Raw genomic sequence first — 134,775 nt, 5'->3', positions numbered from 1 at the left:
TACAGAATCCTTTTCAAACTCCTCACCACCACTTACAAGGCTCTCTCTCAGTCTACTGCCCCTTACATCTCTAGCCTCCTCTCCATTCACACTCCCGCCCGCTCCCTGCGCTCGGCCAATGATCGCCGCCTCTCCTCCACTCTGATCACCTCTTCCCACTCTAGAATCCAAGACTTCTCCCGTGCTGCACCCCTTCACTGGAACGACCTCCCTCGCTCCATTCGTCTCTCACCCAATCTGTGCTCCTTCAAGCGGGCACTTAAAACTCACCTGTTCCTTAAGGCCTACCAACCATCCACTTAACCACTCACCCTTCTGTTTCTCCCCTGGCTCCTTTCCTCTCTCCCCGTTGCTTCACTGGCTCCCTTTTGTGCCTGACTTTGTTTACCCTCCCTTAGGATGTAAGCTCGAATGAGCAGGGCCCTCTTGCCTCCTGTCTCCATACCTGTTCTTCTGCTCCGTCTCTACTGTATCTGCCTGCTTGGAGTTTCTGAAGTACTGGTACTTTGTGTTTATTGTCCTGTACTGTTTTACCCTGTATAGTCTACTGTTTGTACCATGTTCGGCGCTGCGGAAACCTTGTGGCGCCTAACAAATAAACGATAATAATAATAATAATAATATATATATATATATATATATATATATATATATATACACATATATATATATATATATATATATATATATATACACACACTTTTTTTTAAAATGTACTCGCTCCGTGACCCTTGAAGTACAGCAACTAAAAAATCAACCCCTCCTTCACTTACCTTTCAATCGCCTTGTTCTCCGATTGCACCCCCTTTTTCTCTTCTTTTTTCTTATTCTGTGTCTTCTGCTTCTTTGAACCCTCGCTGTCGCATTCTTCTACGTTGCTTCTTGCGCAGTGGCTCCTCCATGCTGCGCTTCTCAATGAAAATGTCAGATGTGATGACGTCACGCCCGACATTCAGTGCGAGTGCAGAACGGAGGAGGGGAACAGGGAGGGAGCCGGATCGTCACCTGACCTGACCGCAAAAGGAAAGTTGTTTTTTTTTTTTGCAGGAATTTTTTTTTTGAAGGATTATTTATTCTAATTAAGAGCCCTACCTATGGGCCCCCTTGCCCGTGGGGCCCCCGGGTACCTGCCCATTGTGCCCAGTGGAAAATACAGCCCTGACTATGCACCAACATTATAGTCATATAGTATGATGTTCAATCATACTAAATGAGTCAATTAGAAACTTTTTGAGTTAAATTTTTAAGACAAATTTAACTAAGGTCAGAGCACCATTCTGTAATGAACAATTCATCAATATTTAGCTCCTGTTTTGTCCCGATGCTCCTAGTATTCAAATAGGTGTTGGTAAAACAAACTGTAGCTGATCAGATCTTTAGAATGTTCACAGCAGCGCAGAATATTTCAATGAGTGTACTGGTCTAGTGAAAGGCATTGATCTGACTTGTTAGCGAGGAAAGGCTACATGTAAAAAGGACATTCTCATGATGTTGAGAGAGAATTAGAGGCAAGCAGGATGCCACAGACTTAGAGTTTGACAGACAAATGATCAGGTTCCCACAGCAGCACATGCTAGTGAAGTGGGAGGCTCATATCAAACGACTGTGGGAAGATTGTAGTGCAATAACTCTGCTGTATAAAATGAAGTTCAGACATCCAGCTTATCTATTGCACAGACATTGTATCTGTGGCTCACTTATTGATTACTAGTCATAGCACAATGTATGGTAACAGTATGGCAACAATTTCAACCAGGCTTGGTCACTAAGTTTTCCAAGAATGTATATTACATTTCTAAAATAAGAAAATGTTTTTAAACTGAGTAATGCTGCAAATACCAAATATTGTTTTGTCTTTCAGCATCCAGTTATGACATTCGAATGAGCCACAGTCCATTAGATTTAAGACAACACTTTTCCAGGGCTGTATGCATCAATGCTTCCACTTTACAGCCAAAGAATGCCAGCAAGAGAGAAAGATTTTCATTCAGACTTGGAAACACCACTGCTGACAAGGACATCATAACTTATATTTCAATGCGCTCAACTGATAAAGCATCACAACAATCAGAAATATCGAATGTGGTACATGTCACCAGACCTAGGTTTCAAGAGAGAGACTTTAGCTATGGACATTCAACAGCTGCTCTAAAGTGCAGTACAACAATTGTTATAGTTATTAGTTTATCTGTAATTTCTCTATGTCTTATCTTCGGTGCTGGTGTATACAGCTGGAGGAAACAAATTTCATATAGATTACATAGCCATGTGGGGGCCATTGACTCACAGGCAAAATCTAAATCAAAACAAATGCCTCAAAATTGCATTGAGTGCCAAGATCAAGTATTGCATCTGCAAGTCCTGTCTGGTGATGATCTGTCTGCAGAAACTATATTTGTTCTGGATGAAAAAACAATTGTTTAAATAAAGCTTCATTTTTGTTATAGGGGTTGTACAAAAGTAAATATCAAATTGTAATGTAAACTCGATCTACATAAATTAGGCTTCAAAGATTAGTTTTGTTCAGTCATTCAAAGGTACTACATCGTTTAGCTGCAATAAGTGAATGACAACCTATAATAAATGACTTTGTTGAGCACTAAATGTATATTCAAACGTTATATTGTATATGTATTTACAGAGCGCTATTGTCCTTTTTAATAAGTGTTTACTTCCTGCCTTTGCTATCTGTTTTTATCGAAAGAGAGGTCTCAGTTTGAAATGTATAAAGTATTTAAAATGCATCTAACATTTCCATACACAGCGATAATACACTTCCAAACATGCTTTGGACTTTAGAGAAAAGTACTTTCAACCACCTGAAAAAAGAAGCTCAGTAACGTTAGTCATAGCACCTGCTGTGAAGAGCTTGTCTTGTGATCCTCTAGAAAAGCATCACAAATGACCGGCAACCCTTATAATGTGATAGTTATACAACTGTACTGTACATGTCAGCTTGTTGGCATTAAAGGGCTTTGACCAGGACTGAAAAAGCTGATGTAGAACTCAGAAGACCTTAGAAACTCTGAAAAAGCATTGCATTACTAACTGAAGAAGGCAATACATTATTGGATGTGATTTCCTCACAGGCAATTATATCATGTTTCAGCTAGAAACAACCTCTGCTTCTAAACCATTTAGTCTCTCCTGGGTGATCCTGCTAAATAATGCAATCAAGATTCCTAGAGGCCTTTAAATAGGCACCTCCCCCCCCATCACCTTAAAAAAGACTTTGTTTAATTCAAAATGCGTTAGTGTGCTGAGGGGTTGATTTTAATTTCCAGCTAGCGGTGTATAGAGGTCCGAATCCACTATAAACCGTTTCAAGTCCAGGTGAAAGCTGTATATTAAGACTGGAAGTTTTATAACATTTATTTATCATCTGGTATGGATTCTTGCATCACTACTGCTGTGTATTTTTATCCATGTGAGTGCAATAAACATTTGTTATCCCTTTTTACCATCAACGGGAATACACTATGTTTTTCCTTCTTTTCCTTTTTATCTGCATCTTCTATGTGGAATTAATATGGCTACACTGCTCACTCCTGAGGTAAAGCACAGGTGGTTATCCATCAATTAATCGGGAGTGGCTTTCTGTCAATTGGGGTTGATAAAAGAACTACAAAAAAATTTGGAGTTGAATATCGGGCTGAAGTGATTTCCAAACATCTTTACTACTCTATGATGAGGAGCACGTACATTACTTCAATCTTGTGAGTATAGCTACATGCGGACAAGAAGGATTGATTGATTTTTCTGAGATTGTTATATGAAGAATTAGAGACTTATGTGATTGATTGCCATTTCCTTTCTGAGACTGTTATATGAATATCAAGAGACGTCTTTGATATTTTCATGCAACAGGACTTGTGTGTTGTTGGTTGTTATCTGAAGAGTGCCTTTTATCCCATCTCTTTAACTTTAGGGTTTTAGGTTTGTGTCTTTCCGGAAAACATTGAGCAGTCAGTGGCATATGCCTATTAATAGATTGGTAAGAAGGGATGTAAAGAGGGGGTCTGATTAATATTTGGGAACATCAACCATTAAGCATTTTATAGAAAGATTACATTTGGTTCTATTCCTCCATCATCTTCGAAATCTCTCCATGATATCTCTTTCCCAAGTTTGCTGTTTCTGTGTCACCTTTGACTTCACACTCTCTTTTTTCCTCACATTCAGGCAAACTCCAAGACACGCTGTTAACACTTGTGCAACATCTCTTTTCCGCACATAAAGTACCAAAATGCTCCTTATCCACTACCTTATATAGTAATTTCTTATCTCAACTATTGCAACATTTTTCTGTCTGATCTGCAAACAATAAGACTTCCCCTTTTGCAAGCAACCATGGATGCTGCTGCTGCTCATCTACAATGCCTGACACTTTTTAGCTTCATCTGTCAACCATTTAAAAAAAGAAGAAAACCTTTGATAATGCTGCCCAGAATAAGTTAAATTAATAATGAATATATAAATATAAAAAATGAAGGTCAAACAGCTGTAAAAAGGAGGCTGCAACCTCCCCAATTATGAATAACCAAAAAATTTACAGCACTAAAAACCCAAGTTAAAAATATAATAAAATATACTGTATATTATGTATTACATTTTTAACTTGGGTTTTTAGCGCTGTAAGTTTTTTTGTTTGTCATCTGTCAACCAAGCCTTGAATTGGTCTCCGATATCGATCAAAATAATATTTAAAGTGCTGACACTTGATTACAAATCCCTCCACAATTCTTGTACACCTATATTTCTGATTTTACTCATGTATCTGCTCTCCATAACCTTCTGTGCTTCTCCACTGACTTTCTAATGTATTCTTTGCTTATTGCCTCATGCCTAACAAGGCTCTATAATTAAAGGATAATACTGCTAATAATGATAATGATACAAGTCCATCCTCATGGCTGCTTGTAAATACTATCTCTGCATATAGTTTTCAAAACCAGTGCAGTATAATGCACATGTGGTACACAAAGTACGACAAATAACAGTCCCACTGCAGTCAGGTGTCATAACTGGTCATTGCACCCTTTGCAATCACAAGTTTTTTAAATGCAAATCTTTAAGCTACCAAACAACGTTATTTTTTGTTTTTCTTAAAAAAAAAATATATATATATTTGACCTCACCTTACCTAGTAGCAAAATTGGATGTCTTTTCATTTCAATATCTGTTGGGCACTGTTTTCCATAGCTGAGGTCTAATTGTGCTTGGGGACCACCGCCTGTTATATGAGCATCCATGCGGTGGTCCCTCAACTTGTCTTTTAGTCAACGCTTAAAGTCTGACCAGCTGTGTAAAATGAGAAAAGATAAAATATTTCAAATTAGGCAAAATGCTAATATTTGCTTTGATTTGTTGAACATGTGGTAAAAAATTAAAATAAAATAACCTGGCCTGTACTAGGGTTGCTGATAGCAATAAATAATTATTGGACCACAAAAAAAATTACCAATTTTTGACCTCATTCACCATGCAACGCAATTGGAGCGACAGCATTGACCTGCATTGCTTTCTCATCCCATATCCGGCCTTTGACTGGGTCAGAGAGCTACCGAGTGGTGAAGTGCAGTCTCTCCACCACCAGCTGTACAAAAACCTCCACCTCCTGAGTGGTGAAATTGGGCTGTCTCTACGTTGCGGCTGAAGTCGAGGAGCCTGAGGCATGGCTGGGGCCTGCTCATGATCTGATATTTTGTAGTCTAAAGAGAAGTAAAAAACAGTCAATAGAATCAATACTTAAATGGTCCTGTAAGTGTCTGATATAGGTCATTGTATTCACCATTGGTTTCAAAAATAAACCTCTGAGTCTCTTCTTAGTCACCAAAATGCTGCACCTTGCTGTGATGATCTCACAAAATGGTAGGGCTGAATGACTGTCTCACCAGCTTTTATTAAGGGCATGCAGGTGCGTTCTTCTGTGATTGATGCAGTTGAGTTCTCCTGCGATTGCCTTTGTGTATGATTAGCCAGGGGTCTTCATGCCCCTTATTGCCAGGATATAGTTGATGCAGCGTCAGACTGGCCCATCGGGACACCGGGAGAGTCCCCAGGGGGCCCCGATGCCTTAGGACCACACCCCCTTTTATTCATGGGCGTAGCCCATCCTGGCCCAGAGCGTTTAAGCTGCTTAATGCTGACCTACGCGACAATCCAGACACTTGTACTACAGGGAAACATTAAAGAGTGCATGCGTTCCACCTAGTAACAGCCAAGTTGCAAGGAAGTCCGGCTCTCACGGAGAAACGAACTCTCGTGCATCTCGCGGAGGAGGCTTATGTTAGAGAATCCACAATACAAGACCCTAAAGAGAGGAGGGACACGCTACACTACAGAAAAACTTTTACAATCAAAAAGAAAAACTTTGAAAGACATATTTGTAAGCACTTACGCTACGTGTACACGTGGGATTTTTACATAATATGAAGGGGACATTAATGATTACTCTGTGGCATAATATGAAAGGGGCATTACTCTGTGACATAATATGAATGGAGCACTACTCTCTGCCATAAAATGAAGGGGGCATTACTAGTGACATAATATGAAGGGGGCATTACTCTGTGGCATAATATGAAGGGGGCAATACTTTGGGGCATAATATGATTTGGGGGCACTACTGTGTGGCATAATCTGATTTGGGGGCACTACTGTGTGGCATAATATGAACTGGGCCCTTTACTGTGTGTCACAGGAGGTAACACATTGAGAAGTAGAGGTGCCTTTTTTTTAATTTTACTTTGGATTTTGTATGTTCTATAATTAGATGAAGAGAACAGAGGAACAGGCTTCAATCAGAGAACCAGGGATATGGGGTATTATGAAAAAGATGTATTTTGGAGAGAACAAATAATGGTGAAAAGATGACCAGTAAAGAGCTACAAAGCATCTATAAAGCCCATCATTACGCAAGTTAAAACTTAAGCCATCTATTGTTCACACCATAAAAATTTGGAAATCGACCCTGATATATACAGCCATCCTATTACTTGCGGTCACCGGTCATAATGATCTGTTCATTCCCTGCAGACCTCATCACCACAGGACATGTGATATGTGATCTGTCCCACGTGTGCAGGCAGCAAGAGCAGGAGACAGAAGACACTGCAGTGCTGGAATGAAAGCAGGTAAGTATGGGGAGGGGGTCATTTCAATGTAATTTAGGTGGGGTCGTGGGCTATTAAATTAATAGTGTGCAGAAAATATTAATATATTGGTGGGGTGATGGTGGTGCCTATGGGATACTTTTATGTTGGGGTGGTTTGGAGTGTAATAATTTAATGCGTGGCTGAGTCTGGGGAGAAGGGTGGCTTCTTGTTCAGTGAGAATACTAATTATTTAGTGTTGTTTTTTTTATGGAGGGTAATAAGCTTATTACATGCAAATATTAATTATTTAATGTATGCGCTGCTTGGGGTGAGTATGGGTATTTATTAAATGTAAATACTATTAATTAATGTCTTCTGGGGGGATATGTTTATTTAGTAAATGTGAAAACTATTCATTTTTAACGTCAGGGCTGTTTGCCTAGTTATTAAACATGGGAGTTATTGATTTAACTTTGAGACTGGTTGGGGAAGAGAGATAAAGTGCCCTCATTGCTAGACTTTCCATATTTAATGTACTTATCTCTTTTTCCAAACAGGACCTCAACATTCCAGGGTCCAGACAGCAACTGACCTTAAGACATCAGCAGCAGCAGCAAGTAGTGACAGCTGCAAGAACAGGTAGCAGAAAGCAGGACAGTCTGCCAACTGTTCTGATTCTAGTGTGGAAAGACTTTGTCCCGATCTAAGTGGTGGGGCCTAGACTATGTACTCTTTATGTACATTGCATTCTATATATACTACATTGTTCGCCTAGCCATGTCCTTCATAAGCTGACCACTCCCCCTCTAGTGTCTGGTCTTGCCTCTATGGTGGCTGGCCACACCCCCTCTTGCAGGCCCCTACCTTTGCAGTCCCCCGGTGGGCCCTTCATGTCCCAGTCCGACACTGGGTTGATAACAAAATAATTGGTATACAAGGGATCCCCAAGTTACGTGCCTACGTCCATATATGCACTGATAACCAATCAGTGCGCGGAAAATTCAAGAGTCATTCACTTGCAAACATGAGGGCACAAAAAGTGTCCCTGAACATAATTAATTGAACACTTGAGCACACCTTCTTAGTAACAGACAGAAAGGATCAGGTTTGGTCGTTTCAAAATCAAAATAGCAATGTCTAGTCTAATGCATATCAGATGATTTTACAATAAGAAATAAACACAAGCTTGGTTTAATCAGTATAAAATGAAAAGAGAGTTACTCCTAACCACCGTTGCATAGACCCAGCATCAGATCTCGTCAGCTGATACCTGGCCTATACAGCTGCATATACTTATCTCATCAATCCACTATAAAATACACCCTCATGCAGACTTAAAGTTGGTTGGAATGCTAAAGTTTGTGTGTTTTGCTGCTGATGATTTCATTAGTGGCCTTTTATTTGTATTAAGTTATATTTAAAGTTAATGTGTTATAGGCACTTTAAATGTTTGTAAGATGTTTTATGTTACACAGTAACAGTGCATATCTTTTTTTTCAGATTTCATGTGCATTTTTATGTGTGTTATTTGACTATTTAAATGTTACCCCTTTTTTTTTTTGGTGTCGTGAAGATTTTCAATATTCTAACTTATTTAAACTCTTATGTGGTTTTGCGAAATTGCCATGGTGCATGTTTATTCAACAGATCACCAGCCCTCAGGAAAATGTGGAGCATGGACACCTCACTTTCAACATTGTTTTTTTACCTTGCAAATCAATCCCATATGGTTTGTCACACTTAGAGTAATATCTGTCAGTCCACACAAACTATTGTATTGTGATGAATGTAAAGTCCTTTTTCATTTTTATAAACATACAAATGTTGGGACTGGATACTTGGGAGGGAATCAAAAGTGTACCTTTGATTTCTGCTTAATAGAAATGCTGCTAGAAGGGCTGTTTCTTGAGCAGTGGAGCTTATCAGATGAGGCTTTTATAGCCATAGCAGTTAGAACAATAATTATGAGGATTGTTTGGTAGAGATTGCTTTGATTTTGTCCTAACTAAAGGCTTTCCTTTATGTACTAACAGGCCTTAGCTGGGACATGTCTGGCAAAGCTGAAATGAATCATTAATCAAGGTGGATAGCAAATGTCCATGTCATCCAGAAGGAAACACACATGGACGTTTAGCCTTTTCCAGCTTGTAAGTATATAGTTATGGTCCTTTTATGTCATTTGTTGACTTGTGTTCCAGTTAAGATAACATATTGTAGATTTGAATGCTTGAAAGTACAGGTGTGTGCAAAACACAGGCAAATAATTTGTAGCTTTAAATTGGCTAAAGGTTGTTTGCTTTTTAAGTGATATTTGAAACAGAAAGAAGACAGGAATTATCGGTTTCTGCATGAGCTGCTTTGCAACACTTCTAAGCAATGTGAGGCAACCAACATGCATTTCTTTGGAAATTTTCAGTTTACAAAGGAGTTGTTAAATTAGTTGTATTTATGTTTCATTTGCTTACTGTAATTGTGTTTCCAAAAAATATTATTTAGAATGTTTTTGAGATGCTCATTCAACTGTAACTCTCTGCTGCTTTGGACACTGAATAACCCCCTACACATCCTTCAATACATTGTCCATCTAGACACAGGTCTCCTCTGGGTCACTTGCTACCTATCTAACTGCTCCTGTACTATAGGCACCTGTTGCAAAATCTCCCTTCCAATATCACTCTATTGAGGTCTGACAAGAATTAATTTGTGTACAAATGTTATAGTTTAATTTGGAACACCAGATGTCACAACGTTTGGGAGGATATGCCCATGGGGAATGCAGTGGACGAATGAAAGTATCTATAGTGTTTGGAATAATATGTAAGAGTAAAGTGTTGGGTGTTTGAAATTTTAGTGTCACAAAAACAGTACATTTGTGAGGTTCATTTGCTGCTCTGGCTTGTGGACAATAGGCAATTTGCAACTTTAGTGGTGGGCCTTTCAAGGCACATATGATGCAAAACACACAGCTAAATCAAGCTATACGAAAAACTCACAAGGCAGTATTACAGAGTAATGTGTTGAACCTTACAAGACACTTTCCAGGTTACATTAGAGGGGACACCTTCATGTGCACCAAGGCATATACGAAGTACATTCTTTAACATTGTATGTGAGCTAATCTTGCTGAAGTAATGTTTTGTTTTTACATTCAACAGGCCAAGCTGGTGTGCCTTTTGGAGTTCAGCAATTTGTGTGTCACTACAATGCTCCTAGGCTGCTTATGTTTCTTGACTTTGCCCAGATTGTCTACTCTTGATGCAAGTAACTTTGCACACAGACCACTGTCTTATTTGCTATGTATTCTGCTGCAACTATAGATTCGTGTTTGTTATCAATAAATTTGACCATGCATTAGTGTCATCAAGCAGTCCCAATCAAGTATCTGCTGACTACTACACTGCTGTTCTTTGTATTGTCATACACAAGAATCCATACATAGTCCTTTGGGGCATGTTTAGGCACATGTCTACTTGTCCAATATATTGATGGCATGTTTGGTTTTTGGGGCCTTAGCCACATAATGGCCCTCCCCTGAATTCACACTATATATGTAATGGTTTTAACCTTTAATATTAGAGATATTTGTGTATTTAGTATAGTCTCTTTGGTTGTGGCACGTTTTAGAATGTGGTATTTCGCGCATTCAACATGGTCTGTGCACTTAGAGATTAGCAAAACACCTCTGTCAAAGTGTTTCTTATATGTTGATGACATTGGCTGCCACACTTCCTAGGCTAGGACCTGTTGAAGCCAACAGGCCCAAAAACACTTGCAACTCAAACACAGCTTTTTTGGGAATCGTGGCCACAGACAAATGCTACACACAAAGTCCACATAATCAAGGCCAAGGTCTTTGCGTCAGATGCCAGTTCAGCATCTGCTTGAGTTGGTCTCAACATAATTTTATCTTTACCTTTTTGGACAGCACTGTTGGGTGCCTTCATACACTATTTGTCATATGTTACACAATAAAGTTAGTGTATTGGTGCAGTCATGCAATGTTCCTTTGCAGCAGCATACATATACACTTTGAAGCCTAGTAAAAATGTGTCTGAAAACACAGGTTTTTAGCTTGCACACACCTGTTATATTGTGTATTTGGTGGCCTTCAAAATCAGGGGTACAAGTATTCTGGATGTGAACTCAAATGTTCATATTGGATTGGGGTGTACGAATTAGTTAATTTGCACTAGCATTCACATTGCTAATGGTGCTTGAAAAAAGCCAACCTTAGCCTTAGAACAATCATGTTGGGAATATCTGCAAGTAGTGTGTGTGTGTGTGTGTGAGTAATTTCTATGTTGGCCCTATTTTGTGTAGAGTAAGACCAATGCCTGCTTTAACATGTGTGTACATGTAAGGTAGCTCACAAACTATCAAAGTGTGACACATAACAGCACTCTCAGGCCACAATTTCATTCTCCTCACGCAGCAGAGTGACCATCCTCCAGATTGGCAAGCAGTAAGTACTAAACACTGGCACACAATCTGTAGTGAGATTCAAAACCCCACCCCAAGCATAGTGGTTGACAGAAAGGTGCGTTTAGAATTCTATCCAATCAATAAGCAGAGTTTGGTGTAGCTAATAGGCTAGGAATATGCCATGTCTGCATTGCTATCCTGTGACCAACAGCCACTGTGGTTTTTTTAAGGAAAGCACTACCAAGAGGGCTAATGTTAACTGTGCACAACCATGACACAACTTGTTGTAGAGTCCAAAAATTGTATGCACCAAATCAAAGACAGATATTCCAATCCAAATGACAGGTAGGTAAAGCACTCCCCAAACATTTGTACAGTTTTTCTTTGAAAAGGCATTACCCTACTACAAATGTATACTCCATTTCAAACACCTTCTGATGACTGCATCAAAAGCAAGTTACTGCAAGGGCAAAATTGACAGTAGATGGTGTAAGATTTACTTACTATCCCCATGTTCCCCTAAAGTTTCTGGCCTAGCACACAGTAACACTAGTAATTCTGTTGGTACTCATTCCCATAGCATCTCTGAGCTCAGTTCCACACTGGTGTTGGATTTGATACTTACAATTGGACAGATACACTGTATGTAATTTCTTCATGTTAGTATGAGACTTCCTATTGTTCTCTTATGCCTAATGGGTAATTGTATGTGTATTCTCAATAAAACACATAAAAAAATATGCATTTCCAGTTAGGGCCATTTTGCATTAACAATGTTTACACATGTTTGTCAAATCTCTGCCCCAAAAAACTGTCCTGGCCACAGTATGCCAGAGCCTGCTCAGTCAAATTGCAAATGTGCAGAAGAGATGAAAATGGATGAATGGGATTAAATAAATGATTTAATTGAAAAGCCAGGTGTACATTAATGTTTCCTCACTGCAAAGCATACTGAGTACTCGTCTCATCCGCGACGGACGCCATTTTTTTGGATGAAGAGGCAACCATTACACACACAGGTGTCTGAAAGACCCGTGTGAGACGTGAGCGTGCTCAGAGAACCAATCAGAGCGCAGAGTACTGGAGAGTTGATTTTGGAGAGAAAAAATGAGGGCCAGTGTTTTCTCTCACCGATGGAATGGATATCTTGCCCTCAGGGCGCTATGTCACCAATGAAGTCAAGCTGCGGCCCTACCAAAGGGTCCACAGGTACCTCCGTCTGCGCTTTCACAAGACCCGCAGCATAGTTCAGCTCCAGCGCTACTGGAGCGATCTCCGCCGGCATCAGCCCCAGTTGCTCCAGGAGCTACGTTCAGAGATAATAAGAAGTGAGTTCTCTATTAATCGCATAAAACACGTGTACACATTTTTTAGGGGTATATGTTTCAAAATATGTTCACCTTAATCACCTGACATGGCCTACATATCATTCTTCCACCACACTCGAAAGGTCATTCCCCTTCCAATGACTTGTTTCCAACAGTCCAGGCACGTTGGGAACGGCGGCAATGCCGCTAACCGGTGGTGGAGGACGAGGAGGAGTCAGAGTCCTGATCAGCAGGTGGCTGTCCAGGCCGAGTCTGAGGTGGAAGCCTCCCCAGAGACGGAGGCGGAGGAGGAGTCCCAGCCTGCGCCCCAATCCTCCCCCTTTGCCTCTGGGGAGGCTGAGTGCTCTTTGGATGAGGCAGAGCCAGAGCAAGATCCAGAGGTCCAGTAAGTACTAGCAAACAAAAACCATCATTCAGAGTCTACCACATCATTATTTGCCACTGATTAATGAGTAAAGAGCTACCCTGTGAAAATAAGCCGCAGGCATTGTGTTTTGTTCTGTGTAAACAAACTGTTCGGCCCTCCCACATTTGGCGTGTTGTATACATTGCTTAGCTTCACGTCAATTGCTTGAGATCCGTCGCTTGTGCTTGTACCTTGTTTAAAGATCCGCAGGTGGGTGTGTTTTTTGCGTTTGCGATTCCTATTTCCGTGACTTAAGTGTAGAAGACCACAGGAGGGTGTGTTTTTCTAGTTTGATGTTCTTATTTCACTCGCGTAAGTGTCTGCGTCACTCAAAGTATGCACCGCATTTACGTTTGCGTTTCCGTACCTTGATGAATCAGGCCCCAGGACATTATTGTCTGCAGCTGCTGTGGAAAATTACAGAAATTAACCAAAATAATCAATTTCACCAAGACCCACTGTGTTTGTGTCAAATAGAGAAGTTTATTTCCATTTGTAGCAGTTCTTGAACCATTTTATGAAGAGGGAAGAAAGACAAACAACACAGAAACAAATTTAAAAAGGGTCTATCAGAAACTTTCATTCCTTATCTAAAGTCTCTGAACTCTGTGGTAGTTTGATGACTAATTTTGGTTCTGTGGGTGGTATGCCACATTTCTCTTCTTGCTAAACCAGGGGTCGGTAACCCCCGGCATGCTTGCCACTTTAGTCTGCACGCCGAACTCCGCTGCTGTTTAGCTAAAGCTGCCGAAGACGGCTGAAACGGAGCTGCCACGCATGCGCAGCAGCTATTTTGCTGTCATATTTGGCTACTTTAGTGAAGCAGCTTCCGTCGAGCAAAGTATGCTGAGTGCAGGTATGTATGAGGGAGAAGAGGAACTAGGGGCACAGCTATGAGGGAGAAGAGGAACTAGGGGCACAGCTATGAGGGAGAAGAGGAACTGGGGGCACAACTGAGGACGAAGAGGAACTAGGGGCTCAGCTATGAGGGAGAAGATCAACTGGGGGCACAGCTATGAGGGAGAAGAGGAGCTGGGGGCACAGCTATGAGGGATACCAGGAACTGGGGAGAGAACTGACACATAGCATGAACTGGGGGCATAACTATGAGGCATAATATGAATTCTGGACACAACTATGTGGCATAAAACTGGGGAGGGGCACAGTTTTGAGGCATAATATGATCTTGGGCACAACTGTGTGGCATAATGCTAATTGGGAGCACTATTGTTTGGCATAGCATAATTGTTTATTTGTTGGTCCCATTGCTATTAATATTATCATGATATATATATATATATATATATACACAGTGGTCAAAGTGGAAATGTAGAAGTGGTGGTATGGAAAATGTAGGTGAATAGAAATTCATAGTTTTACAATCAAAGAAGTGGCGGTATGGCATGCCAATGTATACCAGCATACTTCAAAACACAGTTTTGTTGTTTTTATGGCCACCAAAATAAATTCCATCCAACTGACGAGATTATTACTGTCTCTTATGTGTAAAATAGTGTAACTAGCATTTAACATTGCATGGCTTTTCTGTCTCCGAGCCTCTTGGATTGAGGGTTCTATGGACCCTATCAAAGTGATCTGCTTATTAGTGTCCTGGTTCAGGATTGCATTCAGGATTCTGGGTAAAGTATCTTTCAGGCCCTGTGGAGGTAGGGCCTTGAGAAGCTTCCTAACACAGATTTTGCTTCAATGCTTTCAAGATCTAGATTGTTCATTTTATTTTGTAGTTATCTAAGCTCCACTGCTTGCACTGTCAATCTCTCTATAGTTTGGAAGGATCGCACTCTCTAAAATGTACTGCAAGAGCTGCACCAGTTGAGGGTGTCCCTCCCTCAATCAACAAGGAAAATATAAACAGAGTTAACTAGGCGTTTATTGACTATAGATACCTTACTGATATAGATACAAATAAATGTGGTAAAAACCTGAGTGCAAAAATGGCAAATAAATAACAATTTAATACATTCTAAATTTTACAGATGTAGGTTAAAAACTAACTGCATGTCACTAATGTAAAAACAATCAAAATTACAATAATAGAATCAGCATGATGAATACCAATAAATAAAAACCATAGGCGTTATGCACAATAAAAACAACAAATGTTATGCAATAAAGTAATGATAGCCTCCAGCCAATATGTCAATGAGGTAAGGTTGTAACGGATTCCGGAGTAATGGCAGATATAAAGGAAATGATGTAGAGATAAATAAATTTCCTAGTCGAAATGCAAGTCTATGTGGTGTTAACACCAATATATGTCCTTATGGATTGGTGAAAACGATTGAGAAGGAGAATCCAGTCATACGTCCATAAAAAAGTATGGTAATGCTACGAGTTCAAATACTTGCTGTTATGGTCCCTCACACTGGCCGCGCGGCAGGGCGGAAAAATCGCTGTTAGTTCCGATGAGCTAGAGCTGTGCAGGGCATAGCTCTGTAGGAGATCCCTCGTGGTGGATGTCGTTACGTGAAGTGGGCGTGTCCCAACCCGTTTTGTCCTATCTGGACTTTTTCAAGAAAAAACAGGCAGTATTTAACTTATGTGCAAAACAGAACACTCATTTGCACCCCTTGCAATGTAACATGGTTTTGTCCAGGAGACTGAAATAAGAATCCTCTTCAGTAAAGATCCTTAATGAATCAGGCCCATAGTTATCAAAATAATTGATGTATATCTTTGCCCAGCTGGTAGTAATCAAATGAGAAGTAGACTAAATGAAAGACCCTTATTCAATTCTTGTATGTTCTCTTTAGTAAATGTGTCCATCTGATCTCACAGAAATATATTTTAGGCCCTGAAGCACAATACACTAATCTTAAATACTGAATGATTGTCAAAATCCTGGATTGTCTCAATATTACCTTGTCCATGCTCAATTTCTGTGGGGCTTTTTCATTATAGGCTACTGAGTCAAGACTTGCCCCCCGGGCTAAAATTTGCCAGCCCTCCGCTGCCAACTAGGTTACAGCATGTATGCATGTAGTATTTGTGATAGATTGTTTTCATATATGCATCCTACTGCCATTTCAATGATTTTTTTTGTGCCACATCTATTTTGCTAACTTGGTTTGAATTACAAATTTACTAAGGGTCATGAACTAACTTCAAACTATGTGGATGTGTAGTGTGTTCGTTTTCGCATAAATGAGTCTCTGTTTCAACCTGGCTCATTCATAGGTAGATACCCACATTCAGCTTTTGGTAACTGCACTGAATTCTCCTACTTTTGCAGGATTTGGGGTGAATAGCACCGAAGATATGATAAATTATTAGGGTACTACGGTGTTTTGCATGGCTTAGATTCTAACTATATCATACAGTGATATTTTTTGTGTTTCTGTTGATTATATAAGGGGAAACAATGTTTTTCGCCTCAGATAGTATGGATTTAGCAAATTGTATTGGAGCTTTTACTGAAATATCCCTAATACATGGAAATGTTGCAGGTCCATTAATAAAGGTGGGTTTATTAAGATAAATCCTGTTTTGTTTTGTTTTTAAACATTTTAATTACTACATCATTTACATGTATTCTCATTGGTTTAATAACACATGAGATTTATTTGTTTAACCCAATCTTAAAATCTACATTTTATGATAAAGTTTGAAAGAGATAAAACTGTTAACACATCTCCTGTGTATCAATTTACTGATTACATTTATTTTGCTTTTAGATAACCAGTGTTTTGAGGATCATCCAATTTGCAGGTCACTTATCTGGCTCTATATAGATAAAACTGTGGGAAATGATACATCTTTCATTATTACCTGTCAGGCCCCTGATCCTCCTAATATTATTATTCAGGAACCCATTGGATACAGTTATACAAATAAAAATCTTGAACATGATACAGTCTCACAAGTCTCTCATCTAAATGTTCCAGGAATTGTACAGGTAAAATTACATAACCTTTGGTCGACATTTTGATGAGGATGATTGTACAATCATATAACATTTAAGAACAGTGTTTTTATAGAAAGTTGCCATTTCACTCTTTCTATAAAACACTCATAACTGTGGGAGTGGAATGTTATACTTCCTTTTGTTTTATTATGCTTACTGTGTTATCTGGGGTGAGTGTACATTTATAAGAAATTGTGATTATACCTGTGGCACAAAATCTGGCTCTCTGTTCTTGACTACAGAAACTAAACAATTTGCTCAATTTGCTTTTTAATGTTGATAATGACAATTTAAATCCCTTTATACAGTTCTCATTCAGGGCGGCGCTTGGACATATAAAATGACAAACTCATTGCAGAATGTGGAGGCTCTTGGCATTTTAGTGACCTAAAGACCATCATTTAAAATGATACCTCCTATAGCTATCACTGCTGACAAGTCCAATAATATAATCAGTTCTTCACAACCGGTGTTTTTTTGTGTTGAGCTTAAACAAGGATTTGCTGCCATACTGAGAGCTAATATGACAGTTGACATTAATTCCGAATCTATAGATCCTGTCAATATAACACTCAACGATAATGGTGCAGGTACAACATCAGTTTACTAGTACAAAAATTGCTGTACTAGTAAACTGATGTTGAAAGTATAACAAGACCAACATTTTAGGACTATTCTTCTTTAGACTAACATAATCAACCTAGAGACATCTGCTGTTAATGACAGCAACCCCCCTCCAGTCACCAATCTTTATTTCTGTAATCTGCAAGTGTTGAGGACTTTGAAGACAGTATTAGCCATCCCACTTGGAAACTTAATTTAATAATTATTATTATTATTGTAGATTTATAAGGCGCCACAGGGCTCTGCAGCGCCATACAGTGGGGAAAACAGTATATACTGTACATAAAGCAGAGACATGACAGAAAAAATAAATGCAGACATGAAAACAAAGTGTATGAAGGACCCTGCGCATTAGAGAGCTTACATTCTAAGTGGAAGAAGGCACAGCTGAAACAAGAGTAGCAAATGTGGCTCAGAGTGCATATTGGGACAGGTGTGAGAGTGTATTAGTGTGAAGAGTGTTATCGGGGATAAGGTCACCTCTAAAAAACGAGATGGGCTTTGATATGAGATTTGAGATGTATGCAGGGGTAGTATTGTTCAGGGCTTTGTAGGCAAAGGTGAGTAATTTGAATTGCCTTCTGGAGGACACAGGGAGCAAGTGTAGAGATTTGCAAAGCGGTGCAGCAGATGTGGAGCGGTGAGAGAGGAAGATCAGTCTTGCAGCAGCATATAGGATGGATTGAAGTGTGGATATATGGGTGTCGGGAATGCCGGATAGTAGGAGGTTACAGTAATCAAGAAGGGAGATGAGGAGAGAATGGATAAGAGTTTTGGTAACATGTTGAGTAAGAAAAGGGTGTATTCTGGGATTGATTTTAAGGTGGAATTGACAGGACTGGGAGATAGTCTGGATGTGAGGAATAAACCAGATTACGGAGTGAAGTGTGATAGCAAGGAAAATTGTGGTATTATTGACAGTGAGGGAGAATTGAGGGGAGGTAGTGATTCTGGCAGGAGAGAAGATAATAAGTTCTGTATTGGATATGTTGAGCTTTAGGTAGTCTTGGGACATCCATGTGGAGATAGCTTAAAGACAGTTGGTTACACATGATAGTACAGAAGGGGAGAAGTCAGGGGAAGAGATATAGATTTGCGTGTTATCAGCATAGAGGTGGTACTAGAGGTCAAAGGAACGAATTAGTGCCCCAATAGTATATTACACCTACTGCTATAAAAGCAATTCCTGACTACTATAAAGTCATATTACTGTATGTAGTTACTGTAAGTTTGTTTTTAAAGGCTCATTTTCTTTATCTTTGTATGTACAGCAAAGAGCTTCAAAATATACACAGACACATGGATGGAAATCAACATCATTCTCTCTCTTACTCTCTTACTCAGAATTCTTATATTAACTATATATTGAGTCTGCTTAAATTAACTATCAAATATGTTTCTTAATGTTAGATGATGTTTCAGCAGGAACAGCACATGGCAATGTTCAAAATAGGCTTCATTGCACAGTTTTGTCCAGATTGTATCACACTGTGCATCATCTGGCAGCTGTTTATTTATTAATTTGTTTGCTCTATTTGACAGGACTCTTGTAAACTATTGCAGGTTATGATGTGATGTACGAGATAACTTTAGAATTGTATTAAGTTCTAAGGTTCTTATTTAAATGAAATCTCTTGTCACTGTGTGTAGTGTGCGATGCACAGGTTAGGTCATGCACCTCCTTCTCAAGTACTGGCTAGCTGATGGGCCTGGGTGTAAATGACCAGGCGGTCCGTGCACATGCAGGTACTTTGTTACAGCAAAGTCTTTATGTAGGTATTGGGACACAGGTCATGTCACTTTGTCATGCAGCGCAATAAGAGTCAGAATAATTTGTGTGCCAGACAATCTCTATCACAAACTGAACTGTTTATTTACACTCCTCTTCCTCCAGCACAAAAAGCATAATAGTTGCAGCAATAAAGAAATATATATAGCTGATACACAGTATCAGATATACAGTCTCTTCCATGAAAAATGTCCCCCTCTCCCTCTTGGGGTTCTCTTTAGCAATATGGAGTTTTCCCCCAATCTGGGACTGGGAACTTTTCCTCTCTGTATACGCAGCCACACTGCGGCATGCAGAAACCCCCCTTTCTCATTTGGGGTCCTCCACCTTATGTGGCTTCTCCATTCTTGCTTAGTGGACAGTAGTTTTGTCTCTAGGTGGCAGTCGCCACTCACCTGTTCCTGGGAAATTCTGGGGAGCCAGGGACCTCCACCCCACTGTCCCAGGTCCCCAACTTTCACATCACCTCTACTTTGTCACTTTCTTTATCTGAGTCACTCCTTTTTCACCACACTTATTCTTTGTCTTCATCCTCTCTGTGACACATGCCTCTTCTTCTTTCTTGTACTGTTGCTTCTCTATCCTGGTCTTCTCCCAATCCCCCCTTGCTGACAATCCCTCCTTCTTCTCACACTAGCAGGTGTGTGTTGTCGGCCTAGCAACCAGCCTGAGTCACTGTGGTGCCTGTGGATAATGAAGTTCCATTGGACCTCATTCACCAAGAGCACAACACCACAGCACACCTTGTTTTTTGCATGCCTAGGTAGCCCTGCCAACATACTTTAAAGTATTCGCCTACTCTCCACTCCTTAAACTGCATAGTGTTGATGCCTCTTTTTCATTTTACCTAAACCTCTTTCGCATTTTCAAGCTTAATACTGTAAATGATAAATAAACACAGGAATACCAATGTAAATTTGGCAAAAGGTCACAGTTTTATTAAATAAGAATGGTGGCGGAGAAAGCAATGCAAGTCCGCTAACAACTAATAGCAGAAACCAAACAGTGGAAAGCCACATTGCTATTAAACCACTGGTCCCAGGAAATAATCCTTTATGATTGGCCGGTGCTAAATCTGGTGTGATAGTGACTACATCCCTTCTGGACTCACAAAGATGTGCCCACACAAAGCAGGTCAAGGGGTCCTCCACACAAAAGGTCCAAGAGCCAGATTACTTCAAAGAGGCAGTGACCTGTAGCCAATATGTGTGTGCACCATGTGAATTAGTCTGCCTACTGTGGCTCACCTGGAGGAGGAAGAGATATTTGTTAAACACATACATGTAAAAGCAATCACCACTGTGACATTTAAAGGTAAGGAAAGAGGTATTTGGTGCAGCAAATAAGAGGTCCAGCATCCACTAGTGGAGGAATATATAGAGAAGCCTTCGTTGTGGATATTAATGGCTGGGGGGATGCAGGAGACTTAACCCCAAATGGATAAGTGCATGACACTCGCTCAAACACATGAGTTCAAGTGCGTTTGGCTTTATGGCCTCTCGTGTCAAAGTGCGCCTAGGGCAGCAAAAGAAGAGGTACACTGTGCAAAAGTCTAGACGTCACAAAGTCCAAACTCCTAGCATTTTAGAATCACCACTTTCATTATTTAAAACTTTTTCCTAAAATAATGCTGAGATTTGCCTTATTTATGGCTTAATCCTGTGAGTGAAGGGACATCAGGGGGTAGATTTTTTTAAAGGGTGGTTTGCTTAAATTGACAGTTTTCAGAGCTTTCCTGGTTATTTCAAAACATTTACTAAAGACCTAACCGGCAGTAAAACTGATGAAAACCAGAGCACCACTTTACTAATTGCCATCTTGGTTTTTAATATGGTCAAAATACAAGCAGTCATATTTTCTAAACTGCTGTTTCACAAACCACAACATAACAAAATAGGTAGTTTGAACAATCTTGACATTCAGGACATAAGAGGAGGCACCATTGACTCCTATATTATAAAACCAATCCTTATTAATTGTGTAAGGAACAAAATTAACTTTTGGAGCAAATTGTATTTTTCATTATATTAAGGGTGCAATATTATTGTAATATTATAGGGCAATATGAATATATAATTACAAGTTAACCCGTGCATGATACTCATGCATTCTAGTCAAATCAAGCTACTTAAGGTGTTAAAAAGGTTCTTGTCATGCATTTGGGCCTAGCCCAGGCCTCCTCAGGGGAAGAGCGTTACTTCCCGACGCAAGCGCCCTTTTTTAACGTGGTTTTGTCCACATGTCACCACCTCATCATTTTTCTCCATCACCTCATCCTTCATCAAGCTACTTAAGGTGTTAAAAACAACCCACTATCACCCCCGGCAACCACCAACCACTCCCAACTGTCACTTCTCCTTCAAGAAATATATAGGTCAGTGTATAACTCTGCCCAGCAGGTGGCGCTGCAGCTTGGTTTTTTTTTCCCACACATGCCACTAGGCATTTATATAGTAGATATTAAGGGGCAATAATTATTTATCATAGGGGCAACACTTATAATTTCATGATAGGGCACCATTTATACTGCATACATGTGGCACTACAAGTACCAGGATGCACATGTGCACAAGAGCATGCCGCCATATAGTAAATACCCCTGGGACTGTTTTTGTTATTTATATAACTTTTGAATGATTACATTTTTTTTTTACATTGATCAAAGTGCAACTAGAAATGCTCTCAATACACCCAACTCTTATTGGCTGGTGAAAACTTCTGTCCTCTGCAAATAATACATTTGATTCAGACCCAATAAAATTTAACAACATGCCTACCTGTCTATAAAATGATTTATTTTCTTATCACCAACATTTTTGAAGAGTGAGCTCAAAGAGAAACAAGGAATCATGTTTCTGGGGAAATAATACTAAATTTAGAGTAATAAAATGGACTCAATAACCTTGGCTACTGGATAAGAGTATGTGACAATCAAGGAACTACAATAAATCCACCTATAGTAAAATAGTATATTTGTTTACTGAGAAATAGTCGACTATGCTTTATCAGAGTATATAAAGTGTTTTTCATACATGCAGTAACAACCAGTGGATGAGACTGAGATTTACAACATGGAATTGTGGTTGGTTGCTGTGATATTCACAGTTCAGATTTACAGTTCTTCTCAAACTTCCATGGTTAATCTTAATAAAGGTGGCTACGAAGATATTGTCATCGCTATTCATCCTGGACTGCCTGAAGATGTAAAGATTATTGATAAAATCAAGGTAAAAATTTATTTAATTGGTTCTAGCAAGCAAATTATAGCAATGCAATGTGTGATTAAACCATGCACAGTTCATATTACTTGGTAAATGTAATGTATGTTTAATATACTTAGGTTTACCTAATTTTTAATCTGATTTGTCACTGCTAGGACATGTTAAATGAAGCAACACATTATCTATTTAATGCCACACAGAAGAGACTTTTCATAAAGACGGCTAAAATTTTAATTCCATTGACTTGGTCTAAGCAGAACTACACCAAACGTAGAACAGAAAGTTATGACAAGGTAAGAAATAGCACTAAAGTAACACAATTATGATATATCTAAAACACTAACAGTTTATTAATGCATATCAATTATGAAATACGTTTTATTTTTCAGAAATGTAATAGCACGTAATTGAAATGATGTAATGGAAATGTACAGACAGATGTAAATTAATTATTTTAAATGTATAAAGTGTGACAAAAATTATGGGATGGTAAGAATATTCACATAACTAGAACCTATAGACAGGGGCAGGCTGGGCTGGAGGGCAAAGGGGCATCTGCCCTCTTGGGCCAGTCCCATCTTAGGCTGGGTCACTGGGCCAGTTTTTTTTCCCTTTAGAATAGGCTGCTGAGTCTTGCCCTCCCTACCTTATAGAACTCAGGTAAATTTCTCTACAAGCCAAAAAGGTTACTTTAGTTCAGGTACTATACAGTAGTAGTCTTCTTAAAAAAAGAAAATATGTAATATGAACTTAAAATGTATCAATTTCCTTTTAAAGTTTAAGAAAACTGGGAACTGTGGATATGAAAAATGTTTTGGTGCATCTAGTTTCTTTTATTAATATTCAAATATTAATGTTTTTTGTGACACTGTTACCTCTGGGGGTTTTAAATCACACTTCACATACCATGCTTTGGGCACCATTAAACTAATAGGGACTGAATAATTATTGGAGCTGTGAGAACTATCATTGCAGAGGTGTTCCTTGCTAGGTGCCTCAGAGTAAACCACTAAACCTAAAATGCAATAAAAAATTAGGGCTGTGCACCGGCCACTTTTGGTGTCTCGTGTTTTGTGTTTTGGATTCGGATTTGCTTGAGGTTTTGGGTTTGGATTTGTTTCGCAAAACACCTGACGAAAGGTTTTGGTTCGGATTTAAGGTTTTGGATTCGGATTTATTTTGAAAAAAACATAAGTGTGAAAATCAAGTTTTTTGGTTTATTTTCACTCCTACGCTATTATTAACCTCAATAACATTCAATAACAATCATTTCCACTAATTCCCAGTCTATTCTGCAGAATCAGTGAACTTTGTAATATTGCAGTACCAATGGATTTATACTGCAGGATTGTTTTTGGATATTTTTCTTTAATTTCTTTTTTTTATAATTTTTTTTTTTTTTATAACTTTTTTAAAATTTTTCGGGCTGGGCTGTGTCCTTCTAAGGGCATTGTTATTTCCCCAGCACAGCACGAGATATAGCAGGACAGAGGACCACCTAACACAACCTCCCTCTACCCTGATCAATGCCCGAGTGAAGATGGCGGCGGCTAGTGGGGAATTTATAGGATCCGAGTATCACGAGATCTGACAGCGGGATTATGACTCAGAGCCTCGGTTTCAGTTTTGCAATTGGCGGGAATACCCGGATCTGTCTCGGATCCGGCCCGGATCGGCAACGTTCGGGTGGGCTCCATTTTCTTCTGAAAGGATTGATTTCTCTTATTTATGGACATTGTGGACTATTTATTTGGTTTAATAGTTTTTTATGCCAAGTTTATTTGGAGTACCACAGGATTTTATTATGCCGTTTTGGAGAACAAAAGAGATAGAAAGTTATACAGAATACTTTTTCATTCTTATTATTTTTTGTGTTAGAAGATCAAAGAATCATTTGGTCATATTGTTTTGCCCTATGCGCCTTGTTGTATTTTATTGATCAAATTTATTTTTAATGTAGTGGCATTTATTATATACTTAGGCTGCAAACGGGAGGGAGCGCTGATTTTGGGATAACATTATTTAAAAAGATATAATAGGAGTGGGTGGTAGGGACCCTTTTGGGAGGGCTTACCTGGGACGTCTGCGCTTTGTTTCGTTTTTGTGAGGGTTGGTGCTGCCTTGACGGATGTTCCGGATGTTCCAGTTCCGGTTTTTGTTGGTTGCTTCTTTGTTTTTTCCGTGGCGCGACCTGTGGGGAGATAAGATGGGGATAGGGAGGGAGAGAGGGGGGGGGGAAAGAGAGAGAGGCGAGACAGTATACACGATATCGGCCGTCAGGTGGCTCTTTTAGAGTGGGAGATGTTTATAGCTCCTTTTGCAGTTTTGTTTATAGCTGTTTTGTCGATATCGTGTATACTGTCTCGCCTCTCTCTCTTCCCCCCCCCCCCCCCCCCCTCTCTCCCTCCCTATCCCCATCTTATCTCCCCACAGGTCGCGCCACGGAAAAAACAAAGAAGCAAAAAGATATATTAAGCTGCCATTTTTACTCTGATCTTCAAAATCGCTGGCCATCTCTGGCAATTTGCAGCGATTACAAACACTCACATGTTTAGCAAACTCTCCTGTGTTTTCTAGCTATGAGATTAGTAAACACATCAATGTTACACTGGCTGTCTATCCAGCCGTAGGTCCGTCAGCTGTCAAAGGTAATGCATGGGGTACCACGCCCAACCACGATTAACCCTAGTGCTGCCAGCCTACTGCTGGTTGCATGAAAATCAGGGAAAAATTTGCCCCTGCCATAATGACAAACCAACCTCTGGCTGTTCAGTGCTGGGCTGGATTCCCTATGGAGCGGGGTCTGTCGAAAAAAATGAGCGGACCCCCCTCTAGCAATAACCAGCCCAGTGCTAAAAGCACTAGGGCTCATCGCACACCCCTGGGCGGTGGGTATAGAGTAATATTGGCGATTATAATTTTAAAAAAAACAAACAGACGTCATTTTGTTTTGCCAGGGTGCCATAACCAGTGTGGGCATGCTGATGCTTGTATAACTAGAAGCACCAGCATACTCATGGCAGTCAGGTCATGCTGGCACTTGGGGAACCACAAGTGCCAACAAGGCCTGACACCCATGGCTGGCTGAGAATTGTGGTTCCACAAAACAAAACCACAATTTCCTATCTAGCATCAAAACTTTTTATTAAAAATAATAAAACCCCAATATGCTCACCAATTTGATGTCTTCATCTGTTGTCAGCAGCTTTTAGTTCAAATGTGTTTAAAAACCATGTCCCAAATAATTTGTAATTCCAAATGTCCTAGCTTGTAAATATCTTCTGTTTTTCTTGCCAGAAGGGCCCCCTTGTTGATTGCAGTCTTCTTTTCTTCAGGTCAGAAGGACCCCCATAGTATTATTACAAATCCGGTACATGCTTGGTTAAAAAAAAAAATCCTGATTACAGACGCCGCAAACTTAGCTTGTATCTAATATAAGCTCCACTACGCAATGAGTTTAGCACCAGCGTAAGGTCACACATGGTAATAATATAAAAGCTCTCCCTGCACCAATATCCATTGTCACCTCCAGGGCTGCCAAGAGAACTTTTTGGTCCCCTGTACAGCAACTTCATGAGGCCCCCCTATAGTCAACTAGATGGGAAACCTATGTGCTGTCGCCTAGCGGCTGTGCTCAGCCCACGGCGTGTGTACATACCATTGGGGGCATGCCTAGGAGGTGAAAGCACAAGGCAAGGACTAATTTAATATATCATCATTAAAGGATACAATCATTTGGTGCTACAGGGCTCCCATAGTCCAGGGAAGTATCCCTGTAGCACTCTCATTACAGAAATGCCCAGCAGCTTTACTTACTCTGCCCACATGCTTTACACACAATTATCCCCTCTGCTAAACAGCCTTATATTAGAGATGTTCACTGACCCCTGTGTTCTGGATTTGGTTCTGGACTAACTTCATGTTTTGGTTTTGATTTTGGATCCCTCTTTTTTTCTAAAATCCCTATTATTTTTTACTAAAATCACTTAATTTTGCTCCCCCCCTACATTATTATTAACCTCAATAACACTATTTTCAAGTAATTTGCAGTCAATTTTCACGCACATTCAAACAAAGACTGCAGCAACCTGGCTGGATGCTAAGCGACAGAGCAATGACACAGACACACAGCATTTCATAGCACATCTAGGAAACATTGCCATACAGCAGTGGTAGAAAAGAAAAGTGATGCAAGATGGAGTTGTCCTTGGATCTTGAAATCAGTTATGGTTCATATGATCGCTTCCTTGGATAACTGTGGTAATTCTACAGCTAATACATGGCTGACCCCCCTGGGATGCAAGCTTTTATCAGACCAAGACCAATCCAGGGGGCCAGTCAATGCACTAAAAAGAGCCATTGTTATTCACAGCAACAAGCAGCTTCATCACTGAGCTTCGAATCAGACTCCACTCCCAAAAAATTAAAATATAGTTAGGTACCTTCAACGAAAAGTGCAGACTACACTTTGTGCAATACTGATGAAACAGCAGCAAAGTGGAAGGTTTGAGAAATACATATACACGTCTATTCAGACATCCATTTTTACATTACTTCTGCAAGCAACGTTGTTCTTTGTTAATAAAACTGTAATCTTTATATCGTTCAAAAAAATAAAAAATTATCCTCCACCATTGGATGTTGATAGTTGATAGTAGGATCAGGTGGAGTTACAGCAGAGGTGTCACTAACTCGGGTCAATTCTTTTACAGTAGACAAGCCCAGATGTCAAAATGTTGTGCTGAGTCATCTGCATCATCAATGGGTGGCTAAGATTTTTGCAAAGCACACAACAGTGCTATGTGCTATATAGCACATGTAGGTAACATTGGCACACAGCAGTAGCTGAAAGGAAAACTGGTACAAGATGGAATTGTCCTTGGGCCCTCCCACCCACCCTTATGTTGGATCGTAAAAAGGACATGCACACTTTAACAAACCAAGCACTTCAGCGACAAGGAGTGCCACTTTTGAGGCTGATGTGCTTGGTTTGTTTGGACCCCCACAAAACAAGCTAACAATGGGATTAAGGCACCTGACAGTGCTGTCAATGAACTCTACTTTGGCAAAATGTTGTTGCCATCATCCTCAGTCTCATCCTCACCGTCATCGGTTTGTACATCATCCTCACACATTATCAATTCATCACCGCTGGAATCCACCATTACAGAAGTCTCCCACCAATTATTTTGATGTAATTGGTGGGAAAGGCCTTGCTCATGGAAATTGAAGTTACATTTTAGGAACATAATCTTTTCCACATTTGAGGAAGTTGCCTCCTACACCGATTGCCGACAAGGTTCCCGGCTGTACTGAAAACTCTTTTCGAGTACACAATGAAGTGTTGGCTGCTTAGGCAGTGCAAAGTGAGTTGGTACATGGGTCTCCAAATTCCCTTTTTTTCCTCCCAGTATGTAAAGGGACTGTCTGATGTGTCCATTACTAAGGTGTCGGTAAAATAATCCTCCACCATCCTTTGGATGTTGATAGTAGGATCAGGTGCAGTTACAGCAGAGGTGTCACGTTTTTTGGTCATTTCTTTTATAACAGACCAGATGTCAAAATGTTGTGCTGTGTCATCTGCATCATCCCTGGGTCTCTTGGGAACTACTAGTAGTCTTCTTCTTGGTCTGCTTCTGGGTTGAAGATGCACCCCCAGCAGCAGGAGCAACAGCAGTGGGCCTAAAGGTCAAGGATCCTAGTAACAGTTGAGTCAGAAACTGAAGGAGGATACGCTGTCCTGTCACGTAACACTTGAGCTGTCATCTTGCTCACCAGGTGCTCCTTGCATCTCTTCAGATCTGGGTCAGTTGGAACCACAGAGAAGACATAGCTCTTAAACCTACGATGAAGCACAGTCGCCAAAATGTAGTGATCCGACTTCAAGATTTTGATAACCCTTGGATCCTGGCGTAGCGAATAAAGTACTTGATCTACAAGTACAACATACTTAGCGTAATTGCTGTGTTTAATCTCCTACTTCAGTCTCTCAAGCTACTTTTCCAAAAAGTCTAAGGGATTTACTTGACTCAAGCTAGCAGTGTCTGAACTCACTTTATAGGTGACTACATCGAATGGTTTCAGCACCTTGCAAAACACGGAAAGTATTCTCCACTACACTTGAGTGAAATACATCCACCCTCCTTTCCCAATGTCAAGGTTTGAGTAAGCGTGGATGACTTTTCACTGTTCCTCCATCCGCAGAAGAATATACAGGGTGGAATTCCACCTTGTCACTATCTCTTGCTTCAGTTGGTGACCGGGCAAATTGCTTTTGCAGCTGCTGCAATCTCCTACATGCTTTTGCCGAATGCCAGAAATGTCCAGATATTTTATGGGCTACAGACAGCATCTCCTGCACGTCCCTGTAATTTTTGAAAAGCTCTGCACCACCAAGTTTGTGTGAGAAAAACAGGGAATGTGATGGAAATCACCCAGCTGTAATGCTCTTACAATATTGGTGGCATTATCAGAAATGACATATCCTGAGGAGAGTCCAAGCGGGATAAGCCATGTTGCAATGACATCCCTTAGCTTTTGTAACAGATTGTCAGCTGTATGCCTCTTAGTGAAGCTGGTGATACACAGAGTAGACTACCTCTGAAAAATGTGACGTACTTGGGTACATGCTGCTGCTGTTCCTGCTGGTGAAGGCGAATCACCAACCTAATGGGCTGTCACAGTCATAGAATCTTTAGTTTGCCCAGTTCCGTTTGTCCACATATCTGTGGTTCAGTGTACAGTGGATAGAATGGCATTTTATAGCCCAATAATTAGATTTTTATGAACCTTCTGGTAGAGGTGAGGAATAGCTTTCTAGCAAAATGGTGTTGTGATGGAATTTGGTAACTGGGACACAAGATCTCAAGTAACTGTCTAAAACCAGCTGCATTAATAGTGAATATTGAACGCAGATCTAATACTAGCATAGTCGTCATGGAGTCTGTGATCCACTTTGCGACTGAGTGACAGCTTTCATACTTGCTTTCTCTTGCAAAGGATTGTTTAACAGTCAATTGTTGTAAACTACTAGTAGTCTTCTTCTTGGTCTGCTTCTGGGTTGAAGATGCACCCCCAGCAGCAGGAGCAACAGCAGTGGGCCTAAAGGTCAAGGATTCTTCTGAGGAGTCCTGAATAGGGGAGGAGTCATCTAGCCTTAGAAACTTGGATGCAGGACTAACTCTGATCATTTGTGAGGATCTTGATGATGAAGGTGTTGGGGTGTAAATTGCAGGTGCTGGGATCTAGCTGAGAGAAGGGAGGTAGCTGATGCTGGACTGCTTGTTGTTATTTTTTAGCATAAGTTTCTGATTTTTCCAACAGCTTGCCATGAACTCGCTTCAAATGGAGTAACATGGATGAGGTTCCTAGATGGTTAAGGTCCCTACCTCTACTGACTTTACAAAAGCTACAAATGGCTAGACAACTGTTGTCACGATTTGTGTAAAAATAATTCCACACATAAGAAGTGGATTTTAGTCCTATGCCCAGGCATGACAATGGCCTTTTCTTATCACATGTAAGAACTGCTTCCACTGGTGCAGGACACAAACAACATCATCCTCATCAACATCCTCATTACCGCCCTCGTCAGCTACACAAATATCCCCCTCATCCTGTTGCAATTTCAAAGTTGGATGCTCAATTTGTATATCACCAGCTACACTTGAGCTGTTCAGGCACACATCTGCAGAAATGCAGAAAGGGGCCTTACTTATGGGTACTCTATCAGAAAGATTAAGATTACACATAGCACTCGTGGATAGATTCTCCTCAGGGATTTGTGCCATTTCTGATTCTGAACATACATTTTCCTCTAAGACCTTACTGTTATCCTACAGCTCGGCTTTTACATATAAAAGTATTTGGACACCACTTTTGGAGTCTGAATGACAAGGTCTTGCTTGGTCATGACTGACCTTACCAGAAGATGCCCCAGTGACAGTTGCAGAACTAGGACTTAAAGAGAAAGGCGAAGGCCTCATTCTTTACTTGCCACTGCGTGTGTAGAATGTTATGTTGCCAATTTTTTTTTCTGCAGATAACTTTGCCTTAATTACAGGTCTTTTTTTCTTGACCAAGGTAAAAGGTGTTTTTTTACATTTTTTGTTTCCCTGATTTAAAAACACTATGCACTTTAGCATAGACTTTAGCAGATGACGTAGAGGGATTGCTATCATCATGACTGGTGCCAGTAGCTGCGTGGTGCTCTTGGCCTTCTGTGTACTGCTGTAAATCCATTTTGATGACACAGTACAATGTGACTGCAGATTTAGACCAACACTGGCAGCCCTATTATTTCTATTTCAGCAATGACAATTTGCAATGGAGCTCTCCTCTTTGTATGTTACCTATATAACAACATACAATTTGACTGTAGATTTAGACCAAGACTGCCAGCCCTATTTGTATTTCATCAATGACAATTAGCAATGGAGCAATGGAGCGCTACTCTTTGTGTGTTACCTATAGAACACAGTAAAATTTTAATGCAGATTTAGAAGACCAAGCCTGCCAGCCCTATTATAGTTATTTTAGAAATGACAATTAGTAATGGAGCTCTCTTCTTTGTGTGTTACCTATGTAACACTGTACAATATGACTGCAGATTTAGGAGAACCAGCCTGCCGACCCTATTATTTCTATTTCAGCAATGACAATTAACAATGGAGCAACGGAGCTCTCCTCTTTGTGTGTTACCTATAGAACACCGTACAATTTGACTGCAGATTTGGTCCATGACTGCCAGCCATACTAATTCTATTACAGCAATGACAAATAGCATTGGAGCAATGGACCTCTGCTCTTTGTGTGTTACCTATGTAACACAGTACAATGTGACTGCAGATTTAGAAGACCAAGCCTGCCAGCCCTATTATTTCTATTTCAGCTATGACAATTTGCAATGGAGCTCTCCTGAATGTCATTGGAGACTTTGAAGAACACTGCTACCCCTCCTCTTTCTTTTCTACCTATGACGCTGCCCAGCTGCACTAGAGACTGCCAAGAACCATGCTACACCATCTGTGTTCCTCTGTTAAATGGTGCTGGATCACTGTGGAGGGCGGTACTTACAGATTCCAAAACTCGCGAAATCCAAAGATATAACAATGACATTTTGCTTTGTTTTCAATTTCGATGGCGTGCTAAAGTACCGAGCCGAGTGGCTAAGTTTGGGTGTGTTCGTTTCTCGGGAGCATCTCTACTTTACACATGCCCCTTCTGCCCACATGCTTTGCACACACATGTGCCTTCTGCCCACATGCTATACACACACATGCCCCTTCTGCCCACATGCCCCTCTGCCCACATGCTTTACACACACATACCCCTTCTGCTCGCATGCTTTACACACACCGTGTGCCAAGCAACTTTACACACACATGGACCCTCCACATCACATTACCCTTCTTCTTACATTTTCCTCCATCAGTGACAACACAGGAACAGGAGGTTTTCCTGCAGCAACCTCCAGCTCTGTGCTCCATGTGACTGCTGCAGTCACAAGACCTACTGATGCCACAGGGACTCTGATGGGTTCCAGCCACTGCCTTATGCAGATGGATTTCCTCCATATCGGTATTATTGTAATCTGCATTCTTTGTCACTATAGTGATTGTTGCAATTAGCATCGAAAAAACGTACCTCACCCTTTAGCAGTATGCGACTTGACAGCCTATGCATGGACTGCATAGTAAAGGCCTTTGCATCATCATTAAATTGCCATAAGCAAAGATTATGTTTTACTTATGTTTTACTTTTATATTTACAACTCTACAGTAAGAGCTTTAACTACTCAATACCTTTAATTACTCTAGGGAGAAAGCCTCCTTGTAATTTAATTTTAGCTCTGCTAAAAGTCAAAAAAATAATTGTGTTTTTAAATCCTGTATAGATTTTCCTCATTTGTATTCTGCTTCTTTTTTAACATTGCATTTACATTTTTTTTAATTACCTTTTAACTGATCAATAAAAGTAGCTGATTGTAGAATAAAAGATGTTTTGTTATCAATATAATCTTCAATGTTTACCTTCACACAATTTTTCTTAACTTCCTATACATCTATCCTCTATATACCTTTTTACTGTTAGAACACTTTTAAGTATTAACTCCTTATCTATCAGGTATATTATTTTTACATATCATCTTATTTATAGGGTTTAGAAATATGGCACAAGTGTAGATGCTATTACTATCAAAATGTACAATAAATAAAGAACATGCATGTAGCAATATGTAAAATGTTAAATATACCTTTTGCCTTTTTTAGGCTGATGTTATTATTGCTAACCCGTACCTGAAATATGGAGATGATCCGTATACCTTACAATATGGAGGATGTGGAGAGCCAGCGAAATATATCCATTTTACACCCGACTTCCTACTAGATGACAAACTCACCTCAGTGTATGGACCTCGTGGTAAAGAAAGAAATTTTCCTTAAGTTTAAAAGCAGTTTAATTCTTGTCTTTAAAAATGAAAAAGAACATGTTTGATTGTTTTGAATTTTTATGAGAGTCACCTTAGTTAATTATCTACTATCACTCTCAGAAAGGCTAGGTGTTTTCATCCGATTATCGAGCCTATCATACGATAAAAGACTGATTGGCTGAAAATCACAGTAGTGTGTACCCTAGAAGGATGAATGATTATTGTTCCAAAGGACATAAAATCATTGATCGAGATTTTCAAACCTGACTCTCAGGTCAACAATGGAACAATTTCGTTCCAATCCTTCAGTGTGTATGCACGCTGCAGAATAGAACGACAACTTAGTAGCAGAGGGTTGTGTTTGTAGCTGTCAGAATGTCAGGATAATTGGGATAGCTGTCAGAATAGTAAAGCAGCCAGAGATCCAATGCATGTAATCCATGTTTGCTGTGAGTTGAAACCTTCCGTCTTTAGCCTGTTATATAATATGTGGAAACAGGCAGAATTATTATTGATGACATGGTCAATAAAGCGATTTAGTTTATATGATCACTGTCAATATGAGGGACCTCTGTAGATATGTAGCAGACTGGTCCTGTGTGTTATGCAAGGATTTGGGGGCTCTGTTCTCTACCAATGTCACTCATCACACAAATTGAGAGCGCACATCCAAGCCTGGCTAATTTATCCAAACTTGCCAGTAAAATAAAGCACAATATCTCTTTTTATTTATGTACGATCTGCAGCCTGATGCTTAGGGTCTGTTTGTCTATATGGGTAATACAATTATAGCAGTACTGAGGAATGACAGCGTTTACTGGTGCCGGAATGGCTCTGTAATATTCAATGACTTTAGGTTATGAGGTTTGGAATATTTGTTTTCCTTTTATTTACCACTTGGGCTTCTGAATAGTTTAAAAATCTTAATTGTGGATTCATAAAATGCAAAAGAACTTTAAAGTGGTTGAACTTGACCCTGCTACTACTCAAACATGCATGCACATGACTATGAACTTAAGAGCTTAGCAGTAGTACACACTACTCAGGATCACAATACTTCTCAGATGGAGGGGGGGTGTGCCCGGAGCTGCTGTCACCCATTCAGCTGATGGTTATGACAGATTAAAAGCAAAGATCTGAAGGCAAATCATGTACAATGTGTATAGTGTGTACACATGAATAGGCAGACTAATCAGAACTTCAGTCATTTGTAAAATCGTTTGAAATAACAAATTTTTGAAAAGTTTTTGTAGTGTGTATTTAGGGTGATTTCTTGCCAATGATGTTATGTGAAATCAAGCACCTATATTTGCAGGCTTGTGTATGTGCTTCATGGTGGCAATGTTTTCAGAGGGTACAAAAGTTTGCATCTTCTTTGGTGCTGGCTGAAACTGCGTGGATTAGGGCTTCCTAGTTAAATGTTGGCTAGAAGCATTCAGTGGGTTGCATTTTGTGCACAAATGCAAAGCAAAACTTTATGCTATGGGACAAGATATGTAAATGAGGTCTAGGGGGTAATGTGGGCATTTACAGGGGCATCTCTGGGGTATTAAGGAGGAGGACACATACTCTTAACCTCAACCCCCAACAAATGTACTCTATTTGGTGGGCCTACATTTTCATTGTTGCACATTTGGTGACTTCCAGGCACTATTTATACTGTACAGGAAGGTTCACATTTCTACCAATTTAATAAAAACATTTAGATATACCGTAGTGGCACATGTAACAGTCCTACCCTATGACTTCATAAATAAGACACACAGTCTTTTTGGATAAAAAAGGTAAAAGTTGAAATAAATAATGGGTAGGTGTTGCTTCTTAAGTGATAGTGTCACGAGCCACGGCGGTACACCGCATCCTGGCTTGAGGTAGCAGCCGAGCAGGTGCATTAGTTTCAATGCACTGTTATCTTTGTGGCATAGAGTAGGAGGGTGTAGGGACAACCTCCAACTCCAGGTGGAGCTCTCGCATGATTCTCTTTGTCATTTATACATGTTCCTGGTTTTGTTATATGACCTATGCTAGTTTCCAGCTAGTAATTAATTAGCAGCCTCCTGAGGCTGATTGTCAGCCCTGTCCTCCTCCCTTCTGATTTGTCCATCATAGTATTTAAGGCAGTGAGAACTGGTCCTCACTGCTGGTTATAGTTCCTGCTCTGTGCATACTTACCTGCTCCCTGCTCTGTTCCCCCTCTCTGCCTTTGGATTGATCTTGCTGTGTATGACCTTGAACCATGTACTGGACTGCTGTATTGCCTGTGACCTTGATCTCTGCCTGTTACCTGGATTTGTTGTTTGCCGCCAGCCCTGACCTTTTGCCTGGACTACACCACCGCTGCCCGCTGTACCCCTTGACCTCGGCCCGTTTGGACTTTGCTATTCTTCCACCTGGCCCTCGCCTGCACTGCGGTAGGGTTATAAACAAGTACCACTTTGAGCTTAAGACCTGGGGGCATCCGAGTACCTGTGAGCACGTTCAGCTCTACGGGAAAGGCGGCTGCTATAGGCGAAGACCTCTGTGACTTGTTCTACAAGTTTATGACACTTGCCGTCAGCCATAACAAATAGTAGGGAGGTTTTTGTTTTTTTAGTAATCCCATTGTAATAAAGGGTATAATGCACCATATACTCCAACTAGCTGTATTTTTCAAGGCAGTGGTAGGTGGGTCTCGCTTCCTCTTATTTATGATCCTTGTGATTAACTTCATTATGACATAGCCCAAACACTTGAGTCATTTTTTCAATAGTCTGATTTTTAGTTACCAAAAGAGAAGTGGTGAAGTAAGTAAAGTAAGTAAAGATTTAAACTCCGTACTGAATGTAGATGGTTGCTACGAGATGGAGCTCTGATCTGATCACATGAACATTTAGGTGTAGTTCAGGAATCAAGCATACAAGCAAAAGCTTTGGCATGAAGCAGGCAACAATTGATCAACTGATGAACTGTGATTTTGAGGTTCAATAGTCAAGGGCAGGGCAACCACAGCAGTTGAATCCATATTGAAGTTGCCCAAAGTCTGTGACATTTGAACCGGCCAAATTCTATAAACTCTCTAACTCGTTCAAATTATTAAAGAATTTCTAGTGATAACACTGAAATGTATTTTTTAATGACTATGAGATGGTATTTCATGCACAGAATAATTTATCACTTTAAATAATTTCAGGGAGAGTGTTCGTTCATGAATGGGCTCACCTTCGATGGGGGGTCTTTGATGAATATAACCTTGAGAAACCCTACTATCTGTCAACAGATCTCAAAGTGGAAGCAACTAGGTAAAGTATTAATATTATTATTGCATTTTAATTATTCAATCAATATCATTCTATAGCATATACTAAAGTGTAATACAAGTAACCAGGAATTAGAATTAGCTATTGTCACATCGGAACTTTGAAGTTATGTGGGGGTCAACAGTACATTTTTTATCCTAGTTCTGATAGATTAGGTCAAAAAATAGCTGTATTAATCCAGTTGTAATTATGTTAGTTCTGAAGTATTGGATGATACTTTCTTAATTGATATAAAAAGTTATTTTGCAAGACAAACTGTCTTACCTCTTTTTATCAGGCCTAAGCAGCAGTGAATACTAAAAGTAAGGGATGCTTGCAGCTCTACAACTAGCGAGTATGATAAACGCTAGTATTAGAATGATGTGTAGCGGAAAATCAAATTGGTTTGTCAAATAGTAAAAGTTTCTTCCTTCCGTCTTCATATAAGTCTAGAAATCCAGCTTAATGACACAACATTTCCAAACTTCTTATTTTCTAACAGTTAAAAAAGGGTCCATATGCTACTTTTACACACTCAAATACGGGAAGATGTTTTTCAGCTATGTCCACATTTCAGGAAAAGTAAAAAAAGAAATAAGGATAAAAGTTTTAACAAGTGTAGTCTTGACTTGTAGTTTGAGGATAAATAATACTCACGCTGAAGTTGTTGACCCTGACGGCAGTTGCTTCACTGTAATGTATTTATTCTATTCATGTGTGCGGGTGAGTTTCAAATAAACTAAAATAATTTGGGAATGGGACAATTATAACAATTGGTTATTTATTTGTGTTGCCATACACACTAGTAAATAAATAATGATAAAAACAAACTTGTTGATAGCTCCACTTAGCAGAGCATTAATCAGGTTAGTCTCATAGGCATAGTCTATGCATTCCACTGTGGAACGTAAATTTCTGGATAGCGGGTAACAGTGCTTTTTTTTGTAAGAAAAAAGGTGCCGGAACTCATCTCACGTAATCAATCAATCACTGTACACACACCCACATACGTCAGTTGTATAACGAAACATAACGGTCACCGTCTACAGTAAGCTCGACACACAAGCACCCTGCATGCACCTTTTTAATGATTTTTCCGCCGACCTACTACGCTCGACAGGGCGATTCAAGTTCACGTGGACCAAACATCAAATGTTCAAAAGTTGCTTTTAAAAATTGGAAAATCCGTTGAAAAAAGGTGCCGGAACTCAGTTCTGTGAGTTCTATGACAAAAAAAGCACTGGCGGGTAATAATGAGTTATCTTTGTAAAAGTAATCCAACACATTTCAGCTTTCAAAGTGAAGCCTTCCTCAGGGATTTGCGTATGAATGAAGGATTGCTGAGTGATCTGATAAGGAGCAGCAGGCAACTCCTCCCTCTTCTTACTGGTCAGTCTTGATTACAGGCTGTTACTGAATGATTGTTAATGTAAATTTCACCATTGTATTAGGTACAAATACAAAGTATACAATAATCAATGGCATCTGAGTGATGCACAATGATTTGTCCACAACAATGAATACAATGGCTTTTAAACTGCCGTTTAGTGAGGTCTGATTGACAGTGGTGCACATGCATTCGGGGAAACTTGTGATCTTCGTTCTGATAACAGTATTGCATAATTAATAATAAGGAACGGGAAAGCAAAATCTTAAACTACTTATGTGTGTGGAGATTGTATTGGCTAGATTTGCAGTGCTTAGAGGGGAATAACCCATAGGCAAACCGAGGGAAGGGGGAATTTCCTAGTACCTGGAAATGCCTCTCCCAACCTGGGGTACTGTATGCTTGAGTTGGCTGGACCCTGCCCTGGGACCGGCCACTTTTGCAGCTTGTGTACAGATCGTTCACAGCCATCTCTCACCAGCAAGTATTGAAAGCAGCAAGAACAGGTAGGAGAGAGCAGGACAGTCTGTCAACTGTTCTGACACACTCAATCAGGACTATGGTTGAGTAGATCATACTCCGATGTGTGTGCACTTAGTGACTGTAGTTGCATGATCACATAGATTAGTGAATCATGTGCATTGTTGATATAGTATCATTTGTCATATCATTGCATGCCTGCCATATGTAAAACTATTCTTGTCTGTTAAGATGTGTAAATTAAGCATAATCTAGCTTGGTGCTAGTGGTGTTATTTCAAGGAGTAAAATGCGGTATATTAGACTTGGAATGGTAATAATATTGCTTTGTTACATCTGCTATGGTTAGTGCTCTGGTACTGTTACCTGTGGTATTTAATGACCTCATTGGAAAGGTTTCACTGAGTACATGAACAACAACATCTGCAATCTACAATTTACCACCAGTTACAGCAGAGAGAGTGTGGAGTTTTTGGATTTAGAGATATTTGTACAGAAAAACAAACGTGAAACAAAAGCTTGAAATAAAAACATATCATAAACAAGTATATGTGAACATCTACAGTCTCGCGAGTAGTGAACATCACCCCACATGGCTTCAAAATATACCTACAGGACATTTAAAACAAGTAAGTCATAATTGTTCCACACTAGACAACTACCTTGCACAAGTTAGTGCAACAATTCATTGAAAAACACTATGACCCACAAAAAGTCACAAGAGCTTTTAAATAAGTACTAACAACCTTTTCTCGGCTAAATCCATGGGTCATTTATCTCTGCTTATCCTCCTGGACCTCTACCCTGCCTTCTCCACCGTCGACCACCCCCTCCTTATACAGACCATTCGATCTCTCTGCCTCTCCTGCTCTGTCCTCGCTTGGTTCACCTCTTTCCTCACCAACTGCTCCTTCTCTGTATCCTCTTCTGGTTCATCGTCCCCTCTCTCCACCCTCCCAGTAGAAGTCTATACAGGAAAGCCTAAGGGGAAAGCATTGTGGTAGAGGGATCTTCGGATTTCTCACTGCAACTTACCTCCGGATGCTATCGCATAGATAGCTTCTTTGCGATAGTGACCATAGAGGACATAGGAGACAGGTCTTCGCAGGAACAACAGTTTTTCATGACTGCTGTTCCCAGTGAAGAATTTTAATGAATAGTCACAATGTTTCAATCCATTTTTTGCGATAAGGATTGAAATCAATCGTTTTTAAAATTCGATTGATAATAAATCTGCCCCATAATCTCCACACACATCAATAGTTTAAGATTTTGTTTTTCCATTCCGTATTATTAATTATGTGATGCTGTTTATCAGAACGAAAATCACAAGTTTTCCCAGAGTGCATGTGCACCACTGTCAATCAGATCTCATTACATGGCAATTTGAAGGCCGTTGTATTCATTATCATGGACAAATCATTGTTTATTACTCAGATTCTTACTAGAATTATTTTCACCTATCCCGAAGAAACGTTGACTATTTGACAAAGAAATTTGATTTACTGAGAAGCATCCTTCTAATACTAGCATTTATCATGCTCGCTAGTTGTAGAGCTGTAAGCATCCTTTACTATTGTACTGTTTAGACCTGGACACTCTAGCTTTACACCACACCTGGAAAGGGCATCCAGAGCGCAAATAACACTTCACTATCACTGAATATTAATACCTGTGTGTTTAACATTTGTTCTGTGAGAATGGTTGCTTTATAGGACCACAGATTTTAATATATAAAATTTGTAATTTAGTGCTTCTAAGCCCTAGGGCTAGATTTACTAATGTTTGGTGGCGGTTTGAGGCTTCAATTTAAAATGACAGGCGATGTATGGTGGATTGAAAAAGTTAAACCGCCGGTGGTTTTGTCCAAACTGCCGGCGGTTTCAATGAAACCGCCATCAAAACCGCCATCCAAAAGACAGGACAGTTTTAAAACCCGCTTCAGAATGGCTTGATAGCTTAAATGTGCTGTTTGAACTATTTTTCCATTCAGAACATTAGAGAAAGCACCATTGACATTTAAATTATGTTGGCAATCATTATTTATTGATTAAGAGGCAAAATGAATTAAATATTAACTTATGAGGGAATAAAAATTTTTCATTATATTAAGGGGATAAAATGATTTAATTATTATATTATTTGGACAATATGTCATGACAAATTGTGCAACATAAATAATTATATCCACCATTAACAATCAGTTAATAATATTATATATTCACATTTTCTACAAAATATAATGCTATAATAGTGTCCCTTTGAACAAAAAAAAAAAAATCAAAAAAAAAATTCTCTCATAAAATATTACATTCATTTTCGGTTTCAAAACCGCCGGAAAACTAGCCGAAAAGCAGTGGTTTGAGCAAACCGCCCTTTAATAAATCTAGCTCCTAGTGTAGGAAAAGGAGCACTTGAGGAAGGAGCACTTAACTCCAATTCACATAGATTGTAGCCCAGGGCTGGTGGGAAAAGATAAGAACACTATGTGTGGCAGGAAAGTGACACGGTTACTGGTGCGCCCAGACAGTTGGCTTAGAGAAGGTATATATTTTTAGGTGCAGGTAACGTGTCCCCTTATTTTCCAAGTCCACGCTTTAAACAGAGCAGGTATCGAAAGAGGTATGCCATAGTCTGGTAAAGGGCTCGCCTCCTGATTTAGAAAATCTTTTATCCAGTTACAAAGGATGAAATATTAAATTGCACTGGCTCTAGTCTACTTGATGACAGAAGTATTCTCCAACCCAGGGCCACATGGATTTGATGCTGAAAATTATTAAAGGCCTATTGTGAGCAGTGCCGTCCTGCTGAAGGGGGCATGGCCAGCAGGTGGGGGGCAAGTTGAAGAGAAACAAAATAAACAATCTAACAATCACTGGCAAGAAAAATTACATTTACATTAATTGTTTGAGCTCTGTTCTTGTGCCTTCAGCTGATTCTTCCTGTCCTGAAAGTCTGTGGAGAGAGGGTAAGATAGGAGAGGATGAGGAGGAGTGAAGGTGTCAGGGAGGAGGTGAGTAAGATGGAAGGTATAAACACAGCAAGTGGACAAACACAACATTGAGCAATACAAGAGATAGAGGACAGAAAGGGAAATGGGGAGGGAAAAGAGTGATTATGAAACAAAATTAGGAGGGCTAAAGGATGAGGGTGTTTTGTTCTCTGCAACCTGTTAGTGCAGCTTTCATTACCTGCTGATGGTTTTGTGTCTGGTACTGAATTGTTGAGTCCTGTTTGGAAAATGTTTAGTGACATGAAATATGGAGAGCCAAGCACATAACAGTATATAACATAGATCAGGGAGTATATAATACATCCACCATTCAACAGCCTGAAGTCAACCTCAGCATGGCTATATCACTCATCCCAAAATGCCTTCTCATGACCCTCACTTGCTCCAAAATTCGATTCAGTTAAAATTCTATTATAATAAAATCCTAGTCAGTAAGGAACATTTACAACTGTACCCCTCATGATGGTCACTAATTAGAATTTTTTTCTGAATTAAATAAGTGTTCAGAACAGCACTACTATAAGAATTTTCATCTCCAGGCAATACTCCATGTAGACATTCAACCTAACTCATGACAATTTATGTAACCTAATACTTAATACTTATTTTTCACAGTTTATTAAGATAAGAAAAACAATTACATAGCTGTCATAATATCATACTTGCCAACTCTCCCGGAATGTCCTGGAGACTCCTGGGAGTGTATGGCAGTCTCCCGCATCTGCCCACTTCCTAGTGAAGTGGGCAGAATTAGGTCCAAAATGCTGCGATTCTCCAGGAATCGCGGCATTTGTTCCCGCCCCCGCTGTAAAATGACGCGTTTGCGTCATTACGTCACAGGGCGGGTCCAAAATGAAGCGATCTGCGGATTCCCACCCCCTGCACGCCCACCTTTCCCCGGAGGTGGGCGTGCGGGGGGCGTGCTCCCGGGCGCCAACTAGAAGAAGTTGGCAAGTATGCTTAATATACAGATATCCACGCACCTCCAGACAAGCATAAACACCAACATGGAGAAAAAAAATGCGTGTGTAGATTGAGGCAACCACACAGAGACACAAGTTACAAACAAATACACAGTTTTACATGATTTTGTATGCAAATATAGGAAACAGAAATTAATCCACACACATACAGTCTATTTTAATGTGAGGGCCTGAAGCTGCAGCTCCATCAGGCCCATTATTGATGGGCCCTGCTCCAAAGCTTTGTCCAGATGATGGTTATTTATTTCACACATTATTATTATTAGGCTGCCTTAACGCCTTCATGCAGATATTGTATGAAAATGTCTCAGTAGGGTAAATACATGAGTCTAACTATTGCTGATCCCTGCCTAGCGATTATGGCCTGGTAAGCGAAGGCTATACAGGTTGCATCTTTATGAATGAAACTGTTCTATTATTTATAAGTAAGTGACAAAACAGATAGCAGATATTGACTGTGTCGCTATTGGTTGTCCAAAGTTTCTAATTTTATGACCTTATATGATTTTCCTGTGCTAGGTGTTCCCGCAATATTCTTGGTGTTAATATAAAAAACACAGGCCAATGCCAAGGAGATTCCTGTAATGTGCGGCCTTGCTATTTTGACCCTAACACCGGCCTATATGAGGAGGACTGCATTTTTGTGCCTGACAAAAACCAGTTTGTCAAACAATCAATAATGTATTTGCAAGCATTACCATCTGTAAGTATTACTTCATCTTACTAACATACCTATTATCTGACATAGTAGTTTTAGGAAAATAGGTTTAAGAGTGAGTAGTAGGGTAGTGGAGAGAGGCAGATGAGAGAATGACAGGGGAGAGAGGTTTGGAAGTGTGGACAGGGATGGGGAGAGATGGAGGTGAGTGTGAGAGTGAGGAGCAGAGCAGGGAAGACAGGTTATGATGAGGGAGTTGTTATCTGGCAGAGTACACACATTGACTGGTGTGTCTTTTGATACAGCGGTGTGACTTGAGGTGGGGTATGTATTGTAATAGGTGTGTGTCTGGAGGATGGCCGGAATTAAATTTTCTAAGCAACTTTTTTTCCTCTGCCATGCCCCAATACTCTCAAATCTCCATTGCTGTAGTTTTTAATGGTCAAATCTTCACTAAGAAACTTTCTCTTGCACTTACAAGATATACGACTAGAAAACAAATTGCATAATAATGGTCTTAGTTATTGTACAGGCTACAAACACTATTGATCCAGCAATGCTAAATTAGTCGCATTACCAATAACATGTAGCCATCAGGGTAAAAAAAAAAGTGTAAATGTTTGCTATAAAGGCCATGATTCAAGTTGGAACGCAAATTGGGCATAATTTCTGTTTTTTTAAAAGAGTAATTTTCTTAAGATATGTTAAACAGTATAAACAGTTCATACTTTCCCTAATGATAGACACACATATAGGCTGAAGTATTTTTGAGGAGCATTTGCACTATGTTTACTACATGTGCATTTATTTATGTGTGAACATACATAACTTTTAAATGATCATAAAATAATAAATGGTATCAATATAATAACAAACCAACTAAAAAAAAAAAATAAGAACACATTTAACTATATATTTTTTCATTATAATCCTTATTTGAGATTTTTTTATTTCATCTATTATTTTAAAATAACAAAATATTAAATCTTCAATGTGTATAATTGCTCTGTGCTAGCTACTAAGAAGCATGTGTAATAAACAAAAACAATGCCATGTTGGTCATCATCCAGCATTTACATCTATCCTATATCAGGTGCAAAAGATACGTCTGAAAACATCCGTGCGCTAAACACAGGATTTGAATTATCCGCATCTGCATGAGCATGCCCTTACTATACATGTCCTACGTTACTTCGCCCCTTCCCTCCCCTGTGCTGTCTATCAAGTAATAAGGGGTTGTATGTGTCAGATTCATGCAATTACGTTTGGTTCCTGGGCATGCACAGTACTAACATACACTATGAAAACGGGCGTATGTGCAGACTTGAATCAGGCCCAAAGTATGCAAAAAGTTTTTTGTCAGTGGGTGCACCTTAATAGATTGTTTTGTATGTCTCATGTGTCCTTTGCCCCACAAAACCTGGTCACCGCATGGCTTACAAACACTTACTAAATTGTATTCCTTACTATGAACCACACAAGCAATAATTCTGTAATTTTTGCTAATGTATTACTTACTACAGTTGTTTTTAGGCTACCAGAAATCTACGTGCACATTTACTAAACAAATAAATTATATTTCCATGTAAGAATTTTCTTCCTAATAAAATCTGATGTCTTTAAAAAATATCATGGAAGATTTTCCAAACACTATTATGTATGAAAATATTCCTGTTCAAATTAGAGATGTTCACTGACCAGGTTCAGGTTTTGGTTTTGGATCTGGATTAACTTCGTGTTTTTGGTTTTGGTTTTGGCAAAACCGCCCTTGCGTGTTTTGCTTTTGGATTCCTATTTTTTCTAAAATCCCTATTTTTTTTTTTTTGCTAAAATCACATAATTTTGCTCTCTTTTTCCCCTTCATTATTATTAACCTCAATAACACCAATTTCAAGTCATTTGCAGTGAATTTTGACCACCGCACAGGTCATAATATTATTTTCATACACTTTCAAACAAAGACTGCAGCAACCTGACTGGATGCTAAGTGACAGAGTAATGACACAAACACACGGCAGTTCATAGCACATCTAGGAAACATTTCCACACAGCAGTGGCAGAAAAGAAAAGTGGTGCAAGATGGAATTGTACTTGGGCCCTCCCACCCACCCTTATGTAAGATATTGAAAAGGACATGTACAGTTTAGCAAAGCAAACACTCCAGCGACAAGCAGTGCCACTTTTGTGGCTGAAGTGCTTGGTTTGTTTGGGCCCCCACAAAACAAGTTAACAATGTGCTTAAGCCACCTAATCAAATAGTGCTTAAATGAACTCTACTGTGGCAAGTCATGCACCAGTGGAAGCAGTTCTTGCCAGTGATAAGAAGAAGGCCATTGCCATGCCTGGTCACAACACCAAAAAATCCACCTCTTATGTGCGGAATTATTTTTACACAAATCCTGACAACACTTGTCTAGTCATTTGTAGCATTGTAAAGCCACAGTCAGTAGAGGTAGGGACTTTAACCATCTAGGAACCTCATTCATGTTACTCCATTTGAAGCGAGTTCATGGAAAGCTTTTGTGAAAATCAGAAACTTATGCTAAAAAATAACAACAAGCAGTCCAGCATCAGCTACCTCCCTTCTCTCAGCTAGATCCCAGCACGTGCAATCTACACCCCAACACCTTCATCATCAATATCCTCCCAAATGATCAGAGTTAATCTTGCATCCAAGTTTCTAAGGCTAGATGACTCCTCCCCTATTCAGGACTCCTCAGAAAAATCCTTGACCTTTAGGCCCACTGCTGCTGCTCCTGCTGCTGGGGGTGGATCTTCATCCCAGAAGAAGACTACTAGTAGTTTACAACAATTGACTGTTAAACAATCCTTTGCAAGAGGAAGCAAGTATGAAAGCTGACACCTAGTCGCAAAGCGGATCACAGACACCATGGTGACTATGCTAGTTCTAGATCTGTGTCCAATATCCACTATTAATGCAGCTGTTTTTAGACAGTTACTTGAGGTCTCCTGTCCCCGTTACCAAATTCCATCACAACATCATTTTACTAGAAAAGCTTTTCCTCACCTCTACCAGAAGATTCATAAAAAATTAATTATTGGGATACAAATTGCTATTCTACCCACTGTACACTTAACCACAGATATGTGGACAAGTGTAACTGTGCAAACTAAAGATTATGTGATTGTGAAAGCCCACTGGGTTGGTGATTTGCCTTCACCAGCAGGGAGAGCAGCAGCATGTACCCAAAAACATCACATTTTTCAGAGGCAGGCTACTCTATGTATCATCTGCTTCACTAAGAGACATATTATTATTAATATTATTATTATTATTATTATTATTATTATTATCATAGATTTGTAAGGCACCACAGTGCTCCACAGTGCCGTACAATAGGGAGGACAAGGACATACATAAAACAGGACGTAAGTAAAACAAGAACAGACAAGGCAGACAAAATGAAAGGAGACATGAAAACAAAGGGTATGGAGGCCCCTCCTTATTACAGAGCTTACATTCTAAAGGGAAGAGGGCACAGCTGAAACAAGAGGAGCCAGTGTGGCTCAGAATGGATATTGGGATAGTTGTGAGGGTTCATTAGTATGTATAGTGTTATCGAGGATAAGGTCACCTCTTAAAAAGAGATGGGTTTTCAAAAGAGCATCTAAAGATTTAAAGGCTGTGGGAAAGTCTGATTGAGCATGGTAGGGAATTCCATAAGTGGGGAGCAGCACGGGAGAAGTCTTGAAGGCGGGAGTGAGAGGTGGTTATCAGAGACGAGACAAGGCGCAGGTCAGAGGTAATACCGCTGAAAACTTGTTTAAAAAACTAAAGGATGTCATTGCAACATGGCTTATCCTGTTTGGACTCTCCTGAAAATATATGATTTCTGATAACGCCACCAATATTGTTAGAGCATTACAGCGGGAATTCCATCACATTCCTTGTTTTGCTCACACAATCAACTTGGTGGTACAGAACTTTTAAAAAAAATGACATGCAAGAGATGCTGTCTGTGGTCAAAAATATTTATGATCATTTTCGGGATTCTGAAACAGCATGTAGGATAATGCAGAATCTGCAAGAAGAATATAATTTAGGGGGAATGTTCTTTAGTCCAGCGCAGTGTAGAATACTTTCCGTGTTGTGCAAGGTGCTGAAAAAACTCAAAATAGTCACCTGTGTAGAGAGTGCAGACACTGTTAGCTTGAGTCAAGTGATTCCCCTAATTAGACTTTTTGAAAAGCAGAAAGAGAAAATGAAGGAGAAAATGAAACAAAGCAATTCCGCTAATTATGTTGGACTTGTAGCTTAAGTACTTTATTCACTTCTCCAAGACTCAAGAGTTATCAACATCTTGAAATTAGATCATTAAATTTTGGCAAGTGTGCTTGATCTTAGGTTTAAGTGTTATGTCTTCTCTTTCTTTCCAACTGACCCAGATCTCAAGAGATGCAATGAGCTCCTGGTCAGCAAGCTGACAGTTTAAATGGTACATGACACGATGACGTCTCCTCCTTCAGTTTCTCTGGAAATTGCTGCTAGGTAAAAACTTAGCTTCCCAAGACACCCTCTGATGATGCAGATGAGTCTGCACAACATTTTGACATTTGGTCTGGTCTGAAAGAATTGCCCAAAAATCATGACAGTTCTTCCTTAAAATGATCTAGAAATTCCATGAGGAAGGCCATTACCGGCAATTACATCAAAATACACAGATTTCTGTGATGGTGGATTCCAAAGGGGAAGAATTAGTATTGTTTGAAGATGGTGTACACACTGATGAGGATGAATATGATGACAGTGTAGAGTGCAGGTGCTGAGATCTAGCTGAGAGAAGGGAGCTAGCTGATGCTGGTTTGCTTGGAAATATTTTGGGTAGAATGGCATGTTGGCAATTTTATGTTTTTCTACAGTAAACTTTCACCTTTATTACAGAGGTGTTTTTTTTATTTAAAAGGTACAAGCTTTTTATTTACATTTTTGTTTCCCTGACTTAAAACCACTATGCACTTGAACATAAGCACATCAGGTAGAGGGATTATTATCATCATGACTGAGACTGGAGAGTGGCAAGAACAATATGACTGAACTGGAGAGTGACAAGGACACTGCCACCCCTCCTCTTTCTGTATGGGCTATGGCACAGTAAAATGTGACTGGAGACTTTTAATAACACTGCCAGCCCTAGTATTTGAATTTCTGTTTTAGCACCAAACACTGCCACCTCTCCTATTTCTGGGTGAGCTATGGCACAGTACAATGTGACTGCAGATTTAGACCAAGACTGCCAGCCCTATTATTTCTATTTCAACAATGGCAATTAGCAATGGATCTGTCCTATTGGTGAGTTAGCTAGATAACACAGTACAATGTGGCTGCAGATTTAGACCAAGACGCCAGCCTTTCTATTTCAGCAATGACAATTAGCAATGGAGAAATAGACCTGTCCTGAATGTCACTGGAGACTTTGAAGAACACTGCTACCCCTCCTCTTTCTTTTCTAGCTATGACGCTTCCCATCTGCACTAGAGACTGCCCAGAACTGTGCTACCCTTTCTTTGTCCCTCTGTGAAATGGCAGTGGATCGTCGTGGAGGGCGGTACTTATAAAATCCAATTCCAAGGGCGCGCGAAAATACCGAGCCGGCTCGGCTTGGTACTCGGATCGGCTAAGTTTGGGTGTGTTCGGTTCTCGGAGAATCGATCCTGAGCATTTCTAGTTCAAATGAATGAGTTTTTCATTAAATTAAATCAGTCATGTTGGATATATATATATATATATATATATATATATATATATATATATATATATATATAAAAATGAGAGTAATGTTTCATAATAATCTGATCACAGTAGATCATTATTAGGCTTAGACAAAATTTTAAAGTTCAATACAATATATTATTGGGAGAAAATGTAGAAATGCCTCTGATGAAACAGATTCTTGACAGCTGAGAAACGCGTCAGCCGATTGGCGGCAAACTTGGTGGAGTTTGGTGCGTTCTAAACCCCGCAGTCATCTCATCATATTCTACCAGGAGATTTTTGTTACACACAACTGGATGTATTGTGGGATTGATTTCTACATTTTCTCCCTACATTGCTGGCTGAAGAAACGGATGAGTATTATCTCTATCACCTGCAATATCTATCCTATGCATACTATGCTATATTTTCAATTAATGGAAGGTTTATTCACACACAGTTGTGAGAAAAGTATCACTTCAGCTTAGGAGAACTTTACATCCAGTACCCTCTACTAGGGGTGATTATGTATTACTATTCTTCTCTGGACAGTAGCTCTTGAAGTTTTGGGACCATTATATGTAATAGTGTGGACTGTGATATATACAGTGTCTGAGATATTTATGTTGTTGCACTTGAAGTTCACATTGATCAAACTCCACGAGTAATGCCATTTATGTCTGATGTTTTTATTAACAATAATATATTTTATTAAATATATACATTTTGTCTAAGCTTAGCGCTCTCCTGTTTTTTTTTCGCTATTGTTTGGTTGTTACAGGTTGCAGACCCTGTTTTTGAGAGCTGCAGCTGAGACGAGTACTGATTATTATTGTAAAGGTTGTGTAACGCCCAGTATATTGTCTTTCCATTATTAGGCTTGTTCATACATGAGACTGGTAGATGAATGCTAAAGGCCTGTAGACTAACCGCACTCTAGGCTGCAGTGTGTTCTAGAAGTGATCTGGTCCCTTGGTCTAAGCACTGATTGGCCGGTTCTTGTACAATCCGCTCACCCACATATACAGCCTAATTTGCATGTGATTCTGTAGCTTAGCCAAGCAGCAGGATCGACCCTTGTGTGACCAGTTTTGGTCACAGAAGCCCAATATCATATTCTTAAGTGATAGATTTTGAACCCACAACCTGTTTACTAATTTCTTAAATACAGTTAATTCAGGGACCAACATGTTGAAAAAAATGAGAATAGTAAAAGCAGTATATGACCTTAATTGGTTCCAATGCAACATTAGGTACTTTGTCATATCTGTTCACTGTTTAACTGACTGTATCTTTCTGGTTGATGTCATGTGGTATGACATGTGGACTTGTTTCAGCTGATCTGACCCTTGTCAGTGATATGTATGGGATTTATAAAATCATACTTCCAGACAAATTTGGTAACTTTAGTTATAATATTATAATATTGTACTGAGGCAAAATTAATAACAGATAAATTCTTCAAGATGTATTTGTGCTTTTATGGTATTTTACCCACATTTCCCTTCGTATAACCGCCACTGCTAATTATTTTATCCTCTTTTTACTAGGTATCAGAATTCTGTAATTCCAGTAATCATAATATTGAGGCTCCAACTCTACAAAACAGAATATGTAACTATCGCAGTACATGGGATGTCATCATGAACTCCACTGATATAAGTTTCTCTCCCCCAATGGCAAACAACAGTATTCCTGTTCCTTCAATCTCACTTATACAGTATAAAGACAGAGTGGTCACTCTTGTGCTCGATGTGTCTGGAAGTATGGCTGGCGTAAGTTCACATGTAACAAGTAAATATGTTCAACTTTAAGCAAAAAGTGACCTTTAACTAGGAATACATTGTAATAGTTTACCTAGCTTACTGGGATGGTTAACTATATGAATGTAAAAATATAAAAATGTAATCTAATGACACTTTAAGAGAAGCTGATTAAAACAAAAAAAGAAAAGAAAGAGGTTTGAAATACGATGCACCAATTACTCCATATCCGCATTAGTTATCCAACTAGAATGTGTTCAGTAAAACTTAACTTTTATTAATTTATTATAAAATAAACAGCGAAAATATGTGACCAGATTAAAAATTGTATTAATGAAATATTGTATAAAAACTGGCTATGTCTTATATGTCTCCAAATGTTAAACCACTAAGGATAAGGTATAAATAATAATTAATAGTATATAAATGAATAATATCTTAGAGCTTAACTCTTTGCAAATATAAAACCTTTTATTCCATTATGTGGTCGCTGCATATTATAGTCAGATTAATTAAACAGGTAGATATAGATCTCTTCCATATAAATTGATATCTTATTCAATCCAGCATGAATACTGTGATTGAGAGCTATTGAAAACGTGAATATTATAATCAGATTATTATATACAGATAGATCTAAGTTTCTTTTATTTGGGTTTATATTTTGTTCATGAATACTGTGATTAGAAGTTATTGCATAAACGGATACAGGTCTCTCATATGGGGATTAGTTTCTTATATATTGTTGCCACTTTGATCACACTTTGTTACAATTGTTGTACCAAATATATTAAGTAGTGTTGGATCTAGATTGTCCGTGAAACACAGAGACGGCAATCCGTCTCACATGCCCTGCAGAACCCCAAGTCTGCACTGAATGTAATCTGCACGTATATTCCAAAAAATCGATAGGGATCGCCTAATCTTTCCAAAAAGAAAAACCGAAGTTCCCAAGGAAAAAGTGAGGTTCATCAGTAAATTAAATAACCAGTGGAAGACTATACAAAATATACTACAAAAACAGTCATGTTTTAAAATTAGACCCAGATACATCAGAAATTATTGGTGATAGGATTTCCATAAGCTGGAGAAGATCAAGAAACTTAAAAGATCTTCTTGTGCAAAGCCACTTCGATAACAAGATAGAGATACATTTTACTATTGATAAAACCACAGGATGTTATGCCTGTGGAAAATGCAAAGCCTGTAAATTCATTAAAAAAACAAAAAACTTTACAGATAGGTATGGTAAAAATCATCAAATTAAATCATTTATAAACTGTGATACAAAAGCAGTAATTTATTGCCTGACTTGTACTTGTAACATCAATTTCATAGGAATGACTAGTCGACCCCTGAAGCAAAGATTATTGGAACATGCAGGCAATATTAGAAATGCTGAGCAAGATATTAGAAAATTGAAAAAATTAACAACAGTGGCAAGACCTTTCCAAAAGAAACATCAAAGTAATCCTGATCAATTGATAGCTTTTGGTATGGAAATAATTAAATTAGGCATTAGGGGGGGCGATATTAAAAAAGAACTACTGAAAAGAGAAGCAAGAATGATCTTCCTAATGAATTCCATGCAACCAACAGGTTTAAATGAAAATGTGAATTATACTATGTTTCTCTAAAGTGCAATGTTTACGTATATATTCATAGAGAACTATCTATACTAGAATTGTTCCACAACACCCTTCAAAAAAAAACAAAACAACCAAACAAGATAAAAAACAGAAAACAAATGCTATATCAAAAGGAATCAAGAAAATAAATACTGATATACATACCTGGGATGGGTTGCTTGCGTTTGTGCTGACCTGTTTATACAATTATAGAATAAGAATTTTAATAATAGATATTTATGAAACATGAGAAATTAATTCATATATATAAAGTACGTTAGACCTAATATTGATATACGGCAATGATTAATGTAAGGTGAAATAGCCAAATATAACATTACTGTCCTCTTAAGTTTGGATACTTGAATCTGTATGAAATTCAGTATTGAAAAAACACATATAGGAGTAAATAATTAAGATACATGGTATTATAATGATTATATATAAACTTACTATAAACACAATAATTGATAAAAATTCACATAATGTTATAGTATGCACAGCTTAACTTAAAAATAATGACCTTTAGGTCTCTGATTTTATTATATTTCAACACTTATTATTATTATCTATTCCTCACTTTTATATTGATAACTATATAATCCACTAATTATCTACTTTTTAATACAATCTCACATTTTATTCACTTGAGGTTAATTGCATACTTAATATTTATTTTATTATGTATATTTTAGAGATAACTGGTGTACACAATTATAAACATTAAGATATTTTTTGTTCACCACAATACGTGGTATAATTTATAATTACCATAAAGACAAATAATTTAAAGGATAAATTTGATAATTTTGCTCTCACTACACTTTTTGATATAATATTGTTTATTTATAATACTTATTTTCACTTATGTTTATACATATTTAATTCCTATTACTACATGTAGGCCTTTGGAGGCAAAGGAAAAAAGAAAAAGAAAAAAGATAAAATGATTAGCTAATTATGTTTACCGCAAATGTTCTATTATGATAACTTGTACAAAACCATATAGTTAATGTTATAACTTTGGGGGCACATTAGCTGTAGGAATATAATTTGGTGTAACGTACTATCACCACATAAATATCAGATTCCTCAGGAGTAATGCTCTAATGGCTTTTTTGGTCTGATAATAGTAGTCTCTTTAACAAAATTTATTTCAATCTTTTACAGAGTCGTATTCAGCGACTATACCAGGCGGCAGAAATATTTGTCATTCAGATAATTGAAGCAGGATCTCACGTTGGAATTGTAACATTCCAAACTTCTGCTTCCGTCATTTCACAACTACTGCAAATAAGAGGTGATGTGGAGAGACAGAGACTGAAATCTCTTCTTCCAAAAACAGCAGGTGGAGGAACAAATATATGTTCAGGAATCTTGGCTGGCATTGAGGTAATGTGTGAAATTAACTAGATGAAACAAAGTGATTCATTAGAATATTTTTTTTATTATGGTTACAATAATTGTGTTAAACTTTATATTTTTACTTTTAATACACTGTACAATGTCTTATATCTTGGAACTAGGTTAATACAAAATTGGATGGAACATCAGCTGGCACTGATATAATATTGTTATCAGATGGAGAGGACAATAATGACCCTACTGTTTGCTTTTCCAATATATATAACAGTGGGGCTGTAATTAATTTCATCACTCTGGGACCATCTTGGGACAGAAGACTAAAAGATGTAATAGAGAATACAGGTGAGTTGAATCTTCTATTAAATTGCATAGTTCATTTAAATTATTTAAATTATTTTGTTTTAATTGTTTTGATGTAAATTTGAAATATATGTAAAAAAAATAACAATACCTTTGTTTCCTTCACCCACCTTACTCACAGACCTACACAAGCAGAAATAAATCCTCACTTTTCCTGTTTCTCACACTGTGCGCCTTGTCATGGCTGCTGGTGTCATCTCACCCAAACCTGGGCCTGTGCAATCCTCATTATCTGCTCACATTCCTCATTTATATCTTCCTATTTTACTCATACTTCTAATCCCTCCAACCTTATCCACATTTTTCCACTATCCTCCCTCCATTTTTCATGTACATTCTGAGACACGAGGCATTTGTAACAAACTTGTATCCATTCTCAGGGCCGCCGAGAGGGGGGTGGGCGGGTACATTTTACCCGAGCCCTCACTGCTGATTTTAAAAATTTTCTTTTTTTTAAATTTTTTATCTTGCGACCATTTTTTTACTTACGCGATAGCGGCGGCGGCCCTCCTCTCCTCTCTTCTCCATTCACACTGACTGTCAGTCAGTGAGGAGCGCTGCAGCCAGGACAAAGCATGAAGAAAGAAGAGAAGACAGAAGAGAATAGAAAGAAGCTAACAAAAGGTAAGCAAAGAAATGGAGAGGCAAGGGGGACACAGAATGGGGCAGTGCTATAAAGAAGAGGGAGAGAGGCACAGAGAAAAAAAAATAGGGAGAGAGGCACAGAGGATAAAAAAGTGGAAGAGAGGCACAGAGGGAAAAAAAGGGAGAGATGCACAGAGGGAAAAAAGGGAGAGATGCACAGAGGGAAAAAAGGGAGAGATGCACAGAGGGAAAAAAGGGAGAGAGGCACAGAAGATAAAAAAGGGAGATAGACACAGAAGAGAAAAAAAAAAGGAGAGAGGCACAGAGGATAAGAAAAGGGAGAGAGGCACAGAGGATAAGAAAAGGGAGAGAGGCACAGAGGATAAGAAAAGGGAGAGAGGCACAGAGGATAAGAAAAGGGAGAGAGGCACAGAGGATAAAAAAAAGGGAGAGAGAGGCACAGAGGATAAAAAAAGGGGGAGAGAGGCACAGAGGATAAAAAAGGGGGAGAGGCACAGAGGATAAAAAAGGGGGAGAGAGGCACAGAGGATAAAAAAATAGGGGGAGAGGCACAGAGGATAAAAAAGTGGGAGAGAGGCACAGAGGGAAAAAAAGGGAGAGATGCACAGAGTGAAAAAAGGGAGAGAGGCACAGAAGATAAAAAAGGGAGATAGGCACAGAGGATAAAAAAAAGGAGAGAGGCACAGAGGATAAAAAAGTGGGAGAGAGGCACAGAGGGAAAAAAAGGGAGAGATGCACAGACGGAAAAAAGGGAGAGAGGCACAGAAGATAAAAAAAAAGGAGAGAGGCACAGAGGATAAGAAAAGGGAGAGAGGCACAGAGGATAAAAAAAGGGGGAGAGAGGCACAGAGGATAAAAAAGGGGGAGAGAGGCACAGAGGATAAAAAAGGGGGAGAGAGGCACAGAGGATAAAAAAGGGGGAGAGAGGCACAGAGGATAAAAAAAGGGGGAGAGAGGCACAGAGGATAAAAAAAATAGGGGGAGAGAGGCACAGAGGATAAAAAAGTGGGAGAGAGGCACAGAGGGAAAAAAAGGGAGAGATGCACAGAGGGAAAAAAGGGAGAGAGGCACAGAAGATAAAAAAAAAGGAGAGAGGCACAGAGGATAAGAAAAGGGAGAGAGGCACAGAGGATAAAAAAAAGGGAGAGAGAGGCACAGAGAATAAAAAAAGGGAGAGAGAGGCACAGAGGATAAAAAAGGGGGAGAGAGGCACAGAGGATAAAAAAGGGGGAGAGAGGCACAGAGGATAAAAAAAGGGGGAGAGAGGCACAGAGGATAAAAAAAATAGGGGGAGAGAGGCAGAGAGTGTAAAAAAGGGGGAGAGAGGCACAGAGTGAAAAAAAGGGGGAGAGGCACAGAGTGAAAAAGGAGGGAAAGCAACATGGAGGCCGCAGTGTGAGCATAAGGGGGCGCAGTGTAGTTGTAAAGAAGAGGCACAGTAATGTGTGTGTGATGGCACAGGGGGCTTGTTGCAATGCAGTGAGTGTGAGGTAGGTGGTGGCTAATAAATGGGTGCTATTTTGTTTGTAGGGTGATGGTGAGGCAATTTAATAGTGGGGACTATTAATTTAAGATGGGGTGGTTTGGGGGCTATTGAATGTTGGGGTGAGTTTGGGGAGAATGAGGTCTATTTATTAAATGTGACTATGAATTATTTAATGGCAGTGATGGTTGCGGGAAATAGGTATTGCTGGGGCTGTTTGCAGGAAGGGAAATAGGTTTATTTATTAAATGTGAATACTATTATTTTAATGTTGGGGCTGGAGGAAGGCCTAATTATTAATCGTGGGTGCTATTGATTTAACGCCGGGGCTGGCTGTAATTTTCTAAATGTAGCCATTTCTTTTTTCAAATAGGTCTTCCAACATTCTACGATCCGGACAAGCCACAACTAAAGAAACAGCAGCCACAGGTGGTGAAAGTGATAAGAACAGGTAGGAGAGAGCAGCATAGTGTGTGAAATGTTGTGATTCTATAGGGACAATGGCAATTTTTGGTGAGTGTTGTGCCCAAAGTAAGGTGCAGGCCAAGACTGAACTCTTTGTTACACACTGCATTCTTTCTATACTACACTGTGGTGCTAGATGTCCTGAAAGTCAGGAGTGCCTGGACATATGTGACGCTACGGCGAATTCAGAGCCTAGTGATTTTGATGTGTTAGCCACGCCCCAATGGCACATTTTCCACACCCCCAAATGCATGACCACACCTCTGATTTATTTTTTTTAGCATACTCGACTATAAGGGGGGTCCATGAATTTGTTGTACCGGGGAACTGAGTTCCTCTTGGCAGCCCTGTCCATTCTTCATCATCATCATCATCATTTATTTTTATAGCACCAGCAGTTTCCGTAGCACTTTACAATTGGGAACAAACAGTAATAAAACAATACTAGGTAATCAATACATACAGAGAGGTAAGAGGGCCCTGCTCGCAAGCTTACAATCTATGGGACAATGGTTTAATAAACAAGGGTAAATGCTACATCATATTGAATATTTGGCCAGCTAGAATGCAAAGGTTACAAAGTAGTTAGTGGGCTGTATGCTCAGTCACACAAGTATGTTGGTCAGAGGCTTGTTGTCTTGTGTTAGCTGTGTAGAGGGTGTTAATAGGGTAACCTAGGGAGATTAAGAGGGTGGTAGAGAAATATTATAAGCTTGTCTGTAGAGGTGGGTTTTCAGAAAACTCTTGAAGGTTTGAAGACTAGAGGAAAGTCTTACTGTGTGAGGGAGGGAATTCCATAAAGTGGGTGCAGCCCGAAAAAAGTCATTCTTGATTTATTTATTTAAAAATCCCTCACCCTCTTTGCCATTATAGAAACTTGGCTTACCTCCTCTGACTCTGCATCCCCTGCAGCTATTTCCTATGAGGGAATCCTACATTATCCATGCTGCACCTTCCAAATCATACCGCTGGAGCCCACCATCTCCTTCTCTTCCATTGAAATCCACACCATCTTTCTATTATGTCTGCTCCACATTCACGGTGCTGTCATTTATTGTCCCCCAGGTTCAGTTTCCCAATTCCTTGGCAACTTTGCTACCTGATGCACTTATTTCCTCTCTTTTGACTTACTTATTCTCATACTAGGTGTTTTAAACACTCCCACTGACAACAACTCTGTCTCTGCTGCCACAAAGCTTTTTTCACTTACCTTTGGTCTTTTCCAGTGGCCTTCATCTACCACCTACTGTGATGGACATTCCCTTGAACTTGTATTTTCCTGCCTCTGCTCCATCTCCAGTTTCTCAAACTTTGCCTTCCTGTTCTACGACTACAATCTCCTTTATAATTATTATTATTGTAGATTTGTAAGGTGCAACAGTGGTTCACAGCACAGTGCAGTAGGAAAAACAGGGCATACATAAGACAGGGATTTGTTAAGACAGAAAAAAATAATACAGACATGAAAACAATGGGTAGGGAGAGCCCTGCTAACGGGAGAGTTTATATTCTATGAGAGGGCACAGCAGAAACAAGAGGAGCAAGTGTTACTCAGTGTGGATATTGAGATATTTGCAAGGGTGCATTTGTGTGACTAGTATCGGCAAGAGTAGAACTCCAATAAAAAGGAGTTTTCAGGTAGCATTTCATTCAGCCTCAATGTACTTCATGCACCACCCACCCTGCACTCAAAATGCACACAGTGGCATGTAAATACTCTCAACCCAAATCAAATCACAACTTCACTTAAAAAAAATTCTCTCTTCGAAAACTGCCCAGTCCTGCCCTATTGCGGCTGCTTCTTTCTATAACATCACACTGCATACAGTATTCGGTGATCCAACCTTAATCATTGCACACCAAAAAGACCCCTTATATTCAAAAGTGCTCCCACACTGCTGAATACCAGTGGAGGAAATCTTGCCCCACCGCTGACTTCTGTCTCTCTAACTTTATCATATATCAGTTCTCTAGTATCCACGGAGTCTTCTAATCACTGACGTCTCTTTGCCAACTTCAACTTACTTATTTGCCCACAGCCCATGAGTTTGCCACTTTCTTCAAAGACAAAACATGTCAACACACCAGGGGGTAAATGTATCAAGGTCCGATTTTTTTCAGCGTTTTAAAATCGTGGAAAAGTTTAGTCCCCGAGTTGCCAGATGTATTAAACTGCGATTTTTACTCTGTTCTTAAAAATCGCTGGTCATCTCTGGCGCTCTGCTGCAATCTCAAGCACTCCCGTCTTTAGATAACTCTCCTGTGTTTCTGTCACGGTCTCAAGCAATAGCAGGTCTTTACGATGTGAATCCTAGGATCTGTACAGTTTAACGCTACGCCAACAGGGCGCGGAGTCTAATGAGCAGACTGTGTTTACCAGGAACCACTGCAAAGCAGTATGGTCTTAGCTGCATCTGCTCCCAGGTCGCGGACCCTGCCAGAGTACTGAGCAAGACCCTCTTGGGAAGTCAGGAGACAAAGGGACAGTAGAGTAGAAGAAACTTGATTGGAGTGTCAGCTTTGCAGACAAGTAACGTAGAGTAGCGGGTACTTGAGTAGAGTGTCAGCTTTGCACATGAATGAACAGGATACAGAGTAGCCACTTCTTAGGTACCCAAAGGCAACTGAGGAACAGGCACTGAGTGTTTGGAGGAAGTGCCCTTTGTATTTGGCGCCAGGATAGCCTGGCCAATAGGGAAGCCGTCATAGGTTTAATAAGTTGAATCCAAGATGGCGGCGCCCGGGACGGAGCAGACCGCTGGAGCCAGGTAAGTTTGCCGGGGGTCGGGTGAGCTGCCCGATACCCCAGCGAGTGACAGTTTCCTGCGTGTTTAGTAAACACATCACTGTTACACTGGCCCTGCCTCTACAGCCGGAGGTCCAGGCAGCTGTTAAAGGTTTAAAAGTAGATAAAGGTTTTTTTTTAAAAAAAGTGTGGGGTCCCCCCGCCCGGCCACTATTAAGTCTAGTGCTGCCAGCCTACTGCTGGTTACGTACAAATCGGGGAAAAATTTTGGGTGGGGTCCCCCCGATTTTCACTTAACCAGCACTAGGCAATCTGGGCTGGATTCCCAAGCAAGTGGCGTCCGCCAAAAAAAACAAGTGCCTTCCCTCTAGAGACAACCAGCCCAGTGCTGAAAGCACTAGGGCTCTTCCTATACCCCTGGACATGGGTGTAGGATAATAATGGCAATTATTGTGTTAAAAAAACAGACGCAATTTTGTTTTGTGGAACTACAAGTCCCAGCCAGCCCGGGCTGCCATAAACAGTATGGGCATGCTGATACTTGTATAGCTACAAGCACCAGCATACCCATGGCAGCCAGGGCATGTTGGCGCTTGGAGAACCACAAGTGCCAACATGCCCTGACACCCACGGCTGGCTGGGACCTGTAGTTCCACAATAGAAAATGTTAAATAAACCACAACAACCTCTTAACAACAACATAGATTTAATAAAAAATAATAAAACCCCAATAAGGACACTAAACACCCTCATTTATACCACATACTTTTATTAAAAATAATAGATCCCCAATATACTCACCAGTGATGTTTTCTTCTTTCGTCAGCAGCTTTTAATCCTAAAATGTGTGAATACCAATTCCCAATAAATTTGTATCCATAGTCCGGCTTGAAATGTCCCAAAATAATTTGTATCCAAAAGTCAGGCTTGAAATGTCCTAAAATAATTTGTAAATCCAAAGTCCCTGCTTGAAATGTCTTCTGTTCTTCTTGGGCAAAATGCCTCCCTTGTTGCTTGAAGTCTTCAGTTCTTCTTGGCCAGAAAGGCCCACTTGCTGCTAGCAGTCTTCAACCAGAAGGGCCCCATATTTGTAAAGTCCAATCCGGAACATACTTGGTTACAAAAAATAAAAAAAGATGGCAGATGCCACAAACAGCTTCTAGATATTATCATTGCTTATGACCACAGCTTGCATGTTCAATTGTGCTTATTATCCTGCATACAATCTTTTGCTAGTTATCACTGCCTTTATATTGACTGGTGCTTATTATTGCAGCCTGCAAATCAACTTGTGCTCACAGTCTGCATATTTAATTGTGCTTATTGTCGCCTGAGAGGGAGAAAGCGCTGGCCACTGTCGCTAGGCAACTGCTCCAGTGCAGCGGTAATCATCATGTTTCTTAACATCTTAATAGGTATCAAATCCATCCCGGAGAATGAGCAATATTTAAAATAGTAATAGAGAAGTTTGGGATCCCACAGATAGATTTGATGACGACAAGTCAAAATGCCAAAGAAATAAGGTTCTACCCCCGTCACAAGGACACAAAAGCAGATGGAATATATACCCAAACAAAGCCTTGGAAGTTCAAACTTGAGTATGCATTCCTGCACATATAGAAAAAGAAATAAAGTGGGAAGCAATGGAAGAAATATAATTTTTTCCATTATGGCCTTGCAGAACGTGATTTGAATTAGCTTGGAGATGCTCTTAGAACAACCATGGCTTTAACCACCTCGGCCAGACTTCTACATCAGGGGCCTGATTTTCACCCAAACTCAGAGAATCTCTCTTTGATTATGTGGAGATTGAGCGCTTGATGTTGAAGAGTAAAGATATCTCTGACAAAGTGACTGAAGTACTACTATACAAAAGAAAGATTTTTTTTTCCATAGCATACTACAGAGTTTGGAAAACATGTATATATTTCTACAAGTCCAAGTTAACCAATGCACGGGACGGTAGCATATCTAAGATACTGTACATTCTTCAGGAAGGTAAATAATATTCTACATTCTTGCCTAATACTTCTGGCTCTGTATCCAGTCAATCCTCCATCTCAAATAGGGTGCAGTATAGACAATTTGGCCTTTCTGTTCAGTATATAGCAGATTACTCATGCTTGCTGCAAACACTGACTGGTTCTGGAAACCTAGAGGGAATTTTAAGCATGGATTAAATGTTTCCCAGTGACTCTCCTCTGTAGACAGTAATGGAATAGTAGTAGTATTAGCAACAGCAGCAGCAGTAACCTGTAACAACGGAAAGACAACAGGATGCTCTACATCTAAAACAATTATGGGCTCTAACAATTTCTTTGAGCTATATCTGAACTCTCTCTGTTCCTCTGGGCTGTTCATGGACTCTCCCTGGACTCCCAAATCAGACATAGTTTCCTGCTTGTTAGCTTGTACTAGATCCATGGTAATGACAGACTTCCCTCTAGAATTGGCAGTTCCTTCTTCGTCTGGCAGCTTTATATAGCAACCTGAAAGCTTTTTCTCAGAGATTGGCAGCTTTTTCTGCAAGGTTGTCAACTCTTCCTATCAAATATGCAACTCTCTCTGTGAGACTTGCCGTTTAGTCTAAGGGATGTCTATCACTTCTCATCTTCTACAGGCTCCCTATGATGTGGGTGTCATTTTTGTCTTGATCTGCAGGACTTGTCCCCACTGTATTCACTCTCAGAATCTGTGGTTGTCTTGCATTCTGTCTCGCATTGGCTCCTCAATGTATGACTACAGTTCCAGTGATTGCCGTGCCTACCTCCTCTATGGCCGCACACCAGAATTTCTTCTTCTCTCTCCTATTTGGTGTTAAGCTCTCCACATTAGGCAGATTCTGAGTCTCTCACTCCACTGACATGCTAGCAGGTGTAGTTTCTAGCACCCGAGGCGGCATTGGACAACCTCTCTTTGTTCTCCCACTCAACTCATGGAACCCCGCCCTTATAAACAGGTGATTGCAGGGTCCGGGGGTTACGTGTGCACCAGTAGTATATAATAACTATTCTCCTACCCATATGTACCCTCCCCCTGCCCCCAATTCTGACCATTTTTCTTTTCCCCTTCCCAACTTCCCTATCATTTTACCCTTTCCACAATAAAATTGGATTAAAAAAACCCCCCAAAAAACTGAACTGTAACCAGAACAAAAATAGTTTTGCATTTTAAGAACATTTGTATATTATATCCCCCCAGTAATTTTAGTACTTTATTTAATCCACAGATGTGTTCTTATACTTTTATTTACTTCACTTTTAAAGATGTTGTGGCTATTGTTATGAACTAGCCTTTTTTCAACTTTGTTATAGGTAATAAAATGTATACAGTTCCCTCCAATAACATGTTTGCCTTCTAAAGTTATAAAGCATCGTGCTGCTGGGGCCTGGTGTAGTTCTCGAAGTGAAAATCGTATGTCAGATGACCATTTCTATAGATGTCAAAGATGAAATTCTCACCTTTCCTACTGGTCCCCAAGCTACCTCTGACCCCCCTCCTTCAGTTCCTCTGAGTGTCACCATCCTCTTCATCATTGATTGTAGGAAGGAGTGGCTTGTTTCACAAATTGCTTGTGCTTTTTAGTGCAGAGGTGAGTGTCTGATAACATAAGTGGATTAGGTACAAAAGAGAGATGCTACTTCGTCTACCTCACTGATACCTCTATTCACACTTTCAGTGTCCAAGCTGCTATTACAGTAACTGCACAAGGAAGCACAAGTTATTTGTGTCACAATGTGCTTCCTCCTGCAGTCAAGGATTGTGTTTGTTTGCAGGTCTGTATAGATACTTCAGTCATCATATTGCTGTTCAAGAAAAAATGGCAAGGGATACCTGCAAAAAAATTCTGATACAGCTACAGCAGTCACCACTTAAAGTAAATTAGAAGATGGTACAATTTGTCCAAAAATAATACTGGACTTGCTGAAATAAAATAATGCAGTTTCAAATATAAAATAACGGACTTATTTTTTAGGAGGACAACAATTTTTAGCCACGGATAATATAGATACGAATGGTTTGATTGATGCATTCAATGGAATTTCATCTGATAATGGCGATATCTCTAAACAGGCATTACAGGTGATTAATTGCTATATAAAAGTGTATATCATAATCACATTAATGATCCATTGTATAAGTTTAACAGATATTTAATTTCAGAACCCAGTATAGCTAATCAAGGCTTTTAGCATAATATTATATTTAGTATATAACTGACCTGGCAAAAAACTTGGTCCCTTAGGGTGATGCACAGGGTGGGACCATATCATACATATAGCTGGCCAGCAAATTTAATCACAAGGTGAGTTAAGATCACAAATAAAACAAATACACATCTTAGAGCTGGATAAACAAGGATATTACTTTAGTGCTGTCACTGTTTCTTCAGTGCTAAGGTTGTACTTTTTTTTGTAATTATTAAGTAGTATATAAATGCAGTGGGGGTTCATGGGTGCAAAATATCATGCACACTAAAGTGTTAATTTGCTAAGTACCCACCTGCCCATCTGTGGGGTGGTGTAATGCATATAGTCGGACACCTACTTCTGGTGATCCCGACACTGGTGACCCAAGTCTAGCTCACCCTCTTCTCCCAGGGTAGAGTAGGTATTTAACTTTACAGATCCCCTATACATGCAAGCGTAGTAATAAGTGAAACTTAAGTAAGGAGCTGACACAGGCAGGGCAGCGAAGTACAATTACAACAGAAAAAAATAATGAGCACCAGACTAACATTATAATGAAATAAAGAATAACTTTTATTAAATATTTCCTCCTGCAAGGTACTTGGTTGCATAAATCACAGTGACATTATATCACACAGTGACCCCAGAGCTGACACTCTCTTGTCTTGAAATTGGCACATTGTCTCTCGCTATTTTAGATTTAGCACAAGTGGGATATCTCTTTTTGCCCATGTATTTTATCATGACAGGATATTTCTTCCCTGTTTTACACTCTGCCCCTCTCGGTACTCACGGGTGGATAGCTCATACATACACGCTCACCTCAGGATGTCTCTCAGAGTAGACATCCACATTCCTGTACTCTCAACTCTGTAACAATCTGAGACATTGATACTTTCAGTGTATTTTGTACAGGTGCACTACAGGTCTTAGTGGGCCTGGATGCCAGAGCATGCTGGCACTTTTAGTTCTGCACACATTAACACCCCAATCATAATCACCAAGTTGGTTATGATTCCTGGTATCTCTATACCACATGATGTGCTTAAAGCATATCATACACTTTAAATTTATGATATGCCTTAAAAAAATCTGTCTCCTGCAAACCTATTTTACTCATGCTTGTCTACTCTCCTTGAATGTCTGGGAGTCTCCCGAATTCCGGGTATGTATGCCTGACTCCTGGGAGAGCAAGCAAGTCTTCTGTATCTTGTCCCCAATGGGCCTCAATGATGCGATTCATGGCGAATCGCGCTATTTTGGCTCCACTCCAGGGCAGGGCCAAAATGTTGCTATTCACTATGCCCCACCCCCTACCAAACATACCCCTCCAGGTATATCCCAGAGGGAGATCCCACAAAGAAGGCAAGTATGAATTTTCTTAGTTTGATTCGTACCTACCAAAGATATTTGCAGCTCATCATACCCCTGTAATTGCAGGATTTTATTTAAAAGAGTTTTACTATTGTGTTTTTGATGTAAAATGACTAACTCTACACGATGCCCCGAATGTTTATATTTATGGCACAATAAATAATTTGTCACAATAAAATATATATTTTTGTCATAACCTGCATGAAAAGTGGATTTTTTAATCTACTATGCACCATAGTGTATTCCATTTCAGAAAAAATGCTCTGCTTTACACACCTTACCACGGCGCACCATGCTACCCAGGGTTTTGCAAATGGGTCACTTGGTAAAGAAAATGTTCAGGGTGACACCAAACAACATTAACAAGTATGCCAGGAACTTAGAAAGTCGTATTAATATATTTATTTATCAGGAATAGAATGAATATTCTGTGTGTGTGTGTGTGTTTGTATATATATATGTGCGTGTATATATATATATATATATATATAACTGTCTATATATTTTACTTTATACTAACATGTTCATATGTTTTAATTCTAGCTGGAGAGCACAGCAGCAACTCTTAAAACAAAGGAGTGTTTGAATGGCACTGTTGTCATTGATAATACAGTGGGGAATGACACTTTCTTTGTAGTCACCTGGCAATCTGCAGTGCCAAGTATTACATTACAAGACCCAAAAGGAAAAGTATATACTCATGTAAATTTCACTAGTGACACAACAGCAAAATCATCTCGACTTGCAATCCCAGGAACAGCAGAGGTAATGTATACATATAAAGGAAAGTATGCTTTCTTGGATATAGTGTGCAATAAGTACTAAGCAGAGCTAGTGCAAGGTTGCTTGGTGCCCTAGGCAAAAAACATACTTTCCGCCCCAAAAATCTCACTTCCCAGCCCCCAACATACTTGACATTTCTAAAATAAAATTAATAACTCTTACCTCCTCCTGGCTGGCAGGTAAGGCTGCAGTCCAGATGCACGGATGTCCAGATACCCGGATGTCCAGATGCACTGATGTCCAGATAAATTGATGTCTGACGCAGAATGCTGTCCAGACTTCACTGCTACCCAGGAGCAAGCGCAGGATATCTAGCGGGGACACTCCAAGTGTCAGATTTCCGAAAAAAACAAAAAAAACTACATCACTCACCTGTTACACACTGACATGTCCCCAGCTGCCCCACAAATTTCCTCACACATGCCCATCTGCCCAGTAGCTATTCTCACATATGCCACCCCTTGCCCATCAGCTTTTGTCACAACCCACATAACACCAGCTTCACTCACATGCCCCCCTGCCCACCAGCTTACCTATCACATACACCGCTGTCCTAAGCGCCCTAGCCAGTTTTTTGCCCACCAGCTTTTCTTTAAAATGCCCTCCTTGTCACCAACTTTTCCCAAACATGTTCCTTTGCCAAACTCCTTTCCTCTCACATACCAGATTTTTTTCCACAAACCCTCTTGTCTACAAACATTTAATAAACATCTTAATGCTTAATGGTTGAGCAACCATTTTTTTATTTTTAGTATTTGCCCACTACTTGGCTCTCCTCTGTTGCTGTCTATTAATGTATTCTGTAGATGTAATATTAAATATTAAATATTAAACACATGCAAATAAATAAAGAAAGGTAATGTAAATGATATAGAAAATCTAGACCGCTCTATAATTTGCATTTACTAATGTATTCTGTAGATGTAAAATTAATTATACTAAGAGAAAGCAACAAAGGAGAGCCAAATAGAGGGCAAATAAAAAACATAAATGGTTCCTCAACTATCCTAGAGTAGCCCCGGCTTGGTGAATAACAGCGGTGCTTCATTATGCATCGTTGCAATTTGTCACCGCAATATTATAGTACATAGACCCCGTAGTCTCTAAGTTTTCTATAGCATCCATTCTCCCTCCCCCTTTCTATAGCATCCATTCTCCCCTTTCTATAGCATCCATTCTCCCCTTTCTATAGCATCCATCCCCCCTTTCTATAGAATCCATTCCCCCCTTTCCATAGCATCCATTCCCCATTTCTATAACATCCATTCCCCCCCTTTCTATAGCATCCATTCCCCCCTTTCTATAGCATCCATTCCCCCCCTTTCTACAGCATCCATTCCCCCCCTTTCTACAGCATCCATTCCCCCCTTTCTATAGCATCCATTCCCCCCTTTCTATAGCATCCATTCCCCCCTTTCTATAGCATCCATCCCCCCCTTTCTATAGCATCCATTCCCACCCTTTCTGTAGCATTCATTCCCCCCCTTTCTATAGTATCCATTCCCCCCTTTCTGTAGCATCCACTCCCTCCCTTTCTATAGCATCCATTCCCCCCCTTTCTATAGCCTCCACCCCCCTCCTTTCTATAGCATCCATTCTCCCCCATTTCTATAGCCTCCACCCCCCCTTTCTATAGCATCCATTCTCCTCCTTTCTATAGCATCCATTCCCCTCCTTTCTATAGCCTCCACCCCCCCTTTCTATAGCAACCATTCTCCCCCCTTTCTATAGCATCCATTCCCCCACTTTCTATAGCATCCATTCCACCCCTTTCTATGGCATCCATTCTCCCCCCCTCTCTATGGCATCCATTCTCCCCCCCTCTATAGCATCAATTCTCCCACCCTTTCTATAGCATCCATTCCCACCTTTCTATAGCTTCCATCCCCCCTTTCTGTAGCATTCATTCCCCCCTTTCTGTAGCATTCATTCCCCCCTTTCTATAGCATCCATCCCCCCCTTTCTATAGCATCCATCCCCCCCTTTCTATAGCATCCACCCCCCCCCTTTCTATAGCATCCATTCCCACCCTTTCTGTAGCATTCATTCCCCCCCTTTCTATAGCATCCATTCCCCCCTTTCTGTAGCATCCACTCCCTCCCTTTCTATAGCATCCATTCCCCCCTTTCTATAGCCTCCACTCCCTCCCTTTCTATAGCATCCATTCCCCCCCTTTCTATAGCCTCCACCCCCCGCCCCTTTCCATAGCATCCATTCCCCCTCTTTTATAGCATCCATTCCCCCCTTTCTATAGCATCCATTCCTCCCTTTCTATAGCATCCATTCCCCCCTTTCTCTAGCATCCATTCTCCATTTCTATAACATCCACTCCCACCCCTTTCTATAGCATCCATTCCCACCCTTTTTATAGCATCCATTCCCTCCCTTTCTACAGCATCCCTTCCCCCCTTTCTATTGCATCCATTCCCCCCTTTCAATAGCATCCATTCCCCCCTTTCTATAGCATCCATTACCCCCTGTTCTAGCCTCCATTCCCCCCCTTTGTATTGCATCCATTCCCCCCTTTCTGCAGCCTCCGTTCTCCCCTTTCTATAGCATCCATTCCCCCCTTTCCATAGCATCCATTCCCCATTTCTATAACATCCACTCCCACCCCTTTCTATAGCATCCATTCCCCCCTTTCTATAGCATCCATTCCCCCCCTTTCTATAGCATCCATTCCCCCCCCTTTCTATAGCATCCATTCCCCCCCTTTCTACAGCATCCATTCCCCCCTTTCTATAGCATCCATTCCCCCCTTTCTATAGCATCCATTGCCCCCTTTCTCTAGCCTCCATTGCCCCCCTTTCTATAGCATCCATTCACCCCCTTTCTACAGCATCCATTCCCCCCTTTCTATAGCATTCATTGCCCCCTTTCTCTAGCCTCCATTCCCCCCCCCTTTTTATTGCATCCATTCCCCCCCTTTCTGCAGCCTCCGTTCTCCCCACTTTCTTTAGCCTCTATTCTCCCTCCCCTTTGTATAGCATCCATTCTTCCCCATTTCTGCAGCCTTCATTCTCCACCCTTTGAATAGCATCCCCCTCTGTTTTCTGTAGTCTCCTCTTTTCTGTAATCACCTTAGCATCTTCATTTTTCTTCCTTTCTCTTCTTGTCCGCCTCTGGTTTCTTGATTCTTGCTCCTTCCTTCTTTCTTCTGTCTCTGTCTGACTCCTGTCTGCTCCTCTACACTGGCAGCATTGTGACGTCACAACGCTGCCAGAAGCCGGGCAGATCTGTGGCAGCACCGCATTATTGCGGGCAGGCGATCTGCCCTGGGCCGGTGCCTTAGGCAGCCTAAAGCTGCCTAATTGTAGTGCCGGCCCTGGTACTAAGTAATATTTATTGTGAACATCCTGATCATATATTATATCAAAGACTAATTTGTAATAAAGACGATCACAACAGTTATTTATAGCCATGCTTGACTACTTTCTTGAAAAGAGGGCAGGGCAAGGCTTTCCTTGCTTTTTTTAGTTAAAAAGTTTGACACTGAAAAAGTCCCCCAGTGCTATTCGTGAACCCTCATCACTCTCCACCAGCACTTTAGCAGGTCCCCCTCCTGCCACTGTGGCTCAACTCTTACATAAAAGCCATATGCACTTCTCCATTATAGGAACAGTTGATCCACTTAGTGTTTCATCATCACCGCTACTCATGGTGGTCTCAGGTCCATAGCATGATACCAAAAGCCTCCATAAACACGCTAGTAAAAAATAAAACAGAAATAGAGTGCTTCTATAGATCAATAAAAAGTTTCACAGGGAGCGCAAAACGCTTCTAAGTTATCAGTAACTATATGAGTGGTCAATCCAATGCTGTATGTTGAAATGGGTATAGATATTAAGAAATACTAATACGAGTAGGATGGATACAAGTTATCAACATATATTATGGGTAGATATAATGAGGATAGAACAAAACAAATTTATTTATGGGACAGTGCGGTCAGTCATACATAGTGATGTAATAGCCTTTTGCAGAGTTAGTGCATCGTTGCTCTTTCGGGAAAAAAGGAGTATCAAAGCAACTTCTGTCTCCATTTCTAATGCTAATCTTACCCTGAAGAGGTATTCCGAAGATCACTCTTTTTTCAGATGCTTTCGTCTTCTGTCTCCCAAGTATTTTTTTCCGCGTCTTCTTCCGCATACTTGCGGCTCAGTTGTCACGCAGGTGGACCACATAAGGCACTGTGTGTCTCCCAGCATCCTGCCTTGGACAATGAGATGTCAAATCCAGCAGACACATCAACACAAATAAACACAACTGCTCACAGCCATGTGATAACTTCTATAGATAAATGACAGTCTTCTCAATCTTAAATAGCCATAAACAAAATATGCAATATGTGAGAAGATTAACAGCGCTAAAGTCCCAAATCAATAAACAAAAAAGCAAAAGGAAAAAGTAAAAAAATCCTGAGGTCTGTGATAATCTTTGTGTAGGAAGTTCTTATTAATGAGTCACAGTTCTTTCCTTGTCTTCATTTTGATTGTCTCAATAATCAAGAAAAGTATACTTTAAAAGAATTAAAAGGTCACAGATAAAAATATTAACTAGGGGCCTGATTCATTAAGGATCTTAACTTGAGAAAGTTCTTATTTCAGTCTCATGGACAAAACCATGTTACAATGCAAGGGGTGCAAATTAGTATTCTGTTTTGCACATAAGTTAAATACTGCCTGTTTTTTCATGTAGCACACAAATACTTGATAGCTTATTTGTACACTGAAATTTAAAGTTGATATTTGTGTCTAGGGTAAATGAGGAGACTTTCTAGTTTAAATATTGTTGCAACATTAGATATCCTTTTATTCAAATTTATCTCCAATGAAATTTAAAAAAAAAAATTTAAACCTCACTTTGCTTCCTTAAAATTGCATGTAGTTGAGTCAACACATTTAACATTTCATAAATGACTGAGGACACACTCCGGGCTCTATATATTTATGTGTTCATTATCTTATTACAGTGAGTGAGGTAAATGATTATTATAATTTAACTGTCTCTGTTTATCTTTAAATCCAGTTTTGTTTTGTTTTTGAGAAACGGAAACTACTACTAGCTTACTACTGGACTGTGGCTTGATACACATATCTCTCAAAACTAATGTATTCCCGGTAGGCAGATTCTTATACTTATGTTCAGAGGTTTTGCTATAGCTTATCCTTCTTTTTTTATCGATTACCGTCTTCTTAGTATGTCAGGGGCAAACGCAGGATTTATAACGGGGGGTTTCCACACCATGTTGCCAGTGGGCGTGATCAGCATGCATGGGATATGGCTATAATTTTAGACAGTGCTTGGCTGCTCTCCAACTCTTCCTATCCCATAATATACATGGGAAATGCTGCGTGCACTACTGTTAGGTGCTCGCAGCTCTCCCTTCACAAGCAGAGCCGTGTGAAGCGGGGGCAGAGTCCAGTCACCTCAATTATACAGTGCCCCAGGCTTGGAGGGGGGTTTTTCAGACACAAGAAAACCCCCCTCGGTTTGCCTATGTATGTAACAATATTCTTACTTCATATACTTTATTGCTAAATTCTCCTAAATGTGCCTCTTACTTGCCTCTCACATGTACTCCCCTTCTCTCTTGTACTCCTCCACTCAACTGTCTCACCCTCTCGTGCTCCTTATCATCTGACCCTTATATTTTCTTCATTTCTAATCATACTCCTTCCTGCTCTCAACACATTCCTCGTGCACAGTAATTTTGAATGCAAACACTGTTTTTCTACATTAGTGTTAACATTATTTAAACAATTTCAGTAACACTGGTAACATACATAAGCATTCACATTAACACAGATTAAAATAAATTATATGGGAGAGAGATTATTCATTAAGTATAAACTTTTAACATGAAAAAATTGGTTGAATTAGTGTGTGCCTTATACACACAATCGTGAATTTGTTCATGTGTCGTAAACACTTTAATGCATAAGAACATGTTGATGTATAATGGCATCACAAGAGAAACATATGAAATGTAATATTAAATAATAATTCATAGAGTATTCTGTAGGCTAGAAAGCAAAAGTGTATCATATCGAACGATTGGACATGCATTATGATTAGAGATGGGCGGGCTCGGTTCCCCGAGATCCGAATTCATCCGAATTTAGCCTATCCGAGTACCGAGCCGAGCAGGCTCGGTACTCTCCCGCCCATTCGGAATTGAAATCGAGGCAAAACGTCATTGTGACGTATTCGTATTTCGGAGCTTGGTTCTCGTGAGATTTGAAAAGCATAAATACCAGCCTCCACAGCAATCCATCGCCATTTGACAGAGGGAGAGAGCAGGGTTAGGTCACAGGCTATATTAGCGCAGGGACAGAGCAATTATTGTACACATAACTGTTTCTATACTACTCTATACAATTCTAATATTAATACCATTTGCAATTGTTAGAGCAGTAATAGAGGAGGATAGAGGAGATTTTTTTTTCTTTTTTTGGCACTCCAAGTGCTTTTGGGATGTCCAATATTCCCCAGTGTTTTACACAAATTTTTCTGCTTGTCAAAAAAAAATCATATTTGTCAGCGGTATCTATCTAATACAATATTTTGCACTACAAGTGAATTGGGGTGTCCAATATTCCCCAGTGTTTTACACTAACTTTTCTGGCTGTCCAAAAAAGTCATATTTGTCAGCAGTATCTATATAAGACAATTTTTGGCACTACAAGTGCTTTGGGCTCATTAAAATGGATTCAAAGCAGTCCACATATGAGCAGAATCAGCAACTAGGTTCTGTCACCAGTCCTGATGGTAGTGTTCCCAGTACGTCATCTGGGAAAGGTGATGTAAAAGTACATAGTCTTTTTAAATCTGGGAAAAAAAACACACACCAAAATTTTTTTTACTGTGTTGAAGCGAAAAAGAAGTGTAACTGAGGAAAAGATAAGTGCCGATTAAAAAACAAAATTGCCAACATGCCATTCTACACACGCAGTGGCAAAGAAAGAATGAGGCCTTCGCCTTTCTCTATTACTGCCAGATCTAAAAATATTACTGAGCCTTCTTCTTGTAAGGTCACTCGTGAGCAAGCAAGACCAAGTAATTTGCAGTCTCAACTACTGTTACGCGGGAAAGCCGAGCTGCAAGATTACAGTAAGGCATTAGAGGATAATGTATGCTCTGAATCAGAAATGACACCAATCCCTGTGGAGAGTCCATCCACCAGTGGTATGTCTAATCGTGAGCATTATGTTAGTGTACCCATAAAGAAGGGCCTTTTCAGCAGTTCTGCTGATGTGTACCTGAACAGCCCGAGTGTAGCTGGTGATACACAAATTGAGGATGCCACTTTGGAAATAGAAGAGGATGAGTGGGAGATTTGTGGAGGTGACGAGGGCGCTAATGAGGATGTTGATTATTATGATGCAGACAGATACCAAATTGCCTTTTTCAATTTCTATTTATATTCTAGATTATATAACAGCTGAATAGTTTTCTATTTTACTCCTAGTGGAGAGTGGATCTGATGCAGACAGATACCAAACTGACTTTGTCCATTTCTTTGTATATTCGAATTTCTAGTTCCACAGTCTGTACAGGCTGTTTTTTTTTATATTCAACTACAAGTGGAGGGCAGGTGGGGGGCATAGATAGCCACCAAACTACTGTGGTCCATTTAATTTTACTTTCTAGTTCCACAGTCTGGGCAGGCTGCTTTTTTTTTATATTCAACTACAAGTGGAGGGCGGGGGGCATAGATAGCCACCAAACTACCGTGGTCCATTTAATTTTACTTTCTAGTTCCACAGTATGTGCAGGCTGCTTTTTTTTTTATTCAACTACAAGTGGAGGGTGTAATATACACCCAAAGACGATGGCTACATTGCCAATAATCAAAGATGGAGGAGGTAGACAACCAGGTTTGTCTGTATAATTTGCAGACAAGTGTTCGAATTAAGGACGGCCTACCAGGAATTAAACTGTTTTTTTCATAATTTATTAGCTTTAGAATTACCTCACTTATCTAAGAAACTGGTGGAGCACTAAATTAGGTTATTTTAGACCCAAAAAAATTTAATTTTTTCAAAAATTGCAAAACAAAACCGAACAAAACCAAAATCAAAACACGCAAGGGCGGTTTTCAAAAGCCAAAACCAAAACACGAAGGTAATCCAGATCCAAAACCAAAAACAAAACCAAAACACGGGGGTCAGTGACCATCTCTAATTATATCTATTAAATGTGTGCATTGTTTTTTTTATTCATTATGTAATCCCATCCATTATTGTAAAACACTAAAACAATTATATCCAAAAAAGGATATTACTGGGTGCTGACTTTGGTGTCAAACCAAATTGAACTCACAAATCATATAAATATTAAAAAATAGTAATAAACACACAAATATATAACCACCACTCTCGTACTAGGAGAGGAACTCTGGTGCTCCTTTATATAAAAGGAAAAAAAAAAAGAAAATCTTCTCACTGGTATAGACACCACCTTATGCAGATTATTATAAAACAAATTTTATTAAAAGCAAATTAACAAAAAAGTACATAGAAAAACACATTGCAACGAACAATAAATATTCAAAGAGTTACAAGCTCACTTAGTAGACCAAAAACAAGAACCAGTCTTTCAAATATATTTCAATCCACCTATAGTGGTCATATAGGGAAAGATTTGCAATAATTGATGTTTTGTGTGTTGACTCTGAATTGTATAAACCGATGACAAATTAACAAAGTCATAGAACTCTTAGAAATAATAGGCTTTTCTTACGGATTGCAATCACATTGGTGAAGGTTTGATGTCAAACTGTTTGTAAAAATCGGACCCAAATCGAGAATCTGACCTTTGCAAACTGTGATGACGGCACTAACTGCATCAGTGTCAGGCACCGTCCCTGTGTTTCCACTTCCACACAGGGACGGGAGCTTGTCTCCGCTGAGTCGCTCACGTCTGGTTGCTTGGCAACCAGACGCATAATTTCCAGCAGATTGCCGGGCGGTTCTGCGCATGCGCGTTCCGTTGCTCGACAACGGGACTCTACTCCTGTCTCCGGCGGCGCTGACCCGCGTCACTGCCGCCGGTAATTACTTCCTCTTTCTCTCTATTTATTCCTGGCTTTGGCACCATGCAGGTGCCAGAGTATTGGGTCCCCATTCTCCAGCGTTATTTGTGTATTTGCCATTTGGACTGATTCCTGTGTTTGACCCCGGCTACATTCCTGGTACTCCTTCTGGTTTGGTGATATATTCTGATTCCTGTGTTTGACCTTGGACTGCCTGACTACACCTGAGGATTCTCCCTTGGTACCTCTTTTGCCTGTGTGGTTTTGACCCGGTTTGCCTCACACTCTCTTTCATCGAATTGCTTTGTTGATTACTCACGTTGAGGACCGCAACCTGCGTGTCTCCTGCAGCTAAGCCCAAACTCCCTTGCGGGGGTCCCTGGCGAAGACCAGAGACACGTTAGACTTCGCACCTCTCTGCTGAGTAGTGCCAAAATCAGCAAGCAATCCTCCGAGATAACGTGACAGTATACTCTTGCCATGTCTATAGATGGAACAGGTGAGCCCTCTGCTTGTGACCGCCTCCTTCATCTCGCTCGTTGAGTTGAGCAGCAAGAGGCGGATCAGGCATGATTGCTGCAATGTGTCCAAGGAGTGGTTCCACGTCTCGATTCCCTACAAGGTTCTCTGGCAACCTCCCAAGCTGCCTTTGCCACTACGACTGTCTCCACTTCTGTGGCCTCCACTACCACTACTTCATCTTGTTCTGGGTTGCGGATTCCCCCACTTGAGTAGTATGACGTAGACCCTAAGAGATGCAGAGGATTCTTAAACCAGTGCGCTATTTAATTCGAATGCAATTCTTCCGCTTTCTCATCTGAGCAGAAAAAGGTTGCATTTATTATTTCCTTACTTAGTGGTCAGGTTCTCGCCTGGGCCTCTCTGTTGTGGGAGCTTAACGATTCTCTCCTGGGAAACGCTGCTTGCTTTATTGAGCTGTTCCGAAAGATATTCGATGAGCCTGGACGAGTCTCCTTGGCAGCAGCGAGTCTTTTGAATCTTCGGGAAGGTTCATCATCAGTCCCTACTATATGCCGCGCAGTTTCGCACACTTGCCTCAGAACTGCGCTGGAGCAATGAGGCCTTAATCACCACCTTTTAGCAGGTTCTCACCAACCGCATTAAAAATTAATTAGTATCTAGAGAGCTTCCCTCTAACCTTGATGCTCTCATCTCCCTATGCATTCGGATTTACCTCCGCTTCAGAGAGAGACCTCAGGAGAGATCCTTGGTTAGGCGAACCCCTCGTTTGGCACCTCAAATACAAAACCCAGTTTCTCCTCCTGAAGAACCGATGCAGCTCGGGTGGTCCCGTCTATCCCCTGAGGAACGTGGGAGACGCTTTAAACAGAGGTTATGTTTATATTATGATGACACCAGGCATATTCTGAATTCGTGCCCAAAGAGACCGGGAAGATCTTCCTCCTAGACGGTAAGAAAGAGTTTGTTCTAGGAGTTGCCGTTTCCACTCCCTACTCTTCTCATAATCCCAAATTTTTGATGCCCGTTCAACTGGTTTCTCCTAATGGACCTCAGTCAACTTCTGTCTTCGTGGATTCTTGCGCTGCTGGAAACTTTTTTTCTGCCTCTCTTGCCTCGCAGCTCCATTTGTCTATCCAGACTCTGTCTCAGCCTCTCATCCTCACTGCTACGGATGGCAATCGTGTCATCATTGAGGTCATCGAGGTGGATGCCTCTTCCGCAGGAGTCGGAGCAGTTCTCTTTCAGAAGTCCGGACGTGGTACCCATGATCCTTGAGGTTTCTTATCCAAGAAATTTTTCATCAGTGAAAAGAATTATGGAATTGTGGATAAAGAACTTCTCACCATAAAATTGGCATTGGAGGCGTGGCATCATCTTCTGGAGGGATCCCTGCACTCTGTAACAGTTTACACTAACCACACTCTTCTAAGTTGTCCGGCACGCTGGAGTTAAGAAAACGTATGCTTTTCTACGTCAAAGTTACTGGTGGCCCCCTTTACATTCTGATATTCGTAAATTTGTGGCCGATTTGTGCTTGAAATAACAACCCCAGGGTAGCTCCTTCTGGACTCCTGCACCCCATTCCCGTTCCTGACTCCCCGTGGCAAAGCATATTTATGGATTTTATCACGGACCTTCCACCCAGTGATGGCTATACTACCATCTGGGTTGTGTTCGACAGATTTTCCAAAATGGCTAATTTTGTCCCATTTGTTGCTCTCCCCACCGCATATCAGCTAGCTCTCATCTTTATCAAAGAGATCTTCAGATTACATGGTTGTCCGCATGAGATCATCTTAGATCATGGGGTTCAATTTGTGTCTTGGTTTTGGAGGGCCTTTTGTAAAAATTTGGGTTTGGACATTAAATAGTCCTCTGGTTACCATCCACAAATGAATGGACAAACCGAGTGGGTGAATCAGGACATTGAGGTATTTTTACGTTGCTTCTTCTCCGACAACCAGATGGGTTGGGTGAATCTTCATCCCTGGGCAGAGTTCTCCCACAACTTCCACGTCCATGAGTCAACCAAATTCTCCCCTTTTTTACAGTCTGTTTAATCCAACCCACTATCCCAGATTTTGTGGCCAATGTGTCTTCTTCCGTTCCCGCTGCTGATGCCTTAGTATGGGGTTTTTTGCACATCTGGGCGGTAACTAATACCAGACTCTTAGAATCCTCTAAACACTACAAACGGTTTGCTGACCGTCACCGGAGACTTCTCCCCTTATTTCAAGTTTGTGATAAGTCTGGTTATCTACACGTAATCTCAAGCTTCGAGTTCCATCTCTAATACTGGCTACTTGTTACATTGGACCCTTTCCTATTACTCATGTCACCAATTTGGTGACCTACAAACTTTGTCTGCCTTCCTCTCTCAAGGTTCATGATGCATTTCATGTTTCTCTTCTGAAGCCACTAATTAACAAATTTCATCGACTTCCCTCTCTTCCCCTATTCGAACCTCGGCGGGTGATGGATTTGAGGTTAGTCAAATTGTGGACTCCTGTATTGCTCATGGACGTCATCAGTTTCTAGTTCATTGGAAGGGCTATGGCCCTGAGGAGAGATCCTGGGTTGACAAGGAGGACCTCCATGCCCCACTCCTTTTGAAGTAATTCCTCAAAAAAATCTCTACATTTCCTTCTGTACAGAGAAGAGGAGGCGGTACTTTCAGGTGCCGTTCCTGTGTTTCCACTTCCACACAGGGACGGGCGTCTGTCACTGCCTGTTATCCGTCTGGTTGCCGAGCAACCAGACGGATAACTTTTGGCAGATTGTTGGGCGGTTCTGTGCATGCATGTCTGTATCAATCAATCGGTTGTATTTTCCTTGGGTAGTCATACGCTCCTCTCTCCTAGATCCAGGTGTCCTGCAAAGCCAGTATATTTGAGACAGATCAGTGATGAAAAAATTTCCTATAAACAATTCAGTAAGTCAAAATGTTTTTGGATCTTTGTTGATATGTTTTAAGGAGTCAATCTTAAGTGTTTCTCCATGATCATTTGTGATTTCCTCGGAGAGGTTCTGCAGGATACTGGGTCAAACTTTTTGCATACTATGCACACTATTTTATAATGTGCTTAGTATATCTTTGTTTTCTCTCTTTATTCTGGACTTCTATGCTTCCTAAGCCCAAATACAATCAAGGCTCCTGCACCTCCTAGGCCCCTGCACCATCATAGGACCGTATATGCCTCTTTACCACATAGTCTCCTTGTTATCTTGCAGACCTCTGCACCAAAGTAGAGAACACCACAATTCTTATTGTTCCCATTTCCTCCTATTGTCTCTTATTACACTCTTCCTTTAGAATGTAAGCTCTCATGGGCAGGTTCCTCTACTCTATATCTCATGTCTTCCCACTCTTCATCCTTCTCTCTGTCCCTGTTTTGTCTTGTGCTGAATTGTTTTTGTATGCTGTGATTTGTTCTGTTAATTGCACTACTGCAGTTTTAATTCAGTTTATCTGCATCTATTGTTCTTATATGTACCTATGTAATTCTATGTCCAACAACCATTTTACCACATGGTATTTCAACCGCATACTAGATCAGTTTCCTCTACTTTCCCTTCAAACCAACAGTCTTACAAAACAATATATTTACCAATCTGACCACTTCCTGAAAAATCCAATCACTTTTTGTGCATTTACACTAAACTGCATAAAGCAAACTATTTCCATACAAAACACCATTACAGCATTAAACCAACACAGAACCACATAACTATGTATAACACCAATGCTTCCATGACTCCATTACAGCATTAAACCAACACAGAACCACAGACTAGATTCATTTTCTCCACTGTCTTAAACTCGGCCTGCTCTGAACACATGGCACTTCACTCCGCTGCAATATCAACCACACCAACATTTCCAGCCATAAACCACACTATTTCAGAACAAAACCATCCAATCACTTACTACTTGTATAAATGATCATTCATTCTCATGTACTCTACACATATTCGACCATCTTCCATTCAGCAACACATTACAATTCCAGTCTCACACTCACTTTTTATTTATTCCATTCAAACTCCATCATTCCTACTAGTCAGGGCCTTTGTAGGCCATGAGTTTACTCCCTTCTCTGCATGTTCAGCTAGGAGCAAATGGCAGCATGTCCACTCAGTCTGGGCACCAGGCATCAAGAGACAGAGTTTTTTTTTTTAATCATGTGTAAACCCTTCTTGTGAGCGGAAACTACCTTTCACAGGATCTGCTCACAGCATTCATATGCTAATTACTGACCAACTGAAGACTAGTTTTACAAGTATTCACAAGCCAAATGTTTGCAATGGGGGACGGAGGGCTTGTTCCTAGTCACCTATCTAATTCAATTGTGGCTGAATCTGTTCATAGGTTATGTTCATATATAAAATAATAGAGTATTTATATACTCTTCATCAGGCCCCATGTGTAAAAAGTAAACGAATGTATTGTACCTTCAATTATACATTTCAATAATAATTTATATTGCTTAATGCTAGCATGAATATACTGTATAAGAAAGGAAATAGAAAATTATAAAACTTTCTGAGACTTTCTTCCACCCAAAGGGTGCATATATTGATGCAACCTGAGACTGCTGTCAGGGGATAGAAAATTAAATGAATTAACTTAAAACATACCAATTTCCTTGAGTAAAATATATAAATTAGTTATATTTAAATTGTTGGTAGAACTAATATTGCTTAATAATTAACGTATTTGACTTTTAAATGACACACAACTGATATACATATATTTATTGTAGTTTGTATAAGTGAAGGGAATGGAACCATTTTCAGGCAGCTTATGGACAAGAACTTTCGCCTCTAGAATTCTGACACCTTAGATCAGAAATACATATTTTTACAGCCTTATTGAATTTCTTCATTTCAATACATTTAGAAAGTATTTAAAGAGACTTTAACATGTGATCATTACTAAGCATACAAGTATATGTCATTTTTTCTCTGTAGGTGGGGCAATGGGTTTACAGCCTTTGCAATACTCAATCATTAAATCAAGCTTTAGGTCTAATTGTGAACTCTAAGGCAGCCGATGGAAATGTGCCTCCAATTACTGTGAATGCCCATATGAATACAGTCACAAACAGTTACCCTAATCCAATGATTGTGTATGCGACAGTAAGTCAAGGATTGTTACCTGTGAAAGGAGCAAATGTAACTGCAATTATTGAACCAGTGACTGGAGCATCTGCTGTTCTACAACTTCTGGATAATGGAGCAGGTAATAACCTAGAGTGCATTCTACTGATCTTTAACCTCTCTACCTGTCTAACAATATAACCGTCCTACCAAATCCATACCACACAACAGAATGCATTTACTATCGCTATATAAGTTTTATTCTGTGAAATGGGAATTTTCAAATACAGTGTGGAATGACAAAGCAAAACCAGAACTCCAAGATTCTATCACTGGAACTTCACAAAATGGCCTTTTTCGTATCCTCCTCATGCATTTCTCTCTGCATTTTACATTGTATACTATCCCTGCTTCTTTAAATACTCCATTCCCATTGCATCTACAGTACTGCTCTCTCATAGTTTTCATCATTCTTTTCCTGTTGATCATTTAGGGTTTCCTGTAATGATACCTTATCCTCCCATACCACAAGGATCAGTTGTACACTATTGTCCTTAACTTTACCTTTTTTGGTAGTAAACTAGCATCTTTAACATAATCGCACTTGTAGAGATGAAGCTACGTTAGGTTTTTAGAGAACAAGTGGATTAGAAATGCTCAGGAGAATTAGGTTTAGGACTCTCGTTTGAACTTTGCAATTGGATTCTACTCTCAGTTAGATATTCATTGTTAGCTCAAAGCGTATAGATCATCAAACGATCAGTAATTTAAAGCGCTATTGCAAAAGCAATCCTATGCATTTACAGTTAGGATAATGACCTCAGACTTGATTTATAATTATGGAACAATGATTGAACATTGATCGGCTAAATAATCTGAGATCAATAGAGGTCTACACCTATTATATGTTATCAAAAACTACTCGCTATTTAGTCTACCTGATCTCACATATTTATGCAATCTAGACCACTGTTAGTATCTTTATTCTTTCTTTTTGTCTATTAGATGTATATACTACAGGAAGTAGCACCCTTTTTGATTAATACAAATATTGATATCCTGTTAGATAAAGAAATGAGATACCAACAAATGCATAAACATATGAATCTAAATCGGACACCATAGTTGATATTAGAAATTTTCTAGTGCAGAAGGTTCAATAACACCCAGTTTTACCTCTCCTCCTAAACTCACTCCCTCTGTATTAGCCAACATTTCCAAACTTTCAGGTTTGAAACAGGGAGGGGATTGGGCGTATGCATGTAGTCAATGTACAGGATGTGCCAAGTTCGAGTGCATACAGTAGCATTCGATTCATGCTTTGGGCATCTCAAAGGTATTTGATTTTCACTCGTTTCACTTGCACCAGCTACAGGTCTGTGCAGATTACTTGTGATGACGGCTGTGTATGCTTATTAAAACATGTATTTGCAATCAGGAGCAACGGGAAAAATGCATTGTGACTATATATTCCACATATGTATTGGATGTATCCTGCAGTGCATTGTCTGTTAGAGTAGAGTGGACCTAGACCATATTCATTAACAGACATATCTTTACATCCGCTCCTTGTTGGATACGAACGTGCATATGCCCGCTATATGTGCGTTTTTTTTAAAAAAGGCCCAATAATTTTGCTTGGCGTTCCTTGATGAATCAGGCCCATAGCAAATAGCGACAGACAATAAGTTTGATTTCGGAAAATTGGAGGTCACAGCTTTAATTACATTGATGTAGAAATTGGTGACAAGGAAGGTGCAGCTATACCCCTCTGGTGCCTCCTGGGACCCACTACCAGGGGCGCGCTGGGCCGAGGCGCAGGGGGGCCGCTCAGTCCGACAGCTGTTTGGACCTGCCGCCCCCCCGTGGATACAATATTTCCTGAATATTACCGGCGGCCGCATCACAAGACACGCGATGCGTCCGCATCACATGACATGCAAAATGTTTTGTATTTTTTTTATAAATAAGTCCCAAGTTATGTAATCCCATGCTTGTCTGTAGCAGTGAGGGTGGTGGTAATGTATTTGGCTTAAAACCTGCATGTGCAGTTACCATTTATGAAAAGAATAGGGATTGCGTCTTCTTTGATAAATAAATAATAATGATTTATTTACAGTGTCTTGCCTCTCACTTTATGAGCACTTGGCAGCGCAAATAACATTATTGCATCATTTTATTATGCAGCATAAATCACCTTATCACATGGTAGTACATAAATGGGCTCAAGAGCTGTCACTCATATGCTGTGGGATTGTCAATTTATTTTCCTGCCTTCCTCTGCCTCTCGTCTACTGCATTGCGTTTGAGTAATTGATCGGATTTCCCCCTCCCCAACTTTGCTTTTAACACCTGACTGATCCTTCTATTCAAAACTGGACAATTCTATTTCATTGCTGACACACAATCTTTAACTTCAAGAGAAAATATCCCTCTATGCAGTAAACTGCACCAATTACTGCTACTTACCAGTAACCATTTGTGCTGTAAACTTAATGGGAACCTCAATGATGATCTTGATTTTTTTTCTTCCTGTGCTAACTTCAAGGTGCTGATATTGTAAAGAATGATGGGGTATACTCAAGGTACTTCACTGCATTTAAAATAAATGGAAGATACAGTCTAAAGGTTCGTGTTGAAGGTGTAAAGGGTAAAAGCCGCTTGGCAATACGCCAGAGCCGTGCACTTTATATTCCAGGATACACAGAAAATGGTAAGATAACTGTGCACTTTATGGAAGTAAATATATATATTCTTAACTGCATTCTAAACCTTTCATACCAAGCAATGATACATTGTTTATAATGTGCTCTCAATTTGCCTATTTCATTGACGACATCATTTCGTTCTGTAAAGAGAAAAAGTGAAAAAAGTTGTCAGATCTTTCACAGGAAAGAGTTTGGTTTTGACCTACTGATTAATTTTAAGTGACTGGGTTTTAATAATTCGTAAACATCTGTCTCACTACCATGCTTATCATTGTTATTCAAACAGAAGGTTATACCACCGCACCAGATTTCCTTTTATTTAAGCATCAATATTTAATTTCCTTATATAAGTGGTTAATAATTTTTCAATTTACTATGTACGCTGATATACAGCAACAAAGGAGGTGCTACCGCCTCATCAATATAAACTCCTAAGAGAAAAACAAGACCGAGGGGTTGATTTACTAAAAATCGTGTTTGGTGGCAGTTTTAATCTGCCACACATTACCGGTGGTTTAGGGCTCCAAAACACCGCATTTACTATAGGGCGGTTTGAGGCTGTTTTGTAAAATGCCTGGTATTGTGTGGTAGATTGAAAACAGCTAAACCACTGGTCAAAACCTCCATCAAAACCGCCATAACAAAAAAAAGTTCAAACATGTTGAGCCAACTTACCATTCAGAACATAAGAGGAGGCATCGTTGACTTATACATTGTTCCGGACCGCCAAGCCGTAAATAACATGAGGAGGGTGATAGACTTAATTTCTACAGCTAACAAACATTCTACCCCAGCTATGGTGGTGTCTCTACATGCTAAAAAGACCTTTGATAGGGTTTCCTGGCACATTATGAGAAATATTCTCAAATAAATGTACTTTCAAGGTCGACTGTTATGCAGATTTGCATAACAAATGACTTGATGGAGTCATTGGCATCTAGGATCTGCAATAGGCCCAATATCACAGGCATACAAGCTGGCCCTTGAGAATATAACCTTTCCTTGTATGAGGATGAATTATTCTTGACATTTACAACCTTCTCTTTTTAACACTTTATCGCTACCTGTTAAAACGTTTTGAGCACTGTAGAGTTTTGTAATTTGTAGGCATTCTGTTTAAAGAGAAAAAAAACACAAAAAAATCAGTCGCAGAGGGTAAGAGACCAAAAAACTAAAATGAATATCCAAAAAATATATATAAAATATAAAATAAAAAAATAATAACAACAAATATATGTATTCCCTGATAAGGGAAACACATCAAGTAGGGGGTCAGGCTGCTAACACAAAAAAGGCTGCCGACCTTTCAACACAAATGAAAAAAAAACAAACCAGTGTCAGCGCTTTGACACCTCCCTTTATTAATCGTGGATCATACACAAAAGGTAAAGAAAGGGTATAGACAAAAGGTGCAAAATTCTCAAATTTAATAATACATAATACTGAAAAACACATATAATAAAAATCATAATCATACAAAAACATATTGGTAAAACATGTCTATATCCAGATGCATAACTTGCATAGAGCATACCATTGATGGATCCATGTCTCTATAAAGATAATCAATCTCCCAGTTCCAGGAGAAATCTCCCACACTCAGCCGAATGAAAAAGAATCCATCGCAATAATCAGGAGGTAGCTGCCAATAAAGGTAATATAGCGAATCACAACATTTGGTGGTAAAAAGATGTTGGGTTCATTAGGAGAAAGTTAATAACCTATATCCTCCAAGTTCTTCACAATCATCCCACAGAATGTCAATCTTACAATATGACTACCGAATAGAGCCTGACGTGCAGCTTTAATACAAAACAAAAAATGAAAAAACTTCTCCTAATGGGTACAGTCCACCTTATTTTATATACTTTTTTAAAATAATCATCCTATTAGCCAGTGCTCTGCCACTATACTTCTTAAGGTTTTTAGCATACTTTGCACACAAAACTTGGTTGTTGATCATCATCCTCTTCATCCTTTCAGGAAAGCAGTGCTAGCACACAATGCCAGGTCATTCACATGCAAGCTACTCTTTGTATCGCTGGTTTCACAAAGAAACATACCAGTGTCCATCTATTGGAAAAACTTAGGAATGTCATAGAAAAAAAATCTCCCTGCTAAGACACTCTAAAGGATTCCTCTTTGCTGGTAATGGAGCAAACGCTGTGTGTGCATTACGACTGGGCGAATTTCAACGCGTACCATGCTTTGCACACACAATAAACTTGGTGGTGCAGTTTCTTCAAAAATTAGAGGTCGTTGCAAGAGATGCTGTGTATGGCCCATAAGTATTCTGGGCATCTTCGGCATTCAGCGACCACATGTAGATCACTGCAGCAAAAAAAAAAGACCTGCCATGCCACCAACTGAAGCAAGAGGTAGTATAAAGGTGCAATGCCACAAGTTATGTACACTGTTATGCCACTATGTTTTATAGGGATTGTATCTTTTATTAAACTACATATTTATACTACTGCTCTGTCACTAATTTCATCAGGCCAGCGTGCGGCAGCCTTTGGCCAAAATTGCTGAAAAGGTTGATAGTTGTAAAGAGATCATTAGAAAACAGACTGTAAATGAATGTTAATGCTAAGAATAGTAATGTAGGAGCACAAACAGCTCAAAATTGCATAATTTTACCTATTTTTTTTAATCCAAAACCAAAACACATGAAGATTTTTTTGGAATAACAAAAAACAAAACATGAAGATGGTTATAGAATCAAAACCAAAACACAGAGATCTGCACACATTTCTAATTAACATTATACATTATTAATACATAATTAATATGTCAATGGCGCCTCCTCTTATGTTCTGAATGGCAAGATAGCTCAAACAGTAAGCAGATCTTTTTTATGGTTGCTTTTCTAGTTGTTTTCTAGGCTGTTTGTTAAACTGTTTGTTTGTGTTTTGATCATGTTAAAAATTGGGGTGTCGATTTGTAAAGTTGTGCTTTGTGAAACTAGTTTTCAGCCATTTTACTGGTGGTTTGACCTTTAGCAAATCTGGTGGTTTTGAAACTGATTCAACTGCTGGTTTTCAGCGTTTTTTTCAGCGAACTTTTGTTCTGAGTGTTAGTACTTTGGTATTTTCTTTTCCTCTGGGTGCTTCATGTGATATAGGATTTTGTTTCTGTCTATGTCATCTGCTTTGTAGTTATATATTCCACATATTAATTCTATTCTATTCTTCTTTAATCTTTCAGCAAACTGTGTCCATATTTCTCCTTAATTTGAAATATAGTTATGATTGTTCTTTTAAATGCAATTTTTCTAAAAGCACAGTATGTTTTGGATATATGCTTTAAATTAAAAAAAAGTTTTTTTTTCTCATCTCAAATGTTCAAGGTGGTTATATAACTGGGAATTATTATATTTCTAAGAATTAACATAGAGATGATCTAACTGCAGGCATTTTAACATTGAATCCTTCGAGATCAGCAGTGGATGATGACATAAACCTGGGTGAATTCAGTAGGACAGCTTCAGGTGGAGCATTTGACGTGTCAAATGTCCCCCCAGTTGTCCCAGTAGACATCTATAAGCCTGACAAGATAACAGATCTGGATGCAAGAATAGAAAATGGATCAATTATTCTGTCCTGGACAGCAACTGGTGACAATATGGATGAAGGAAATGGTATGTAATTGTATTATGTAATAAATAAGTGACCATTAATTGTACCAGGTGCAGTTTTCCTTACACCATCAATTTTGACAGCTGAAATCTAGTCAACCCAGGTTCGCCAGCTGTGTGTGTGTGTCTATATGTGTGTATGTATATATAAATATATATATTGCAACAAAAGAACAGGCAGGGCGCCCCAATGTGTAATATCAGATATATAATGGGAAAAGGTAATATACTGCGTAACGTGAGGACTTAATCAAAGATAAGTTGGTAGAATAGGGGTTCCTCATCAAAGGTGGTCCCTCCCAATCTCCATCAAATGTAGCGACAATGCATGAAAACCAGAAAAAAGCAAATATAGTGTAGTATTGTAGTATAATAAACTACACCATGTGTAAAACAAATCCTCCACCAAAATAGATGTAGTGGATCAGATAATAGACCCAAATAAAGTGAGTTATATAGCACAAATGTTCAAATGTGCACATCTAAATATAGAAGATATATATTGTCTGCGTACCAGATTTTCAGAAGGCCGCAGAATTTCTCAGATGGTAAGTGACATACTCATATCAGAGCGATCAAACAATTCCTCTGCCAGAATCTCGCCCAATGGCGGTAATGAATGAGATTGGCATGGAAGAATACAATGTAAAAAATATAGTCACAATTTATTAAAAAGATAGCACAATAGTAACTCACATGAGGTACTGAGAATGGCGCTGGTAGAAATCGTGGCTCAACGCGTTTCGTCTCGATACAACGAGACTTCCTCAGGAGCAAGAAAATAATGAACATTCAATCCATAAATCCCTGGCCTTATAACAGAAGGCCGCGCCATACTGGCGCATGCGCAGAGACCGCCACTCCCCGCACATGCGTGAAAATAACTTTATTTGCACGAACAATAAGGAAACACTCCATTAACAGAGAAGGTGTATGGAAATAAAACTCTGCGGGCATTACTAGTAGATACTTAGAAAAAATATATAGCAATGTGGGATAGTACATAATACAAATGAAACAAGGGCATAAGGTTCACGACCCATATGCCAAGCATCATGGATGTAATATATATGATCCATGAGCAGACTATGCTACCTTCCATATTCATAAAGGCTCTGTGTTAAAGTGCAACATTGTGCAGGAATGCATGGAAAATTATAAGTGATATAAAACAACATATTCTGGTAGAAACATATATACCAAGATTGTAAAAGTGAATCTATATAAGATGGCTAATGATGAACGAACATTAGCCTACTGAAGGCATATCAATTAATAAAGGTTGATGAATACATATATCATGCTCAGTGATAACCTCGCGAGCATATAACAGTGCAGACAATGAATTCTGTAGATCATTAATAACCCAACTATAATAAGTCATAAATCAAGGTGTGGAAAAATAATATGCATAGTTAATTGAACATCAAAAAGGCACCATTGTTAACATTAAAAAACTAATTATTATATAAAAAATATAAAAGGATATTATTATAAAAAGGAATATTATTATAAAAAAGGGGCTATCTCATAGTTCTCATTTAAACCAGTGGGTATTAAAGTGCCCAATTGGAAAATCCAAAACATTTCCCTTTGGGAAAGTTTACGTTGTAAGTCTCCTCCTCTTGAGTTTAGTGAGACTTTTTCCAAGGCCATAAATTTAAGATGTTTGGGATCGCCACTGTGTTTATGCACGAAATGTCTGGAGACAGAATGACTCTGTACTCCATTTTTAATATTACGAATATGTTCCTGAATACGCAATTTAAGCGGGCGCTTAGTTTTGCCCAGATATTTTAACTTACATGAGCATTCTAACATATAAATAACTGATGTTGTTTAACGTTAAACTGCCTACTGATTATAAAAGGAGGTTCTGGTTGGATTCATGTACTTGCAAACATTGCAATGAGTACACCTCACTGAGCCTATATTATCTGACAATAGAACAAGGTTTTTTTTGACGGGATATTCTTCATGAGTTAACTAGGAGCTATCAGACCCTTTAGATTCAGATTTTTTCGGAATATTAAAGTTGGTTTCTCTGGGAGGATCTTAGATAGTATTGGGTCTCTTAATAAAATACCCCAGTGTTTATTCAATGTTGATTTAACCAGGTTCTTGCCGCTGTTAAATTCTGTGATAAAGGGTACCATATCCCTCTTATCACATTTTGCTGTATACTGTAATGTTTCCATCCGACCCCGATTTCTGATTCTGTTAGTAGCCTCATCAAGTAATTGATACGGATATCCAATTTCTTTAAAACGATCCAAGTAAACATCAAGTTGTTTCTCAAAGTCAGCATTCTGACTACAGTTTCTTTTATTCTATTGAACTGGGAAAAGGGGATATTATCTTTCCATTTCTTTTGGTGGCAGCTTTTATAGTGTAGATAGCTGTTAGTATCCACATGTTTTATAAAAAATTTTGTGATGACTTTAGTGTCATTTGATGTCAAAATACGATCCAAGTATTCAACCTGTGTCTTACTTATATTAGCAGTAAACTTAAGATTGTATTCGTTGTTACCAATATACTGCAAAAATTCATCGAACTCCTCACAAGTACCATTCCAGACTACCAATATGTCGTCAATATAGCGTTTGTACAGTTTAATTTTATCTGAAAAAGGGATTAGGTTGGTATATATATTTAGCTTCCCAACTGCCCATATGCAGATTGGCAAAGCTGGGCGCAAAGGTAGTTCCCATGGCCGTGCCCCATATCTGGAGGTAAAAGGTGTCCAAAAAGCTAAAATAATTGTGGGAGAAAATAAAACGAATAAGATCACAGATGAAATTTTTGTGTTCTGCTGAAATAGAATCATCTCGATCTAAAAATTCCCTGCATGATTCAATACCTTTCTCATGCTGTATGGAGGTATAGAGGGATTGGACATCAATCGTGACCCAGTGAAAAGAAGAATTATCCCAAACAAAATCTTGTAATATCTGTAGGATACTGTTTGTATCCTTCAGATAAGACTCTAGAGTACTAACATACTTCCTGAGGAAAAAAATCTACATATTTAGATGAGTTAGACGTTAGGGAATCAATACCCGATATTATCGGTCTCCCTGGGGGTTTGTTCAGATCCTTATGTATTTTAGGGAGGTAGTAAAAAATGGGGGTAATAGGGCAGGAAGTATACAAAAACTGGAATTCATCCTTATTTAGAATATTAGTATGGAGGCCCTTGGATAATATCTCACGTAGTATTGTAACGTAATCCTGAGTAGGGTCACGTTCTAATTGTAAATAAGATAGCTGATCCCCCAGAAGTCTATTAGCCTCCATCACATAATCCGAGCGATTAAGAATTACCATGTCCCCCCCCCTTATCAGCTTGTTTAATGACAATATTACTATTTGACTGTAATTCCTTCAATGCTCGTTTCTCATGTATAGTCAAATTACCTTTATACTTGGTCTTATAGTCAGAATGTCATAGATCTTGAATAACCAAATCCTGGAAGATATGTATATGATTAATTTTTGACTCCAACGGATAAAACTTAGATGTTAATTTAAGACCAGATTTGGATGATGACTCAAAGTTTTGGAGACATGCCGTATCACTCCTGGCAAAATGCCTTTTAAGTGTCAACTAGCGTACAAATTTATGTACGTCTACATACATTTGGAATTTGTAAGGATGTTTAGTAGGGGTAAAAGATAGCCCTCTTTTGAGTACCGAAACTTCTGATTTAGACAATATATGTTGGGAAAGATTAAATATTCCTTTAGTTCTTAAAATATCACTGGAATTTAAAGGAACCTTCTTTTGTAAGTTTTGAACTCCCCCTCGTTTTCCTCGTTGTCTGTGTATCTCCTTTTTAAGGGGGAAGCTACCCTTCTATTTTCCTTGAAGTGAGATCTGTGATGTAATGATCTCTCTCTGTTTGACAGGCCCGGGGATAAAAAATCATCCGTATCACTGTCAGAGACAGACAGAGTTGAGAATCTGTTCCTAAGTATAGGTTCAAAATGAACCTGTTTATTTACTTTAGGGCTAGATTGAGTAAATTCTCCTCTCGTTGGGACCTTTTTCCATTTATTAGTAGCTATGGGATCCCTCTGGGGAAAATCCCTGTTTACAAATTTAGAACTAGTCTTAGGTTTCGACCATTTTTTAACATTTGTCTGTAAATAATCTCTTTAATGTTTGGCTTTGAAGTAATCATACTTGCAATACATATTTATTTCCACTGTTCACATCTCTATCTTTAATATATTGTTTTAAGAGACATGACATGTTCCAGTCAAATGAATTTCTCTATCAACTTGGATTTAAAAATAAAATCATAATTCTTAAAGTATATTGTAGACATTCCAAGCAAATTATCAACATTGGTTCATGCAGTATATAGTATGCACTACTTGATGTTGGTTGTCTAGAATACAAGGGAGCTATGCAATTGTTTTGTCAACATCAATTTTGAAAGTGATCAGAATGATCCTTTTATTATATAAAAGATAAATTTAAAATTACTTCCTTGCTTCCATGGTCAGTGTGCTTGACTGCCCCTCTCCTCCTCCTATCACAGCTCGGCTGCCTCTATTTTAAACCTGTTCTGGTACCATTAGGGTGCCAGAGTATCAGTCTCCTGTTCTCCAGCATTATTGTATGTTCCTGCTCCTGTTTTGGTTCTGACCCGGCTTCCTCTGACTTCTCTTCTGGATTGTGCCTGTTTGCATCTGTTGTGTCCCCGGCTTGTCGACCATTATTCTGGATTTTGCGAATCGTCCTATCCATGTGACCTCGGCCTGTCTGACTACTCTGTTGATCACCCTTCGGTACCGCCTGTTCCTGTTTGGTTTGACCCGGACCGTTCTGACCACTCTGTATCACTACTCTTGTAACTGTCTAGGAGGGCCGCCAACTTGCGTACCTTTTGCAGCTAAGCCCAAACCTCCTTGCGGGGGTCCCTGGTGAACACCAGGGGTACATTAGACTCCACACCTCCTAGTTCAGTGGCGTTAATATCAGTCAGTGGATTCTGAGCATCCTGAGTCAACAGCGCTCTTCGAAGCCTGACATCATGAAAAGAAAGATTTCCCTTAAGCGCAAGAAGCGCAGATATAGGTAACCTCACTGAGTTGCATTGATTTTCTTATTGTGGAGTATGTGTTGTAATTTGAGATATAAAATGAAGATTAAAATTAACATACAAGAGATATGACACAGGTAATTGATATACCACATGGATAACACAGTGGGTTAGTGATTATAGCTCTTTTCAGATTGCTTGAGTTGGATGAAATAACTCGTTGGCAGGCACATTGCAGTGGGAGCACAAAAAAGTATTATGATCTGGATCTTACCCTAATGCATTCCCTGCAGTGTCCTCCTCTAGTGCTGCTAATAGAACAGAGTTTTTTCTTCTTGTCCAGAGCCGGTGATCCCCAATGTCGACTTTCCTAGGTGCTGTTGGAAGCACCTGGACCGCAAATGCGGAAGTGCATGGCAGCCGGCGAGAGTCAATTATGTTAAGTGTTCAGTGTTCACCCAACGCGTTTTCGTTCCAGCTACCGCCACCAACATGGCCGGGCCCGGGTAAAATGTACCCGCTCCCCCCCCCTCTCGGCGGCCCTGGGGATCCTTATTTACCAGTGACAAACAACACTTATGAAGAGGTGGAAACTCCAAAGCAGTAAGAGGATCCTCAATTAATGACTAGATCTGTGTTTGTGGGATTTCGGGAGATGTGACACATTGATGCAGAAAAATGGCTGATCAGACGCTCTGAGATGAGTGTATCAGGAACAGCAGCACTGTCTTTTTTTTATGCACAACAGCATCAGTTTTTTTCTTTGACAAAACTGCTTTGAAAAGTTTTACTGATAACAGAGATGGGCAATTTATGTGGTAACTGGTGAGAGTCAGACCTACCACAGCTTTCAATCACTCACTAAACAAAGGTATTATAAAAAGCGTATGACTGCATCACCATCAAAAATTATACTGCGTATGTACAATTTATAGAAAATGATTGATGTAAATAATTTCACCTAATTCTGGCTTTGCTATATTTGTCTTTCCAGCTTCACGCTACGACTTAAGAATGAGTGTCAATCCCAAAGATCTCAGGGACGATTTTGATGGATCAACTCAAGTAAATATGACCAGTGTCACTCCACAACCTGCTGGATCAAGTGAAACATTCACATTTGTACCAGAAAACATTGTTATAGCAAATGGAACTGTCCTATTTTTTGCAATAGTTGCCATTGATAAAGTTTCTCAGCAATCAGATATATCTAACACAGCCCAAGCAGCTCTTTTCATTCCTCCGACAATGGCTCCTACAACCGCCCTCCTTCCAAAAACATCTACCAAAACTGCCCTGCCAAATGGCAGTACTGAGCTTGTGAAGGTGTCAATGGTGACAGCGATTTTATATGCAGCTGTAATTTTTCTATTATGTAAAATGTAAATTTCAAGCATGCTAAGTGGAGCTGTAAGAGAATAAAATGTGTCGCACTTATATATATATATATATACAGAGGCGACACATGTTGCCATTTACTTTCAATGAACTGTTACTAAATCAAGCAAATATATTTATGATATGATGAACAATCTCAGGATTAAATATGATCACTTTTAATTATATTTAAAAATTTCAACAATATTGAAAAAATGAATATAGTATTGAAAGGATTCAATGATTTTTTTCTTACAAGTACAGAGTTCTATCAGTTATAGAAGTTGGCAACCTTTGGTTATTTCCTTCTTGTTAGGTGGTTTTCTGTTAAGTGGAGCTATATTTCCATAGCTGTATGATATAGGGTCTTACAGGCCCTTGGGCACTCATTCTTTCTGGTTTATGCTAGGTAAATACATCTGTGGATGCTCTCTGTGACTACTACTAGCCCAGACTATGTACATTACATAGCTGTATAAACAGTGCTCATGCCTTTTCTTACACATTTTATACCCTATCTATAACACACTGACTGCTGCAAAACTGGTAGTAGTCACTTTAACGGCACTGATATGCCCGACACACTTTAGAACAGCTAAATAATAACGATGAGAATAAAAGCTACAAGGGGGAAATATCCACTTACCATATAATAGACTTTTAGTATATTCGGCAGTTTTAATAACCTCCACATGTTAAAAGCGATGTTCCCGAATATCTACAGCCAGAAGTGACGTCACTTGTAACGGTCTGACTGAAAATGGTGCTTTTAAAGCGGCAATGGCCGGACCCACTGCCTGCATTACATTATACAGGCGGTCAGTACTTTCCACTTGCCTAATAATACTCTATCTTTTGCTACTGATATTTCACTGAATTGAAAGGGAAAGCTTCCCTTAGCTGCTAGCCAATCACAAGCACATAGTGTGGGAAAAATGTGATTGGCTGAGCAGCTAATGAGACTTTCAGTCACTCCAGGTAAAATTCATTCAGTGGAGGGAGCTCATAGTGAGTAGCTGCATCGTCTTTTCTTTTTCTCACATTGGATTAAAGAGACAGAAGAGAGTTTGGCTTTCTTTCAACCTTCTATGGAATGACATTCCAAACTGTATTTGTAAATTTGCGTTTTGTGAAACTTATAGTGTATGAATATACCTGGGACAAATTATTTTGCCTAGTGGTGTGGTTGGGGTAGGACTGGGAACACTGCAACACTTTATGTGCAAAACATTGTGTCCCAAGGCAGAATGAGGCTAAAATTTTGCTAATTACTTTGAAAACTTTGTTCATCTCTACTACATAGTTATCCATTTTCTGCATAATAAACATTATTGTATCCACCTTTTCTATTTTGTTTGTTTACTAATTTGTGTGACCTTTCATGCTATTCACTTAGCAGCATTGTTTACGTGTCTGGAATTTGACTTTAAACCTCCCCACGTAACACATTTTTCCTAGATATGCAATGGGCTGCAACTTATTTTCCAACCTATTTTCCGTTTCAAGAGACCTGTACTGAATGAAACAATTAATTGTTATAGTAAAAAATAATAGGCACAATTTTCCTCTATGGTAGGAGTGGACAAACTTTTTTTGTTCGGGGGCCACATTAGTAGACTGTACTTATTTGAAGGACAAAAATATGACCACTGCGCACCAACTCTATAATAACTAATAAACTGACGTGCTGCTATAAGTGGAGGTTCCCAGCCTCCTAAGTTTACACAAAATCAACAATACTACAGCGCACAGCCAATTTGTAAATGGTATGATTGGAGATAATTACTCACATATATATAGAACTAAAATGTGCAATATACAACATTGAACAATATAATTGTAGCATGTATAGTAACATACAATGTTGAACCACAATATATATAGAGTATATATGTACACACTTGAGGATCTCACTATAAGTCTCTGTATCCAATCCTGGGAAAAATCTGTAATCGAGTGTGGTGAGAATAGTCCATCTCCATATGCAGCAGACCCCACAAGAAAGGATAAGTCCGTTTGAGATATGTGAATAAATATATGTGGTTCAACATTGTATGTTACTATACATGCTACAATTATATTGTTCAATGTTGTATATTGGCTGTGCGCTGTAGTATTGTTGTTTTTACTTATTTGAAGGAGTTGCATTAAAACGGTAAGTTGGTTTGAAAATGGAAATTGCATGTAATTTACTACAGGAAAATAGAAACCTCAGTGCAGTTACGCCATATGTCTCAACATGTAAAAATCCTTATGTGGAAAGCAGAATGTGGAGGGGTATGACCACATCACATAGGGGGCGTACCATGCCCATCCCCTATTTGGTACATTTGGCACTACTCCCCTCTGCATTTCATACTTCCATCCTTCCCCTGAAATACATTACCACCCCCCCCCCACTCAGCTCTGCAAAACATTCATTCCCTCCACACCTCACCTCTAGCACATATCTGCCCTCAGCCCTCTCTGCAGCACATCCCTCCTCTCCCGGTTCTAGGACCCTATCTGTATTATTATCACTACTTAGTTACCTTTCCTGTGGAGGGGATGACGTGACTCCCAGGCAGTGGCTGTGAAACTAGTCACACAGACTGAGGTTTTGAACATGTCACACAAGACTAACCTCAGCAGTACAGTGACAGTTTGGCAGCAAATCAGAGTGCTGTTGATTCATTCTTATTTGCTGCCAGACTATTTATCATCACTTTTACAGTCCCTAATGCCAATGCTGCAATGAGACCTGGGGGTAAATGTATTAACCTGCGCTTTTTGCAATTTGCCGATATTCTGCAACACTACCGGCTACATTTAAAACGGCAATGTGACTAAAGCAATGTTTTGCCTTTAATAACATTTCCATTTTAAATTTAGCTATCAATGTTGCAGGATATCGGCGTGTTGCAAAAACGCAGGTTAATACATTTAGCTCCTGGTGTGTATATGAGTCTTAAGGAACAAAGAAAAAGAGAGAACGCTAAATAAGTGAGGCTAACAATTTGTTCATACCAAAACTTTGAGCATTTTCATGAAGATTGCGCACATTGAGATAAATCCCTTGTTAAGTAGGTTTCAGGAGAGTCTTTTAGGCTGTGGCTCTAAGGTGGCATAGTTTAGGTGGCCGTCATTACTTTCAGCAAGATGCTTTTTGCTCCATCTACATGTATCTAATAAATGAGCATTTAATTGCACATATAAACCTAAGGGATTCATTAAGTGTGTGACTGACATCTAAAGTAACATATTTTTATCTTATAAATTACTTGATAAAACATCATGTTAGTTTCAATAATATTTGACCATGTTTTACCGCCTATTTATATAAATCCCACAATGTGTATATCTCATGCCTTTACACATCCATCTTTTTATGCCTCATTAATCACTTTAACCTTTCACATGTGTATTTCTACATAAGCATGTAAAGTGGGCCTCATCTAGGGCTACCCTCAGGGGAGCATCCGACACATATCTAGGGGCCTGTGAGATCATTGGTGTAAGGGGAGGCCATCAGTATAAACCTTGGTAATTCCAGGACTTCTTTCTACCTCCATTCTCTCAGCATCTGCTCAACCACTTAATCATTCGTGATGTGGAGAGCCACTGGTTTCTGGCAGTATCTTCCAGCTTACAGCTCCTTATCCTCTGATATTATTATAGTTTCACAGTATAGACAGTTTTCTATTCTACTATATTAACAAATCAGGACTCTTGCTGGGAGCTCTGTTAGATGTTGCAGATAGCCTCAAATGGCTTTCTCCTGAAATTATTGGCAAGCCTAGTTGCTTGGGCTATGGTGGGAAAATTACGGGGAGCAAGGGAATCTGTCATATACTAGCCACCAAATTGGAGTTAATGCAGTGTACTAGCCACCTGATTGAAATTCCTGCCATACACAGTCAGCAGATTGGAGCTCCTGCTATACACTAGACACCAGATCTGATGTCCTGCCATGCACTAGCCACCTGATTAAAGGTCCTGTCATACACTAGACACTACAAACTTCAAAGGAAGCTGTTGTAGATTGAATATTGATAGTGTCTAGTTGTATAATTATAATATAGTTATATTATATGGCATTTTTTATGCATTATTGTAATAGAGAATCTCGCCAATCATGATCACTGCTGAGTCATCTCTGTTTTGCATCAAAGAGGATAAGTAAGTACACTCACAACATTTTTATTTTTTAAAAAAAACAAATCCTTTATGACTTAAAAGTTTCCAATAGTTTCATCTAACAGGTATTTTGAGCACTTGCAAGAAAACAATATATAAAATAAACTACATGCATTGGTGAACGTTGTAGAACAGTTTATAATTGTTCTACATTTTTTAATAACTTTGACCTAAAATGTCATCAAATCTTCTTCTATATCCTAATAATCGATAAAGAAAACAGATTAAAGAAATACCTCAAAAAAGATCCTTTCTCAAGCAAGATGCAGCTGATTTATTTGTGAAATCCACGTTCCTGAACTTCCTTGCAGCATTCTCTGCTATCATATCATGGTTTACAATTTTGATGCTGCTTCCTTCTTGATGGAAATAATGGCCAATCAATCCAGCCTCTCTTGCTACATAGATATCATTTGGTAGTTGTTAATAATTTTTATTTTAGAAAAACTTCTCTCCTCTGAAGCTACCGTGACTGGGATTGTCAGTAAAATCCTGTATGCTATTCAAATTTTTGAGAAGGAATCATTATGAAAGGATTTCAGGAACTGAAAGGCTTGGAGGGCAGTGCTTGTTCCTTCATGGATAAATTCTTATAGCATTCGAACCTCTGAGGAAAGTTTTGGTCCATCATCCTTTGGATAATTCACTGTTGTTTCAAGCCATCTTCTTTCATTTCTCTTTCTTTTTGGAGAGTTGTCTAGTGTCTCCTCATCTCTCTCTCTCACAGATTGAGAACCACTGCTTTAACAAATTGTTAAAAAAATTGCAAGCCCAGCTATTACCCCCTACCAGGGCCGGATTAAGGGAATGGAGGCCCCTGGGCTAAGGGGGCCTCCATTCCCCCGTGAGGCCCCCCACCCATGATCCGAGCTCCCCACCCCCCCCGTGATTCAAGCTCCCCGCCCCCCCCGCCACTTACCTCCTTCTCCGGCGCGCTGTACGCTCTTTACTGAGGAGATCTCATGAAAGTGAGACTCACGAGATCTCCTCAGTAAGGAGACTACAGCTCCTTGCGGAAGGACTGCAGTGAAAGTGCTCACTTTCAAGGGCCCCCTGGATGCCATAGGCCCCTGGGCTGTAGCCCAGTTAGCCCTATGGTTAATCCGGTCCTGCCCCCTACCCTCCACAAAGTTATTATAAAGATTCACCTTAGTTTTCAAATGGAGACATTAGATACTCCTTACTCTATGTCTCCGTCTTCTCCAATTGTTAAGTGGATGGCTTGGTAAGAATTTACGACGGATGGTGAAGGTTCTAGATTAATCCACCCCCTGAAATTACATAACCTCCCTACTCCGACCCCTACTGATCTACCTCCAAGCCTGAGCTAAGCCTTAACACTTTGTTTCTTCTCCCAATTTGGTAAGATATTGTTGACATGTTTTTGTGCATATGTTGTTTAGCGTGATATACATTGTTATATCTGCTGCCTACTATGTACTCCCACCCCCCCCCCCATTTTCTTATTTCTTATTTCTGAACCCCTCCCTTCATTTTTCTGAACCCCTCCCTTCCTTACTTTTAAAGCCTTAAAAAAAATTATTGATGAATAAAAAATAAAAAAATTGCCAGCATGATTTATTTTTGTATGAACTTTTTTACAAAATACGTACAGGAAAACCCCTTGAAGGCTCATAAGTCCTACAGTAATAAAATACTCTGCTTCCGCTTTGAAGCTTAAACTTTTGATGCTTGAACTTGGCTTCAGAGTTTTTTAAGGTTTACATTTAAACTGGAAAATAGGAGAACTGAGAGCTTTAGTCAGTGATGTACAAGCAAATTAATCTTGTTCCTGCTGAAAATTGTATAATTATTGTGAAATTCCCTTAAACACATTGAATTAAAATATATTTTTAAGCCTACTCTCTTTGAGGAATACCACTAAAAGGACAATGTGGTTTATTATATAAGAAAGGTAAAGCTACACTTCAATATTTAACTCAATATTTTATTAACAATTACATGTATGAAATGTCCTTTTATTGAAAACTACAGTTAAAATTCATTTATATTTCAGGATCCCTTCTATAATCTGAGTCTCAGGTGGCTGGCAATAGAGTTATGTCTGTACGATATTTGATATACAGTGATTGTAGAAAGGAGCGTCAGCATGCGCTTCTCTCTGCAATCAATCATTGCAGATAGTGCAGTAAGTATAGTGCTAAGGAAGCAGGAAGGCTCAAGTTGGGGACTAAGAGTTAAGCTGAAGGGGGCGTGGCTTGCAAGCCAACAAGGCCGGCTGCTTTTAATGAGAGTTCTGGTCCATACACACTGATGAGACCTAATACGGGAAGTTCAGAGAGAGCTTGAAATGACCCACCATCTGGTTTCAATCCCGCAACATATAGGGATACCGATATTCCTGTTGATCTTTGATACAGTCGCAGTTTAGACTCCCTGGCGTCAGCAGCCTGCTCTTCACAAAGGAGCTTGTTTTGGCGCCATTGAGGTGCTTTCACACTAGGCAAGCCTGCAGGCTTTGCTGCTCTTATATAATATATATTGCAGCTGTGAGACTGGATACATCCCAGGTCAGACTCCCGTTGTTCCAGAAACATTTATTTGGCAACAGAGGTCGGCCATTTGGAGACTAGGGGGTAAATGTATCAATGTCCGGATTCTTCAATTCCAGTGAGATCAGCGTCTTCAGCGCTTAAATTTACAGCGGCGCTGCCTTGTAAAGGGAAACTTCCCTTTACAAGGCAGCGCCGCTTTAAATTTAAGCACTGAAGACGCCGATCTCGCTGGAGTTGAAGAATCCGGACATTGATACATTTACCCCCAGGAGCGGCCGGGCAACTTTTGGCGCCAATAGCACTGGGTATCAGAGCTGGGAGAGCTGAATCCCAGAATATAAACAGACCTGAGCTGGGAAGATTACAGAGCAATACATCTGCTCCTAAAGACGCTCTATTACTCACCCGGACCAGAGGTACACTACTTACTGTTGTATACTTTCTCTGCCTGCACAAAGCTGCAGAGTCACAGTGTCTTACACAAATAAAACAGTATATCCCACAAAAAAGGTGTTACACTCAGAGACTAGTGTGCATATTCCATTTCATGGCACACATATTTTATAGCAGCAGATCGTTATGCTGAACCTGATTGCCACCTAGTGGCCATTAAGATTATTACAACTCATTTTTTGTCTGTCCAGAAAGCACATAATATCATCTACAATTAATTAGTTGTGTTTTCTTAGTTCAAGACAATTATCTGGTATTTACTAAATATATAGAGAAGTAATCTACTCGCCTTCACGTAACAAGCTCCTGAGATATAACATTCAAATGCAATCTGGAGGGGTTAATACCCACTCTGTCTAATACTAGATGGGACTAATTTAATTTTGTCTTCTTGAAACACTGGTTTTGGATTTGCTTCATTTACAATGGATAAATTTGTTAACTCATCCATTTGTGGCAAACCACAGCGCACTGAATCTGAAGGTAAAAGAGGAGCAAGAAATGAGGTTCAAAACAACAAAGCATGTGGCAAAGAATCAAGCGATACTTCAACTAAAGATGAGCGGGCTCTGATTGCGCTAATCCGAGCCCACCCGAACAGTGCGGATCCGACGGGATCCGAGCACTGTTCGGGTATTTCCGGCGGCCAAAAAAAACCAAACCGAAGCTATGACGTCCAAATCTCGCGTCGGATCTCGCGAGACTCGGATTGCATAAATTCGCCGCTTGCGGCCGCCATCTTCATTCGGGCTCAGTTCAGGGAAGAGGGAGGTTGTAGTTTAGTGGTGCTCCTGTGTTCTGTGCTCTGTCCTGCTTAATCCAGTGGTTAGTTTGTCCTCTGCTCTGTCCTGCTGATCAGTCCAGTGGTGCTTTTGTTCTGTGCTCTGTCCTGCTGAGTCCAGTGGTGCTTTGGCCAGTGCTCTGTCCTGCTGAGTCCAGTGGTGCTGTGTCCTGTGCTTTGTTCTGCTAAGTCCATAGTTATTTTAAAAAATTTTAAAGAATAAAAAAAAATAACAAAAAAATTATACAAAAAAAAAAAAAAAAAATTAAACAAAAATTATACAAAAATAATTTTAAAAAAATATAAAAAAATTATTTAAAAAGTATAAAAAAAATTTCTAGTGCAATATATTCTTGCAGTCCAGAAATATTAGTACTGCAATATTTACCTACGTTCACTGTTCTTGCAGTCCAGAAATATTAGTACTGCAATATTTACCTACGTTCACTGTTCTTGCAGTCCAGAAATATTAGTACTGCAAAATTAAAATACGTTCACTGTTCTTGCAGTCCAGAAATATTAGTACTGCAATATTTACCTACGTTCACTGTTCTTGCAGTCCAGAAATATTAGTACTGCAATATTTACCTACGTTCACTGTTCTTGCAGTCCAGAAATATTAGTACTGCAAAATTAAAATACGTTCACTGTTCTTGCAGTCCAGAAATATTAGTACTGCAATATATAAATACGTTCACTGTTCCTGCAGTCCAGAAATATTAGTACTGCAATATATAAATACGTTCACTGTTCCTGCAGTCCAGAATTATTAGTACCAGAGATTAAACTACGTTCACTGTTCCTGCAGTCCATAAATATTAGTACCAGAGATTAAACTATAATGGAGTACAAACATTTGGAGGATTAAGTAGGGAAAGATCAAGAACCACTTCCTCCTAATGCTGAAGCTGCTGCCACTAGTCATGGCACAGACGATGAAATGCCATCAACGTCGTCTGCCCTCTCCTAGTAGAGGGCGTGTAAAATCCAAAAAGCCAAAGTTCACTAAAATTAGCAAAAAAAGAAAATTGAAATCATCTGAGGCGAAATGAAAACTTGCCAATATGCCATTTATGACACGGAGTGGCAAGGAAAGGCTTAGGCCCTGGCCCGTGTTCATGACTAGTGGTTCAGCTTCACCCAAGGATCTAAGCCCTCCTCCTCCCCCCCTCTAAAAAATTTAAGAGAGTTAAGCTGTCATCAACAACACAGCAAACAACTCTGCCTTCTAAAGAGATGGCATCACAAATCCCCAAGGCGAGTCCAAGGGTGTTGGTGGTTGCGAAGCCTGACCTTCCCATCACTGTACAGGAAGAGATGGCTCCTTCCACCATTTGCAGCACGCCCTCTGCATATGCTGGAAGGATCACCCACAGTCCAGTTACAGATTTGGCTAAAGAAGGTGTCAATGTTGTACACCGGGAGGAGGATATTGATGTAGCTGGCGTTGAGGAGGAACTTGACGAGGAGGATGCTGATGTGGTTATCTTAAATGAGGCACCAGGGGGGGAAACAGTTGTTGTCCATGGGATGAAAAAGGCCATCGTCATGCCTGGCCAGAAGACCAAAAAATCCACCTCTTCGGTCTGGAGTTATTTTTATCCCAATCCGGACAACAAATGTATTGCCATATGTACCTTATGTAAAGCTCAAATAAGCAGGGGTAAGGATCTTGGCCACCTAGGGACATCCTCCCTTATACATCACCTGAAGAACCTTCATAATTCAGTGTTTAGTTCAGGACCTGTGGCTAGGACTGTCAGCAGTCCAGGAACACCTAAATCCCTTGCTCCTGCTGTATCCACACCAGCAACACCCTCCTCGTCAATTTCCTCCACGATCTCGATCAGAGATAGTCCTGCAGTCCAGAAATATTAGTACCAGAGATTAAACTACGTTCACTGTTCCTGCAGTCCAGAAATATTAGTACCAGAGATTAAACTACGTTCACTGTTCCTGATTGTTTTTTTAAAGTGAGAATGTCCTATTTCAACAACATCAGGGTGGGTGGGAGGGCCCAAGGACAATTCCATCTTGCACCTCTAGCAAACTCTTGCAAACTGCCATCCTGTCTGCCACTGCAGTGCCATTCCTAGATGGGCCATGTGTTTGTGCCGCCCACTTGTGTCGCTTAGCTTAGACATTCAGCTACCTCGGTGCAACCTTTTGGACTAAAAACAATAATGTGAGGTGTGAGGTGTTCAGAATAGACTGGAAATTAGTGGAAATTAATATTATTGAGGTTAATAATAGTGTAGGAGTGAAAAAAAAAAAATATGGATTTTAGCATTTTTATGCTTTTTTAAAAAAAAATCAGAACCCAAAACCCAAAATCAGAACCAAAACCTTACGTGGGATGTTTTGGCAAAACAAATCAGAACCCAAAACCTCAAGCTAATCAGAACCCAAAACCCAAAACACCAAAAGTGGCCGGTGCACACCCCTAACTTCAACAAGTGTGTTCACCAATCCCCCTTCTCCATTTCGATCCAATCCTACGTCGATGGACAAACATACCCCAACTCACTCCTATGAAGTTGAGGTTTAGGCCATCAAGGAGACTATGGAACCATTAATGCTACAACAGGTGAATATTCTCACCGCAGCCATACAAGAACTTAAAGACCAGATCTAACAGACCACCAAACAAGTTCAAATGAATGAGTTGCGCATTGGAGAAAAAATGCATGAAATTGAATCTCAGAAGACTCTTGCAGCCTCTTTACTTAAAACTCAAAAATAAATGCTAAATAAGTTGGACGGAAATAGATCCAGGAGAAATAATCTACGTCTCGTAGGTTTGCCTGAAACAGTTAAAGGCTTAGCCCTTCTGTCTTTCAGCTCTAAAGAGCTACCCCGGATCTTGGGAATAAATTAAGAATTTACCAATGTTGAAATTGAACGTGTGCACAGTTTGGGTCTGCCAAGAGTGAATATGAACGAACGCCCTTGCACGGTCATTTTTAAATGCCTCAACTATATACACAAGAATGCTCTTTGGGCGGCCTCCAGGACTCTAGGCTCTATAACTTGGGAAGGTAACCGTTTATTGCTTTTTTAAGAGTACTCTGCGGAAGTTACTAAAGCGAGAAAAGAGTTATCCACAGCTTGTGCTACATTAGTGAAGAAAGGAAAGAAATTTGCCCTTCTGTACCCCGCACGCTTGAGGATCTTTGATGGCTGAGATTCTAAAGACTTTATTACAGCGGATGATGCGCAAACCTTTTTATTGGAGATGGAGGTTGAAGTTGAGATATCAGGTCAATGGGCCTGATTCTGCTCTGCACTTACCATAGCTATACGCCAGCTTCTCACTCTGCTGAGAAAATGTGTTATTTGATCTTATATCCACGTAATTATGACATTCTGATCTTATTTTGATTAACCACATAAATGCTTTTTTAACATCAGTTGATAGCACTATACATGACAGTATTCTGTATGGACATAGTGTGGTTATACATTTAGTGCACTGGTTGCCATCGGGGTCACTAAGGTGCTGATGGCTAAAGGCATAATTGATGATTAGCTGATCTAAAACTCTGGTACACTGACATCTACCTGGGGTTTGGTGACACTGATGGCTTCATACCCTGTCCAGTGTTTCTCCAGTGTTTCTCGTTATATTATGCTATAGTATTCTACCCATCATAATATAACTGTCACAAAATCAAGAGTCCTGTGTATCTGGCAATAACTGATGCTCGAACTGGGGCGCGGAGTCTAACGGTAGGTGGTATTCACCATTGACCCCTAGGAGAGGACTTTGCAGCACCTATTACCGCAGGTCGTGGTTCCCAGAAGGAGTGATGGCAGAATAGTAGGTGGAGCCTAAAGTAGCAGGAACGCTATGACAGCGGGGACTGTTCCAGGAGATACAACTAAATTACCAGTAGAAACTTAGCTGATCCGTCAGATGGTAACTTAGAGCAACGGCATGTGAATACTGGTGCAGCGACTGTTCAAGGGAAACAATATTGATGAAGAACTAGCTGTTCCATTAGATGGTAACGCAGAGCAACTGCAGATGAATTACTGGTACAGCAACAGTTCGATAGAAAAAATAATGATGAAGAACTTAGCTGATCCGTTAGATGGTAACTCAGAGCAACAGCGGGTGAATTACTGGTACAGTGACAGTTCAATAGAATTAATAATGATGAAGAACTTAGCTGATCCGTTAGATGGTAACTCAGAGCAACAGCAGGGGAATTACTGGTACAGCGGCAGTTCAGTAGAAACAATAACAATGAAGAACTTAGCTGATCCATTAGATAGTAACTCAGAGCCACAGCAGGTGGGTTACTGGTACAGCGATAGTTCAATAGAAACAATAATGTTGAAGCACTTAGCTGATCCGTTAGATGGTGACTCAGAACAGCAGGTGTGGAGAGTTCCTAATGAAGCTCGAGTTCCAGTAGTGAAGCGCTGAAGTCGGGGCAGTAAAGCCGAACAGGAAACACAGAACACGGCTGTAGAGGACAGGTATTGTAGAAGCTCCAGCGGAGGCACCGAAGAGAAACTACAGCTGACTTTGGAACAGCAATGCACAGCAGCCACAGGTAAGTCACATGAAGGAAGCCCAATCCTGATGAGAGTGAGTAACTCGAAGAACAGGCATCAGACAGCAGGAACTGGGAGGTTCAAATAGCGCTCCAAAGTGCCAGGGTAAATGGGAACGGGTAGGAGGTCATAAAAGAGAGTGGTGGCTGACACATGTGCAGAACGAACACCCAGATGGAGACTGATAGCAAAACACTGGGTTCAGGATGCCGTGATCACAGCTTATGAGATAGAAGTAACAAAGTCAGTACCTGTCTACGGGGCCGGTGTGTGACAATAACATTTGTTTACTTAGTTAAGAGTCACTCTTAAGGTATCTTGAATATCCTGTAAACCTAATGTTTTTCACAAAAACAAAAAAACAAAAAAAATAAAACTAGGTTGAAATTTTGATCCTTTCTAAATTCTGAATAGGAGTAGTCCCCTTTTCTTGCATTATCATCCCACAAAATTTGTGGGCTCCCTCACCAATTTAATTCTTCTTTGTTGCATTTCTAGATAATGCATCAAATTTACATGTTAGTACTTTTTTTAAAAAAAGAGCTGCGCCGTCGCAAACAGCTTCTACTTTGTAGAAGCTCTGATGCACAATGAGCTTAGCTCATTGCTCTTTGCGCTAGGTCTAATTATAGTATTAGGGGATTTTCCCACGCTGTCTTGGGAAACCCCTAATACTATAATTAGACCTACCGCAATGAGCTAAGCTCATTGCACATCGGAACATTCTACAGTGTAGAAGCTCCGATACTCAATGAACTTAGTTCATTGCAGTAGATCTATTTATAGTATTAGGTGATTTTCCCAAGGTCGTGGGAAGAAGACAAGAAGACTTCAATCAACAAGGGGACACTCCTGGCTGAAGACTGCAATCATCAAGGGGGGCTTTGTGCCCAAGAAGAACAGAAAAGCAGGGACTTTGGATACAAATACTTTTTGGACATTTCAAGCCGGACTTTGGAAATTACAAATTTATTTTGGACTATTACAAGCCAGACTTTGGATACAAAATTATTGTGGACTTGGTTTATAGCCATTTTTAGATTAAAAGCTGCTGACAACAGATGAAAACATCAGTGGTAAGTATAGGGTATTGAGTATTTTTAATAAAAATAAATGGTATCAATGAAGGTGTTTACTGTCTTTATTGTTTTTTTTTTTTTTAATAAAAGTTAGGGGTTTAACAAGGGTGTAGTGGTTTGTTTAACACTTTCTTTTGTGGAACTACAGGTACCAGCCAGCCCTGGGTGTTAGGGCATGTTGGCACTTGTGGTTCACCAAGTGCCAACCCCTGCCGCGTGTCCCCATGCTATAGTGCCACCAACCCTGGCTGGTTTGCCTAGTGTTGGTTCCGTGAAAATCGGGGGGATCCCACGCAAAATGTTTCCCTGATTTGCACGGAACCAGCAGTAGTCCGGCAGCACTAGGGTTAATACTGAATAGAGGGGGGGGACTCCAGAATTCTCTTACATCTCAGTTCACGTTGAATCATACCAAAATAAAATACCTGAGAATTCATATTCCAGCTAAATTACAAAATCTTTATACTGCCAACTATCCACCTATTATTAAAAAAATTACAACAATTTTAGCTAATTGGCAAGATCTCCCACTCTCTCTTCTGGGATGCAATGTGGTTATTAAAAGTGTCATCTTCCCAAAACTTTCGTACCCATTACAAATGCTTCCTATAGGTGTAAATAAGCTAGACACACATGTCTGCACAACTTTGCTTACCAAGTTTCTGTGGCACTCTAAGAAGTATTAAAGGCAGTGAGGACTGGGCCTCACTGACGGTTATAGTTCCTGCTCTGTGCATACTTACCTGCTCCCTGCTCTGTTCCCCTTCTCTGCCTTTGGATTGATCTAGCTGTGTATGACCTTGGACCGTGTACTGGACTCTGCTGTATTGCCTGAGACCTTGATCTCTGCCTGTTACCTGGATTCGTTGTTTGCCACCAGCACCTGACCTTTTGCCTGGACTACACCACCGCTGCCCGCTATACCCCTTGACCTCAGCCCGTTTGGACTTTGCTATTCTTCCACCTGGCCCTCGCCTGCGCTGCGGTAGGGTTATAAACTTGTACTACTTTGAGCTTAAGACCTGTGGGCATCCGAGTACCTGTGAGCACTTTCAGCTCTACGGGAAAGGTGGCTGCTATATGCGAAGACCTCTGTGACCTGTTCTACAAGTTTATGACACTTGCCGTCAGCCATAACATTATAACCGGCCTTAAAAAGAAATACTGGTGGAACCTAGGATGGAGCCTAGTCCAACCCAAGTCCTTGCAGGGCAGATCCAGACTATTTTGCAAAAAGTCCAAGACCTCTCAATCAGATTGGCCACTCAAGAGGAAGCCGCCACGGCCTCTCAAGCAACTCTGTCACCTGCCATAGAACCTAAATTGAATCTTCCGTATCAGTTCACCGGGGACAGAATCCAATTCCAGAACTTTAAAGAAAGCTGTAAGCTTTATTTCCGCCTCAGACCCCGCTCCTCAGGTACGGAACAGCAGAGGGTGGGCATAAACATTTCCCTGCTCCAGGGTGATCCACAGTCCTGGGCCTTTAGCCTGGCCCCAGTCAGCCCTGCACTGCAGTCTGTGGATGCCTTTTTCAATGCCCTTGGTCTCCTCTATGATGACCCAGACCGGGGGGCTTCAGCAGAGTCGCACCTAAGGGCACGTAGACAAGGGCGGCGTACCGTCGAAGAATACTGTGCCGAATTTAGGTGCTGGTCCATTGATAATCAGTGGAACGACCCTGCACTGAAGATTCAATTCCGCCAGGGCCTCTCGGAGCAGATAAAGGACTCCTTAGTCCAGTACCCCTCATCTCCAACCTTGGAGACACTTATGCAACTTGTTATCAAAATTGACCGCAGATTAAAGGAAAGAAAAGCGGAGGAGGACACGTCTGTACCATCATGCCCTCCTCCAGTTTTTTCCCTGTTTCTGAACACCCATCTGAACCCATGCAGCTAGGAGCCTATCACCTTTCTCCAGAAGAAAGATCTAGGCGGCATTCCTTGGGGCTCTGCCTGTATTGTGGAAACAAGGGTCATCTTCTGCGCACCTGCCCTAACAAGACGGGAAAAGATCTGGCTATGTGAAGAAGTGTGCTTAGGCCTCCAAATGGTCTCTTCTATGAATTTGGTCCTGATTCCTGCCAGGGTTGCCTTTGAGAATAATTCCATTTCAGTGTCTGCCTTTCTGGATAGCGGTGCTGCAGGTAATTTCCTTGACGTGGAATTTGCCAAGTCCCTCGGCATTCCTGCTGTGAAACTGGAATCTAGCATCACCGTCTGTGGATTAGACGGTAGAACCTTGATCGGAGGCAGGATCCACTCCAGATCCCCGCCGTTGCAACTCTGTGTGGGAGCCCTTCACTCCGATGTTCTTTCCTTTTTTCTCATTCCTTGTTCCTTCGTGCCTTTGTTCCTAGGGCATCCCTGGCTCCAACATCACAACCCTCATATTGATTGGAGTAAGGGGGAGATCTTACATTGGTTTATAGCCTGCTCTTCAACCTGCCTGACTCTTCCTCTCCGGGTTGTTCAGCCCTGTTCCGAAAAGCTTTCATCAGCCTACAGGGAGTTCCAGGATGTGTTCTCCAAGAAGAAAGCAGACTCTATACCCCCTCATCGGGACTATGATTGCTCTATTGAACTTATTTCTGGTTCTAAGTTCCCCAAGGGGAGATTGTATGCCTTATCCATTCCTGAGACCAAAGCTATGGAGGAATACGTAGAAGAAAACCTTCGGAGGGGATTCATCAGGCCTTCTAAATCACCGGTGGGAGCCATTTTTTCTTTCATGTCTAAAAAGGACTGAAGCCTTAGGCCATGCATAGATTACCGTGGCCTAAATCAAATAACGGTAAAAAACACTTACCCTTTACTGCTCATCTCTGTTCTTTTTGATCAGCTTAAACAAGCTGCAGTTTACTCCAAAATTGATCTGCGAGGAGCATAAAACCTGGTTCGGAACAAATAGGTTGACAAGTGGAAGACGGCCTTCATCACCCATTCAGGTCATTATGAGTATCTGGTCATGCCCTTCGGCCTATGTAATGCCCCTGCCGTGTTCCAAAATTTTATTAATGATGTGCTGCGAGATTTTCTGGGCAAGTTCGTTGTGGTCTACCTCGATGACATTCTAATCTACTCCAATTCTCTGGAACTTCACTGATTACACGTCAGGGAGGTACTTCTCAAATTTCGTCAGCACCATCTCTTCGCTAAATTGGAGAAATGTGAGTTTGAGGTTACCCAAGTCACATTCCTGGGATATGTCATCTCCCCTGATGGCTTTTCGATGGACCCCAGTAAAGTCCAAGCAATCCTTGACTGGGTACAGCCTACCAATCTGAAATCCATTCAGAGATTCTTTGGGTTCACCAACTACTACAGGCAATTCATTCGCTCCTTCTCAGTATTGGGGGCTCCCATTACAGCTCTTACTCGCGAAGGGGCCGACACCACTAAGTGGTCTCCCTCAGCGTTGGATTCCTTCAGGGCACTCAAGAAATCATTCATTTTTGCACCGGTCCTTGACATCCAAATCCAGAACTGCCGTTCATAGTCGAAGTTGACGCCTCCGATGTTGGAGCTGGCGCTATCCTTTTGCAGAAGGATCCCTACGACCACAAATTGCACCCCTGTGCATTCCTCTCTTGAAACCCACTATGATGTTGGTAATCAGGAATTATTGGCAGTAAATTGGGCATTTGAAGAATGGCGCCACTGGCTTGAGGGAGCAGCTCATGTGATTACGCTATATACTGACCACAAGAATCTTCAGTTCATTCAATCCGCTAAGGTCATAAATTCCAGACAAGCCCGGTGGGTCCTGTTTTTCTCTCGCTTCAGGTTCTTTATCACATTCTGACCAGGATCCAAAAACACAAAGGCTGATGCCTTGTCTCGCAGCATTATCTCCACGCATCTTCCTCTCGCTGAACCATCTTCTATCATCCCTGCCTCTGACATTGTTCTATGTCTGACCCAGGATTTAGGCATGACCCTTCAGGACTTCCAGCGTTTGGCACCACCAGCGACTCCCACAGGTAGATTATTTGTACCGGACCACCTGAGGAAGACTGTCCTCACCGAATGTCACGACAACAAGACCTCGGGTCATCCTGGGGTATCGAAGACCATTGAACAGCTATACCATTCAGTGTGGTGGCCTTCTTTATCCGCTGATACCAGAGAATTGTGCTTTCCTTTGAAAGTTGTGCTAGGAATAAGTGCTCTCGCAGTCTTCCTACTGGTCCTCTCATGCCGTTGTCTGTTCCAGCTAAACCATGGACACATATATCTATGGACTTTATTGTGGAATTGCCTCGCTCATCTGGTTTTAACACCATCTGGGTAGTCGTTGACCGGTTTAGTAAGATGGCCCACTTCATTCCACTTACAGGGTAGCCATGTGCCAGAACGCTGGCGTCCTTGTTCATCCAACACGTCTTCAGACTCCATGGACTCCCCATCAATATTGTCTGGGACCGTGGCTCTCAATTTGTCGCTACCTTTTGGAAAGCGTTTTGTACCCAGCTGGGAATCAAACTCTGTTATTCTTCAGGATTACACTCACAGTCCAACGGACAAACCAAGAGGGTCAACCAATCCCTTGAGCAATTTCTTCATTTGTATGTATTCAAATGCCATAAAGACTGGTCCTCTCTGCTTCCATGGGCGGAGTTCGCTTACAACAACGCATACCACTCTTCTACACAGGTGTCTCCATTCTTCTGTAACCTGGGATTCCATCCACGGTCAAACTTCTTTTCCATTCTGGCGTCCTCCAATATCCCGGATTCTCATCACTCTGCTGGCTGTCTCTCACGGATATGGAAAAAGTCCATATAGCCCTCAAACAAGATTATTTTAAGTCCAAACTTTATGCAGACCTGCATCGCAGACCATGTTCTTTCAAAGTTGGTGATAAGGTCTGGCTCTCAAAATGGAACTTCAGACTCAAGCAGCCCTGCAAAAAGTTAGGTCCCATATTCATTGGACCCTTTGTTATTACTAAGCAGACTAATCCAGTGGCTTTTAGACTGAATCTTCCTTCTTCTCTCAGGATTCCCAGGACTTTTCATTGTTCGCTGCTCAAACCCGTTATTTGGTCTCAAAAATTTATGCCGCATGAAGCCCGCAAGCCTCATTCTGTTACAGTCAAGGGACACCAGGAATTCATAACCGTAAAAATTCTCTACTCCAAAAAGGTCCAAGGACAAATTCATTTTCTGGTCCATTGGAAGGGCTATGGCCCAGAGGAACATTCCTGGGTGCCACAAAGACATCTACATGCTGACAAATTGCTCAATGATTTTTTCAAACGCTTCCCTGGGAAACCAGGTTGTCGCGGTTCCTTGGCTCCTCCTCAAGGGGAGGGAACTGTTACAAGCTGCGGCGGTACACCGCATCCTGGTGTGAGGTAGCAGCCGAGCAGGTACATTAGTTTCAATGTACTGTTTTCTTTGTGGCATAGAGTAGGAGGATGTAGGGACATCCTCCAACTCCAGGGTGAGCTCTCCCATGATTCTATATGTCATTTATACATGTTCCTGGGTTGTGATATGACCTATGCTAGTTCCCATCTTGTAATTAATTAGCAGACTCCTGAGGCTGATTGTCAGCCCTGTCCATCTCCTTGCTGATTTGTCCAGCATAGTATTTAAAGCAGTGAGGACTGGGTCTCACTATCGGTTATAGTTCCTGCTCTGTGCATACTTACCTGCTCCCTGCTCTGTTAACAAATAAAAAGAGTTTAAAAAAAAAATGGTGAGGTGAAAACCTCATATCTGCTGTATCTATTCTTTTGTTGTTTGAGACAAGGTTCTTCTCACCTTGTATCATTGGTGGAATGGCCCTGGGCCAAGTTGTCCCCCAGTTTACCCCTAGTGGACAGTGCATATGCAGTGTGTGTGTGTGTGTGTGTGTGTGTGTGTGTGTGTGTGTGTGTGTACAGACAATACCATTTATAAAATTCTCAAACCCTTCAAGCACTGTTCAATGTCTTTACAAATTTCATAAAATAATAGGTTATACTCAACTCTCTGAGTTGAGGGCACGATATTCTTCAGCATGTAAGCTGATTGTGATTTTACATTGCTGTATACAGTCTGCACCTCTTCCGCTGAACGGGGGACTTCTTTGGCTTTCTACTATAAGTGATATCCCAGGTTCTTTGTGAAAAGATTTACTATCTGTCAAGATATTCTCATTTATTTGGTAGGAGATTATGATAATTTTTTCTTTGGATTTTATGATTGTTTTATTTGTGAAAATGTGAGTGTATCATTTTGAGTGAATATAAAGAAAATAATTTTAACTAAACAATATCACACTACATGCACTTTATTTTTTCTTTATTTTATGTAATGATGGTGAGTTCCTCATGATGTATCTGGATATCTTTGGGGGAAGATTATAAAGAAAAATCATTGTTTGAAGTGCCATTTCCCAACAAAGTTCTAGTGAGTAGCCCACCACTAGGGGGCGACAGGCTAAGAAGAAATTGTGGATTTTGAATTGTAAGAACTTTATATGGGATTTTGTGATATATTCATATATGTCAAACAATACTATACTATTGTGAATTTTTTTTCTTCTATTTATTTCATAAATGAGAAGAATATCGTGCCCTCAACTCAGAGAGTGTCCTCACAAGCAATATAAGTATAATCTATTATTTTATGAAATTTGTAAAGACATTGAACAGCGCTTGAAGGATTTCAGATTGATATTAATAGTTTAAGCCTGTGTATTGGGAATGGTGTATATCCCAAATTGAAACCAATTAGGCAGCAGTTAGAAGTGGAGCGCTGTTGGATATTAAATATATATTTTTATAGACAATTACATTTGTTCTTCACATTCTGCAATACAAATAATAAAACAAATGTGTATATATAATCCTGAAAATGTAATACAATTAATTATTCAGCGTACAGGTATCTTGTGCATATACATATTTTTGTCTGCGTGACAGAGACAGGTTCATACACATAGGGCCAGCCTTAAGTGCATATTTTTATGTGTTGGGCTGCACTATGAAGGGTCCAGCATTAAATGCAATTACAAGAACAAGATGTAGACTCAGAAATAGTATGCCTGAAGCAGTACTTTTTATACCATATATACATAACTATTTGGTTAATGATTTTATGATTTCATGATATGTGATGGAAATAAAACCATTTTTATATGTCTTTTTTATATTACACATGCTATATGAACTCACTGAGGCTTGTGGTCCACTGTAGAATACTCTGGTAAATGTAATGGCTAATCTAAGCCCGATTGCAATCCTAAATGTAAACAGATATCTGCCACTTATTACAGAGAAAGACAATCTCCCCCCAAAGCAGCAGTGCTTACTGTATATTATAACTTAATTTTAGAGATTTAATCCCAAATAGCCAAACATTTGGGGCCTACTTCATTAACAAATGTAAATGCTTATATGTGCGATTTAAGCTCCAGAGCATGAAGAAATACACTGTTTCTCAGATGTAAGGTGTGCACCTGCTCAAGGTCAAGTCTAACTCATGGATGATAGTGATAACCAAACACAGCATTCACATCCTCGTTATCTATTGGGAGAGTTGACTATTGACCTGCACACCTGACACTACTCATACAACACTATATAATAAAGCTTCGGATTCAGAGAAATCCAACAGATCTGAGTTTTTTGGAATTCCGAGTAAACAACACAAGTCATGACTCGGCTTTGCGCGCCAATTACGGATCTCAAAACAAGGCAAAATGTAATTTCCGTGAAAATTTTGATGCAAAACCCGCAAGAATTTTGGATCAACATCTTATATACATATATCGTCATCAACTTTTACTTATATAGCACCAGCAAATTCTGTGGCGCTTTACAATATATATATATATATATATATACAAGTATATATATATATATACATGTATATATATATATATACACATGTATATATATATATATATATATATATATATGTATATTTACATATCTCAAACGTCTGGATAACTCGGGACATGTCCCGAGTTATCCAGACGCCTCTGTCTCACCAGGATGAGGTTGTGACAGAGGAATTGCCTGATTTTATATACGGTCTAAGAAAGTCTATGGTCCTCTGATTTTCTGGTACGCAGTTTTTATACACTTAGGGATGCACATTGCACCTGTGTGTTATATCATTCACCTTTGGGTTCACTATTTGATCTGCTGGTGGAGGACTATTTCCAGAATTGGTACAGTTTGAAACAATACTGCACTATGTTATTTTCTGTTCTGTTTTTCTGCATTGTCGCTACATCTGATGGAGTTTGAGAGGGATTACCTCTGAAGAGGAACCTCCATTTGACCATTTACATCTTGAACACATCTTTACGGTACGCAGTTATTACATCTTCCCAAATACCATATTTGATAATACACATTGGGGCGCCCTACTTGTTTTTCTGTTACTTATATATATATATATATATATATATGTATAAATGTATACATATATATATACCTATATATATATAAATATATACCTATATATATATATATATATATATATATCTATCTATATATCTATCTATCTATCTATCTATCTATCTATCTATCTATCTATATATATATATATATATATATATAAGTGATGTTCATTGATCCCAGTGTGTTGGTTTCGCTTCTGCTTTTGGATCTGTATTAACTTCGGGTTTTGGTTTTGGCAAAACCGCTCTCATGTGTTTTGGTTTTGGTTTTGGTATTGTTTTTTTGAAAAATTGCTAACATATGCTAAAATCACAGAATTTGGCTATTTTATTTATCCTACATTATTATTAACCTCAATAACACTAATATCCAGTCAATTTAGACCACTTCACAGGTCACAATAGGATTGTCATGCAGTTTCAGCCAAAGACTGCAGCGAGCTGGCTGGATGCTAAGCGACAGAGCGACGACACAAACACACGGCAGTTAATAGCACATTTAGGAAACATTGCCACACAGCAGTGGCAGAAAAAAAAATAGGTGCAAGATGGAATTGTCTTTCGGACAATGCAACCCACCCACCCTTATGTTAGACTGACATAATATGATAGATGGGCAGCAGGGCAGACAAGGTTATAAAGTCAACAATATAATGACATTGATACTATTATTAGGACATCAATTGCAATGTAGACAGTATTTATTTGCTTGACAATTCAAATGTAGACAGTATTATCCCTAACTCTAAACTGTCCCTATCCCTAGACTTGTCCTTAACCCTATCCCTATCCCTAGACCTGTCCCTATCCCTGTCCCTATCCCTATCCTGACACCTGTCCCTAGATCTGTTCTTAACCATATTCCTAGCCCTATAATATTACTATCATTTTAATACACCTGAGTTGTCGACTGTTACACAAGCTGATAGACCAAGACCAAAATGTCAAACACTGCAAGATGGAATTGTAATTGGGAAATCTGTTAAAAAAGTTTAACAAACTGACACAGAAACATAAGGGGTAGCAGGTACAGTTTAAAAAACAAATGAACTCTAAGACTGATGGCTTTTGGCTGTTCCTCCATCCTCTGAAGAAGCATATAAAGGGTGGAATTCCTCCTTGTTACCACCTCTTGCTTCAGTTAGTGGCAGGGCAAATTTTATTCTTCTTGTAGCTGTAGCAATCTAATCAGCAGAGCAAAGGCACAAACACATGGCAGTTCATAACACATGTAGGAAACATTGCCACACAGCAGTGGCAGAAAAGAAAAGTGGTGCAAGATGGAATTGTTATTGGGCTTTCCCATCAACCCTTATGTTGAATTTAAAAAGGGCATACACACTTTAACAAGCCAAATACTTCAGTGACAAGGAGTTCCAGTTTTGTGGCTGAAGTGTTTGGTTTGTTTGGGCCCCCACAAAACAAGCTAACAATGGGTTTACGGTAGCTAAGCTAACAGCTGTCAATGTACTCTACAGTGGCAAGTCCGGCACAAGTGGAAGCAGTTTTTGCACGTGATAAGATGAAGGCCATTGTAATGCCTGGGCATAAGAACAAAAAATACACCTCTTATGTGCGGAATTATTTTTACCTAAATCCTGACAACAATTGTCTAGCCTTTTGTAGCGCTTGTAAAGCCACAGTCAGTAGAGGTAGGGACCTTAACCATCTAGGAACCACATCCATGTTACGCCATTTGAATCGAGTTTATGGCAAGCTCTTGGGAAAATTAGAAACTTATGTTAAAAAATTCACAGCAAGCAGTCCAGCATCAGCTAACTCCCTTCTCTCAGCTAAATCCCAGCACCTGCAATCTACACCACCAACACCTCCATCATCTGTATCCTCACTAGTGATCTGAGATAGTCCTGCATCCAAGTTGCTATGGCTAGATAACTACTCCTCTATCTAGAATTCCTCAGAAGAATCCTTGAGCGTTAGGCCCAATGCTGCTGCTCCTGCTGCTGGGAGTGGATCTTCAACCCAAAAGTAGACCAAGAAGAAGACTACTAGTAGTTTACAACAATTGACTTTTAAACAATCTTTTGCAGGAGGAAGCAACTATGACAGCTGTCACCAAGTTGCACAGCGAATCAAAGGCGCCATGGCGACTATGACAGTATTAGATCTGCGTCCAATATCCACTATTAATGTAACAGGTTTTAGACAGTTAATTGAGGTCTTCTGTCCCCGTTACCAAATTCCATCTCAACACGATTTTACTAGACAAGCAATTCCTCACCTATACCAGAAGGTTAGAAAAACAAAATTATTGGTCTAGAAAATGTAATTTTACCCACTCTACACTTTACCACAGATATGTGGACAAGCGGAATTGGGAAAAGTAAAGATTATATGACTGTGACAGCCCAGGCAGGCTCTGTGTATCACTGGCTTCACAAACAGGCATACTGCTGACAACCTTTTAAAAAAACTAAGGATGTCATTGCAACATGGCTTATCCTGCTTGGACTATCCTCAGGATATTTGATTTGCTTTCTGATAACGTCACCAATATTGTGAGAGCATTACAGTGGGGTGAATTCCATCACATTCCTTGATTTGCTCACACAATCAACTTGGTGGTACAGAGCTTTTTAGAAAATGACAGTGACATGCAGGAGATGCTGTCTGTTTCCCAAAATATTTCAGGACATTTTCGGGATTCTGCAACAGCATGTAGGAGATTGCAGCAGATTTTCCCTGCTACCAACTGAAGCAAGAGGTTGTAACAAGGTGGAATTCCAGCCTTTATATGCTTCAGTGGACAGAGGAACAGCAAAAAGCCATCCACGCTTACTCAAAAATCCATGACATTGGGAAAGGAGGGGCAATGTACTTTATTCCAGTGCAGTGGAGAATACTTTCCATGTTGTGTAAGGTGCTGAAACCATGAAACCATTCGAAGCCGTCACCTGTGAAGTGAGTTCAGACACTGCTAGCTTGAGTCAAGTGATTCCTCTAATTAGACTTTTGAAAAAGCAGCTCGAGAAATTGAAGGAAGAGATGAAACAAATAAATTCCACTAAATATATCAGACTTGTATATCAAGTACTTTATTTGTATCGCCAGGATCCAAGAATTATCAATATCTTGAAATCGGATCACTATATTTTTTTCAACTGTGTTTGATCCTAGGTTTAAGATCTATGTCTACTCTTTCTTTCCAACTGACCCAGATCTCAAGAGCTGCAATGAGCTCCAGGTCAGCAAGTTGACAGGTCAAGTGGTACATGACACAACGGCGTCTCCTCCTTCAGAGTCTCAGACAACTGCTGCTAGGAAAAACATAGCTCTCCCAAGAGACCTAATGGCAATGTAGATGAGTCAGCACAACATTTTGACATCTGGTCTGGTCTAAAAAATTGCTCAAAAATCGTGACAGCCGTGCCGTAAAATGAACTACAAATTCCATGAGGAAGGCTTTTACTGGCAAATACATCAAAGTACAGAGACTTCTGCAATGAGGAATTCCAGCGGGGATAAATTAGTATTGATTTCGGATTATGTATACACTGATGAGGGTGAGGATAAGGGTGAGGATGAAGGTGAAGATGATAACATTGTAGATTGCAGGTGGTGGGATCTAGCTGAGAGAAGGGAGCTAGCTGATGCTGGAATGCTTAGTAATGTTTTTGGTAGTTATTCTAAAGTAAAACTTCCCCTTTGTTAGAGAGGCGTTGTTTTCTTTTACCAATGTAAAAGCTTGTCTTTTGAATTTCAGTTTCCCCGACTTAAGCCCACTATGCCCTTGAGCATAAGCTTTATTATATGATGTAGAAGGACTAGTATCATTATTACTGGTGCCAGCAGCTGGTTGCCATATCAATGGCCCTTAGCTATGGCACTGGAGCCTGACAGGAACACTGATGCCCCTTCTGTTTATGTGTGAGCAATGGCACAATGGTACAATGGCAGTGAGACTGGAGAGTGACAAGAACACTGCCACACTGTTTGTTTCTGTGTGAGCAATGGCACTAAGCGATGGCACTGAACAATAGCACTGGAGACTGGAGAATGACAACAACACTGGCATCACTTCTGTTTCTGTTTGAGTTATGGCACAGAGCAATGTCACTGGAGAGTGATAAGAACACTGCCACCCCTCCTGTTTCTGTTTGTGCAATGACGCTGAACAACTGCACTGGAGACTGCCAAGAATGAATCTACCTCTTCTGTATCTGTCTGTGAATAGCGCCATGCCACCAGCAGAAGCAAGCCCATTAGATAAATTAAACAACAACAAAAATTTAGTGTATGGTGCAAAAGATAAAAATGTTGAAACACTATGCACACACTAAATTTGGAACATTAGACCACATGTATCATAGAGAGTGAAGAGGCAGTAATAATCAGATGTTATTAAAGGGACAGAGGCATTAGTATATATTTAGACAAGTAGATATCCAATGTAAAGTTCTACGTAATTTGCTGTCACTATATAAATAAATGATGACAATGATAGACAAAGGTGGCCTGCACCCATACCAAAAACTTCAAAGACTAGTACTAAACTATTTTTGATGGGCAGAGCATTTATTGGTAGCCGAGCAGAGCTTTGAAATACCTTGCCGCTATATTAAGTTTGATGTTGATAGGCACCCATTCTACAAAGTTTAAAAGACAACGCACAAGATACATTTTGAATGTTACAGGGCATTCATCATAGACAGTGAAGCTACAGTAGCAGGAAGAGGTCATTGGATGGACAGTGGTATGAATGAATCGAGTTAGACATTTATAAAAGTAAATAGATGAAGGTGGCCTCACCTATACTAAAAACTTCAAAGACTAGTACTATGCACTTCTCGATGGGCAGAGCATTTATCGGTAGCCAAGAGCTGAGCTTTCATACCTTATTTTACTTATATGCTATGAGTGAGGTAGATCTGTACCGTAAAGCTGCCCTTCTGAATCAAACAATCAGGCTCATATATAGTTAAGGGCCGGGCTGAAGAATCAGTCCCCCAGGGAAAGCTTCATCCAACCCAGGGTAAAGGGAACTGCCCGAGACTTGCAGTGGGGGTAGTCACACTGACGCCTGATTTTGCAGCGACCAATCATAAAGGATTGTATACAGGGACCAGTGGTGTAATGGCAATTTGACCTTCCACTGTTTGGTTTTGCTATTACTTGTTAGCTGACTCGCATTGCTCTCTCCACCACCATTTCTGTTTAAATAAAAATTGTGACCTTTTGCCAAACATTGGTGTCAGTGTGGTTATTAATTTATTTGATTACAGCAATAGTAAGTCTGAACATGCGAAGGAGGTTTGGGTGCAATGAAAGGGAGATATCAACACTCTGCAGCTTACTTATTTTTTTAATTGAATCAGAGAAAGCAAATGCAACAATGGCATAATTACAAAATCCTTCATTAAGACAGCTCTCTGCAGACTTTGGGCAAAATTGGTGAGAGTTGGAACAGTTGTGAAGGGATCATTAGAAAATGGACTGGAAATGAATGCTAATACTATAAATTGTATTATATATTGTAGCAAAAACAGCTCAAAATAACATTATTTTAAATATTTTAATTTTTTTTAAATTAAATCCAGATCCAAAACCAAAACCTTTCGGTATTTTTTGGCAAAACCAGTTACAAAACCAAAACACAAATGCGTTTTAAAACCAAAACCACATCCAAAACCAAAGCACGGGGATCAGCGCACATCTCGACTATATAATACCATTTAGTTAAACAAATGTATTTTTGCAGACATTTGAATATTTACATTTTTTTGTAGAACTCTACTTTAGAGGCAAGTGAATTATTTTATATTTTATAAGCACTGCATACTTTGAGTGTGTGCAAACTTTTTAAATTGTCTCTGCTTTTCAATTCATTTTACTACGTTTTTTAAGAAGTAAAATTACCATTACCAATGCTAGTCTGTTTTAGAATGTTTTGTCCATCTTGTCAAATTACTACACAGTTGCATATATATATATATATATATATATATATATATATATATATATATAAAGAATATATCATACTTTACATATAAGTACCTTTTGGTCTTTGCTTCAAATCTAATGCTTAATGTAAATGAACAAAAAAACAAGGAAACTAATTTTTTTTCAAATGTATCTATTACAAGAAGCAAAAAACATCAAAAAGAGACAAACAAAGCCACGCGTAAAAATATACATGTGACAAACTACTATTTCGATTTGCAGCCATGCTTGCCTCCTGCGCCAATATTTTTCAAGGTGTTAATTTTTTTTAACTATGGGTTACCCATGATGTTGATGGAGGAGCAGGTGCTGAATCTGGTGGTGGTGGTGCAGCAGAGGGTTGAGGGACAGCAGAGGAAAGTGGGTCCACAGAGGGAGGAGAGGCAGCAAAGGGTTGGAGAGGCAGCATACGGTGGAGAGGCAGGAGATTGCAATGGACCAGGAGGGAAAACTTAGGAACGATAATGAGAGTAAACTTGGAGACTATAATGAGGGTAATCTTGGGGCACAGAGGCCTGTGGGGGAAAATGTGGCATAGGGGCATGAAGGGAAAGAAGTGGCATAGGAGCCTGAGGGATGAAATGCGGCATAGAGACAGGTGGGGAAACATGTGGTATAGGGGCAGAAGGGTTATTGGTGACATACTGGGCAATGAGATTGGTGAGATGGGTCAAGGTAGTGTCTATGTTTTGAAAAGTGTGATGGATAAGGGTAAGGGTTGTATTCAATTGATCGTGTTTGCTTCCAATTTTTTATTTGTGGCATAGATATGGGAACAAATTGTGAAAGTTTAAAGGATGCCCCCTGCTTCCTCACCCAGGGATATAAAATCTTTTTATTTTTAATTTTTGGGGGAAATCTGTATGTATATGTGGGGGTCATGTTTAATAATTATGAAAAATTATTGCACCATATTAAAAAAAAAACCTGCATATCTTTGGCTTGATGGGAATTTTAACTAGACACTCATTTTAAATCTCTAAGTGATCTTCTCTGAAAATACTCAGTATTCTTGAAGACCATGCCCAGATTATACAATATGCTGGTTAAATTGCTCTATCAGTCCAAAGGATTTGGAGTTGTATTTGCATTCACATTGACAAATGCTAAAAATGCAAACATATATTTCTAGACACATTACATGTTTCTATTGTTGCTGGGCATATTTATATTTTTTTAAACAAAGCATTAGTCATTTGGATTCTTTATGCATGTATTGTGATCTGAAATTTACATCTGGGAGATAGTGGTGTGGTTAGGAGGGGGCTCTCGCCGGTGTCTATGCGGTCCACGCTCTGCACCAATTGATCAACTATGCAGGCCAATGCTGTTGCCTCCACTGGTGAAATGTCACATAATGATAACAGAAAACTGCCCACCCAAAAACCTTTTTTTAAAACTTTAAAAAGTTTGCAAAGTAGGATTGATAATGTACATGTTTTTAAATTTATTAAAGATGTTAGTCTGCCATACCTTGGACAATGCTTTTATGTTTTGGCAAATTTTAGAAGAACTTTACAAGGTATGTAGAGCACAATATAATAATTATTTAAAAAAAAAACCCCAAAAAAAAAACATTGCTGACCTTTTTTTTTTACCTCACCGATCTTCTATTTAGAGCCATTGCATTGGCCTACCATATACACTGATTAGCTTAAGCGGAGAGCTGTCTGCTGGTAGTTTGCAGCCTCTCCACCACCAGCTCAATCAGCACTTCAACCTCTCTGGCAATGAAGTTGGGCTGCCTCCACTTAGATACATAGGTTCCTGAGCTTTGGCTTATCCCAGGTTGCTCAGCTATCACCAAACAATTCTAAATAGGGAAATAAGCCAGTAATTAATGAAAATCATTTAATTGTATATTCACTGTACTATATGTCGCATATATGTCATTTTAGTCACCATTTGAAGAAAATGTAGGCAACACAGAACTAGATGATTAGGCACTAAGCAGAAGGTGTAGTATCTGGATCACAAGGTTTGGATCACACAATGGCGGGGCTCAACGATTGTCTCTCCAGCTGTTATATAGCGTATGCAGTGGTGTTCTCTCCTGCAACAGCTAGGAGTTGTAACTAGATATGCTCACTGACCAACGTGTTTTGGTTTTGGTTTTGGATCTGGATTACCTTCGTGTTTTGGTTTTGCCAAAACCGCCCTTGCGTGTTCTGGTTTTGTTTGATTTTGTTTTGCAATTTTTTTAAAAAAAATATTTTTTGGGCTAAAATAACATAATTTAGGTATTATTTTGTACCTACATTATTATTAACCTCACTAACACTAATTTCCATTCATTTCCATTCAATTTTGACCACCTCACAGGTCACAATATTATTTTCATACACTTTCAAACAAAGATCGCAGCAGTTCTTGCCAGTGATAAGAGAAAGGCCATTGTCATGCCTGGGCATAAGACCAAAAATGCACCTTTTAAATGTGGAATTATTTTTACACAAATCCTGACAACAGTTGTCTAGCCATTTGTAGCGTTTTTATAGCCACAGTCAGTAGAGGTAGGGACCTTAACCATTTAGGATCCTCATCCATGTTACGGCATTTGAAGCGAGTTCATGGAAAGCTGTTGGGAAAATCAGAAACTTATGTTAAAAAAATAACAGCAAGCAGTCCAGCATCATCTACCTCCCTTCTCTCATCTACATCCCAGAACCTGAAATCTATACCCCCAACACCTTCATCATTAATATCCCCAGAAGTGATGGAAGTTAGTCCTGCATCCAAGTTCCTAATTCTAGATGACTCCTCCACTAACCATGATTCCTCTGAAGAATTATTGAGCGTTAGTCCCACTGTTGCTGCTGCTGGAGGTGGATCTTCAACCCAGATGAAGACTACTAGTAGTTTACAACAATTGACTGTTAAACAATCCTTTGCTAGAGGAAGAAAGTAAGAAAGCTGTCACCCAGTCCCAAAGTGGATCACAGACACCATGGGGACTATGCTAGTATTAGACCTGCAAAAGGTTCATAAAAATTTAATTATTGGGCTACAAAATGCATTTCTACCCACTGATATGGGGACAAGCAGAACTGGGCAAACGAAAGATTATATGACTGTGACAGCCCACTGGGTTGGTGATTCGCCTTCACCAGCTGGAACAGCAGCAGCATGTACCCAAGTACGTCACATTTTTCAGAAGTAGGCTACTCTGTGTATCAGCGGCTTCAGTAAGATGCATACAGCTGTCAATCTGTTACAAAAAGTAAGGGATGTCATTGCAACATGGCTAATCCTGCTTGGACTCTCCTGAGGATATGTGATTTCTGATAATGAAACCAATATTGTTAGAGCATTACAGCAGGGGGGAATTCCATCACATTTACTGTTTTCCTCACACAATCAACTTGGTGTTACAGAACTTTTAAAAAATGACAATAACATGCTGGAGATGCTGTTTGTTTCCCGAAAAATTTTGGGTCATTTTTCGGGATTCTGCAACAGCATGTAGGAGAATGCAGCAGCTGCAAGAAGACTAGCATTTGAGGGGAATGTACTTTAGTCCAGTGAAGTAGTCACCTGTGAAGAGAGTGCAGAAACAGTTAGCTTGAGACAAGTGATTGCCTTAATTATACTATTTCAGAAGCAGCTAGATAAATTTTACGGATGAAATAAAACAAAGTAAATCTGCTAACTATATTGTAATTGTAGATTAAGTACTTAATTCGCTTCACCAGGATCCAAGAGCTATCAGCATCTTGTAATGATGACTACTTCTTCAGTTTCTCGGGCAACTGCTTGTCGGAAAGAACTTAGCTTTCCCAAGACACCCAGTGGTGATGCAGATGAGTCAGCTCAGCATTTTGATATTTGCTCTGCTCTAAAAGAATTGCCCAAAAATCGTGATAACTCTGCCATAAAATGAACTACAAATTCCATGAGGAAGGCCATTATCGGCAATTACATCAAAGTACACAGACTTCTGTGATGGTGGATTCCAGCTGGGATGAATTAGTATTGTTTGAGGTAGATGTACACAATGATGAGGGTGAATATGATGCCAGTGTAGATTGCAGGTGTTGAAATCTAGCTAAGAGAAGGGAGCTACCTGATGCTGATATGTCTGGTAATATTTTGGGTAGAATGGCATGTTGGCAATTTTATGTTTTTCTACTGTAAACTTTCACTTTTTAGAGAGATTTTTTTTCTTTAAAAAGGTACAAGCTTATTATTTACATTTTGGCACCAGTCCTTATGAAAGGAATGCATGTATGTCATCTGCTAAAGCCTATGTTAAAGACTGAGGTGCATAGTGTTTTTAAAGTGAGGGGAAACAAAATGGAAAAAAACACAATTTTCCTTGGTAAATTAAAAAACACCTGTAGTCAAGGCAAAGTTAAATGGGGTAGGGACTGATGTGAGCTAACATAACTTATAACTATATCTTATAACTATCTACATAACTAACATAACTTATAACTGTATCTTATAACTATCTACCTAACTAACATAACTTATAACTAGATCTTATAACTATCTACATACCTAACATAACTTATGGTTTCTGCTTAGTTCTCATCTGCTCTGTACAGCGCAGCGCAATTACTGGTGCTATATAATTAGCTGCTGCTGATGAGAGGATGATGACAGGGATGTGCAGGAGATGCTGTCTGTGGCTGGAAAAATTTCTGGACTTTTCCGCCATTCTCCAACAACATGTAGGAGATTGCAGCTGCTACAACGATAATACAATTTGCCCTGTCACCAACTGAAGCAAGAGGTGGTAACAACGTGGAATTCCACCCTTTGTATGCTTAAGTGAATGGAGGAACAGCGAAAGGCCATATGCTTACTCTACATTCCATGGGAAAAAGGGGGAATGTATTTTAGTCCAGCGCAGTGGAGAATAATTTCACTGTTATTTATGGTCCTGCAAGTAATATAAAAAGTCTACTGTAAAGTGAGTTCAGCACAGCTACCTTGATTCCCTTAATTAGACTTTTGGAAAACAAATTGTGAATATCAGACTGGTAGATGAAGTACTTTATTCGCTTCGCCTGGATCTAAGATTTATCAACATTTTTAAATGTGATCACTACATTTTGGCGACTGTGCTTGATCCTAGGTTTAAGAGTTATGTGTTATATTTATTTCCAAATGACACATATCTCAAGAGATGCAATGAGTTGCTGGTCAGTCAGTTGACAGCTCAAATGGTACATGACACCTCAAGGTATACTCCTTCAGTTTCTATTGTGAATGCAGCTAGGAAAAAATTAGCTTTACCAAGAGATCCAGTGGTGGTGATACCTGAGTCTGCACAACATTTCAACATCTGCTCTTTTCTAAAAGAATTGCCCCAAAACCGTGACAGTTTTGGCTTAATATGTACTACAAATTCTATGAGAAAGTCCTTCGATGGCAATGACATCAAAGTACAGAGACTTCTGTAATATAGTCTTACAGCATGGAATAGTTAATATTGTGTGAGCAACAATGATGTACACAATATTAACTGAGAGAAGGAAGATAGGAAGTTTTTTCTCCAATTTCCTCTGAATCTACTTCCCTCACTACATAATAAAATTGTGTTCTAGTACTTTTATTCCTTTGTAGAATGTTACCCTCCTGTACCTTGTTAAAAAACCCTTCATAATTATATATTTCAAAGTTTCTATTATGTCCCTTCTTTCACTTTTGTTTCTGTGTAGGCAATGACACTGAGACTGAAGAGTGACAAGAACACTGTTGTTAACCCTCCTGTTTCTCTGTGAACTCTGCGAACAACAATGCCAGCCTATTACATTCTCATTCTCCTATTTCTGGGTGAGCTCTTGGACTTCTAAATAAAAATAACATTATTGCATATAATTTATATAGCTAGAAAATAGAGACTTTACATGTTTCAAAATAACTTATTGCAATAGTGAAATACAGTAAACTGGTGTCAGACAGCTAATGCCTGGATCTGAATCTAATCCCGGATTTTAGGCTGGGAAAAGTACAATGTTGTTGGATTTTTCTGTATAAATGTAGGAAAGGGGAAGGGACCAGGGAAGGGAAAGGGGGTGGTAAGGGAAGACAAGATATATGTCCATCTAGGGCAGGGTGATCTGCACCGCTATCACCCCAGGAGGTAAAAGAGACAATACTTTGGGAGAAAGAAGAAAAGAGAAAAATACTTAAATGTCTAGAAGTGAGGAAGTGGCTCAACTAGTACCAGGTAATGGAGTGTGATAAAATGTGTACCATGAATCCCATGTCTTGTGAAAATTTAAAACCTTATCCTTTAAAAGGCTTGTGATATACTCCATCGACACTATATACCACACCTGATCAATCACCGCCTGGAGACATGGAGGAGATGAGGATTTCCAATCTGCAGCATATTGTAAGCGGGTAGCTACACAGACGTGTTGTACAAGTTTGTCCCTATGTTTATCAATGGTTTTCACAGGAGAGCAAAGCAGCATGACCAGGGGGTCGAGGATTATGTCACTGTCCAGGATCTGAGTAAGTAGCGCAGTCACCTGTCCCCACAAAGTTGAGATGTGAGGGCATTGCCACCAAATATGATAAAAAGTCCCCACTCCTCTGCACTTTCTCCAGTAGAGATCGGACGTGCCCGGTTACAGTCTATGTAATCACGTAGGAACCAGATACCAATGTGTATAAACTTTGAATGTGTTTTCTCTGATTGAGGTGTTAATTGATACCTTAGATATCCTGAGCCTCAGCTTAGACCAACCCTCCTTGTCCAAAGTCTTCTGAGTGTCACGTTCCCATGTTGTCTTGAACGGTTCCAAGGTCTCAGTTGTCGGTGATAAGATATCATTGTATATGAGGGACACCAATCCTGGGAAACCCACTCGGTGCATGCAAAATTTCTCGAAGGAGGTAGGTTTCCACAATTTGGAGGATTTGTATTTGGCTCGGATAAACCCTCTGATTTGAATGTAGGAGAAATGCAAGGAAGACGGGAGGCCCGCTTTTTCACTAAGATCAGAAAATGTGCGTGGAGCATATTTCCCCCGGATATGTTCGAATTGGTTTATACCTGCTCTCTGCCAGGGTGTGATATGCAAAATTGAATTCCCTAGAGGGAATGCTGGATGGTGCTAAAGTGGAGTAAGAGGTGATGGGAATGTAGCGATGTTTTTTTTTTTCTGTTTTCTTGAGGAGTGAGCTCAGGGTCCTCACCTTAACTCTCGACCGCATTCTCGTACCACCTCTTTCTTACATCTGTAACAACAAGAGAAATGCATAGGGCTGCAAAAGTTTCCCTGCGCTGTAAATATTTCAACAGGCAAACTATTGTACTACTCTAGAGGTGCTGGAGTCATTTGAGGAGGCAACAACTGCAGCTCCTTGAGGAATTGAGGATAGACATTAGAAACCATAAGTTCACAATTGCCAAAAATTATTATTTAAATTTTTTCCACATACGATTTACTGTTAAATCTGGTCCTTTACAAAGCAGTTATCAGACGCCGTCCCCGCGCTTGGCTTGCCAGGGACGGTCGTCTTCTCCTCTCGGAGCGCCCCGTTGTTAGGCAATGGGGACGATCCTTCTGGTCGGCTACTGCGCATGCACGCCCATTGCCTAGCAACGGGATGTGCTTCCCCGCTTCTTGTCGGCGGTCAGCGCGTCTGACCGCCGACCCACTGCCCACCAATGAGAACTGACCCCTGTGTATTTATATCCTGCTCTGACACCACTAGGGTGCCAGAGCAACTAGTTTCCTAGGATCCTAGCCTCCAGCGTTTCCATATATTATTACATATATCCATATTGCCTTCCTGTGTACCGACCCGGCTCTCCCTGACTCTGTTTTGGATTCTCCCTTGGTCCTGCATTATACTCTCTGGATTGACCCTTGGCTTGTTGACTATTCTCTACTTCCTGATTTTGTACCTTTTCTGCCCGCACTGTTCCAGACATCAGCTTGTACGACTACGATTACCTCTGCCATCTCGCAGGTAGCTCCCTGAGAGGGCCGCGACCTGCACGTTGTTCGCCGCGAAGTCCAAACTTCCTTGCGGGGGTCCCTGTTGAACACCGGCGGCGTGTTAGACTCCGCGCCTCCTAGTAAAGCAGTGCCAATACCCACAGGTGCCGCCATCTTCCTCGTGACAGCAGTATGGCTTCTAATAACCTTCATTGGACAAAGTGTAGGGCCTACTATGCAGTAGTGATGTATTCAGAATTAATATGTGATTAATATCAACCTTCTATGTGAAGTCCATATGAAAGTGGTGTATAGGTGTGTTTATTTCACCAATGATGGAGTAATGATCCATGTGTGGTACTGTGTATTTCACATTAAATACCTAACATTATATGTATGTGTGAGGCAGAGATAAGATTTATTCACCATCTAATGTGTCACATTTCTTCCAACAGAACGCCTACGCCTCCTATGCCGCCAAAACTAGGAGGAAGCCCTTTCCACACTCCCCGACCAAATCCCTTTCCCCACTCTCCAACCAATCCCTTTCCCCACTCCTGGAAGAAGAGACTAGGGAAGAATCCTGGGAGGAAGCTCTCTTGATAAAGGAGGAGCCTGTGAAGGAGACCAGTGGAGCCCCTGGAGGAGACCATGGAGGAGCAGGTGGAGGCAGGGACATCCCAGGGCCCTGCACAAAAATGTTAGTATCTTGATGTTCTAGTATAATATTAATAATTTTGTAGGCCTCAGAAAGCCTTTCTTTACTAAATGTGTATTTCCCTAGGCCTAGACAAAGGTTGCCATTCCACAGTTGTCTGACATAATGGGCCTAATAAGTGTTTGTTGCCCTGCAACAGGGCCGGAATGGCCATCTGGCTATTCTGCCATTTGCCAGAAGGGCCGAATGCCAGATGGGCGGTCATCCCATCCGCCCGTCCACCTGCCCTGCACTGAAGCGCCGCCCATAAAACCCTGGCCATCAAGTTGTGTTTTTGACGTCATGCCGTCGTGCCAACGCAATGACGTCACTCGCGGCCGCATACAGGCTACGAGGAGCGGTTCCAGCAGCACGATTTCACACAGTGACGTGCATTTAATAGCAGCCAACAAGCAGGTAATTAATTCACAAAATACATTAATATTCCCCGCTAAACGAAGGAACTAAAAAGTCCAGAAATCGTCATATCAGAAGGAAAAAGCTCATTATAGACCCAAGGTACCCACTTTCATCTTTCAATCAGACTTGTCAATTTGGTAGTGAGGATTGGGGTTTGCCTTTGGACCGGAGATTCCGGGCATAATTCTCTTTCCTTCTGATATGACGATTTTGGGACTTTTTTTCCCCGGAGGCAATTGGAATACATTTATAGAGGAGTTTTCCTATATTTGAAGATGACTGCAGTGTTTCATGTTCAGGAATATTTATTCAATGGTTGTTTTTTTTGAGAATGCTTAATGCTATATGCATCCATTTGCATATATATTTTTTCTGGTCTGATTTTTTGATTCTTATTTTTCATTTTCACTTTTGACTGCAGGCAATATTAACTTTTATTGTGTATGTCTATGTTTTTTTTACATTTTGTGTATTCATTTTCTAACACAGTTATTTACAATTATAAATTATTTATTTATACTCTTTCTTTTTTGGCATTTAGTCCATTCATTACTTAGAGAGGATTTGGGATCTCCTTTCCATTTCCCCACATGTGGCAGCTCTTTTTAGGACACAACGGAGAGCGCTGATATACTTTTATTTTTTTAATTCATTAATTCGATTAATGTACCGAAATTGAGGGCGTCTGTGTGTTACATTACAGTTCCATTTTTTTTTTATTCTATGTCTGAAAAATGGTTATTCATTAATATTTCCAGTATTGAATGGTATTGTATTTTGGATTTTTTAGGTGTGGATTTATTTAGCTCTTCAACTGCCATCCATACACATACTATTTGGTGGAGATTAGAAGTATGTCCACAGAGCTGGATTATATCCACATCAATATTCATCAATTATAATTTTATTATTTTAAGAAGTTCCTTTTATGATTCATGTGTATGTCTTTGACATTTCTATAAATGGAATTTTTTTATGGTAGATGATTATGGTGTTTTATGTTGTCCCTTAATAATTCACGTTTTTTTTATGTTGTCAATAAATCATTTTGTTTATAGTAAAGCCTGTATCTATAGATTTAGCAACCACTGTCAGGGAACAGCAGTAAGGGTTATACAGGTTCCGCATATCTCTTGATCAAAAATATCAAGAAATACCAAACAAAAATCTTGCAAAAGTATTATTCTAGTTCTGACAGTTGAATTTGATTTTCTGTTATTTAAATTTATTATACAATTATTTGTTTATAGAACATTTGTGTGTGTGTTTTATTTTTGTAAAGAAAATGTGTACTAATGTACAATTGAGGTAAGTTGTATATGTTTTTTTCATATCAGGCAATATCATACAAATAGCATTTATAATGCATCATACAAAGGTATGAGGTTTCCTGTATATGCTTGTGTATGTTTTTTCCCATCAGGCAATATCATACAAACAGCATGATAACTGAGCGATGAATTAAACCAGAGGGAAATTAAAAGCTGAGGTTTGTGTTCGCAGCTATGTGTCCCTCTCTAAGGGGTTAAAGTGAGTAGGCAAGTGAGCCTGCGGTACGCCCATTTGCAGTGTCACTATGGGAGGTCACTTAGGTGACACTATGGTCCATATTCATTAAGGCATGTATCTGCAGATTTTGAGCATATAGCATGCAAAATCACTCTGTGTATGCCCAGAACTGGGACATACGTCAGTAAACGCAGCATTGTCCACTCCATCTTCGAACGCAAAGGACACTTGCTACATACTACACCCTATGATTTTGGGGAGTGAACAGGGCTGGAAAGGGGCATTTTGCAGTAGTCAATGTACAGTAAGGGTGTGCCAAACTCAAACGCACGCAGCCACGTCAGAATCAAGCTCTGGGCATCTCAAATTTACTCTTGTACATTTTTCTGCCATATCTCTTGCTCCAGCTACAGTGGAAGTCTAATCAGTAGTGATGACAGTCTATTATGCATGCAATAACATATGTTTGCAATCAGGAGCAGCCTTAAAAATGTATTTTATGATCAGTAGACATTAAGAACATCTTAATGAATGGATTTCATAGGGAAAAAATATTACTACTGTTTTATCACTAATGCCTGTATTATTAACAGGTGACATTCATTTAATTTATTTTGCTGCTGTTTTGCAAATTTATAATCTACATAGGTATTGGACATAGGCTTAGATGTAAGCCTATGCCTGGGAGGTGAGTGCATCTGATTTTAACTGCATTCTATTGGTGTTTGAAGCATATAGGTCAGTAAGAACCTGCATAAAAAGAGGTTCCCTTGACGCTGTGATGCAGGCTTAAAAGTTTTTATTAAAATATTAACTACTACCTCATCTCTTTTTATTTTGCTAGATGCACACAGATATGCAGTGCTAAGGATAAGCACTGACAACAATTGTCTTTTTGCTTTGCATACATACAGAGCCGGATTTAGACCTCATGGTGCCCTAGGCAAGATATTGGTTTTGGGCCCCCTCCCCCAGCCCCCCACATGCCCCCCCCCAGTCCCCCCACAACTCCCCCAGCCCCCGCCTCCCTGAAACAATCCATAGCATTATATTTTTTTAGCATAGCATATACTCCTATAGTTAAGTAGAAGGGTAAACTATGTGCCGCCGCACATCACGCTGCTCCTCCTGCATCACCATGCGGCCCCTCATTATTGTCCATCTCATCACACTGTGCCCACCTTTATCATTACACTGCGGCCCCTTATTACTGTCCCTCTCATCACACTGTACCCTCCTTTATCATTACACTGCATCACACTATGGTCTCAGTAGTTAAAGAATAATGTCCATGGACCCAATATTTTGTCAAAGGATCTACCAGAATTTTGAATTATGCTGGTCATATGCTCCATACAATGAATATTAAGCTCAGTGGTCGAAGTGAAAGTTTATAAGTGGCGGTATGAAAAATGTAATGAGAATGTAAACAAGTGAATTGATTTTATTATTTTACAATGAAGGCAGTACAAGAAGTATGGCATACTACCATATACACCCCACTTCCACCACTGCTTACCTTTCAATTCACACAAATTGTACTTTATCTTTAACTAAACTTAGGTATTAATCATAATTAAAATGTCAAGAAACTGCAGTTCATGGTTAGCAAGCCCAGTAATAAAAAAACAGCAGTCTCCTATCACTAGCACGTCACAGACCGTCTGCCACTACAGATACTGACTGCAGCCCTCTACCTACAGAAACATGAAAAAGCGCTGGAATGCAATAATTATGTTAATATGTCAGTCTTCTGCATGAATCCCATAGTGCAACATTTAAACAAGTCAGACCTCCTCATAATATAAATCCCACCAGATTCAGGATAGTTGGCAGACTGCCCTACTCTCTCCTACCTGTTCTTGTCACTTTCACGGTTTGTGGCTGCTGATGTCTTTAGATCAGCTGCTGCTTGTCTGGATCCTGGAATGTTGGAGGCCCTATTTGGAAAAAAATGGGTACACGAAACTTAGTAAACTACAACCAGCCTCAGTGTTAAATCAATATAGCACCCACATTTTATAAGTAGACCTCCCTCCAACCAAAACATTAAATTAATAGCATACACATTTAATAAATTTAACATTAAATTAATAGTGTTACCATTTAAAAAATAAACCTATTTCCCTCCCACAAACAGCCCCTCATACACACACATAATATACATACACTGGCCCCTCACACACACATAATATACATACACTGGCCCCCCACACACACATATTATATTAATATAAAGGGTGCCTCTTTTCATTTTGAGGTAAGAGGTGTCAGGATTGAGGCAGCGGGTCATGTGAGGGAATAGATAATGACCACGTATCATGGGGAATATCAAAGAAAAGATAGTGAGTGTTGTAAGGGTATTGTTGGCTGAGGAGGGGCCGTGTGGGGAACAGACTTCTAACTCACATGCCCCCCCTCTGCCCAGCACCTTCACACATGCCCCTTCTGCCCAGCACCTTTAGCCACACATGCCCCCCTAGGCCCTGCAGCTTCCATCACACATGCCCCCCCTGCAGCTTCAAACACACATGCCCCCCCTGTGCCCTCCAGCTTCACACACACACATACACACACACACATGCCCCCCCTGTGCCCTGCAGCTTCACACACACACACACACATATGCCCCCCCTGTGCCCTGCAGCATCACACATACACATGCCCCCCGTGCCCTGCAGCTTCACACACACACATGCCCCCCCTGTGCCCTGCAGCTTCACACACACACATGTCCCCCTGTGCCCTGCAGCTACACGCAGCCACACACACATGCCCCCCTTGTGCCCTGCAGCTACACGCAGCCACACACACACCTTCTTGTTCTTATCTTTTTTTTTTACAGGAACAGAAATGATGGAAGCTCCTGCACAGCTGCCATAGACTTCCAGCAGCCTGCCTAACACAGTGTACCATGTGACCGCTGCGATCACATGACACTGTGATGTCATATTGATGTGCCAAGGTACCTAGGCTGAAGGGTATTTAGCCACTACAGCCTCTACTCCTAGCTCTAACACCAGCCCCTCCCCCGATTCGCGGCACCCCCCTGGCCGATTTTTTTTTTCCTCCCTTGTCCCCCCCATCTGGGGCCCCAGAGCCGCTAGGCCCTAGGCAGGTGCCTAGGTTGCCTAGCGGTAAATCCGGCCCTGCATACATATAGGGCATTTATATTGCCACGCAACTGGTACAATATAGATTGTGATGAGTACCCCTTCATGAATTACCAAAGATAATGCTTTGTTTGGCATGCATTCCATTAGGATTGGGGAGGTCACAGCAGCAGTAGATGGTGCGTCAGTTCAATTCATCCAGGAGTTAGCAGGTTGAAGTCAAAAGCTTACCAATGGTATGTGAGGCCTTCTCTCCTCTCCTGATTTTCTTTCCTTGTTTTGTGTTC

General features: G+C 39.9%; 2 protein-coding genes across 4 annotated transcripts in view; both read left to right on the top strand.

The window, feature by feature from the left end:
• LOC142099217 (calcium-activated chloride channel regulator 1-like) overlaps positions 1-2,469 on the top strand; it is a 58,883-nt gene extending 56,414 nt beyond the window's left edge. For all 3 annotated transcript variants that reach the window (XM_075182440.1, XM_075182438.1, XM_075182439.1), the window contains one exon: positions 1,862-2,469. In XM_075182440.1, the coding sequence (XP_075038541.1) occupies positions 1,862-2,424 (563 nt within the window). In that variant the 3' untranslated portion in view covers positions 2,425-2,469. The remainder of the gene's footprint in view (positions 1-1,861) is intronic.
• Positions 2,470-22,424: 19,955 nt separating this feature from the next.
• LOC142099216 (calcium-activated chloride channel regulator 1-like) lies at positions 22,425-94,252 on the top strand. Its single transcript, XM_075182436.1, has 14 exons — positions 22,425-22,818; positions 22,968-23,105; positions 33,084-33,234; positions 36,414-36,522; positions 42,901-43,084; positions 50,303-50,527; positions 53,314-53,535; positions 53,670-53,850; positions 63,145-63,251; positions 65,276-65,497; positions 80,007-80,277; positions 82,684-82,848; positions 86,256-86,483; positions 92,529-94,252. The coding sequence occupies exons 1-14, from the start codon at positions 22,663-22,665 to the stop codon at positions 92,918-92,920; spliced, it is 2,751 nt and encodes a 916-aa protein (XP_075038537.1). The 5' UTR covers positions 22,425-22,662; the 3' UTR covers positions 92,921-94,252.
• The last annotated feature ends 40,523 nt before the right edge of the window (positions 94,253-134,775 follow it).

The sequence above is a fragment of the Mixophyes fleayi genome, chromosome 8, assembly GCF_038048845.1.
Source record: "Mixophyes fleayi isolate aMixFle1 chromosome 8, aMixFle1.hap1, whole genome shotgun sequence".
NCBI lineage: Eukaryota > Metazoa > Chordata > Amphibia > Anura > Limnodynastidae > Mixophyes > Mixophyes fleayi.
Note: the sequence above shows the minus strand (reverse complement) of the source record. Positions and strands in the feature narration are given on the sequence as shown.

Coding starts and splice junctions, on each gene's coding strand:
- LOC142099216 (XM_075182436.1), top strand. CDS start 22,663: ATGGAATTGTGGTTGGTTGCTGTGATATTCACAGTTCAGATTTACAGT. Junction 36,523..42,900: donor CTCAAAGTGGAAGCAACTAG/GTAAAGTATTAA, acceptor TTCCTGTGCTAG/GTGTTCCCGCAATATTCTTG. Junction 86,484..92,528: donor CAATATGGATGAAGGAAATG/GTATGTAATTGT, acceptor TTGTCTTTCCAG/CTTCACGCTACGACTTAAGA.